Source organism: Rhodnius prolixus, unplaced genomic scaffold (genome assembly GCF_049639745.1).
Source record: "Rhodnius prolixus isolate KJV_2025 unplaced genomic scaffold, Rpr scaffold_30, whole genome shotgun sequence".
In the NCBI taxonomy this organism is placed as follows: Eukaryota; Metazoa; Arthropoda; class Insecta; order Hemiptera; family Reduviidae; genus Rhodnius; species Rhodnius prolixus.
Genome location: NW_027411638.1, coordinates 295028 through 398615, shown reverse-complemented (window position 1 = coordinate 398615; position 103588 = coordinate 295028). Strand labels below are relative to the sequence as shown.

At 33.5% G+C, this 103588-nt stretch overlaps 3 protein-coding genes across 14 annotated transcripts; 2 read left to right on the top strand and 1 right to left on the bottom strand.

The window, feature by feature from the left end:
* Positions 1-6407: 6407 nt before the first annotated feature.
* LOC141462291 (uncharacterized) lies at positions 6408-24405 on the bottom strand. 4 transcript variants are annotated; one of them, XM_074144003.1, is made up of 12 exons: positions 24114-24405; positions 19714-19822; positions 18060-18267; positions 16949-17070; positions 16505-16629; positions 14790-15406; positions 12678-12986; positions 11161-11651; positions 9828-9999; positions 9067-9209; positions 7738-8236; positions 6408-6764 (listed from the first exon to the last, which is right to left on the bottom strand). In XM_074144003.1, exons 1-12 carry the CDS (start codon positions 24149-24151, stop codon positions 6715-6717), a joined length of 2883 nt encoding a protein of 960 aa, XP_074000104.1. In that variant the 5' UTR covers positions 24152-24405; the 3' UTR covers positions 6408-6714. The 4 variants fall into 4 exon arrangements, with proteins under 4 accessions (XP_074000104.1, XP_074000105.1, XP_074000107.1 ...); XM_074144004.1 differs by having other exon boundaries at positions 7738-8233; XM_074144006.1 differs by having other exon boundaries at positions 12678-12962.
* Positions 24406-28599: 4194 nt separating this feature from the next.
* LOC141462290 (PX domain-containing protein kinase-like protein) lies at positions 28600-40800 on the top strand. Of its 4 annotated transcripts, XR_012463183.1 has the most exons (12): positions 28711-28851; positions 29920-30027; positions 31474-31662; positions 32713-32806; positions 33445-33671; positions 34869-35121; positions 36119-36355; positions 36726-36925; positions 36997-37092; positions 38316-38415; positions 38509-38708; positions 39394-40800. XR_012463183.1 is itself a non-coding variant. In XM_074144002.1 (10 exons), exons 1-10 carry the CDS (start codon positions 28750-28752, stop codon positions 38625-38627), a joined length of 1617 nt encoding a protein of 538 aa, XP_074000103.1. In that variant the 5' UTR covers positions 28600-28749; the 3' UTR covers positions 38628-38730. The 4 variants fall into 4 exon arrangements, 1 of the variants encoding a protein (XP_074000103.1); XR_012463181.1 differs by lacking the exon at positions 29920-30027 and having other exon boundaries at positions 28600-28851; XR_012463182.1 differs by lacking the exon at positions 29920-30027 and having other exon boundaries at positions 28617-28851; positions 33445-33653.
* A 3219-nt stretch (positions 40801-44019) lies between these two features.
* sno (Protein strawberry notch) lies at positions 44020-68981 on the top strand. 6 transcript variants are annotated; one of them, XM_074144001.1, is made up of 28 exons: positions 44020-44159; positions 44240-44430; positions 47121-47232; positions 48437-48556; positions 49535-49768; positions 49870-50075; positions 50177-50267; positions 52372-52581; positions 53197-53372; positions 53457-53621; positions 54406-54647; positions 56462-56615; positions 56699-56859; positions 58108-58227; positions 58296-58450; positions 59715-59903; positions 60015-60163; positions 61033-61164; positions 61235-61334; positions 61446-61610; positions 62087-62199; positions 62312-62483; positions 63098-63322; positions 63565-63752; positions 65040-65174; positions 65260-65381; positions 66700-66893; positions 67982-68981. In XM_074144001.1, exons 2-28 carry the CDS (start codon positions 44422-44424, stop codon positions 68068-68070), a joined length of 4128 nt encoding a protein of 1375 aa, XP_074000102.1. In that variant the 5' UTR covers positions 44020-44159; positions 44240-44421; the 3' UTR covers positions 68071-68981. The 6 variants fall into 6 exon arrangements, with proteins under 6 accessions (XP_074000102.1, XP_074000101.1, XP_074000100.1 ...); XM_074144000.1 differs by having other exon boundaries at positions 50174-50267; XM_074143999.1 differs by lacking the exon at positions 44020-44159 and having other exon boundaries at positions 44290-44430; positions 49867-50075.
* Positions 68982-103588: the final 34607 nt, after the last annotated feature.

Genomic DNA, 103588 nt, shown 5'->3' with positions numbered 1-103588 from the left:
TTGTTTTACTCCTTTGCAGTTGTTAAAATAAGGTCCATTTCTTTCCAAACTACTCTGGATTTACTATTAGAATATATACGTCGTATAAGATTGATATATTTTGTGTGAACATCCTGAACACCCAATATATAATATACAAAAACTGTTGTGATATGGAGTCAAACGCATTCTCGTAGTCGATGAATGCTATATAGTTTGTCGGAATTCGTCTGATTTCTCAATAATCGGTTGAGCACATGTATATGATCGATCGTAGAAAAGCCAGAACGAAATCCTGCTTGTTCAACTGGCTGATGCTTCTCCAGTACGGGCTTTAGTTTTTCTGAAATGATCTTCATAAACAATCTGCTAATAGTAGAAGTAATATTCAAAGGCCTGTAATTACCTATATCATTCATGTCAACTTTTTTGTACATCAATATTATATCTGAGACTGTCCAGGATGATGGTACTTCTTCAATATTCAAGATCTTATTAAACTATTCCATCCATAACTCCTTAAGTTGCGATTAGATCTTTTCTTGTACTACATCTGACAGTTTCACAAATAATGTTGAATTCTATCACATCCTCTTTTGTTTTCTTGTGAAATTTGAAGGGATACCTGACAGAATAGGGTTACTTCAAATTGAAACAAAAGGAAAAAAGATGTTGACTTCCGATACAAGTGTATGCTCCGACAGCAAGTTCAGATGAGGAAGAAAGTGATAACTTCTACTCGGAATTTACTCAGACTATTGAAAATCAAAAAACTAGATTTAGAAATCAGACAAAAATTAAAGCGTTAATAAATTTAGAAAAGCCAGACAATAATATATTACAGAAATTAGAAGAGGAAAAAAGAACTAAATAAGAATACAGTAGAAGAAAATGTTACAACGATATATGGAATATTATATATCAATATTTATTAATTTTTCGTGTTTGTCATCAACAGTAGCGGAAACGAAAATACTATCGTCAATTAAGGTCAGCTAAGAAGTTTTAATAGTATAGAACTTTTCGATCAGTTGTAAATAAATAAATAATAATAGAAGTACCTGTTTCAGGATCAAACTTCGAAAATTCAGTAAAGGAAAATCCACTAATAACTTTTAGAACCTAAATTATTGAAAAAGGGAAAAAATATATATTCAAAACTCAGCATAAAATGTTTATAGCCAAAACTTTATTAAGGAATGATTGATTTTTGGATGAATAAATCTTTCACAATTTATAAATTAATTTGCCTTTTTAGATCTTTGATACGTCTTGATAAAAAAAAAAAAAAAAGAAATTGAAACATACATAACATTGAATTTGACAAATTAAATAACATATTTGTAAAATGATGAGATGTATTTTCTAAATTACACAAAATGTTATGAGAAAATATAAATGAATATATGTATACATATATAAAAAGGTTTTATTTGAGTAATACTATTATTTTTTAAATTTAGAAGCTTCAGCAAAAGAATGGTAATGTACATTTTTGGCATCTTGGGAAGTATATATTGTACGTATTAACAGTTGATATTTTGAGTATTACATGGAGCACTTAAAAAGTACCTATAAATATGTGGTTGGATCCGCAATGCTGGACAATAAAGATTGAATAATATACATGTGACAGAAAATTTGGGGGAGAAAGTATAAATTCTCAACACTAAACTGGATGGAAAGAATCCGAAACAGGTCAAAATGTTCTAGAACAAGCGTGCTTTGGCGGATAAATTCTCTGATATTTTGACCTTAATAAGTATGTTACAATAAGTTTAACTTGCTACTTCCTTAGAAATTAAGAAACTTATATGCCTTTGCTAGAAGTAATAGGTGTGCATTTGTTTCAAATCTTAAAGATTGAACCAGTCTATACCATTGCGGACACTTAAGACCTCTGTAAAATAAGCTAGCTGAAATAGTGAGTCTCCATTCTATTCTAGTCTTTCCAAGATAACAATCATAAATAGGCAGAGGTTAAAACTTGGTACAAAACCTACTCATACAGAAATTGGGCCATGAAGTAGTGTAGTATCAAATTTACAGAAATTCTTTGATTAATAGGAAAGCTCGGGCATTTCAAGGCAGTTCTCTTGATATAAATACCTACTTCCTTTAGGAAAACTTCCAAAAGATCCAACCATAAAAGTAATCACGAACAAATGCCATGTTTGTATATCATAGTATTCCCAACTAGTGTACGTTACAAAGCTATAGATAACATGTTTAAAAAAACTCATTTAATTCGGGCGGTTTTTTTTTTTTTTTTATACTCTAAACATACCTCGTGTTTAGTGAATTGGAAGAGATGACAGTTGTTTTTGGCAAATGTTTATTTTAGCTAAACGGTTAATAACAGCTATTGCCTAAGGAGAGAGCATATGGATTTGTTTAATATGTTTCTCTCTTTAAAGCCTTTTTCCTAAACGACTATAGACGCAGTTTTTCTTACTTGTATGGCAATTAGATGTTTTTTTTAAAGTTATTTGTACAGTCTACGTTTAGGGATGGATTAAATTAATTAATTAATTTTCAGCTATAAAATAGTGATTAACCAATAATAAAGCTGAAAATGGTTTCTCCTTATCTAGATTCGATTAAGCGTTATTAATTTATGTAAATACTGAAAACTCCATCATATTCAAAATAAATTAATAATAAACATAAAAATTACATGTGTCACTTAGCAATACAATTATAGCTTTTCACCAAGGCTGGTATTGTAAATAAAACTTGATTTGGACAAGTGCATACTACGCAGTTTGCAACTGCTAATAATAGCAAGAAGTATTTCGCCTCCATACAAACAATTGGCCGGAGACAAAGGTATCATAGCGATTTCTCATAAACAAACTTTCAAGCATACATTTGCGCTATTTTTTACCAATTATGTTTGGACTCAGGTTTTTTGAGATATTTGTCGACTCAGATATTTAATTTAATTGTGTCCAGAAACAAGGTCAAAGTGGCAGAAGAATTCTACTATTCCTCTTCTTACAACAGACCCCTTTAAAACACAAGGAGCCTGGGAAGAGTTCCTAAAACGTAGCACAAAACTGTCTAGTTGGTCGGACGGAGGCCACAAGCTCCGTTTCACCTTTTTCTTTGAAGAATGTTGCATTCCATTAGACACTGCACTGATCGTTGCGACCATGCCACAAACTATTCGTACAATGTCACAACTGGAAGATAGTGCCCAATTTAGGGGCACTAGAAAGCCCTTCCCACCTCAGCTCAACGTTGCTGTCAATCACACTTCCTGACAATTACCATTCGTTTTCAAAATTAGGCGAACAAAATCCATGCTTCAAAATATATAAATATATATTCAATAGATAATTTTGCTGCGGCTTCAAAATGAAAAAAATAGTACATTACTATAAAGTTCAGCAACTAATTATATTCCTTATCATTTACTTTTGTATTTTTACAACACAATGATTTTCTTCTCCAAAAGTCAAGAAACTTGAATGGTCAAACTTTTTTTTTTTTTTATTCTGCAGCGTTCACTGTGCATGCGAACATGTAATTCAGGATGAACTTACTGCCTTAATTGCCAAGATCCCCAAAATAACCTGGAGGATTGAGAGGATGGCCAATAGCAATATGAACGTGGAATAAGACGAAAATTGTGTTAGTAGGACCACAATGCTAGCAAGAGTTGTGCGATTAAACGGAAAAATTGTTGCAAGAATGAAATGTTCCATTTAACACTTTACTAAACTTGTTAAAATAGCGCACAGAAGTCATGTTTCGATATATCTTTTGAGATTCGAGATACTTAAGAAAGAAGGAGAAAGGGAGAAAAAGGTCAATACCTAGTGAGAAACCGGCAATTGGATTTCGCAGGAAAAAAATTAAGAAAGCACCCGGCTGATACGGACATGGCCTTGCGGCCAGGATAGTTTAAGAAAGAAGGAAAACATTGCGGACGTGAGATCTTGAGCGATTTCTCTTACAAGGAGAGTACTACATTGGTAGTAGCATCTGGAAAAGACATCCTTAATAGAAAGAAAGTTAAGGAAATCCTAAGATGGATGCCCAAATTAAGAAGGAAATTCAGAACAGAAAAAAATAATTTTGACAGGAAGAAATTATCTATTGAGCATCTTTGCGAGAAATACGAAAAGGGGAACGAAACCCTTTACTCACCTCTTTGAAATCTCTCAAGTTTGATGCCTATTTGTTTCCTGAAGGTAGATTTTTGTTTGCTACTGCCCTGGTGATCTTGAATGAATTAAACTAACCGATTTTGAATTAGACTATCTGTTAGAGATTCAATTCTCATTTCTTGAGCGGGAATATTGGAGGTGCAGCATAAAATTTCATAAAACGCATTTAGGACTTAAACAAAATCTTTCTGCAGGCAGCAGAACTAAACAGATGGCGAAAATGTTAGTAATTTGATGCCCTTCAATGCGAGATTTGAAGAAACATGAACCTGCGAAAGTGTTTTGCACTACAGTAATAGTGGCCTAAAACGAAAACTTGATTAGATGCAGTAATTCCTGCAATAAACTTGTAAATGAACACGTTTTTTGCGTAATATCGAGAGAGAGAGGAAGTGGTTTGGAATAGTTTAAATGAATTTCAATCTTCAAGAGGTTATACTTATCTCTAAAGTATGACAAAAGAGAGGGCCCAAAATGTGAAAGAGTGGGACATATGTTTTTTTCATAAATCCACATTAAATCCTATCTTATGATTAAGATTAGAAAAGGTACGGGACCTGTGCTTCACGGCACCGTAGCCACAAGAGACTTATTGTGCCTTCCCCTAAAAATATTTAATCTTTATTGAGTTACATTTTTTGTTTTGTTAGTTTAAAACGCCTAGCCTTTTTCAGGCCTTTGAAATAAAAGGAGGCATTACAAATATGTTATCGCCTTGTTTAAACTAAATACTGTTATGGTACATGTTTAATGTAATTACTGATGTAAGTGTATGTAATTGTGGGAAAGGCTGCACTGAACCTACTATACTTTTTTCTCAGCACCCTCTTATTAATTTTTTTTTCATCATTCTCATATATTCTGTTGACATTATATTACAATACTACCCTTGTACAATTTAATATTTACTTATTTCTTGATAAGAGTTCCTTAGAGCTGATAAAGAAATGAAAATTGGGTCTTTTTTTAACTGATTCTTAGTAGCAAACAAAAAATACCTTTTTCAAAGAAAAAATCAAACAGATATTATTTTTATTATAACCGAATTGATAGAAATAAGATATTACATCAGATCAGACAATGAGAAATTACAGAAGTAATTTAAAAACGTAAACCAAAAACATGGATTGCACTCAAAAGACTGTTGGAAATGGCACTAATACAAAACAAAAAACAAACAAACAAAAAACAATTCGTACATCAATAGAGCATTTACATTTGCTGAGACTGCAAAATGAATGAAATCCAACTCATGCCAGAACTTTAGCTAACAATTCAGAAATTTGTTCATAGACTTTTGTCAAACTAAAGTTTCAAATAAAGGAAAATTCTTGTTACCAAAAATATTTTATGGCTGGAATACTCACTGTGGAGATATTCGCTTTATCAACCACGTGGTATGGGAAACGGAACTCAGTTGTAACTAACATAGAAGATTTATCTGGAAGTTTTAAATTTTTCAATTTTTTTATTGCAATTGATCACTGCAAAGATCTCGTTAAAAAAAAAAAACAAGCAATCAAATACACAAACAAAAACAAAGGTTTGACCAACAATTTCTTTAAATTTGTCCATTTTTTATTTTTAAATAAACCAATCAGAACTTCAAGATCTTTAATTACGCCAAATACAAATCTATTCTAACAAATATTTTGAAGCAAAACAAAAATCTTTTTTTATCTACAATGTTACATATTTGTTATTACCTGCCATTCATCATCTTTTGTTTGTAAACATTTCAAAATAAAACAAAAAAATATTAACTTTTTTTTTAATTTAATTTTTATTTTCGTAACAATTTCAACAAATTTTGTGACACAAGATTTCAAATATATATATATATATATATATATATACTTGTTTAAAAAAAAAAAAAAAAAAAAAAAAAAAAAAAAAAAAAAAAAAAAAAAAAAAAAGTGAGGTATATTGAAAAACAAACAAAAAATATGGAAGAGTGAGGAAAAAGTTTTCGAACTCAAAATATCTACAAGGCCGATTTTTGCTTTTCATTGCTGAATTACTGAATATAGAGAAGGGAGGGCGCAACTAGGGCCACTAATACATTTTCAAGGAACCTCTATTTTTTTTTTAATGATTAATAATAAATACCAAATCTTATACGCCAATAACTTTAGGTTGAACACAGAATAAAACTTAACACACAATAGAAACTAAACAAAAAAAGAAAAATAAATTTAGTTCCATTTTTTATTTTTAAATTTCATAGAAGAACCCACACAACAATTTGTCTGGAAAAAAGTAAAACCAAGAAAATTACAGATATGTTCGAGAAAATGATGATTATTCGTCACAAAGATTTTTAATAAGTAAGAAGATTTAAAATCGGAAAAAAAAGTTTGCAATTTTATTTATTACATACATTTTGGAGCAAAAACGTAGAGAATGGCCAGATAGAAATTTTTGCTTTGAGGTTTTCTGAAACTTCGCAAAACAGGTAAAAGTAGATTTTAAAGAACGAGAACGAAAATTTAAAGAACAAAAAAATAAAATAAAACAATTTAGCCTATTGGTAATTATTTTCTACACGATTTGGTCTCCATCATTGACTATGAGGGAGTATCACTTGAATGTGAGGCTGTTGATTTCCCACTGTAACAGAATCCAGAAAAATATAATTGATTTCTAAATAGGAAGAAAATTTTTCTCGGCCAGAAAAAGTCTTGAAAAAATAATAACTCTCTTAGCTTCAATTACCAATGGTGCCCTTCATCTGGGTTTTTTAGGGTTATAGATATGGGTGTGTACATCAACCACCAACTGAAGTGGCACGTGAGGCCGTGAGTTGGTTGTTGTGGGCCCACCAAAATAGAAAAACCAATAGTCGAGGAAATAAATGGCCTGAAAACAGTACTTTAATTAGTATGTGTTAACCACGTAATTTTTTGGAACAACAGCAGTATGCTGGAGTGGTTTTCAAAAAAAAAAAAATCGCGTTAATTCGAGAAGACTGAAAAAAATCCATCAGGAATTTCGCACTTCAAGTAATGCTTATTTCTTCAACACCGAATTTTAGCAACATAAATCCTCGTTTATACTAATAAGGAAGGTCACTCGCCAAACCAAGTATTATTTGAATTATTTACTTTTTTTATCATTAATGCTAGAGGCCCTCTCAAAGTTAGAGAGCCCTCCAGCCCCGCAGTCCAGTTCCAATGTCATTTAGTTGATACGACTTAACTTCACATTTAACATTCCCACCATAAAAAACACTCAAAACGAAAATTTTTTCAAGACTTTTTCAAGGTAATGCGAAAAGAAAATCTTCTGAACATTGTGATAACTACGGTACCCTAGAGTAAAACTTTATAGAGACCAAATTTTGACCTTTTTTTTAACCCATTCGATTTCAAATTTTTTTTTTTTTTCATTTCTTAACTTATAGTCGCCCAACAATTCTTATTAGCTGCTACAGCATAGCAGTGAAAAAGCTTTTTTTGGTTCGACATAAAATTGCCTCCCTGAATTCAAGTTTTGCTCCAGGGCATGGATGCAAATAATGTATTAAAACTTTGGTCTTACTGTATTAAACCGGATTATGATGAACGGAAGAACTGATACTAACTTTGAGAGGAGTGATGGTGCGGATGGTGATGGTGGATGTACTGGTGAACAGAGGTCTGCGCGGGGATCATGTGGTGTGGCGTAGGGCCTGGGTGTGGCGGCGGCTGCAGGATTGGACACATGATGGGAAAGGTAGTGGGACCGGGGTGCGGCGGAGCGCTTTGGCTGTATCCCTGGCCTTGTGCACCACTCGCTCCGCCCCCCGAATACGCCACGCCATTCACACCTCCACCTGCGCCGCCTCCGCTCTGATTAGAGCCGCCGCCACCCGTGTTTCCACCTCCAGCGCAGCCCTGGCTGTTGGAAGACTGAGGCGACGGTGCATTGCCTTGCGGGTGTACGTGTGGAGGATGGTGGCTGTGGTGCGGATGCGGGCCCATGCTGCCAGGACCCATATATTGCATCTGAGCTGGCGCTGCATTTTCAGGCGGGTAATTAATGGCCGTCAGAACTGGAGGCACGATCCCACTACTTTGTTGAGCTACCATTCTGACCATCTGCTTGAAAAATATACATATATTAATTTAAAATTATAATAAAATAAAATTGAATAAAATATATATACATATACTAAATAAGTGCCTGAGGCAGATAAGGAATGCACAGTGACAGGTAACAGGAAGGTAACATCGTACAAAGCGACAGCATTTTTTAGTTGCACAATTAACTGAAGGCATGTCTACTTAGACAAATTATCTCCAAACAAATTTTTGGCATTGTTTGATTCATAAACAGCTTTTAAATAGCATCACAATGTTTCTTATAAGTTCGAAGTTGTAGCGGTACGCGTGCCGTGACCTCATCTAGATCAGTAATCTGCAGAAGCAGTGATCGTGAAGCCTCAAGGTACTGCTCTGACTGCAACAGCTATGTTTACTATAATAATGATAATGAGTCAATTTTTTTAATAATAATAATAATAATAAAAGAATAATAATTATAATAATCGCAAGAGCCATAGTTTCCCATTTGTGTGGATATGTTGTACGTCGTATTATTGGAGGTGTATAATTGTGAGTGTGAATGTTAATAAATATATAAAAGTTCTTCGCTTTCCTTTGGGCCTGGCTTAAAAAGCTAAGAAGAAAAATCATCATAAGGGAAGGGTTTAGTTAAATTGGCAGTGGGGTGGATTAATAAGCCGGCGGTTCCAGGTTCAAATTCAAAAAAGCAACGTTTAGTTTCCTTTTCCAAAGAGCTTCAGCAATGGACCGCACTGTCTGTAGCGAAAGAAATGTACCTATCCTACGATTCTTAAAATCCAGTTAACAAAAATAATAATAATAATGATAATAAATAAATAAAAATTAATTCAAGTATAACTATTTACCTGTTGGTAAGGCTGAGGTGCGATGTGGGCCTGTGGACTGTAAGGCACTGTAAATTGTGTGTGCATCGGTGCTGGAGCTAATAATGGCTGGCCAGTGGCAGCAGCCACCTGCATCTGCGATGGCTGTGACATACCCATATGCACTGCAATAGCAAAAAATAGTTACAATACAAATTTATTGAGGTATAAAGATATATATACACATGTTATTGATCCTTAAATTTTACCACTTAAAATAAATTATTAACAACAGTACGTTTTCGCAAAATATAATTTTCCATAATACTTCATTAATATATTGTTCTTCACTTGATTCAGTAGTAAGCATTAAATTATTTACAAAAACAAAATCATTTACCTCCCGCTTAGTGCATAAACTAAAACGTTCTATCCGTAGATGCCAATGCACCTACCTACATTTTTCTTTTAGTTGAGGTACATTCTATAATCTTCATTATTACTTTCACTAATGATGTTATGATGATAAAGTTATAATGATGAAATAAAATATTTGGTGTGAACCTTCATTTTTTTTCCAATTTTTTAAAAATGTATCAACTGCTTGAAAACACAACATTGAACGGATCAACTCTGAGCAACAATCTGGTGTAAATGAAATTGTTCTTTCACAAGCCTTTCACTATTTAACATTTTACAGTTTCATGCTACAACAATTATTCGGTGATTAGTTGCCATAACTAAGCATAATTCTAGGATTTCTTCTTTTCTTAAAAATAAAAAAACAAGAAAATATGATTTACCTTTGCGATATCTGTTGGCTTGATTAGGAGGTTGGGAATAGGGTTGCTGGGAGGTAGCCACAACATATGCGGGCATTACCATCGCTGTGGGCATAGCTGGTCCAACGGTAGGCCCGTATCCAGGAGTTTGCGGAGTGTGCGGTCTTGATTGGTTTGGTGTACTTGCTCCCCGCTGTAATTGAAGTTTACAGTAAATGAAGATGAAGCTTACAAACTACATAGAATGTTACCAAAATACCCTGAGAGAAAATTCGTTAGATTTGTCTATTTGATGAAGGGCAAGATCTCTTTCTATGGAAAGTAGTGACAAATCAAAGCAAGAAGACTCTTATAACTTCAACGAAGTTACCGTCACACACTTTACTTGTTGACTGAGAGATGGAGGGCATAGTATATATAGTGTATAGTGTATGTGAATGTGAGTGTGAGAATTAAATTGCTAATGAACTGTGAATGATAAAATAATGAAAACTAATAAGTATTTAGGGTTCTGTATGTTTTGTGCACGGGTAATGTTTTAGAATTGTTAAGTTGGAGTTGTATTTTATAAAGGGGCGCGCGAATTTAAGCAGACATTACCGAATTACCTATTTCATTAGTACTAGGAAAAAATTATTGTTAAATATTTATTAACACGATTCTTATCACTAAATAAATAATTTGCAAATAGTTAAGTAAAGTAATCGCCTATTTTTTCAGGCAAAGCTCAACGTCCAACTACCGATTAGAAGTTAAGAATGGGACGAAAGCACATAACTAATTTTTTTTTTACCAAATAAAGAGTAGCAGCTATACACACAAACAAACAAGCAGCACTTTCGTTACAGCTTCTATGAAGTTACTAAATGTTCTCCGGCGAAGCATGAACAAACGAAGTGCCATGACCGAAACTAAACTAGTCGCAAGGAGCTAAGTCTGGACAATAAGATGAAAGAACAAAACCCTATAACTCCCTCTTCAAACTAACTTAAAACACACGCAATAATCAGCTGTACTGTTTTTTCCAGCACTTACTTAAGGCACAGTTATAGTTAGTAAAAAAGAACTAAGCCGTACTATAGAGCTTAAAGATTAGTTATCATCTTGTTTGTAAGATGTACGTAGTGTGTTTAAGTCGAGGGATTTTTTTTTTTATAAGGCAACTTTATTTTTACAGTTATTTTTTTCGTTTTTGAAATAGCAATCTACAGAACCCATACTATGGAAGAAACTTTGCTTTCTCATTCTTTTTTAATGTACCTAAAATATGAATACTACGTTTTTTGGTTTTGTCTATTATGTTAATCCTCACCTAAATATTTTTTTAAAAAAATGTAATACTCTTAAAACTTACTGGTGTAAAAGGTTTGGCATTTGGATTGTAGACAAATTCTTTGGCGTTAGGATTTAATTTTGACTTAATTATTTTGTTTGAAGTAGAAGTATCCTGTGGGCTGTGTCCGGTGGTGGGACGAGGCGGCGGGGTCTGTTGAGATTGTTGATGAGGTGGTTGTTGCTGTTGCTGCTGCTGCTGCTGCTGCTGCTGCTGCTGCTGTTGCTGCTGCTGCTGCTGCTGCTGTTGCTGTTGTTGTTGCTGCTGCTGCTGTTGCTGCTGCTGCTGTTGCTGACTAACTGCCGGAGGTGCTGCACACGTCGCAGTATGGAGTGACGTTTGTTGTGAATCGGAAACTTGTGGTTGCAAGTCTAAAACACTGTTTACAACAGATGTTTGCATGGGTTCGCTGTCAGCACTACCCATTGTTTGCTTTTTACAAGCTTCCTCCGTATCAGTTAATTTGAAATCCGCACCAAATTTCCTTAATTCTGTTATCTGATCATCCCTTCCTGTAATTAAAATATACGAAAGTTTTGACAATTAAAGTAAAAACGTATGAATCTCTCCTACACCTTTTTCTTTTTGCAATTCTCAATGTTCTAATCCCTGATATACTTTAAATCTTTAATTTTTAATGTGGCTTCAAACAAGTTCACTATAACAGCTCAATACAATTATGCAAAGTAGACGAATCCGCAAAACCAGGGAACTTATTTAAATTAGGAACCAGGTAATTTAAATATACGAACGTTTGGACAATTAAAGTAAAAACGTATGAATCTCTCCTACACCTTTTTCTTTTTGCAATTCTCAATGTTCTAATCCCTGATATACTTTAAATCTTTAATTTTTAATGTGGCTTCATACAAGTTCACTATAACAGCTCGATACAATTGTGCAAAGTAGACGACTCCGCAAAACCAGGGAACTGAAACTTGCCGGAAAAAAGTTTCAAATAAAAACTTGACATACTCTACTAACTTTCCTGCCTTTTGCGAGGAATAAAAGAAAGGAATTAAGTAAAGTAATGCCTATTTTTTCAGGCGGGCTTTACGTCCAATTACCAAATTATATTCTTAAATAACATATGCTCTGTGTGGCAAACGTGAACGAATCAGATCCTATAAAAAAAATAATTAATGTCTGAGATGAAATTCTCACCCGAATTTCTCAAATTTTACAATTGCAATGGACACATTTTTAAAGGTATAATGGTTTTACCAACAACAAACATGACAGAAGGAAGACATTAGCTCTGTGGTTGGTGTACTGGGCTTCCACAACAAAACATCCGAGTCCCATTTCAGCTGGCCTTTATTTTTTTATTTTATTTTTCTTAGAACAGCTCACTAAACGGTTAAGCAGTTATTGACCGACTTTAATCAAAAAACTATCAGCTTGATGGAATGCCAAGTTATATCTTCTTTTGTCGTTGAGAATTTTTGTTACACACATACACCTACACACCATAATACGCGCTAAAAAAAAATTCTCCTCTTATAAGTAAGAAAATATAATAAAAAATTTAAACAAACCTCTTGATAATTTTCTTTGACTTGTGCCTCCTTGATCTCTACTAGTATGTTCAACTGGATGCTGCATTGGTACGGGCGGCTTTCTGTGATGGTGAGCACCACTCTGGCCACTCTCATTGTTGGAGACATTATTATTGAAATTTGAATTTGCGTGGTGACTGACTGGAGTTCGAGTCTCTATTACATGACTATTGCTATTGGCGTTGCTATTGGGTGTGGTTGGATGAGAATGCGTACCGTTGCCGGAAGAAAACCTTGCACTTTCGCTATTGCCGAATGTACGGGCTGAAACACGAGACGCGCCTCTGGCTAAAAGAAAGAACATACATTTCTATTGCCTCATAAACATTATAAACTGGAGCTGAGATTACTGTCAGTGTTCAAATAAACTCTTCCAAAGAGTCTTTCCAAATAACTCTTTAAAATGAACAGCAAAACACAACTTTTTAAACAATGAATTGCATTGTTTAATGTATGTATACCGTGACTGTTACTATTCGAAACTATTTGATAACAATGATATTCATTGTTTGAATTCGAAGTTTGCATCTGTTATTCGAAGCTATTTGTTCGTTACTCACACTACATGCATGTAAATAAATAAACCTCACTACTAATTAAATGAACACTAATTTTTTGACCAAGGTATTTTTTGCTTAGCGTTCAGAACCACTTTTCACTTGTATATTTTTCTTTCAATTTAAATTAAACTTATTACTAATTTTTAGCCATTGACCCACTTTTCCTCCAGCTATTCATTATTCGCAATTACTTGATTAAAAAAACGGTGAATTTAGGAAAATGATTTAATTTGCTATAAATGAGGTAATAAATTAAGTTCCAAAAAGATATAATGTGAAAGCAAAATAATTTTTTTCAATGAAAGAGAAAAAATTAGCTGAAAATGTTGACTAAAAATAATTTAGTTGAAAAGAGGTAAATAATTAAATTCATATAAAAACAGAAACATTTTTAAATAACGAAAGTTCGATTAACGGCCAAAGAATTCATTCAAAAAGCGTCGAATAATGCCACCACTAACCTGTTGCATTAGCAAACGGGCAATGTCCAACCAACCTATATTCAAACTAAGTTAGGCCAACAATCTTACAAATATTCGGTTATTTTATTTTCTATTATAGTCAGCTTCATTTTCTGGTAAGCGTTCACATTCTCCGACAATATACGCATCAAGGACAAGAATTCGTCATAACAGATACAAAAAGTCCCTGTTTGAATCAGATTCTTTATAAGCTCTTTACGGTGTGAGGATTTTACCAAATTTATTCTGAAAACTTATAGCACAGAAACTGCAATACAGGCGTCATATCGATTACTGTTTGGTGCACGAATTCGAAAAGGTGAAGATTTTACTACAACCTTAACATTTCGAAAGTTTAATACATGTTATTAGATACAATAAATTGTACACAATTGTATACATTACTAAATAAAGCGAAGTACACCCTCCTTCAACATCAATTTTCATAAATTTCAAATATATGCTATAGATAGATTACGAGGTGTTAAATAAAATAAATAATAATGTTACTGATGTGAAACACACTAACGACTGCAATTCTCAAGGTTTTTACACAAAAACTTTCCTCTAACTTTTAATTTTTTTTTAATGTACTTTTAATGAATGGATTGGCAACGGAAGTACTTCCTGGACAAATGTTTCAAATAAAAATGCTACTTTCATGTCTGTGCATCTAATAATACCTGTCCTGTAAAGTCATGACAGATTCTATCAAATTTGAAACTGCAAAAATCCTTCTAATGCTGTAAAATTGCCCACTACACAAAAGGGGCTTTTGAAGACCTAAATCATAAAATTGTCTGTGAATTTTTTTTTTTTGTATGCTTTAAGTATTTTAATTTTTTTTTTTTATGTTTCAAGAAAATACATTATAGCCATTTTTTGAGGAAAAAAAGTCATTCAGACAAAATGAAAATTGGACACGAGCGGCAAACCTCTTACAAACCTCCTCTTACAAACGGCAAACCGTTTGAGTCAGGAAGTTCGACTTCTTAAAATGAAGGGGGTTATTAGAATCGAATGTTCTAAAAAGAAAAAAAAGCCAGCAATAAATTAGAATAAGGTAATACCGTGTCTTGTGTTAGTGGTAGTCCGCTGAGGTTTAGGCGAATCTGTAGTCCCATTTATTCTTCCCGTCCTAGGAACTGTTGGCGTCTCCTGATGCACTGAAGGCAGCAGTACAACTGGCTGTGTCAGAAGTTGGGTTTGACCTAAAGCTTGGGAGCCTTTATTAGTATTAGTACAGCCAGCGTTCCCAATTATATTAGGAGAGGCGGCCGCTAGGACATTTGGAGAGCCGGCTCCGCCCCCAACACCGCTACAATTGCCTGTACCACCGACAGTACTTGCGCTGCCTGCCAACAGTGGCGAGCTGCTTGAAGATGTAGATGTGGCGCTACTGGACGTAGTCGAAGCTACAGCCGCCGTCATAACCGCCGCTATAGGTCCACCAGACATTGCACCCCTTACTTTATTCCCTTGCAAAGTTTTCCGTTTCGGTGGACACACATATTTATTAACACCATCCGCATTACAACCTGATTCAACGTTTGACGGTAATGTTAATGGACGGGTTACTGCCGCAATTTTCTCCTCTTCATCGCCGTTCTCTAAGTCGACACGAGTCTTATAATGAGGATTGCTCTCTATTTCATTTGCTATTTTGGTAGCCTTCGCTTCAGCATCCCTGCAAAGAATATAGCATAAATTTATTAAAAGTCAAAATTACTAAGCAGACAGAAATTCCTAAGAACTTTTCAATTACTATAGAAAAAAAAACACGTTTAATGTTTAAAGCACGATATTACAATACCATCAGACTGTAAAGTGCTGTAAATTATGCCCACTTCAAATAATCCGATCTATGGTGAGATTAAATAAAAAATAAATGAAATAAAAGGGTTTGTTGTTGAAACTAAATGTACTCTATATGCAATCGTAGTTAATTAGAAATTGCGCCTACTTTTCTGCTGCTTCTTTTGAATTTGTGACAATTTGTGGACCTCTGCTTTATTAAAGACAAAAAGTGCTGACCGTAATCACTTACTTAATATACGATGCTACGGTCCTTTAAATAGGACCTCGATCTTCTCAATAAATGTACTCTAATTTTTTTGTTCGATAGCTTTCTGGTGCCATATTCTTACACCACCTTAAGATCCTAAGATCTTCCTCAACATCATCTAATCATCTTAGCCGGGGATGACCTTTTGAACCTCCTGGCCTTCTTCACTTTAGCCTCACTTTTCGCTTTTTTTCGCTGCACTTGCCACTTCTCGCTTTGGTTGTGACCTAGTATCCGTACGGTTTTTTTCCTCTTCAGGATTTGAGTATTACGAGACAGGGTTGTTGCCCCAGCGCCCAACCCCTCTCACATTGTTCTAGAGTACCAAGATTTTCTGTAGGGGTTTTCTCCCTTTGCCTTTGGAACTCCTACTCCTATTAATTAGGCAGTAGACCCCTTTTACGATGCGCAGGGCCAATATTAGGTGTATTCTAACCCCTACAACACAAGGACAGCTTACACTCAACAATGTCAAGTTTAAAGTACAAAGACTTCTACAAATTATTTGTACTATTCGTTTCCGGCTTACTTCCCCGATGAAATTGGAGCTAATCCTTCCTACCTAATAGGAAAAAGAAATACAGATTCCCGCACAAGTGTTGGAGGGGCAATTACATCCATGCTGATCAGTCCAAATCAATCTATAACCATATACTTGAAAAAATGTCTCACTTGTAAAACTTATGCTCTTTTAAGTCCAGTATAACCTACTACACTTACTTGTAATCTTTGGTATCCTTGTTTTGCAGCGGTGTGGTATATGCGGAGAGGCCATGATCAAAGTTCGATGTAACTCCATACATCTGTTCATTTTGTCGGAACATATCATTAACATCCCAACCGTTCTACAAAAAATTTTTTTTTCATTCTCATAACCATCTGAGATAAAAATACAATACTTTTACTGAAAACCCAAACACAAGACCGGGAATCGAACAAGGATAAAACATCTTAGTTTTTAGATACTCGCATCTAAAAGCTAAGTTGTCAAGATGTCCAGTACTAATACATTAAATAAATAAAAAATATAAAATTTTCATAAATTTAGATGAGCTCTGAAACTGACCTACAAAGATTAAAAAAATTAAGTTTAGAAATTAACATACTTTTTAAAGATAAAGAGGTTGATGAAAATTTAGCAACTATGAAATCTATTTTACATACCGCTGTAGTACCATCGAGGTCAAAATCATCAATGTTGTTCCCTGGACAGTCCCAGGGTTCTAATTCTTTTTCTGTTACTTGCCCATTAAATTTACTAATTGCCGTATCAGTTTGAAACGTTTCTAAAACAGAATGAAGATATATAAAGATATGAATGCATACAAAGCATTGAGTAAAAATTAATAAAGAAGCGACATGCCAAAAGTACATTTATGAAAAGGCAGATGGTTATCTCAAGAAAATGGCTCTGCCTAGACAGATAGCGTTCTAGCTAGGTATACTGTTCTTGCATGTTGCTAAATGTTTAGGCAGGTACTATTCGACAAGGCAGATAGCATCTGCCCAACTGCTTTTTATGCAAATATCACAATTTTTTTGCTTAGGTAGAATTAATTATAAGCAAGAACTGTTTTTATAGAATAACTTTTTGCCTACGATACAACATACTTCTAAGAAAGATCGCCAAAGTGTTTTGATTTGAACATGTGTTTTGGCCATTCGAATGAAGATAAAGAGTCTTAGGAGGAGTGGTTAATGATGGATCTGGTGTGATACCAGGTACTTTTCTCCATATAGTGAGTGTAGATCTGACACCAGTAACTGCTTGGCAGCATCAGTTTTCCAGGCAGAGGTTTACTCTATTTTTTGTTTTATTTTGGATGAGTAGAAACGCAACCCATCTTTAACAGGTTAGGTCTGCCCGAATATACAAGACAGGCTGCTCTGAAGGCAACAATTCATGAGTTCTCTTCTAGAGTTGAAATGTTCCAGGAGTCTGAAGGAACCTATTCTACTTGAGATGTTCTTGAAGCCTGGGTACTAGTTTCTTTGTTTTAATTCCGAAATCTCAATAATACAGCCAAATTTATCACCAGGCAAATACAATACACATGCAATCTGGTGAGAAAGTTTTTGGGGTGGATTAGAAACGAAGCCAGGGATGGTCATGTCCACCACATATTCTGGTTTTGTTTATTTTTAATGGATTCCCTTTCACATCTTGTAAAACACGATGTATAATCAATACGTCAGATAGTTCATCATAAAGTTTATACAACAATTTCACATCATCACATAATCACACATCGTCCCCTTCTTAAATAAAACTTACCCCTAGTAGCGAATTCTAAATCAGTGTCAGGTATTTCTAATTTAATAATATCATGAGGTCTGAATATTATTTTGTCAACGATTGAATCCATACTGATAAATAATGGATTCGACGTGTCAATTTTGTGTGCTAATTCAACTACAATTTCAAACTGTGCAGAAAATGTTCGGAAGATCCCCTCATATATGCCACCGGTCATGGTGTGTACCTGTCAAAATAGTACAGATATATTTGATAATTTTGTATTAATATAAATTTAGTTTTTATAAAGTTCAGTGTGTTCCAAATGAACTTCGGTGAGGCGCAAATTAACAAAAAAAAAGTTTCTGAACTCTGATGCCATCATCGGAGGAAAATGTGCGAATGTATTTATTGATGTGTTTGCATTTATTTGTAAGAGTGCGTTAGGCAAGAGTTGTGAATGAAAGGACCGGTCATTTCTATCAATCTGGCGTCACGTGAGTAATTATGGCTGTGTGATGATAATACATCAATTCCAAAGAAGAAGAAGAAGAAGAAGAAGAAAAAAAAAAAAAAAACTGAGAAAACAGTACCTAATGTACCTTTCCAACACACGTTGAATAAGTACACCACGGGGAATGTGGCATTCGAGGACATGGAAATCTAGTTTTTGGCACACATACACGCAAACTCAAGTGTTCATTATGAACTAGTGATGGTAAAATATTTTGGGATAAAACGCATATGTTGAACCTCGTAACTGTAGAGTTGGACCTGCCCAATTTTGAAAGTGCACAATTCCTGCTGATTTCTTACAGGAACTGCACTTAAAAGTTGCATTCACCCTCTTTCTTCCCACGTCTTCTTGCGAAGTTAAAAATTCATTAAAGCAACTCAGGTGGTCTAGTCCAATTTAGTCGGTCTTATCTGTGTGGTTTCCAAATAGTTCCCACACCGCATAAGTAGTACACCTACCGAAGAGAACGCCTAACATATTTTATAAATGAAGAAATTTGGACATACCGTTTACTTTTACCCATCACTTCAACTTTCACAGTCATTAATAGAAACTTAAAGTGCATTAATTTGAAAATTTATTGGAGTCACATGATGCTGCTGGTACATAACATATAGATTCTAAAGGATCAGGACAGATTCTAAAGGTCTTCTAAAGGATACCAAAAAAAAAAGTAAATTAAAGGTAAGAATGAGTTTTAAAAAGTACTTAGACCCCTAGTAGAAGTCAGTAAAGATTAAGTATTAAAATAGTGGGGCGGGACCTGTGCCCTATGGCACCGTTGCTGAATGAGGCTTATTGCCTTCCTCCTTTGGATGTTGTAGAAGAAACCTCCCATAAAGTGGTCGAGGACTTTCTCTACTAGTTCTTCTTGCGCTACTATCTCCTTTGGTCTCAAAAATCCAAAGTTGAAGAGCGCAGTACCTAGTTAATGAAAGCTGTGATGAGGGATGTGTGTATCGGCCAAGCCGACCGTACCAGACTTATGCATAATCATTTTTACTAATTTTAAGCCTACCGTGAAGGGAAAATAAATACTTCAGGGGATAATGCAGAAAAAATCCTCTTTTATTCAATTCAGCCATTTTTCTTGCATTTGTTTTATTCTTTCCACCGAATTGCCGAAGTTATTTAGAACACACTGGATATAGTGGTAAATAAAAAAAGGTAACTAACCTTTACTGAGTTTCCGACAAGCGATGCAACCGAATTCATAAAATACGAATTATTGTACACTCCATCCATGGATATGCCTCTTTCATTGTTGCCTCTTGCACGTGGTGACCTGTTCAAAATAATAATTTAATACTGCTACAGGAAGGATTTAGCTCTAGAGTTGTGCACGAATACGAAAGGATACGAAAGTACCGACTTCTAATTCAGCCGATGGCCTTCAGATTTTTTTTCTTCCTGATAGATGACTTACAGTTGGCTAATTAGTAATCGAAATGCCTATAATGCGAGAACACTGACCGGAGTACTTGCCCTTGTAGGCTCTGGGCCAATAATGTGGACTCGCTTAATTAAAAGTAATGTGTGCCAGTTTCTTTTTTATTTTGTCTCTATATGTATTATGACTTAGCTGAAAGATCAGTGCACTAGACGGCCAGTGCAAATATCATATTCAAGTCCAGCTGAGTGCCCTTAGATTTTCTCTCCTAGGAGGCACCTCAGCCAACAGTCAGGTGATGAACGATGTTGTCTGCAACAAGAAGGCTCCTTCCGGAGGTTAGAGAGACGGCTTTAGGCAATATGCTCTCAGAGGCTGACGCTCCTTAAAAAATTCAGAAGCATTTTTTCTCATCGTCACCAGCAGTTTTATAAACTATCACACTGATATTTTAAAGAAATGTATAATAATTATCGTGCACCAGTTATACTACTGTCTTTCATACTACTAAACTTAACTTTTTTTTAATTTATTAGTTGTACTTTTTATTACTAAGGTGTATTAAACAATAGTTCAATAATATTGAACAAGTATATGATGAACTTCGTTCTAGATTAGTTGTTACGGACTTAAAAACTACGTATTGAAGCTAGCCATCAGAATCGAGCAACTAAGGTTTTTTTAGAGTTGATTTAGCTATACAAACTTGAGGTGCAGACAACGAACAAGGCTTATAAAATACTAATTTTAACTAGGCAACTGTTAAAAATGAATGAAACGTTTTTAAAAGAGCACCAAAGATACGATGAATGATTAGATGATGTAGATTCTTGAATAAATTGTTATTTATATGGACTACTGTAAATTATTATTACGTTGGTTGAGCAAGAGGGCCACGACAATGAGCGCAGAATTGTCTGTGCGAAAGCCTTCCTGAAGCCGTCGTTGGTGCAAATCTTGGAGAAGTAGCAATACTAGAAAAAACATCTAACCTCAAATATTGAAAATTATTATTATTATTACTATAATATTATTATTATTATTATTATTATTATTATTACTATAATATAAGTACAGTACTAAAAAAAATACTCGATTCTGATAGCCGCTGTATGTCATTTTCAAAACCCGAAACAAAGTTCATTAATAGAATGCTTATTAAGCATTTAAAGGAACCTTTTACGAACTAAAGAGAGCAACACAAGAATATTGTTAATAAATAACTGATACCCATTATACTAATGTTTATCAAGACTCTATAAGTCACAAGTAATTTTTTTAATCCCGCTTCATTCAGATGATTGTTTATCCGGCGGAAAAAAATTGCCCTTCTCTGTCTAATATTTGGCAGAAGCTTTATCGTGATCGAATTATCTATAAGCCAAAAAAGTCCCTGCGGTTTTCTGGTCCACTTCCTTGGATTTTAAATTCTTCATTACAGTTTAGGGAAACCGAACTGTAACTTTTAATTTAGTATGTTAATAGCTTTGTAAGTTCAAATTCTTTTCCCAAACCTAATGAATCAATTTCTGTCAATTAGCCAAGCTGTTAGAAGCTTTTATGTAATTATTTTTAATCATGGTTTTCTGAACTGTGACCAACTGATGTATTGTTGCATCCATTTACACTGCAACTCCCTAAGTGATGACTCAACTCCCCCTGGATCTAGAAAGAGTGGTGGGAACTGGTAGACAGAATAACCACTCCTTGTTGCCAACATATTCCTCCCCCATGCAATGCCTCTTTTTGATATTCTGAAGGCTTTAAAATTAAATGAACAAATACGGTATTAATTCTCTCCAACACCTCATAACTACTCAACCTACCTAGCTACGCCTCAAGTGGTGTGGGCAGTTTGGGATAACACTCCATTACTCTATGATGCAATGAATTGTCACTATATTTTTCTGATGGTCTGAGAATGATCCCTTATCATAAGGGTATCAAGCTCTCAAATGAAATTTAGGAACAAAGGGGAGTTGCAGTCAGAAACAACTACACGTTAGTGACCAATTCCTCTCCGCAATGCTCTGCCCAGATATTCCAAAGACTGCACCCCCAATAAAAAAAAATTGGGAGGTTGTACATTCTAACCGTAAAATCCCAATAGGCTCTTAACAGAAATCGCTTGGGAATTAAATATACCCACTCAATCCAGCCACATCTCCCACCACTATCTACCCAGACTCCAAACCGAAGTCCCAGAAAGAGAGGGAAGCCGACTGATCAGAATAACCACTTTCTGGTATCAACGTCACTTCCATCATTAGACAGATTATATTATTCGCAGGATTTCTGGAGATGTCACAACTATCTCTCAAGCCACGTTGCTCAAAAGTGGTTATTTAAGTAGTCAGAAGCTTTCGATACAATTTCCCTAGCGCTTTCCATCCTTGAAACGGGACACATGATACCTTGGATTAGGCTGAGCTAGAGTAGTTGTTTTCCCAAAACCCAAATAATTGTTGGACCTGTCACACAGTGTGAGCACTGTTATACTGGGATATTCGTCGAAGGCCAGGACCCTTGAAAAATTGACTAATCGACGTCTCTCTACATACTTAAAACTAACTGTAAGTCCAAATTCTTTATGCAAACTTGATGAATCAGTTCTCTGTAGAAAAAGGATGTAAACAAGTGAAGATGGATCTAAACTGTTAAGAATGAAAGAAAACAAAACAAGCGTGCTATGACAAATAAAATCATTAATATTGTTCAACATTTCGTTCGAGTTCAACCGCTGTATGTTAAAATCAAATTGTTTTTCAAACAGAAAAACTTTTGTAACATCATTATAAAAATACAGCAACATTTTGTTTCTAAAAATGAAAAAGATGAATCAATCTGCTAATTTAAGGTACCTGATATGAAGGTGTAATGTCATTGCATATTTTGCGATTCACTAATCCTTGTGCTCAAAATGAAAGCACCTTTTTAAGATTAAAATAAAAACATCTCAACTGGAGATTTTCACAAGTTTCAATAAATATTTTATTAGTAAATAAAATCAATATAGTGAAAATTTAAATTTAGATTTTTAAAAATCAAAAGACAATGTTGTTCATAATTATTTTGTATTTTTTTCTAATTAAAATATTTAAATCTTATTTAACATAAAGTAAAATGAAATAATTTCAATTCTACTCTCGGCATAAAATCGAAAGACAAGAAAATGAGAAATTCTAATTTATTTCAAAAACTGCAATTGCCGCTCGCCATGGAGAGAGGATCTTGGGACAAAAACCTGGATATATAGCTGGTTAATGGCTTCTTCCTGGACTTTCTCCAAACCCTTTGGTAACCGAAGGCAATGATCAGAAGTCATCACTATTGCTGCAATGACAATTGCGAAAAACTCAAGTAATGCTGTTCGAAGCTGAAAAGACGTTCAGCAACATGCTGACGACTATTCAGACGAGCTTTGTTCCACTTTCTTCGTACACTGTTTGCTCACCTGAACTCCACGGACCTCTTGCAAAAGTGTTTGTAATTATCACAAAAAAAAGTTAGAAAGCGGTCTCAAAGCATCGACAGTTGTCACTCTCTAAGTCCTATAATATTATTTCACCATCCTTAGTATACTGTACTTTTACTACAAATCTCATAAATGCTCAATTATCTGGTAACTTGTGGCTCTTGCATCAGAGATTGGTCGAGAAAACGTTTATAACTCTATGCAACGATTTAAACAAACAAGAACTTATTTATGTTTACAACCAAAGAGTACAATAAACCAAGAGATAAATGTGCATTTGCATGCTTAATATAAAATTCTCTTAAGAAAGCAATTTAAACTTCAAAGGTTGTTGTATAATTTTCTTCTTTCTAATCAACACACAAAAGAATAAAAACAAAATTAAAATAAAAAATATTTACAGCTAGATGATTACATGAAAATTCAAGATACATAAGATAAAATGTTACACTCATGAGTCAAAAATCTCAATCTCAAATAACGAAGGTATCCCGTTCGTTGCACCCGAATGTAGATCATTTTACTTCCTGCTTTTACAAGAGCCAACGATTTTACTATATTAAATTTGGTCTGTATTATTTAAACTTAAAAAAATGAAATTTATTTAAAGTTGTTTTCTAAGCTGAGCTTTGAAAAATGCTTGACCTTATTGTCTAGCTATGAAGAATTTAAAACATTATTGAAACAGTTAATTAAACTTTTTTTACATACCTAGCCGAATTTGATCGACTTTTTCTTTTGGTGTTCATCTTGCCAGCCTCGTTTTTAGCGGGGTAGGCACTCTGTTTCTTAGTAGGGACCGGAATTTTGATTGCGTATAATGAACACGATTTTACACGAGAATTATTTTTTGCACGTTTATACAGTTTATTATTTAATTTATAATTATATTATGTTTTTAATTAATCACAGTCAAAATTAAAAATAAAGACAAAATATTTAAACCCTATTTTAGTACCTACTCTGCTCGAAATGCACTACGTTACACATCTCTCAACTCTATACCCAACCTCACTGAACTGGAGTTCAATAGCAACTAACACATGAGCATCATTTATTAGCTAACCAGGGAATAAAAAAAAATCTATTTGTATTACAATTACAATAAAAATTAATTTAATACAATATATTCCATTATTTAATTAATATTTTTCTCCAAGTACTTCAAACTTGTATGATATCGTTCAATGTATAAATATTTAAGCTTAAGAAAACTTTATCATTTATCATTTCCCCCAAAAAAGAAATTTTTACTTCTACTATAAATTCTGATTAAATGATTAAAGTTACAGACTCAACAGGGGCAAAGAACTAAGTTCACCGAATAATATCCTAACAATTATTTAAAAAAAGTAGTCAATGTTAGGACCACTTCGCCATAAAAGTTACACTTCAGAGATAAGTCACACTTCTATAAATTAACATGTTGCCTAAAAAAAAAATCAAAATTTAATAATGCTTCTATTATAATTTTATAATTTATTTTCCCCATAATAACAATAATATTTTTAACTAGATTTATTTTCTATTTCCTGGGAACAAATTTTATATTAATCAAATATTTTGTTTTCTCTTAAATAATTTCTTGAATAAATGTGACTAAATCACCTATAGAATTAACTTAAAACAAACATTAATTTAATATTAAAATAAATAAGAGCTACGGTTATTTGATTAGAGATTTCTAACAGAAGCGGTACCCCTCTAATAATTTTAATTTTTTGGTTGAATTCCATTTTAGAGAACTACAAGTCTACATGGCTTCATTCATCTGACTGAATTAAGCAAAATTGAAAATTGCGTGCTAAATTGGTCTTGTGGGACATTCTCAAAAGAAGTAACCGAGTAATACATTGAAAATAAAAACATGACCATTTTTGTAACTGTAAAGGGCGAAGACTAAAACTTATAAATATGATATTGTGCAAATCTTAAAACAATCTCTCGAGTGTTTCTATACACTTTCTTTCTCTTTCTAATATTCTTTAAAATGTTTAACAATATTAATACTGCTTTTCTACAGGAAAAATACAGTGTACAGTCATTAAAACTACTTCAGTTCTATACATGTGTAATCGAAGGAAGATATCTTTGACTAGCGTTCTTCTAGGCGTTGGTTTCAAAATATAATAGTGATGAAAAGGCAAAAAAAAAAACAGATTTAGCGCAGACATAATGTCACGTTGATGAAGCTTTTCGGAAAGCTGCTGAGTCAAATCCAATATAAATACTAGCAGCAGAAATAGTTTTCATAAAGGCGTAGTTAGTCGCCATCTCCCTACTTCGGGAAAGTTATTAAGAAGATGTAGGATAGTTAAAAAACTTAGCCCTTAACAGGTCGCCTGAAGAATGAATATTTGAAAGCTTATATTTTTTTAAATATCCATATGACATTCTTTTCAACGAAACGATGTAATGAGAAGTGGATTATTAAATAAATAATTAATCCTAGAAATTAATCCTGTGATTAATCCTATAAAAAAGGCTTGAAAATAAAGCGCTAATATTTTTTCATTGATTATAAAAGTGCTCATGGTAGCATTTTACGTCCAAATCGAAAGCAGCTATAGTAGCAATGCATATACGAGCATACGAAGGTGGTTAATTTAACGATGGCGGAGGTTGAATGCAAAGTGTGCGTCCTGCTACATTCCACTTTTTTAAAACGATTATTGAGGACTGAGGCAAGGAGGTTCTCTTGCCTGCTTCTTATTTAATGCAGCGTTAGAAAAGTTTAGCAGGGATTCTGAGGATATCTGGCACTATACTGAACAAGTCCATCCAACTGCTAGCAAGTGCAGATGACATGTACATTATATCCAGATCTGTTTTTGAATTGAAGGTTGCTTTTCGTGCCCTTCAACAAGCAGCGTGTCATATTGCACTTACTATTAATGAAGATAAGGCAAAGTATATGTAGCTGTGGGACTCTGGAGGGAATATAGAGCTGGATAACTTTGTCTTTCAACAATAGAGGACTTTTGTCCGCTATTTGAGTCATCAAGTTAACTAATACAGTAATATCTTGATGGAGATTGGCAATAGAATCTGGCTGCCCAACAGAGCATATTTTGGTTTGGCTGAGTATGTAAAAAGCATCTTTATCTCGAGAGATAAAAAGCTTCGTTTTTAATAATGATTCGCCCTGTATTATTATATGCTTCACGAGTTTGAACAGTTCCCAAGTGTGATGAACAAAACAAATTTTTGTAAGGAAAGTTCTTCGAAGGATCTTTGAACTATGAAGGAAGTAGAGGTTTGGAGAAGGAGAAATAAGGAAGTATATGTTCATTTGGGGAATTAGATTCAGTGTACCTAATGAAAGTAACTAGATAAAGTTTTGTTAGGTAAACGGGTTACAATGTAAGAATGATGGAATGAGAGATGCAAAGGAAGATATTAGAGGAAGGAATCTTAAGAAAATTGGTAGGCCGAAACTGGGATGGCAAGATGGTTTCTCTAGTGAAACTACGAACCTATTAGTTATTTGCAACTGGAAAGCAGCGGCACAAAACAAATGCAGTTGGAAGAAACTTTGTTCAAGAGGCTAAGTAAGAACCACTATAGGGCTGTAATTATGTCACAACCAACACAATTTATTAAAATAAAAAAAAAGTAATTCTTTTGACAACAAATTGGTACATCAAATTTAAAGTTACTGCGATTTTTCGTTTTGCTGAAAGATCATGCATTTTCTAAGGAAACTTAAACCTTTGAAATTGGATACAATCGCAATATTTCCTATTAATAGAAATATGAGAATGAAGAAAGTTCTCAATTACTGAACTGTAATCGAATACATAATCCTATCTACATTGAAGATGTGGAAGTTAAAAAAAGATCTGAAAGTATAATGTACAAAAATGATTAAAAGGAGACACCCGTTAGCCGGCTTAGGAGCTTGCTTGGGAGCACCTCGGCTTTCGGACATACTTTGGGTTTCCGATTAATGTTGGAACCGCAATTATCACAATAGACACTTTTAGGAGGCTGTGGATTTGTTCCTTAGATTTTTAACCCTCCCTCCCACCGGTATTCTGTCCTATCTTTGAGTACTGTCAAGGAGTTTAAACACCAGATATTTTAATCCTGAGGATTGAGGTGTAGGCTTTCTGAGGGTCATTGTCATCACTTATAAGCTCAACACTTTCAATTTTGAGACACTCATGAAGACCTCTTTAAGAGGTACTAACTATTGCTTAAGCAGCCAATTAAGTTTTACAAGAAGTTTTAAATATCCTTTTTTGGCTTTTGGCAATTCTTTGCTAGTGCATTTTAAATGCCTTTTTATAGTGCTCTAATATTGAGCTCCACCAAAACAAAACTGTAATAGGCCCGGATGATGTTCTTTTAACTTTGCTAATCATTTTCTCTGCTTCTTTAAATATGAAGAAAAGATTATTGCCAAATTCAGTCATAAGTTTTTCTTTATTTTTTTGCCAAGCTTTCGTCTAAGGGACTAGCACATCTACACTTATTAACAGTTATAATTGTTCTACATTGTTAACATATTAGTAGATAGATGTGTCTTCTGTCCTGAATGTTTAGGTTTTCCTTTTGGATCAATGAATTAGTCACCAAAAAAGATGAACATTGCACGGCTCTCTCTCTCTTTCTCTATTATATATATTCCCATAAATTTAACAGTTTAACTTTTTTTCTCAAAATAAAATGTATTTTAGTCAGTAAACAAGTTTTATCTGCGAATTTAAATAAGTTTTGTCAATTTTCTTTTGTGCAACGGTAAATTCCTACGCAAGAAGTGGATTTGCTTTTTCGATAAGCACGCATTTTTAGGCCGCTTTTAATCAGATTAAGGGGGTTGCTGTAACTTATTACAAACGCAAGCAAGTATTCTGAGGATTAAGTGTAAAAATCTAAAAAGGCTGGTTTGCCCCTTTGGAATAGCTATTGTAACTATAACGAATTTCTTTATCAGAAATGATATACTAACTAGCATCAATTGTTTTTTGACAATGCAGTGTGCAGCAACTAGTTTACAAATATACGGAGGTGCCGCACTAACTTCATTAACTATTGGTCATATATGTTATTTGTCGCCCTCATTTTTAAATATTTTAGAAACAAAAATTGATTGTGTAGCTATTTCCGAATAGAAAATTTTACGCAAACTATTTAGCTAAAAAGAGACAAATTTTATGACAAACATGAAGTGAAGTTGTATAATCCTCGCTTTAGTCCGGCATCTATCGGCAACAAGTTCGAACCTACTTTACGTAATATTTGTTTGTTTTTGTAACCAGTCCAGAAAGCCCAGTTGTATTTTGACGATAAACATACTTAAGACATGTTCACGTAATTTAAAAGATTTTTATCCATATTACTCATGTCTATTTTTGAACGGAAATTAGTTCGGAAAGTCTCTTTAGACGATACATACACATTAAAAGCGTCAATTATTAATTCAGAAACTACCCAAGGACATACTGTAAGTTAAATTCTTGTGTTTCTTGTATTATCATAACTGTAAAAAATACTAGAGCTCTATTTCACACCTTAAGGTTTAAATGATAAACTAATCAATGAACATTATTTAGTCATTTCTTTTTACCATCTATTTTACCAAAAAACAATTAGATCTTAACAATGGGAGCGAATCACCTTTTCAGTTTTATTTATTTATTTTTTTTAATTAGTCATATTTATCTCCATGTGTTTGTTTACCATTAGTAGTTTATAATTGATTAAGGCTACCTGATTGATTAAAAGCAATGTTGCAACATGGGTGCTTATCGAAGAAGCAGTGATCAGACCAGCTCTAACGTAAAATTATTCCGAAACAGATAAAAAGTTCCACTGCAGCTTTATGCGCCGAGACCTCTAAGAACAAAATAGTTAAGTGGTGTCATACTACAAAGAATTAACTTGTTGAAAACGATTTTCAACACAGGAACATCTGAAAGAATAGATCATCGGAGTTCTGATGTGATTTTATGGATCGCCATGGACACAGGAAAGTTAAATAAAATCTGATGTTTTCAATTCAAATCAATGCTTTCTGTAAATAAAGAGACCTGACATCACTCCTCCTAGAACTCTTTTAAAATGACTATTCACGGGAAAATTATTCGAATTAAAGTAATTTGTCCAGACATCTTATTATTTCATACAAGATGAAAGTATTCGTTTGGACCTTTTTAAGCAAGGTCGTAAATGTTATCAAATGGCCGGTTTTGTAAATATACCCCCCAAAAAAACTGTAGGTAAAGTGACATTTTGGAGTAATCAATTTTGGCCAATAGTTGATTGTCAGGTGGGGTCTTAGCCAAATTTAAAATTTGCACCATTAGTGACTTTCGGTATTTTAATATCACAAAACAATGACCAAATTCTACCATTGTCTGGATCTAAAACATGCATGTATATCCTGTCGACAATCGAATTTATGAAATTTGACAAAATTGTAATATTTCCTTTTAATAGGAATATCAGAAAAAAAACGAAGCTTCTTAATTATTAGAGTATAATCGAGAACATAATCCTATCTGCATTGCAGATGTGGACGTTGAGTGAAGATCTGTAGAGCAAACTACATTCTACAGAAGTGGAATGCTGAGGAGAGCTGTCAGCGTGCCCAGAGAATTATGAGGAAAACCAACTAGAAGTGAGAGATCTAATTAGAAATAAAGTATATTTGTTCTCAAAATATTGAAAAGTAAAATTTGGATTTTTATGGTCAATTTAGAATAGTGGAGGACGAAATAACCAACAATTTTTTTTTTTTTTTAAATTAAGTAGACAGGAAATAGAGGAAAAGATAGACCTAGAATCAAAAGGCTATCCAAGGAATAGATTACGATTCAAGTTACCCGGAACAAGTACTTCAATAATTTGAAGGGCAATTTCGGCGATAACTGTCTACCAAGTATATTCTAGGCCAGTTTGACTGCACTGATTTTTTTTTTCATTGAGGTAGCCAATTCTTGCTTTATGAAACTAAACAATACACGTACTTTATCGTAGATACTCATCAGCACCTGTCCACCTAGCTGAGGTTCAGACAAGAGGGGCCTGCAAATTGGCCTTCCGGAACCCAGATACCTCAATCATCCGCACCATAATATATGTTATGGTCTCATTTTTAGAGAATATCTTGTCACGGACATTCCAATTCGTGCAGCCTAACTAATTAATAGTTTTAGTGCTGCTAGCTCACAATGTTCCATTGAGATTTCTGTCTTTATTCGAACATGATTTGCAAGAGATGCCTTTAAGATACTTACGTCAGTGAAACAAGTGAAGTTCTAAGGGAAATATATAATAAGAAGAGAAAAATGAATAAGAAACCCTATTAATAAGAAGAGATATTATGAATTTTAAAATTAGTTAGGACTTTTTCCCAAGAAATGTCTATATAAACAACTTAAGCATTTTCTAAAAATTAATGACAAATCACACTGATTGAATTTTTTATATCAAGAAAAAAAAACATATTGACCCAAAGAACAGAATAAAAACATAATTGCAAACGGTTTTAGTTAATTCATTTCTAGATGTTAATACCCAAATAAAATGGTGCGCAAAGCTTTCAGAAATAATTTTCATGCAACACATCTAAAATGGTTTTCATTAATTTTCCTGAACATACGGTTAGAGACATCACATTTTCTAATAAAAACAAAAATATTAGTAATAACATAAAACTGTTCCGTATTGTTTGTAATTACTTAAAAAATACTGAAGAATAGTATGATTTAAAAATATTTGAGTTATATCAACAATAGATCGTAATAATACATTTTTAGAGTAGTTGTTTTGGTTTAGAATATAAATTGTGTGTTGGACTCATCTGTTAACATGTATACTTTGAGTTTTTTCCTGTTGTTTTATTGTTTCATTACATTTTATTTCTTATGCATTAGTGTCTTGAATTTTATCGTTATTTTCTTATTTAAATTTGTATTGGGTTAAGCTGCCCATTAAATACGAAGTCAAGGGAAAATAATATTAGCCATTTTCGAGGAAATCTCCGAAAATAGAAAAATACAAAATCTATTAGTGGAGTTGTTCATATTGCAAATTCTATTAATACATTTTAATTGCTCCACAGGAATACGTGATAAAAGTAAAACGGAATGTTCTGCCTGATAATAGTTGGTTCGTACGCCGGCGCTACAATGACTTTCTATCATTGCACCACTCGCTACAACCCTCTGGTCTCAATTTACCGCTACCACCGAAGAAAATTATTGGGAACATGAATAGAAACTTTATTGCAGAGAGGCAGATTGCATTGCAAGTTAGTAAAATTTTTTGTACTCGTTTCTGCCTGAATGTTAATTTTTTCTTAAAGCTAGGTTAATACTGCTTGCGTGAAAGAAATAACACCTTTCTAGCAAACTCGCGGTAGCTAATGTTGAGTTTACATGTGGTCATTACAATTTTTCATGTTTTTGTTTTTATACAAGAGTGCATTTGAAAAAATAAATTATTAATTGCTGAAAAGCTACAAAAACTAAAATTCAAACCGAAGATTTGGATAACTAAATCGTTACCAACCAATGCTGGCTGTTGTAAATCTACGACAGACATTTATTGTGTAAGAGAATATATTTCGACAGCTTCAACTGGAAGACGGCCTAAAGATATATAATCACTTGCGTCTAAGCGCAGAAAATTATATTGTATTATTAGTATTAGCTCGTGTAGTTCTTTTTATCAACTGGAAATTTTATCTGCTGTGCATTATTAAGCCTTACTAGACTTGGCTGCTGGTCTTCAACAAGTGAACTTAAGAGCACCATTTTCAATTTTCTGTTTTCTTTGCAATTTGATTTACTTGTTGCCAATAGGCAGTTGTAAATTGAATAAAGAGAGTTAAAAGTGAATGTTTCTTTTGAGTGCTGTCTAAAAAGATGTAATAAAATAAACACATTCATTACAAAAATTAGAAATATATTTATACATATACATCACTGGGAAATAAACAAATTGTGTGTATAATAAAATTTAAACAAAAATATTAGTAATAACATAAAACTGTTCCGTATTGTTTGTAATTACTTAAAAAACAATGGCATTTCAGATGGAAGCTTTGATGGAACCTTCTTTAGAACTGCCCTCAAAAGAATATTCAAAGAAAAATGCTTCAAGTATGTAATATATGCGCAAAGTTTGAATAAAATCGTTTGGGGAAAACGAAATAATTCATAAAACTAAAAAATCCTCTCACTAGACTTCCACTGATTTTACCAACATTGATAACATTTATTTATTAATTTTGTTATTTACTTTTGTCGGTAATGGCATATTTTGACGCCATTTTTTTCTAATATAATATATTTTTCAGAACTACTTGGACGTTTTACTAAATCATTCATTACTCTCTTCTCAATTATCAGTCAAGAAATTCCTCGATCCACATAATTACCATGGATTTGGAGGTGAGCTCAGGTTACACCACAATATTAGTATAATTAGAATTAATGAGCCTCAAGTAGTTTTTTACAAGAGCTGCAATAAAAAACGGTACAGTCCAAAATAGGAGTTACAACTCTTCAGTTGGAAATTAATAAAACTTAAGTTTGATAAACATTAAGTAACCATTAAATAAGTCCTCAAGAACTATACATGTATATATCTTCTGGTGTTGATGTACGTACGTATGTACACTTGTACACTTTTGGTCAATCTTGGCCAATCCTTATTTGGATTAAGAAGAATTCCCAGTTAATGTTTATAGGTGTCCGCACTTTTGGTGTATTGGTGTTTAGACTGGTCTGTTGTCTGTGGTATGACCCACTCTCATTCTGTCGGGTTAGCTTGCCTTGTTAGGTACGTGCTGGAAAAACGTAATAATAAAGGCTTCGATTTAGAGGTCTAAAACATCTTTTTCTTAATACTTCAATCAAGATTTTTTTCTCACTGTTGCAGTTTCCAAGGCACGTATCTAGTTAAGTACAATGTTTCAGTTACCGATGAAAAGGTTTTATTAACCTAATAAACAGGGCAATAAAGTTTGCCGCTTAATATCAAAAGAATGCGTATTAAATTTTAATATTTTTTGTTTTTTAATTTTCAGAACTTGGTCTGACAGGAATATCGATTGGATTACGTGGCGAAGTAGATATCAAAATTGTGAAACAGTTACCTAAAATCGGCACGCGCTTACGTAAAGAATATTATCTAGTCAAACTGAAGTCAGATCCGAAACAAGAGATGTTACTTTCATGGCTACCGTTAGGCCCCGATAATGCTCACGATCAACAACAAATAATTTCTCTTTTAAAAGTGCTTACCACTTTACAAGTAATATTTATATATTTATATATTTATATTACCAGGTAGTTACAAAAATTTAGGTGCATGAAAACAGATATTTAGCTACAAGATAACAAATTGTATTTGTTGTTTTTTTTGTATATAATTTGTATCAGTTTTTACTTTTGTGACTAATCCATGATTTCATTTAATTAATAGGGCAATTAAAAAACTTTTTCACCAAAACAGTTTCATGGACGGATGTTTTCATCCACCCACATATGGCTGCTGTTTACAAACAAATAATATTAATCCTTCAAGTGTAGTTTAATTTTGAACCTTTTAAGTCTAATGAATTCCCCCCCCCCCCATAGCAGTAATTCTACTAAGAGAGAGTTTATTAATTCTAGATAAATTTATTACATGTAATTAAGCAAATAATTCTAATGACTGCACCTTACAATATTTTAGTAATTTTAAGTCACAACCGTAACTGAAGGTGGGCTTGCTTTTAGGAATTTGAAGGAAAAGATTGATTATCGTAGTGCCTGGCGTAAGTTTCAAAAATTTTGGAACTTGGAAATAAGAAATCAACCTCTGCACTCAGGCTACTTTCACGTGACGTTTATGAGGCTTTTTGAAAACTGTTTGTCCAATCCAAATAAAAGTTCTTCAGTAATGGTAACTTATAAAAAAACTTTTTAAATACTATTTACTTTAGAGTAAATAATACTTCTTGATCATTGATTAAGTAGTCTATTACATTCAATGGTGAAAAAAATAAAAATAATCTAAAAAAGCTTTCTTTACCCTCTCGTTCATTATTTATGCTTATGTGCAATCTTATTTTCTAAAATTTCGGAAGCAGGATGTATGCGACTAGTTGAGAATTGTCCAGGCACTGAGACCGCACGATGTTTCATTATCTGGTTTGTTCGGACAGGCCCCTTATTTTCTTAAACCTATGGCACTGTCAAGAATCATGAGGCAGTGCCTTCAGGATATCTCAAAAAAAAAGAGCGGATTTATCTCTTTGAAATTATTGAGGAAAAGTTAAAAGTATTGTTATTTTTATTTTTCTAAATAATAAGATTCAAGTCAGCAGTTTTATATTTAGTTTTTAATCAAACAATTGTTTGTGCACTATGTTTGTAACTACCTGGTGTTTTTAAAATACTTGCATTGTTAATCACATAATTTTTTACTCTGTAACTATATTGATCTTTATCTATTCATTATTTAAAGCACGTAAATATAGCAACTTTAATAAAGGCTGGCGTGTGTAACGATGGAGCGTGGGTGGTTAGAGAGATTAGAAAGACTGGTAGCATACTAGACATGATATGTGGCATTACTAAGTCATCTTGGAACGAACTAGCACTTAAAAAATATGCTAATTATGTCTTGAGGAAGGCTATTGCACCAGAAATAATAATTGATGTAATATCCCAAATTCTTCAAGCCCTAGCGTTCTTTCATCACAAGGGTATACCGTACGGTAAGTAGTCAATTTTAACTTAATAGTTTGGTGGTAAATAAAATCCAGTGTGTTCTCTTTGACGACTCCCAGTTATTATTCTCTTCTTCATTGTGGATCAATTAAATCTAAAAAGAAAATGATCCACAATGATAAATAACACTGTAAGAAATGGGCAGATGATGCTTCAAATTTTAAATTTGAGTTGTTATTTGGCCACAATGTAAGACTTATGTGGAAGGGACTTATGCGGGAAGGGTGACGTATCTTCATACAATGAATTCCCATTAAAAGCATTTTTAACAAAAGTGTAAATTTTATCTGAGCAGTTGGTATACCAAAGCTAAAAAAAATCGTTAAAAAGAAGAAGGGACTCAGAAATGGCTATAGCCGGCTATAGACATGCGAAAGGTTAGTTTGAATCTATTGTTATTGCCTTCTTATTGCTCTTAATTTATTTATGACCAGGGATTCAGAATTAATGATCCAAAGAAGACTGATTTTTACGCTAATTCAAGTACTTAATTTTGATAATTAAAACATTGTTCATACTATTTCTTAATTTTATAATAATCAATAATTTTTTTAATGATTTAAGGCGCGTCAAAATCAGAGGTTATAGGTGCCCGGAGCTTTTTCCAGTGCGCTACCTCACACCGGACAGTGTTCTCTCAGAATTTCTCCCCTAGTTGAATAATTATTGCGTAATTATTAGGATGCACGTTTATCCCCATTAAATTGTTAAACGTACCCTGTCCGATCAAATTCACTGTCAATATTATTGCTTTTGTTTGAAACATTTTCCCATAAACTTTAATTTTATGGCATTTCTCGGGGAGATGGTGGGTTTGCTTCTGTTTGATTTTTTGTCATAAAAATTAATTTTAAGGAGGGGTTTTGAGATTTCATATTCTATCAAAATTTCTTTCTTAGCAGGTAATATGTATGAAAGTCAAGAAGTAGTAAGTATAATCCCTCGCTGCATTTTAATTTTATTTGTACTTGTGTTCATTTTTAGGTCACCTACACAATGGAAACATAGTTTATGAAGAAGGATTAGTTAAACTTTTAGATATAGAAAATGGAATGACTGGTGTGTCTCATCTATATAGACCGTTGCTAAGTAAGATTAAGCAAATAACATCCATGCAGTCGTTGGATGTATACTGCTTAGGCCTAGTAATGTATGAAATGGCCACAGCAACCCCGTTTTCCTTGCAGAATGAAGATTTCACCAATGTGCCAGGACAAATACGTTAGTATAAATTTACAAAACCAAATATTAGTATGTAAAAATTCTCCCTTCCCTTAAAACAGTGTTCCTAAGCAATTCTGTGATAGATAATTTAAATTAAAAGAGAAAAGAATAAGAGAAATATTGGAAAACTATTAAACTGTTACAATTAAATTTTGTTTAACTCATTTTTACTTGAGCAACAATCTCTTACAAATAAAATGTTTCAAATTATTCAAGAAATAATTTTTAATAATAAAATGATAACGGTTGGTCCTTTATGTAACAAAATTTGAAGTAGGCACTGCCATATAAAAATAAAATAAATAAAAAGTAGTAAGATAAAGTCGTTTAAGAGTTTTACACCAGATGTTTAATTTGTTTTGAACAGGACCTATCATAGAATCTATATTATCAACGAAAAGTGGTCGAAATGGATTACCTACAGTAGCAGATCTTCTCAATATCGATCTATTCAGGCAATCCGCTGCTACTCCACAGCCACATATCAGAGTCACAACATCTGCTAAGAAAGATTTCGGGACGTGTTCAGCTAAAACTATTGAAAGAATAAAGCAGGATTATAGCCGAGTAATTAACTTTTTACTATTTTTATTGAGTAGTTTTTCCAGAATGCTTTATTTTTTTTTCTAATGTTTCAGTATCGTCAGGAGAAACGTGTATTAAAGGTATACGAATACTTTGATGAAAGCGAAGGTCAGATCTTACTTTGTTATAAAAAGAAATCGAAAACTCGAGTAAGTATGTTTTTATTACAAAGTGATGAAATTATCGGAAACAACAAGCTGACGTTTTATCAATTTTGACTACTTTTGGATTTTTTTTGCCTCTGAGATTTTTGAGAGACATGATTTTCTACTTTAAAGTCACGAAAAAAATGGCTTACCAGTATATAAAGACCGCTCTTTAGTATAGTTCCTCGTTTTCGAGACATTGATACTATTTGAAATTTTAACCTCATCAGTTAAATCATGCGGTTTAAGTAGATGACGTTAACTTGATCTATTTAAAAGTAACCAATCAACAACGGATAGAAGAAAACTAAATGAAAATGTGAAAGATTCATATTAAGATATTTTTATTTTTTTCAATTGGAAAACCTTATTTTTTACTTCCGCAGCAGTTACCCTTATGGAATATTGCCATGGGTCTATATAAAAGTTTTTAGAGGTAGCTAATGCAATCAGTATGTGTAAAAGAAATTATTCCAACACCATTGTATTTTTTTGTTTTGCTTTAGTCTATTTGAAGGTGCCGAAATAATACTGATTACGAGTGAACATATAGATAATGATTTTTGAATAGATTCTATCTTCTTGTATGGAGTTATTCGAAATTCTTATAAGGTCTATCTGCTACGAATGCATGATGAATGACCCATAAATGTTGCATAAAAACCCATTTCAGATTTTTCTGATAAGGCGTCCAAAAATGCCGTTTACCGCTATCCAATCTTTGACCATCTGTCTCAAGGATTTTACCAATTTATCTGTTTCTCAAAAAGATGCCACATTAATTATTTATTTTTTATTCTTTATTTATTTATTTTTTGAAAGAGCCCTAGATAAATGTTTTAAACAGAAGTTGGCAAGATCTGAGGCGGATAATAGTGGTGTAAATTTATTCACAACTATTCAACATTTCCTTGATACCTTTCACTTCTTTAGGAGATGACGGCTAACAGTAATTTGATAGTTGAACGTTAAGCCCGCCTAGAAATAGGCAATTACTTTGCTTTTATTTAATTCAGTAATCTTTCTTTCTTTTTTCTTTCTTTCTTTTTTTTTTTTTTTTTTGCTTTGTTAAACGCTCTATTTCATTTGAATTAGTACTTAGAATGAACTGTGCACTCTGATAATTGTCAATAAGTTATCTGAAGGTTGTATTTACCCAAGTACATAATTTTGATAATTGAGTCAACTAAAACTAAATTTGTGTAAAGCTAAAATTTACATTTTAGGGAGAAGAAGACGATATTAATGGAAATATTACATTAGAACGATCTGCTAGTCCTTCCAGCACCAACTCAAATATCAATACTACGATCTCTGCTCTATCTGGTGAGTAACTTGAAAGAACTGAGCTATTTTGAGCAAATATACTTAATTGACATGCACACTTGAAACTTATTTACATTATTTTTTTGGAATTAGGTCCTACGTCTGTGAACTTACCATCTGAGACAACTAATGACCGGCGAGCGTTACTTGGTGCTATTTGCAACTTCAACAAAGATTCCTTAAGGAAAACAAATGCCCCTGATTGTGTTTAAATATGAAACAGTAATTTTTGACCAGGTGGTTGCATCCAATTTCTGCCACTGGAAGCTAGATAAATAAAGATTTCTAAAGGGGTTAGATTTATTCATTTTCATATTTCGATTTTTGTGTCTGATCCAAATCATCTGTCTATAATTAAAATAAGTAAATAAATAAATAAACTAAAAATAAACAAATTCTACAGACTTTAAAGCATTTTTGCTTTCTTATAACTTTTGTAAGATTTTCGGTTTTTAGTTTTCTTCGAATTACATGTTCTTAGATCTCCTGAGTATGTGTGTTTATGTGCATTTTATCAATTATTCTCTGTTTGTTTTGCTGTGAAGAAATCAAATTTTATATCTCAAAACATTTCCGATGAAATTTCAATCTGCACGATAATAAAACTTCCTTCTTACCAGCATTAAGAAAAAAGTAACTAGGGTACGCAGTACAAAGAGGCATTCTATTTGTAGCTATATATTATATAACTTTTGGTGTAACCTTTACTGTCCATAGTTGCGAATTTTGATACGCTAATTAAGAAACTACGTTTTTTAGGGGATTTTAATTTGATAAAATATCAGGAATTCAGCGTTTTTGAAACACACGATGCTAACTACTCTTTCTTTCCATAAGGCACTATCTGTCAGGACTTTAATGGTCTATAAGGGTCAAAATAACATTATTACTTTGGTGCAGCGATTTTTGTTCATTCCCCCTATTTTTCAATTTATTCAAGTACTGTTATATTATCTGTATTAATATTTGTTTTCATAGGATAGGATCTGTTTCATAGGATCACCTCGAAAATTGGAAGGTATCAATGTTTCCAACCTAATCATCTGCTACACATCCTCCAAGTTACTCATATGTAAGGTCTACAATACATCTATTTCTTATTAAATCTTTAACATTATACGTCAAATCATGTATTCGTACTACAGTATAGACTTGAATTAATCTGTTATGTTTCTTTCATAACCTCCTCTTCAAAATACTCAGTGGTATATTTGCTTAATTGTAATTATAATTTAAGCTTGTGCGATACACTCCCTCTCTCTACTTTCTCTTACTGTGAAATACAAAAGGATATGTTTCTCTCACTGCTACTTCCCTAGCTGTCATGAATACAGAATTGTCTGAAAAAAGAGGTAGTAACTTTTTTCCAAGACTTTTATCAGTCTCTGGTAGCACCTAAATGAAATTTGAACATTCTATGAAACTATACCTTCTCTTAGTGCAACGTCACAGTTGATTCCAAATTTTCGTCAAAAGTCGATTTTTTAGCTAATGTTAGTTGCCTTCTGTATTATATAGAGGCCTGCTACATTTTTTTAATGTCTGAGGTTGGACTACTAATGGAAGTAGTCAAGAAGATGGAGGGCCCGGATGTGACGCGCAAACAACGGCTGGGTGGAGCAGGTTTGGCCTTTGAAGCCCCAGCAGAATATGGAGACGGTCAGGATGTTTATCCTGTTTCACTCTACCACAAGCTGGTCCTGGGAAGATTGGATAGACTTCCTTGGAAGTCTAAGTGCGGAACTGACTGATGCTCAGAACAGAAATGACACCACCGGATTTGATTGCGGTTAACGTTTGCAAAGCGTAATATAATTATAATTTTTACGTTCACGAACTTTAAAAACATTATTGAAGCCGCTTTCGAGAAAATCGCCGAAATCTGCGAAAAATTGTTTAGTAAAGTTCTTATTGTGGTAAACTGATTTTTTTCGAAATTAAGATTCGGGCGGAATTTTAATCGTAAGCTTCTTCCATAGAACCTCACATTTTTTTTAAAAAAATTTTTTGATAGTCCAACTGTAGTAAAAGGTAGTGAAAGGCCTCTTATAAATGAAAAATTGAAGCAAGAAGTTGGCGCTTCCGACCGATTAATCAAAAACCCTATTGTTACTTTTGGTAGCAACTAAACCTAAAATCAAATTTTAAGTTCACGCTGTTAATGCAATACCTAATCTTGTCAACAATAAGAGAAAGTATAACAGGGTTTGATTTTGATTTGGCTAAAAATGCCTTTTTGAGTTTACGATCAGAAAGCTTGAGAAAATATATATACTTTAAGGCCACAAAAGACATTTAAATATTGTAATTAAAAAGGTTACTTCATTTGTTTAATACTTCGCTTGTATTGAGTATGAATATTTATTTTCAAGTCCTATTTTTATATACTACTCTAGTTCTTGTGAACCACCGCTATAATTGATTTTATAAAATTTATTTTATGAATTTAAATATTTTTTTATGCTACATTTATAAGAAAAATTTTATGAATACTTTTTTTTAAACATTTATATATTTGTTTTTATACCTATGTTATTGTTATTTTTATATTTTCTCAGTGATTTTATATTTGGATCAACATTTATCCTTTTAAATTAAGAAACCTTTTTATTTTTTTATTTTTTAAGTAGGTCCAGTAAAACAGCATTTCCCAAACTGGGTTCACTGTACTTCAAAACACCTTTTCAAGGAAACACTCGAAAAGTTATTAATAATAATAATACAGGGATGCGGTTAGCCTACTGGACTCCCACGCGGTGATTCCGGGTTCGAATCCAGCACCTGGCCCATAGATTTTTCTCTTCCTAGGAGCTTCTTACAGCTCACTGTTCGGTGATGGACAATATTGTCTGTATCGAGAGAACGATGTCCGGAGGCCGGCAGTGCACTGAAAAAAGCTCTAGGCTCCAATAACCTCAGATGTTGACGCGCCTTAAATCATTAAAAAAGATATATATAAACAATAATCCTTCCTTAACAGCTAAATCAAAATAGAATTCGTGCGAAGGACCTTAGATGTTGGGCACCTTTAAAAAGAACACACACACACACAAATAGAATTCGAAGTGGGACCAATTTTAAAAAATCTTGGTTAACAGATAGATCCGAGATGGATGGCCCACTTACCTTACACCAAAGCTTCTCAGAAGGTCAGTACTAGTTAGTATCAGATAAGAAAGGCAGTATTTACAATATGGTGCCCTCTTCAAAGCGTGTTTGATGATTCAGCGCGTAAATTATTGCGTCTAGCTCTTCCTGAAAGCTCTTGTGTTCGCTTGGCTAGACTAACCGAGTTAACAAAGTTTGGGTTATCCGGGACTGTGCTCTTATTCCTTCTTTTTGGAGACTTGCAACGCTGGTCATTGACGATACACGTTTTTATGTCGTGTTTTTATTTTACGTTCTGACCAAAGAACTTCGGAAGGCGAGTGAAAGCTGTATTTAGTAATTTTATTGGAGGGTAGACCCAAACCTGGGACGCTCCTCTTAATTGCCTTTGATATACTCGGCATTCCACTATAACAGGTAGGAGCTTGCTCCTTCAACCGGAATACCCATAGTTCTGGTTAACTTGAAATAAAGACGTAGTGTGGTGTCAGGTTTTAAACATTTTTTAACTAAGAAGTGTTTTCTTTCGAAAGTCAAGGTTTGGGAAGTGCTAATAATGGTGTATATGTATATTAATTTGAAGTTTCTAGTGGGTTGATTAAAATAAATTATTTTCTGCTAATACAACTTGAACATGTTTTACAATTCTAAAACTACATGAAACATCGAGAGAATAGAAATACCTATTAGTTTTTTTTTCGACTTTATAATTTTAAAGATAAACGATGTAAAAAATAAGACCACTACTAGTCTTCCATATTGGTCTCTATTTTTTCATATGATTTTGTGATAGACACTAAAAATAGATGGTTGAATAATTACTATTCTAATAAAATAAAAAGTGTTCATTAAGATTATACACCAAATTTGTGCATTCTTAAGTTAAAATTTTGTTTAAGTAAAATAATTTCTGGTAGAAGGTTGGTTCTCCCACCTTCTGATAAAAAGTTTTCAAAAAATAAAATAAAAATATTAGTTATGTTTCATTTCACAAATTTGGCTGTCACCAAAAAAAAAAAAATTATAAACTGTATTAATTTTTGAAAAAATACAGGTTTTAAAATTAACTATGTAATATGATTATCATAAATCAACACGACTTTCTTACTTTAAAAAAACCCAGAAACTGTGGCTTGTATATTTCGTGATTTAAGAGATGGTCGGAGTGTCGAATTATTGCTGGTTTTTACTTTTTGGTGCAGTTAATCTTGTTGCCAGTACCAAAAATTAGTACTGGGATTTTGACAATAACTGATGGAGATATAAAGTTTGGGCAGACTTTGATCGTCTCATTCTTGCTGCTCTGAACACTGCACTTTATGTGGTATGATTTTGCTGGTTAACAGCGTAGTTTATAAATTTTTGGCTGGCCTACTTTCGAGCGAAAAAAAAAGGATGCAGTGCTATATCAATTTGCATTGAAAAGTCAGTATAGACAAGTAACTAACGTTACTTTAATGTCATCTGCCATTTCCTTTATTCACGCATCGTTGTAAAAAAAAAAAGTATTTTTTTCCAGGCCCAGGCCACCTAAGAATCATTTTTACTGCCGGCATAATAACCGTTTCTCCTGCATTATAGGTTTCCCAAATTTGACTATCAAAGAACGAGACTAGAAATGAATGTTTCTTGTCTACACTTGTAATGTTTCTTGAAAATAAATGTTTCTTGTCTTCACTTCTTGAAGTGATCTAATGGTCCAGATGTTACAGTCGGCCTCACACTCACAACGGTAGAAGGGCTGTTGACTAAGAAGTATTTTAATCTCTTAATATGACTAATAAAAACAGTGCAGCTGCTGAAAGCTAAGCAAATACTTGTGAAAGAAGCGTACATCTTCTAAGAGGAAGTTGTCCTTAATTAGGGCATTAGCCCCAGCATTGGTTGCCAAAATTACATGGTTATGATACGATTTAAAAAATATATATATCACAGACAATATAAACTTTTTTAAAAATAAAAAACAGTTGTATTTGTAATTTTTGATAATAATTCTGTTATACATTTAAATTCTTTTTTAATTAAAGAACATTAACGGTACTTCAAAAAATACATCGATACTAAGTGTGGTAAGTAGTGTAACCTAAAAAAAAATTGACCCCCTCCCAATATATTTTTAAAAAATAAAAGAAAATGTTTTGCTAAATTTAAAAAGTTTTTTTACATATTAAAGCTTAGTAATAATTTGAGAAGCTTCATATACTGAGATTTTCAAATTGACATTGTGCTAGTAGATTGGTAGATATACAAATAGTTTTTGTTTTTTAGAATTCAAGTAATAAAACATTCTTTCGAACCATATAAAAATTAAATAAATGTAAAATTCTGGATACAAATTTATATTTTAAATATTACATTAGAAAAAAATTAGTCTGCTCCAAAAAAACTTGACAAATTTTCGGAAGGATATTGACTTTTGGGTTAGCATTAATATTGCATTGGCAACATTGGCCGGGTCGGAGCCAGTGCGCAAGCCTTCAATGACCCTGCCTCGCCGCACTGCTTCATGTCTACATACAGCTATTGGTTAAAATTTACGCTCCTGACTTGTTTACAGTCCTACTAATATTTATAAAATTGCAATGAATGAATTTACTTAAGTATTTAGAAATCTTGTTTAAAAAAGTTTAATTTGTGTGAGTACTACTTTTCTTTTAGTGAGTGAATATGTGCAATACAACTCTAGAATCTGATTACTTTTTTTTTTATGTTTTAGTTTCAGAAGTTACTTGCCGATTGTTTATACAGTAATCCAATAAATTATTATTCATTTAAGTATTTAAAATAAAATGTATACAGTTCAAAGAAGTGTTTGAGGTTAAATATTGAGGAAATACTCAAGTTCTTTACAGTTACACTTGATTTTTTTTTTTGTTTTAAGAAGAAAAAAAGAAGGTTATGAAGCAGGTTTGTATTTTTTCATTAATTTTCTTTTTTGTTTCATTGCCAGTCTATAGTTCTTTTTTTTTATAATTGACTGATTTTTAACGAAGTATAAGTTTTTCGCCAAAAACATTGGACCTTAGAAAAAAGTGACAGGGGATGTTTAGTACTGTAGTTGCGCTCATCTAACAATTTTCCTGCTTATCATCATGTGTTTATCTTTTAATGTTCATGGACGTGAATGACTAAAGTGAACTTTTTTCTTTTTTTTTAAGAAGATCTACTAAATATATAACTCTTAACATAGTGAGACATTTGCAAATCATGGTATTTTACGCTTGATTCTTTAAAGCGTGTCTTAAAAATTGTATTTAATAATTTTATTGAAAAAAATGTACAACTGGTGAAATTAAGGGTGCTCTTGGTGAAATCAAGGAAGAAAATGCCTTTCTTGACCAGCGTAAGCGTGGCTTTGTTTTCCAAAAAAAAAATTGTACTGTTAATCCTTACTTTTAACATTAAAAAATCTACTGGACCAATCATGTGCCATTGATGAGGCTTTCCGGGAAGTTGTCAAAATCCACAAGCACTTGCGTACTCCCTTCAGAATAATTTTAATCTTTGTCATATGTGTTAAGATAAGGAATTGATTCTGCAGGGCGAGCGAATAGCCCCTAACTGTTGGCACCTAATGGTGTTATAATTGTTTCCTCTTCAGTGTAGTGTACCTTTGTAGTCTCTCCGTTTCCAGGCTTTATTACTCAGTCTCCAATGGGGGCATTTTTGAAGTGGTTTCATTGGTAATCTAAGGAGTAACAAAATTGAGGTTTTCACCCTCATTTTTTAATGAAATGGCTTCGGTCAGGATGTTACGTTGTACAGTTTCTTTCTCCCTCCTCCCATCACTCTATCTTTTTCACTCCCTAATTGAGACGCTTATTCGAAGTGATTATTTAAGTCCAGCTGGCTGCCTCGATCCTCCCGAGGTTTACCAGTTCCCTTGTGTTTAGTGTTATCTACTTACAGCCAAACTAAACACAAAGCGAGATTCGAACAGAGAATCTCCTACTTACAAAGTCACGCTCCTAACCACTAGATCATCACAGCGCCCATTCTTTTTACATGAAGCGCACTGTACATCATAAACTCTGTCTTGTTGTCCCGTTGACCGATCTTGCATACACCATTCCGTCGCAATTTAGATTACATGTGTAAAAAAATCGTTTGGCAAGATGTACTTCTCGGTAAGATCTAAGTGGAGACTGAGAAAAGAATAGGGTTGATCTTTACAATAAATAAAATTTTCAATCTTGAATTAATAATTCGAAGTGATTCTGATTCGCGTTACCATATAACCCGCCAGATTTAAATGTAAATATAAAATAAAGAAATATTTTTATATTTACATTTGAATTTGGCGGGTTATATGGTAACAGCGAATCAGAATCACTTCGATATTAGGCCACACCTCCGTGGGCTATTGTAAAGATTTACCAAGAATAGGAATGGATGCCTTACGGAGAATCATTTAACACGCTCCACATAAAGTCATACTAGAGATAAATATAATCAACCCTTTTATTTACTTTAATAAACCATAAGTTTTTGTTAATGTAATAAACATAATTTGTTATTTAAAACATTTATGCTGTCAAATTTATTCAAATGAAGATTTTAGGAGAAATAAATCATTCTGAAATTAACTCAGGCTATGGCACGAGGACTCGAAATTGTGAAATTAAAACATTGTGATAATTTTATATGCAAAATATGGAGAGAAAAGAGATCAACGGAGGTAAAAAAAAGACGAAAATATTTATCCAGATTAAAACTGGCAAGAATTGCAAAACTATAAAAATTGCTTAATTAGACCAAATCTATATTGCTATACTTGCCTGGTGTTACTTACTTATACAGTTACCGTAAAATTTGTTCTTGTTAATATTTTAACAGCAGAATACGGAAACAAATGTTAATACCCAAATTAAAATAATGAATCACAAAGAAAATGTGATTTAAAAAAAATACATTAATTCTCGGATATTTTGGATATACAATGAGCATCCTTCTTTTGAAGTCCAAATGAATGCTTTATTTATTTATTTTTTTAATTTGTTTTTTAAAAGGAAAATTTTCTCATTTCTCTTGTACAGAAAGTAACAAAGGTTGCAAAAAATAAGAGCTTACCTCTGGAATCTCACGTGGAGATCTCAGGGTCGAACCCTGTCGCCTATTCTTACAGTTTCTGTTATAGCAGCCTTCTTACTACTCACTGTTCGGTGACGCAACTGTATCGTGTGTAATGAGAGAACATTGTCCGAAGAGTGGAAAAAGACCTCAATGACTAAAGATGGCGCAGCTTAATTAAAATAATGATTTTTACATGCATATATGACTAAAACTTATAAAACTTCAAATAAATTTTTTTGAAGTTCTTATGTCTTTTTAGTATAGTTCATTTATCTTTGTAAAACCTATTGACCTAAATATTTCACAGAAGAAAACGTGTCATTTACAGCGGTAAAGTTTCAGAAAGAAATATTCATACGAGTGTAGTACACTCACACTTACACATATTAATAAAAACAAAAAATACTTCGATAAAAATAAATGAAATTTAACTTTAATTAATAAAATAATAAAAGGGGGACATCTTTATTCTATAAAACACGAAATTACCTGTTTCCTCCATTATGTTTTACTTATTGTTTTAGAAACCGAAAAAGATGAAATATCAGAATAAGCAGGATATTGCTGATCGTGACAGTAAGTCTTCGGATAGTGATTTTGATGAAGATGATGATCCTGACAAAATTGAAGTCCCAGGTTAGTTTTTAAGAACTCTATTGTAAAACTCTCTGATTTTCATTAAGACAACTTTGCTAATTATTTTACTGCTGTATATAAGTGAAGGCCTCAGCTTCTCAAGGTCCGATCAAATAGCTATTTGATTTTTCCAGCGAACAGAATCCTTCATCTATTTAAGGAGAGTGAATCCTTGTAACCAGCTAACTATGCCTAACTGGGCTTACTATACAATCATAGAGTATATATATCGGGAATTTAGGAAGGTATCAGATAACTTTTTTTGACCAAATATAGGCTGGGATGCTAGCTGGATTCCTTATTGAGCATTGTAAGATTCGGAGAGGCTGTGTAAGTCTGTCGTGGCCGCACCAAACATCCAGTACTTTCAGTCTCCTTAATTTCTAAACTAAAGGACGCTCAGGACCCCCAGATATGCCGCTAGTTACTTAACTACCCGTTCATGACCAAGTGTGAGTGGCCTGTCTTTTCACCTGCCGTCCTAACTTGTCTCACATGACTGTGGCATTTCAGCTATTCAGAAGTCTTTACACTAATTTGAAGCCGTGCTGTTTTCCAGGCTTATTTTTTATATTATAATTAATACCATTTGTATTATTTATATTATTATTTCTATTATTATTATTATTATTATTATTATTTCTGTAAATTGGATTATTGATGTTTTTTATTTAAAAAAATAAAATAAAATATTCCAGGCTTTGTCCATTCTATGGCTGGGTGATCTGCTGTCTTACTTCCTTTGTTTCGACTACCGATTCTTCGTCAGGATAAGTAAAAAGATCCATTCATTGCTATGATTTTTAACTTGATAAGTTTTGGGACGGCAACCAATGACGACCAATGACTATTGATATTTCCCAGCCTATGATTTCAACCACCCTGACAGTTGCTACTAGATCTACCTGAAAGCCTTGCCTAGACTTAACGAGTAATAAGCCTTGTTTTCAAACCTCTTTGTACGGTGATACTGCTTATTTGAACTTAGTATTGCAATGTCACAGCTGGATTTAGGAGCTATTCTGTACGAGGAAGATTCATACTGGGTCCACCTCCAGCCCCTTACACAGACTTTGATTTGTTTCTTTAAGACCCGAAAAATCTTCACTTAGAACCAACTTTTTAGTTTAAATTATTAAGTGTCCGGTTTTTTTAATTGCTCATGAATTTGTAAATGATTTTATGTTACTTCTATATTTACTAGGTGGAGGCAAGGATTTAGCTACAGCCCTCAACATGAACAATCAAGATGGCCCACTCATCAATCAGATTAAAACTGAGAACGAGACTGATGAAGTAGATATCAAACCAAAACTGAAAACAGGTTAGCACTTATTATCTTCCTGTTTAATTTAACGGAATTTAAGAATCCTATTATGTTTGTCTGAAATGGTTTAGTAATATGGCTGTTCATAAATCCAATTCATAAACACAGAAGTGTGGAAGTTTCAATCGGAAGAGAGAACACGTAAAAATAGCCATTATTTATCTTCAAAAGTGCTAAATGACCTACCGCAAGTTCCATTTTACTGATAGATTTTTGTGATTTGTTCTAACATCAAACAGTTTTCATTAACTGTTCGTATTTACATTATACATATTTATTATGGTCTATAATTTTTTTGTAAAAACATTTTACGAGAGAGTTCACTTTAGGAGGGAAGGGGTAGACTTAAGATTCCTGGCTAAAGTACTTTTTCTGATCTGGTATAAGGATCTAATTTTGTTCAATATTATAAAAATAAAATTACTCGGCCAAAACTCCGAATCTGATGAAAATAAATTTTCCTCAGGTTACTTTTTTTTTTAACTGAAAATGATGGTAACTATTTGATCTTCTCTTCATCTCATTATGTGATTTGAACTCCGTCTTGTATGTGCGGGCCTTGAAAAATTATGGTTGCCAAACTGTCAAGCATAGGTGTGTAAACTGGTTTTGTTGGCATATAGACATGTGTATTAGTTGTAGAAGTTACAGTCAACTGATTGTAATGGCGGCACGTTGCCGAGACCACTTTACTGAACGATTAGCTCATCTTTATGTGCGATTTATCTTGAAAATTGCCCCCAAAGCTTTTTCTTTAAACTAAATATATTTTCTAAAATACATTCATGTAAGTCGGTCTCTAGTTTGTGAGAACTTTTTCAATTGTATTGAACTTAAAAAAAAGGTGGAGAAAATTTGTGTTAGAACTTTGTCAAAAGCATGTATTATGTTAAACACCAAATTTTATATATAGCTTTAAAGCTATTGCTAATGAAACACATTCGAATTTAAGGTAATAATTGTTTTGCGTTATAGGAGGAATTAGTGCAAACGATAACGGTGGTGGCGGAGCTTTAAAAGGAAACAAGATTCCTGGTGGCCTAATAATGAAAGATATAACACCTGGATTTGAAATGGTCAGAACTGGTTCATACAATCCATTGCAGTCCACAGCAAACATGCTTGGCGCTTTAGGCTTTCCTCCATCAGTAGGCGCTGCTGGATTTCATGGGATGATTCCACACAACCCAGCACAATTCCTACAACAGAGTAAGCTCCTCTCTTTTCATTTATAAAAAAGTGGGTTAAAATGGGGGGGGGGGGTTAAGAAATGTACAGAAGTAAATCAATCGTAGGTCTCGAACTAGCAGGACTTGGAGCTGGAGCAGGACTTAATCCAAACGATGCTTCTCTACTCTACTCTACCATGGCCAATCTAAACCCGATGCTGTTGCCAGGTAATGGTGCCCTTCTCAATCACATACTTGGCCAGAAGGTACCTTTTGCTAATCAGAATTGGATGAACGCATTCCCCAACAAGGCACTTGCTCAGTTTTGGATGAACGCCGATCAGAAAGTACGTTTTGTATAAATTTAATTTTGTAATATGTAATGTTCGTGTACTATGTAATGTAAAAAATGATATTTTTAACATTTATATTTTAAATGTTGGAGAAGTTACCGACAGTACAAAATCCAGAGGAAGAAGATAATGAAGACGAAGATATGGGCGTGGCCGAAACTTATGCTGACTATATGCCCTCTAAGTGTGAGTTGTTTATTTACTCCCATTCTCCTCTGGAGGAAGTATAGATTTTATAGATTTTTGGATTCAGTTTTCAAAACACATTATTTGGGGGTTATTGGGTTTGAAATAGATTAGCATGAGAGTGTGATTTCAGTTAGATGCCTCGAAAGGATATATACGATTAGGCTTCGATCAAGATCGGTAAACCCTTGGTAATTTCTCGAAAATAGCTCAAACGATTTTATTTAAACTTAGTACTTGGTTCAGTACCTTTTTCCTTATCATCTTAAGTAATAGTTCTATTGTAGGAAATGAACCCCATTTAGAGAAAGCCATTTTCCTCAGCTGCCGTAGACTGTCACCTCATTTCAACTATACAGGGGAGATCATCCTCCTTAGCACCTAGCTATCTTAAACTTGCTAAATCTCTAAGTCAGGCTCTTCCCATTCTTCCTTGAATCACCTTTCTGAACAATTATCAAGGGATATTCTCTCCATATGACCAAGCCATCTTCCTTTTTTATAAACGAGTTTGTTAAAGTACTACATTTTACTAGCAATAGTAGAGAATATAATTTTTGAGTGTTTTGGGGAACTGAGACGATATCATGTAAATCGTAGTGAGGAGAAGAGTGCGACATTGATTCACGCCAGAGTTGGTTACTTGCTATCACTGCTAGCAGAGAAAGTATTCCGATCATGTCGGTTTTTCAAAATTAAGTAACGCTGAAAATGCGTGCAATAAGGTAGCCAGAAAACGATAAATTCTAGCAGAAGTTGTTCTTGGTACAGCAATACGAGTGTAATATTCTAAAATGAAAATCGGCACAAAAATTTTAATTTGATATTCTGTTGAGATACTATTGTCATTTCCGATAAAGTGTAAGGTCGGGAACGGAAGTGGGTTTTAAAGGAAAACACAAACATCAAATTAAAGGAATCTTTTATTAAAACAGAAAATTAGTAACTATAACTCAGAAATTGCACCTTCGCTACCAGCGTATAAATGATCGTACTGGACGTCTCAGTCCCACTCCACAGGTATGTCAGTCTGTCGTTCAGTGTCGCACACCATAGCTGGCTAGAGTCAAGCGGCAGGCAACAAGTGCTACTCCCTCCTCCAATATGCCTTCTCCGCTCCACAGGCCACACTGACTCTCTTCTCGCCGTGGTGTCCCATCCCCACTCTACGCTCCAACTCATCTACCCCCTACTCGCTTGTCCGCTCCTCACATAACTATCATTTATCCATCCAGATAAGAAGCTTTTTGCCAAATTTGCTACCGGAAGTTTTACATAATTTAAAGAATTTTTGAGTTTCTTCACATTATTATCGAATATGAGCCCAACGATTTTGTTTAAGTATTGTACGAACGAAAATTTTATAATTTGAAAAATTTTCTATGATTTGTTTTTTGTAGGTTGAATTTTGTGGAGTATCAAATAGTTCATACAAAGTTTTGTAACCTCTTAAATAAACTTCTTACAGTGAATTTTTTTAATCGTTTTAAAATAAAACAGTATGGCTTTTAAACGTTTCTTTCAAGTGTGAGCAAATTTAAAATTACAAACTTTCTCTTGTGGTTTTGCAAGTCTCGTTCAGTATATGACGTCTTGGTTTTGCACAAAAACAGTTTGAATTTCTAAGTTTTTATTTTCAGTGCACCGATTACTTTTTTTTTGGTGTTATACAGGTAACAGCAGCTCAGTTTTTATTAAATCAGTAAACGAACTTTACTTGCTCGATTCTAAATGTCTCAGTATGTAGTTTTAGTGCAACGTACTCCATAATGATGTGTAATGTTTATTTTAACACCTCTCGTACTAAGAGAGTTAAGAGAGTATTAAGATAAAACATGAAAAGCTAAAATTTCTAAGTTAGAAGAAATGTATTAACTGTATGTACGACTTAACCAAATAGGATTATGTATTTCTGGAGCTTTCTTGAACACGATTCTTAATTATTTCCATTATATTAGTTCATAATTGAGCTAATAATTTAGTGTTGAAAGTTCCTAAAATTCAATGTCACACTAAAATTTACCAATTTGGAATTGTAATGATAACAATAAGAGAAGGCGGTGTGAAGTTTCACCCAAGAATTTTATTATTATTTTGATTGCAGTAAAGTTAGGTAAGAAACATCCAGATCCTGTAGTTGAGACAGCGTCTCTTTCAAGTGTGGAACCAACTGATGTGTGGTACCAGCTGTCCCTTCCAGAGAACACCATCTCTACCGGTGCCTTGTCTGCCCTACAACTTGAAGCGATAACATATGCATCACAGCAGCACGAACATTTTCTTCCCGACGGTACCAGAGCAGGCTTTTTAATTGGTAAATTGAATAAAAAAAACAATGAAAATACAAAACTTCTTTTTCGGTATGTGTGACTGCCTCTCTGTGGAGCGTGTGGTTAATATAACTCAAAAATAAAACTTTAATCTTGATATAATAATTGCACCTAAGCATAGATTTTTTTAAAAATACATTTTCCCAGACACATTAAGAACAGTTCTGGACAAAAGGGATTGTTGGGCTTTCCTCTATAGCTCCTTTTCAGTGCAATGTATCGATTTGTCGCAAATCAATAATTTATAAGGATTAAATATATAACTAAAATTTCAAATTATAGGATATTGGCTGACAGAACTTGCTGTTCAACCTAATAGATTTATGAAGTTTTTGACGATTTTTTCGAAAACAGTACCCTTCAAGTGAACATGTATAATATTGAACTACTTTTTAGTGCAAATTGTTAATTTCAAAAAAAGTTAGGGATGAAAATTCGGTAAGGGAAAGTTGTGTGAATGTTCACACTTTTTTTTTTTTAAATATAAATCAGCCTCCCGCAATGCTTGCCAGAAACACAATGTAAATTATGAAATATAGTGTGTCAATAAAACCACAACTGCTATATTCTTTCTATTAAATAAAAGATTGCTCTGTTAGGTGATGGTGCCGGTGTTGGAAAGGGCAGAACTATAGCTGGTATGATTTTTGAAAACTACCTCAAGGGAAGGAAACGTGCTATTTGGGTTTCTGTTTCTAATGATCTCAAGTACGATGCGGAACGTGATCTTAAAGACATAGGGGCGTCAAATATTGATGTATATTCTTTAAATAAGGTGAATCTTATCTTCTTTAGCTATTTTTCACATTATTGTTAGTATCTTAGATTATTAACCAATGTGAATTCCATTTATTTTCAGTTAAAGTACGCTAAAATATCTTCAGCAGTTAATGGTAATATAAAGAGAGGTGTCATATTCTCTACATATTCAGCATTGATTGGTGAATCGTCACAGTCCAGTGGCAAGTATAAATCACGTTTGAAACAACTTGTCCAGTGGTGTGGCGATGATTTCGATGGTTTGGTATCCTTTACAGCTAGAACTCGATACATGTTTATTTCACATTCTTTTTTTTTTTTTTCTGCTGGCAAAAGAAGGTGTTGCGATTGTCAGTTTTTTGAATTTCGTTTTTCAGATAAAAGGTTGGTACCTTTGAGTTCAGCCAAATAAAAAATGGAAAAATAGAAGTTAATTGACCAATGTAGTCAATCAATGCTAATCTAACAAACCTAAATAGTGTTAATTTCAATAAGTGCCATTTTATTATCCAACAATCCTACGCAATGTTAATGTTAATTGATTTTCCAAAAACATTTTAAGTAATCTAATTCTAATTAGAATTAGAATTCTAATTAGATTTCCTCATTTGGTTTGTTTTATTCTGTTTTCTCTTATTAAAAACACCAACAGGTTTCTTTGTACTACGCGTGCGTATCACATTTTAGGTCTATTACTCCTGTTTTAGGCGATTTTCTTCAAGGTACGATTTTTAAAATTTTGAGGGAGCTGACTCCTATACCTTTTATAAAATCACAGTTTTAGTGCATTAGTCTATAGGCAATGTATAATATTAATAGTAAGTATTACTATTTTATTGTATTCATATTAATTTTTTTATTTAAAAACAGTAAAAAAAGTTCGATATGGGAAGAAAAGTTGTAAGTTGAAATTTTGAGAACTGCAGTAACAAAAAGTTTGTGTTTCACATCAAATATTTTTTTGTTTCATGTGAAGTATAGCTTTAAACTAATGCTGTTCTAAAATAACGTTTTGTATATTTTTATATTTTCTTTATCGCAGTTATTAGATTGTATTCGACGAATGCCATCGAGCCAAGAATCTTTGTCCTGTTGGCTCGAGTAAACCAACGAAAACTGGTCTAACCGTTCTTGATTTACAGAACAAATTACCTAAAGCAAGAGTAGTGTATGCTTCGGCCACAGGTGCTTCAGAACCTCGTAATATGGCTTACATGACACGTCTGGGAATGTGGGGAGAGGGTACTCCTTTTCCGGATTTCAATGATTTCATTTCGGCTGTAGAAAAAAGGTATTGTTATTTTAAGTTAACTATTTACAGTCACAGATGCCAGACAATCTTTTAAAAGAATAATTAACAATTTTATCAGGCGTTAGTTGGCGCATGGAATAAAAATAGTCACACTTTATAACGCGTGTTCTCATGACATGTCTATTTTATTTTTTATCTAGCCTCTAGATTCGAACATATCCTTTGGAAAGATGGAATATAGACAGAGTTCCTGTTTCAAATTCCCTATAATCCTAAAAACTCGATTAAACTTTGATGTTTCTTATTTCATCTCATATTTTTAAAAAATATTTTTTTCAAAAAAGAATTTAAAAAAAAGTGCCTATTTATTTGAAAATATTTATTTATGGTTACGTGTATTTTAAATAGAATCAAATGTACAGGGTGTCTCAGGGTTAAGTGTCCTAACTGAAAATATGAATTTAGGACCTCAAAACAAGAAAAACTTTTCCTCTGGAGGTATGCTCTTTAACGCTTTGTTTATGAGATATTCACGTCTAAAGATTTTAGAACGAACGATAAATTGATTGTATAACTGCTAAAATCAGTACTAAGAGCTGCGGCTGAATTACATATTACGCCAACTACAGTATGGAGAACTCTCTCTGCAGATGGATGTCACCCATAGCATTATTAACGGGTACGTCATTTATTATCTGAAGCATTTTGTCAAAGAAATTTTTCCGATTAGTATTTAAATCAAGTTGATCTTAAGCCACAATTTTCGCGTCATATTCTCTGGACCCATGAAGCTACATTCACAAGAAATGTTCAACCAAAAAAATTATCTCTGGATGCTCGAAAATACTCATGCAATTCGCGAGCAGCATTTTCAGCACGAGTTTCAGTACAATGTTTGGTTGGGGATATTAGACAATATTTTAATTGGTCCTCATTTCTTAATATAACTAGGCTCAATGCGGGCACATTTCTGTAGTTTCTTAGTAATGATTATTACATTTTAATCGAAGACGTTCTGCCACAACTTAGAAGGAACTCATGGTTTCAATTAGATGGTTGCCCAGCACATTGCGGCAGAGGTCCACGACAGTGGCTAAATCAAAATTATCCCAATCGATGGATTGGCCGTGGAGGACCAGCGGCTTAGCATCCTTACTCTCCAGATCTGACACTAATGGATATTTTTTTTTTTTTTCATGGGGTGCCATTAAAGGAAAAGTGTATGAAATGCCGGTCAATCTTCATTCTTTAAGAAAAAGAGTATCTGAATCAATAACAGCAATCCAGTGCCGTTAGGCTGTAGCTGCTTGGAAGAAAGATACCGATTCCGAAGTAGTTGGAAGATTATTATTTTTTATTATAACCTACCTAATAATAATTCATAATATGGAAATCTTTAGACGTGAATATCTCATAAACAAAGCGTTAACGGGCATACCTTCATAGGAAATTTTTTTCTTATTTTGAGGTATTCATATTTTCAGTTAGGACACTTAACCCTGAAACACCCTGAATATATATATATATATATATTTAAATAAGTATTACTAATGTTATAATTTTTATTTTTCACGTACTAAAATAACACAAGTCAAGGGGCGGGTGTTGGTCTATTGGTCAAGAGTGTGGCTTTGTAAGTGGGAGATCCTCAGTGCGAATCCCGCGAATGACTACTTTTAATTGGTTAGAAAAAATTGTTTATTGTAAAGTACGAGCTTCAGCCTCCGTCCACGACACCTAATTGGTAGTTGGGCGTTAAGCCTCGCCTGAAAAAATAGGATGTTTGTAAACATCACACATATTTGGATAGTTTTTAAATACTATTGAACTTCAATAGCTTTCTAAATTTCCAGAGGAGTTGGTGCGATGGAGATCGTTGCTATGGATATGAAACTGCGAGGAATGTACATTGCAAGACAGTTAAGTTTTCATGGTGTAGCTTTTAAAATTGAAGAAGTAGGTTTATCCGAAGAGTTCATTAAAGTTTATGATGACTCCGTTAAACTGGTAAATTAGTCCCTTATTTTTTTTATTTACTGTTATCTAAAGCTACCACAAATTTTGATTTCATATTTAAATGTAAATTACAGTGGGTGGAAGCTATGCAGAAATTCCAAGAAGCTGCAGAATTAATAGACGCAGAAAATAGAATGAAAAAAACTATGTGGGGACAATTTTGGTCATCACATCAACGATTTTTTAAGTATTTGTGTATAGCCGCTAAAGTTAAATTTGCCGTAGCTACAGCACGGTAAGTAATAAAATTTACTTTAAGTTCATAATTTTTTTTCAATGTGCCTATTGAAACTAAACCGTAATTATATGTGTTTTTTAATGTATTTAAAAAACAAAGGTTTTTCCGCTTAAAAATGAAAAGAAAAATGTATTTTTCAGTTCTCTACGATTTTCCCTAAAACGGCTGCACGTCGTTTTTACATCTTATGCGAATGTTATGTTGTTTACCTATCTAAAGTGCCAGTCACATTCATTTCAAGCATTAACCCATCAAAATTACAAAAAACGTTTTTAAAATTTTTACTTCTCTTACTAAAGAATGTATTTTAAGGGTTATCATGAGATTTTTTATTTTGAACTTTCACTGAGAATAACCATTTTTAGATCCCTACCTCTGAAAAAGTGGTTTTTAATATGGTTTAGGTCGAAATCGGTCAACCGGAACTATCACTTTACTTAATAGATTTTTAGTTTTTTTTTAAAAAAAAATCTTTAAACTAAATCTGCTAATTGAACATACTTGATTCTAAAATCTTTATTTAAAACATTTTTCTAGGGAAATTCGATTATGGACACTGCTTGGAGGGGGTGTTGAGGCTTTCCTCTAACGTGTTGCTTTTGCAATGGGTTGCCACAAGTATTAGATTAATAAAGATTAAGTCGATTCTGTATTTCCCAATTTAATGAGTTTAACTATTAGAATTTATCTGTCTTTACAAGATTTTCCTGCTAATGGCTCCTATATTTTGATGATTTGTGTAGCGTTTACAACGAATGAATCTATAACTTTTACTAGAAAATTTTTCCCGGAAATTCTTTAAGAGGTGATGGGTTTTTAGAACTATTTACTCCACCATTATATGATATTAAGGAACATCTAAAGCATAGTTACAAGACCAAGTTTGAAAAGCAGTTACCCGGGAGTACATCTCTACAGAATTGTGCGGAAATGTCCCTCCTAACAATGTTCATTTAGCTAGAAAAGAAAACTCTTATGTACAATTATGTTTTATTTCACTCTTATAAACACATGTGTATGTTTTGCTTAACAGTTTCTATGTAAAAGATGCAGTCATAGTGAGACAATAGGCAATGCACTTTTGACATTCTTAAGTCCAATTGTATATTCTCTAAAAATAATAATCACTAATAAAAGACCAGTATAAAATACCAAGTAAACCTTACAAAATTTTCTGTTAGAGTTGAAATAATTTCAAAGGGTATAAATCGAGTTTCACCCCAGAATCTGATTTCACTGTCACAGGGAAGCCGTTAAGTGTGGAAAATGTGTTGTGATTGGTCTTCAGTCTACCGGTGAAGCGAGAACTTTAGAACAATTGGAACGGGATGATGGAGAACTTACAGATTTTGTGTCTACAGCAAAGTATGTTTTTCGTCAAAACTTACAGTATTGTTTTTTCAATGCATTAATTTTTTGTTACTACATTTTAGGGGCGTTCTACAAACTTTGGTTGAAAAACACTTTCCCGCGCCGGACAGGAATAGAATTAATCAATTGATTGGATTACACTCAAAGAAATCAAACGCTAATAATAACGCTGTTAATAATGTTGAGCCAGGATCGTCTACTGGAAAAAGAAAACCCAGTAAATATTTAATTATAATTAATTTAGGTCACTGTTACTTTTTCTTACTATTCATAAGAGGTATTGCATTTGAGTTTTCATCGGAAATACACTTTTTGAGATCTGCCTGGTACAAAAAAAGTGGTTTTTAGAAATGGATCTCTCCCATTCTGTCTGTTTCTGACTGACAAATTCATGGTTAGAGCTGCTTCACTTACGAATGCAACGGCTATCGATTTCAGACTGTACTTACAACCTCTTTCGTCGCCACCTTTCAAAATTCTTGATCTGCTACGGCAAGTACGCTACTAATTGACTTTCCTAGCTGACTGAACAAGCAAGGAAAAAACATCAGTTTCAAATTTTTCTTTTAAGATGGGATCTCTCCTGCTCAACCGAAATTTAGCGGAAGAACTATTAATAAATAAATTTCAACAGCTATTAAGGCATTTAGAGTATCAATCGATATGGCTTGTGTTAAGAAATTACTAACCAGCTGAGATCGGACGTTAACGCGAAGGGTAGAAAAGACTGCAACCATAGAGAAGGCAAGTTGGTTAGACGAAAAATACTCTGTAATCGAAGTCTCGTTCTCCAGGTTTAGGTGGGTCTTAGGGCTGAGAATACTATACTGTAAAAATATTAATGTTGCGAATACTTATTCAAAAAATAGCCGAATTGATTTCAAGTAACAACCTAAGCTTAGCGAAAATTAAAAATTTGGTAAAGTGTTAAATCATTGTTAGCGTCTTGAAATGTAAGAGGTTTGAACCAGTAGAAATCTGGAAAAATACTTGAAACGGGATTACGCTTCAGTCAATTAAATATAAAAACTGGATATAGACCTTATGGAATTTTTCTTAATTAATAGCGGCAACAAAGATAATATTTTTGGCACATGTTTGTGTTTAGAAAGTCATAAATACGCTTTATTATATTTATTATAAGGTCAATGAGAGGGTATGTACTATTCGAATAAGAGGAAATGATTTCAATTCATCCTTAATCTGTATACATGGACTGACAGGAGAGAAGAATAAAGAATAAATGGTTGGTTTTGTGGCATGTTTCTCAACAAATACTGTTGAAAAATACTTCAAATACTGAAGCACTTCTTAGACAAGAAATGGGAAGTGAGTTAGAATTTTTTTCAGATGTAATACCTATTCAATTTTGATGAAAAAATTATTGGCCGTAAATTTAGGAATTGCATTAAGAAAAGTCGTTTGAGGCTTTGCTCCAATTTTTTTTAAGTGGTTTTATCTTAAAATTCTTGTTTTACTAGTTCGTCAAGCAGCTGCCCGTGCTGTGAAAAGGGTTCGAGCTGATTCATCTAGTGATTCAGAAATGGGCTCCAGTTCGGGTTCAGAATTTAAATTATCTCTCTCTGAATCCGGTGAAAGTGAATTCCATTCTGAGGAAAGCAATATGAGTAGTGATTTTAATCCTTTTGATGATGACAGCGACTCAGAAGGTAAGTTTTTTTTTTAATTATTGTTAGAGTGAAAGATTTAATGTAAATAAATTTTGACCAAGTTTAGAGTATAGCATGAAGTACATATAAATATTGTATCCTTTGTTACAGATCCATGGCTTTCTAGAAAGAAGAAAGGGAAAGGATCCAAGACTGTAAATAAAAAACAGTCCACACAAGAGAAAATAGATTCAATGATAGTAATGAATACTAAAGCGAAGGAGAGAAGTGGAGCTGATCCTCTTTCTTTGCCAGGGCAGGTTAGTAACGCTTTTGTTTCGTGTACAAACACTAAGTTCTTGTATTGTCAAACGTGTCTGAGGAAGAAAACATTGGACAAGAGGTCATTTTGTAGCTACATAGTATATTCTTGAACATGAAAGGTCTTCATTATAAAGCGATCCTTTATTGTTAGTCAGTAGTCCGGCTGCATAAGATAACGAGGCGGGCATATTGTCGTATGAATATATTCTCAGATTTAAATTTAATTTTAAATTCCAGCAGATTAGTCTTTTTTACTTTCTTTAGTATCGACAATGATCGACAAATTTTTTATTTTTCGGGAATTTTTATTTTTGTCATTTGTATATACTATATATTTTTTCCGTTACTTCTTAACGAATTTAATTGAATAAGATTTAATAATCTGTTTATTTGTATTATTTTTTTTTTATTTCTATAAAACTTGAGAATAATGTTACTTAAAACTTCGTGAACTATTTATTATTAATATTCGCTAATTTTTTTAGTACAGAGAGGGGAGTGTAGTGCCGAAAGCCATGGTGATTTGCATAGCGGTCTTTTAATCACTTGTATGTAGAGGAATTTTTTCACTATGTGCGCCGTGTCCATTAGCGCAGCTCTCTGCGTAGTCCGAATTTGTTCGTTTGTTTTTTGTTTTTACTGCAGGTGCTTTTCGCCTCCGCTGAAGCGACTAACTCTGGACGAGACCATTCGCAATGTAAACACTATCGTTTAATTGTGTGATGTACATTTCTGTTTTAGATTTCAAAACATTTGTAAATTAAATTGGTAATAATTGCAAAAAATGAAATGTGTTTGAAAGTTCTTTTTTAATTTGAATACTCTTATTTTAGAAATTATGTTTAACATTATAAAAATAATTAAGGTGGCAATAGAACGAGCGTGCTCCATGAAAGAAGAATTGCTAGCGAAAATAGAACAGCTAGGGGAAAGTCTTCCACCAAATACTCTAGATCAACTAATAGACGAGCTAGGAGGTCCGGAGAATGTAGCTGAAGTTAGTATATATTATTATATTGTTAAAACTACTAACGTCTCCAACATTAAATATTAATCATTTTGTGTAGATGACAGGGAGGAAGGGTAGAGTTGTGCAAACAGAAGATGGAATTCAGTATGAGTCTCGATCGGAAGTAGATGTTCCTTTAGAAACACTTAATTTGACAGGTAAATTTACTACGTTTCTTTTATTATTTGAATAATGGTTATTTAAAAATAAAGTCCGGCAGACATACATATAAGTATTCCACATTGATGGTTTTATTTTTCTTTAACCAGAAAAACAGAGATTTATGGACGGACTGAAAGATGTTGCTATCATATCCGAGGCTGCCAGTTCTGGTATATCTCTGCAAAGTGACCGTCGAGCTAGAAACCAGAGAAGGAGAGTACACATTACGTTAGAGCTTCCCTGGAGTGCTGATAGAGCTATACAACAATTTGGTATATTTCGTTTTTTACATGTTTTGAGGAACCGTTCACGAACAAATCATTAAACATTCTCTAAAGTGACTTTGCTATATTATACAGTGCATTAAGGCATTCAAATTATTGATTTGTTTTAAAAAACGGCTCTAATAATTGCCAATAAACATTTTTTAATGCTCTGATAAGAAACTATCTCTTTTATGAAAAGCCGGTATTATATATTTATTTTAAGATTGAGAACATGCTTCTAAATTTTAGGAATTTTGGTAACCTGAGATTTCTCGCTTCAAATGGTGGTTTATTGAACATACTGAAGCCAATTATATTTAGTCGAAATGTTTCGTTTGAAGACTGTTCGTCAATTATTTTTATGTAGTTAGTTACAAGAGAGAGTTTTGTGTTTTCTTGGAGAGTTTCAGTCTATAATAGTTTTGGAAAACTGTTGGCTTTCTAAAGTTAGCTATTTGTGGCTAAATTGTTATTTTTTTCAGGTCGAACACATCGGAGTAATCAGGTAAACGCTCCGGAATACATATTTCTGATATCTGATCTAGCTGGTGAAAGAAGATTTGCATCGATTGTTGCCAAAAGATTAGAAAGTTTGGTACGGGCTCGTTCAGAATTTTTTACAATATAAATATTGGATGAGGATGATTAAGAGTCGAATTCTCTGTTTTAACTCAAAATTTATTTAGCTTAATTAAAACAAATTTCAGGGTGCGTTAACTCATGGTGATCGTAGAGCGACTGAGACTAGGGATCTGTCCAGATTTAACATAGACAATAAGTATGGTAGATCAGCACTGGAAGCGACTATGAGGACAATTATGGGATATGAGGCTCATTTAGTCCCTCCTCCAAGAGATTACCAAGGCGATTTCATGAAAGGTATATTATGGAATCTTCAATATTTTTAATTGTTTTTCAAAATATCTCAAAATATCGCTTTAATATTTCACCATATATTCCACACACTCAGTCCATGAACAGACAAGACAGAAGACACACCAACCCTGAAATGTAATAGTATGACTTTCTAAACTAGCCCGGAAGATGACCTAGTCCCTAGGTCGAAAGCTCGGCAAAATAAATTTTTCTAGACTGAAATGGCAGTTATTTTTTCAATCCCATTAGATTTAAGACATTAGGTATTAGAATTGAATAGCTGCAACAAGAGAAACTTATGTGTTTTTACATGGAATTAGTTTTCTTGTTGTGGGGGTTTAATAATTGATGCGATGGTCTTTTGCATGGTCTTGTGAGTATTGTGCGAGTTACGTTAGTTGTATTTCTTATCTTTTTAATGTTTCTGATAAGGACTTTTATGATAGGAATATTATTACTTTAAATAGAGAACTTGTAAGCGTTAAAGGATTTATTTTTGTGCAACACCTATAACCAAAGAATTGAATTTAAAAATAAATACAAATGAAGGTAGACGAAAAACCGACTGAGATGTTTAAATTTTCTATTTTTATTTCTAATTATTTTTATTCTTGCAGACGTTGCGGCAGCATTGGTTGGTGTAGGATTGATAGTAAACAATGATACAAATCCAGGAACTTTAGTCTTAGACAAGGATCACAACAATATGAGCAAATTTTTGAACCGAATACTCGGTATGCCTGTGGAACTGCAAAATCGTTTATTTAAATATTTCACTGATACACTGCAAGCTATTATTTTGCAAGCCAAGAAAACTGGAAGATTTGATCTGGGTATTTTAGGTAAGTGAATGACTATTATATACAGGGTTATTACGGCGTGTTGGACCTGGAACTGATGTAGCACTTATCTTATCACGGAGCCGGTGAAAGTAGGTTTACAATTTCTACTTTTCTACTCGAAAAACTTTCGACATTCTCCTCGGTCCAGAGATTACTATCATTTTTTCCTCCAGGTTCTTACGTTTTTAGACACTTTTTTTCTTCTGTTACGATTTAATTGATATTTAAATGCTAAATTCTAGATTTGGGGACAGCTGGTGAGAACGTTAAACGGGTGAAAGTGTACAAATATTTACGGAAACACGCCACGGGAGTGGCGACCTCAGAGCTACATATTGTTCACGTGGAAAGGGGAATGTCGTTTGATGAAGCCATTGAACGATGGTCTCAGTTGTCAGGGCCAAAAGAAGGATTTTATTTGTCACATCAGGTATGTAAATTATTTTACTGCTCTTCTAAAATTCGCAGAACACATACTATCCTTTCTGATGTGTTTTCTCCATGCTAAGATTTTGAACCAAGTCCGTTAATCAAAAGTGCGATTTACCTGAACATTTTTTTTAAAGTATTTTGCGATTTCCTCGAAAATAGCTCTAGATATTTTCTTCTAACTTTATGTGTTATAAGTATAAAATGCATGCAGAGTCTGTAAAAGAAGTTGAAATGTGCAACACCACACAGGTCACCTTCGCAAATAATAATAGTGTATGTGTTTGTGGTTAGCGTACTGGATACCACGCGGAGATCTCGGGTTTGAATCCATCTACCGGCATTTAGATTTTCACTTTCTAGGCGCTCACTGCGCCGAGCTTAAGTTTGCCTGTGAGTCCCCTTAGGAGTTGCTCTCATCCACTACCTCCGCAAGTCCAAGGTCTACTGTGTAGTATGATATTTGGCAGCGGTATCTGCAAAAATGGTCAGTTTTTTTTTTTAAGAAGTGCCCAGCTCCCTATTACCCCTATTATTTGATTACTGTAATGCCAGTTATAGGGAAATATAGGAAGCGCAATTTCAGAACAAGGTATGACCCAAAAAAATGTCAACTTTTAATATCTTCTCAACTAATTGATCTTCCCACATGAAACTATCGCCCATAACTGAGTAAAGAATAGTGTATGAGAATAAAAAATTTCATACCAATTTCTTTACAAAAGGAGATATAAAGGGTGAGATTTTAGAGTAATTTATGACCCAGAAAAATTCAATTTTCAATATCTTCACAACTTACGGATCAGTTTACAAGAATCTAACCCATAACTGAGAAAGTATATTGCAGTGATGGCGAACCTTTTGAGCTCGGCGTGTCAAAATTTTGAAAAACCTTAACTCTGGTGCTGTGTCACATAAAAATATTCATAATTTTTTAATGTTTGCAACCATTAGTAAAAAATAAGCTTTTTTTTTATCACTTATGATCATTGATCTGAGGAAAGTTTGCCAGATTCTTATTCTCAATAAATACCGTAATTTATTTAAGTACTTCTCAAATCGCTGTATTATTTAAAATAATATAATTTTTATCTCGATCGATGTCTGTCACCCTAATGAGTTCGCGTGTCACCTCTGACGCGCGTGACATAGGTTTGCCAACAGGGCTCTAATGAGTTAGTGTGTAAAATTTAAGTGAAGTATTTTAACCTCCGTCCTAACATCTTAAAAAACAGGCATTTTGTAATTAAGTATATTTAATTTTCATGTACCATTTTGCTTTATACAGATAAGAAATGGTAAGCAGACTGCAATTTTGGCCGAAGCAATCGAGAGCAGTGGTTCCGGTAAATCTGTAAAGAAAGGAGCCGAAGGAAAGAAAGACCAACTATACACAATTTACCGACCGAACACAGGGTTGCAGGTGAATTTTAGCTGTTCTTCCTAGTTTTTGTATAAAATGTTAACATTTTAGTTATTTGTTGAACTTTTTACACAAATTGTTACAGTTACGACAGGAAACTTTGGGTGAATTAGAAAAGAAATATAAATTAGTAACAAAAGATGAAGCAGAAACCCATTGGAAGGAGCAGTATGATTCTTCAAATACGATCTGCTCTCATGCTTATTGGTAAATTATTTTAAATAATAAAATATTTGTTTAAATTATTGTCTTATTCATGATTTTTCTCTTTCTTTAGGTGAGTGGAAGTATTGATAAACATGTCATGTTTTCGAAATTTAGTATTTACAGGAAATACATGTTTTAGACCCCCTGAATAAAAAAAAAATTTTTAGGGCACCGTGCATTTGCGTGGAAAGGTCACAGACATGAGAAGTCGCAGAAAACTCAAACCAAATTCCGTTTTGATATTGTTGTTTCATTTTCTAAGTTTTCGGTCAAAATCCGCTTATTCTGGACGTACCACTTTATTTATTTTAAATAAGGCGCATCAACCTTTGAGAATATTGCGGTGAAAGGGATTAATAGCCCAGTACTTAAAGTATTATATTTACTCGGAGATACCGGCTTCGGATCTAACGGCCGACCCTTAGATTTTCTCTTCCTAGAAACTTTTTATGTCTCATGTCCGGTGACGACAGTGTGTACTGTAACGAGAAAACACTGTGAGAAATCCGACATTGCTCCAAAAAAGACTCCGGTCGCAAATGAAAGCAACTTAAATTTAAAAAAGAATAAGAAAAATTATGTTTAAGGGTAAGGGCTCCTTGGAAGTGCCAATGGAAGGTGTTTTAACTGGTTTCGAATCCGGAACCTCGTTCTAAGGCCTTCCATTGAGATAATCTCTTCCCTCCAGCCATTTTATTGAATGGATTTTTCAGTTTTTTACGATATTATTCAAACCAACACTAAATCATAGTGTGAAGGCCTTAATATTTTATTTTAAAGTTTTTCCCACAGAAATAGACTTTTTGAAGACCTGAAGATAGCGGTTTCACATTCATTCTCCTAACGAGCCTTTTACAAAAATATAAGGTTCTATCAGCAGTATAATGTGTAATATACATTTAGATAAAAGCACCAAGTTTAAGAAAATGGGATAACCGTGTGATTTTACAGAATAGGTTTCTTAGTTTAAAAAATAAATTAATTAATTACATTTAATTATTTATTTTGTCGTATGGAATTCGGCTTCGCCACTTTTATCTTAACTTGAGATTTCAACTACATAGACCAGATCTGTAATTTTTATTTGTAATTTTTTTGGGTAAACTTTTATTATGAATTCAGTGAGTTTAGTTTGTTTGATTGTCGTTCATTTTTTTGGTAGGGATTGAAGAAGAGAAGCGCGGCGAGACTATAGTGTTCGGATTAGAGGACGCTTATAAGCTGATATACTAAGATTGTGATAATGGCAGTAGAACTTTCTCAACCAGATTTTGTGAATGTTCCTTACCAGATTTTTATACAATAACATTTTTTTAAGGAGAGGCAACTGTAAAAGTGCAAGCATAGGACTTGATTGTGAAGTAGGCCTGAGAAGAAGAACTTACAACGTATTGTCAGGGTCGGTTCTCTCTGTGTGGGCAAGGATAGAATCAGTTTTGGCGGCCAAAACTGGTCATAATACGAAGATGCAAGTAATTCGGCTAAGGACGACTGAAGGCGTGAAAATAGTGGGTAAGTACCTTGCCACACATTTATTTTAATGGGTGTATTAAAAAAATAATAATAAAAAAAATGATAGTTTCTCTAACTGAAGAAGTTTCATCGACCCATTCACAAATGCACATTTGATGTCGCAGATACGACGTTACAATAATCTTTAAGACACTGAAGAGTATTTTTGTACATTCTATGTCCTCTTCAAATATCGTAGTTAGTTCGATTGTTAGCTTTTTTCTATCACTGGGATTGATTGCTTTCTTAATATTAGTAATTTTATGACATCGCTGGAAAAAGTATACAGCAGCTGAAGCTACATTGACAAATGTTAATTGAAAAGAAAGTATGTCCTTTAACAGCTTAATCTTGAGTTTCAAAAAATTATCTTTTTAATAGGGAGGTTATCTTGAAAGGTGCGGAGTGAGAGATGTTGGACTAAAGGATTATTGTGAAAATGCAGGAAATTTATGGAATTTCTTATAGTGGTTTACGAAAAAACTTCTAGGTGGATGGTTAATTTGGTTACATAGAAGGGAGCATTAACGATTGTACGGAAAAATTTAGATGGAAGAGATTGTTCTCTTTGGATGCTGGAGCGTAGCTCAATTCCATATGTAACAGGGTTTTTAAAATAGTATTGTCTCTTAAAATAAATTTTAACCGTCATACTATTGATATTTGGCTCTGTTGACTAATGAGCTCGCCGACACTACACTGGACCAACACCTGCCCTAATATATCTATAATATTTATGTGAGTATCAAATGTATTCCTTGAAATCCGTGTGGGAGTGTAATAGTTAATTTCGACTGAATAGAACGGCTTTTAGTTTTGTAAGCCGTTATCCAAGGGATTTTTTTGAACTAGCATTCAACGAATGTTATATCATTGTTTTGAAACTTTTTCTGGAAAATATTGATTTTAAAGAGGTTTTGTGCCATTACAAATTCTGTGTTTCCAGAATATCAATGTAACTACGTAATTATATTAAGAAAGTTGTACTACTTTTCATGTGGAAAAACCATCATTTTTTTTTACACATCCCACAATAAAATATATTCTGCATTTTGTTTTATATTTTGTATTTTGTTTTTCTACACTAGGGATACTAATCCCAAAAAGTTGCGTTGAAGCACTGCAAGAAGCACTTGCAAGCGATGCTGAAAAAGTAAGTGAAGAAACTTCTAAGTGAAGAAATGACATTTTTCAGTTTTAGACGTTCGAAAAATTAAGTTTTAAATAGTAATAAAAATCACATATTTTTCATTATAACTAGTAGTCTTGTGTATTTATTTAGTGTATATGACCATAGAATTGTAAAATTATGTTCCTAATTTTTTTTTTTCATTTTCGACTAGTTGTAAACAAATTTTTGATGTAAAAACAAGGAAAAAGACCTACTTTAGCATAATATATTGCGGGTGAAAAGTTGAACATATGTCTAATGTGTAGAAAACAATCCCAACAGATTTGAGTCAAATTAGCAGCGGTTTGCTTCTTCTTTTTACTCACCTAATTGTACAATATATGTATGTTTAATTAGCACAGTATTCTGTTTTGTAGAGTGCTCTCTACCAGGTCTTCTGCTGAGCTCAGTTGTGAAGAGAATTATTTCCCGCACAAGTAGCTCCCCTTTCTCGGTCAATCGAGTTTGCCAATGTCTTTACTTTTTGTAGATTTTCTGTAAAAATTGAAGTAATGTCTGCTATTTCATGCGCACTTTACGTTTAACTACCTTTGGAATATTTTCTCGTCCAAAAACCTGCTTCTAATAAATGTAATAAAATAAATAAATAAAATAATGTTGCGTGCAACAAAACTATTACCGAGTCTCAGAATGGATAAAAAAGGAAAAATTAGATTGAGTATACTGAGAGTGGAAAACATATGTAAAGTTTAAATCTCTAGACCGAACTAATCATGTACTTCTGATGATACATGTAAGTCCGAAAGCAGTCAAGAATACAATAAACATGCGTGCTACGGCAGATAAAATCTTAGATTTTATCCGTACGCATACATAACCACATTTTCAATTCACTCTTTGTGATTGTTTGTCTTCCTTTTCGGGTCTATTCTCAAACTGATAATTCTCTACATACCCATTTCCCCCTCCGCCAAGGTGAGCTTGGTATACTAGGCCAATATCGTTCATTTCTGTGGTGATTACCCAGCTACGACAATTTGGCGGTGTTTTCTTTCGCTACCAGTTCCTTTCTCTCTCAGGAGTCGTGAGCTTGCTATTCTTCCTAGCTCGTACTTACCATTCTTCAATGCAAGGTTGAATTTGCTATGAAAAACTTGTCTTTTTTGCAAATGCATCTACTGTTATAGGGATCGAAATTTCATCACCGTCCATAACCAGACGTCATTTTATAGTTATTTAAATCTGGGATTTCTTATTTTAAAAATATGTGATTTTTATTTTTCTATTGCATTATAGATGCTAAATTCTGACACCCTTCATAAAGTGGCCAGCTTTTTTCTTGAGTTACTAATTAACAAGTCTTTTCAACATTACCCTTAGTCGAGCCACAGTATGCTCCAAATTATTATTATGTTTCTTTTAAATCAAATTGCCCATTATTTTTCGAGTTTGTGACTACTCGTCTGCTTATGAAATGTAATGTGTTAAGATCCAACCAAATTTATCAATAGAAGAAGTGCATTTAGCTGTAGAAACTATTATTGAATGTCAAGGTGAATAAAAGATGCCATTCCAGCTCTTTAGATACTATTAACAATTATCTCACTTCCACCAAATTCGTCAGATAAGGCGCTTGTTTGTCTGGCAGTAGTGTTCACTACATGTGTTGTGACTGGTTTATCACATAAAAAAATAATAATTGGACGCAAGGCTATTTGGTTTTTTGCACATTGGACATATAACAAAAAAAGAAGCTAAAAAGTATGATTACAGTTGTCCTAATTAAATAAAAAATAAAGTATATTGCAATCTTGATATTTTTGTATAATATATTTCATACTTTTAAGGCTACGAAAAAAATATATATTTGAATTTCTTATGAACATAGAAACGATTTTTCTGCAATAGTTGTAAATAAATTGCTCTTAAATATTTTTAATGAAACAAAATTTAAATAGCTGACAGCTTCTTTGAAAAGAAAAAAAAATTATGCCGTTTTTTGTTTTTTTAAAGCACACTTAAAAGTAAATATTAGTTTATTTATAAATAATAATAATTATTTTAAAATTGTATTTATGATTACTATGATAGTTGTTTTTCCATGTTTTTGATGAAGCTGTTAAGCCATATTAGAATACTCACAACAAAAATATAAAGAAAGAAGAGAATATTATATATTTAAGTATTATTTCTTTATATTAACCAGTAAATAACGGATATTATTTTACTTTTCTTATTTTATTTATTTTATTTTTTTCATATTGCATTAAAAAGAATCTGTTCAAAATTGCCTTCAGAATAATTGTGGTAAAGTTTTTTGATGCTAAAAACACTTTTTTGGACATATATTCTTCAATTTATGTCATTTCAAATTAATAAAGCAATGCTAAGTTTACTTTGTTAAAAAATTATTTTGAGAGAAGGTGGTAGTGTTAAGCAAGAAAATATTTTTGGAAGTGATTTTTCAACTGTTAGGTTTTAAAAGTCTGTTCGAGGCATGTTGGTTTTGAAGCCAAGCAAACGGGGATTTAAGGTATCTAAAACACTGGGTGGAACCAGAGGTGGTGCAAAAAGCCTATATTATTTATTTTAATCCGTAACTAAAAGTAGCGTATATGTTGATTTTTTTACGAGGTTTAAAGTATGATAAACACGACTTCACATGCATAGGTAAAATGACCACCAAGAAAGGCTTAAGACATACCGATAATGACCATAAAAATGTACCCGGATCCATTTAAAAATTTTGTATGAATTTTTAAATGGACAGGATTTACGTCCGTATATAAATAACTTTCTAACGCCGTGATGTTAGATAACATGAGGGTTGGTCAGAAAGCTTTTGCTACAAATCCTAGTAGGTCTATGGTGACTCTCTTACTTGTTAAAGCACCTCTTCTAGTCCTGTCTTTTTTTATAATTAGGTTAAGTGTGGTGAAGGGCTCCTGGGCATGGAATTTTCATTTCGGGAAAAATGGTCTTTCGCAAAGCACAATATGAGTGCCGTTACCTTTTCTTCCTGTAAAAACCTATACAGTTTTTCTCAATCAAGTTTTCAATGGCCATAAAGAACCGCAAGTTCATATGTAATAAGTAATATGGCAGTAAGCTTAGGCGAGTAGCTATTAATAAAAGTTTTTCTCCTACCTCTGTCGGGTTTCCAACTACCACTCCTGCAACCCGGTTTTTGTTGGCTATAAACGAGGCATTTTGCTTTCTATAATTTCGTGATCCTACGAAAATTCCATGAGCCCTTCCCGGGCAAAGTAATTGCCGTCTCATTGCTCTTATGACGTGAATGTCTAGGAAACCGGACGAGAAATACATTATTTTGGCTACCAATTCATGTCGTAATCAAATGGTAAACTTAAGGAAAAATTAGCTTTTGCTTAAGACCATCTATCTTGCGAGGTGAGTAGGTTCTTTGTCCTGTTTAATAATTAGACTAAGAATCTCGATTTAACCTTGAAAAATTAAGATTTTAAATATTAAAAAGTTATTTCATAATTTGTTGATGCTGAATTATACTTAAAAAAGAAAGAAAAAAAAAGCACATACATACCAGCAATAACTTAACAAGAAAAAATAAAAATAAAATAAATGAATTGCTATTAAACTTAAGTAAAGCTATTCGCCTAACAACTTCATCAATTTTTTTCATTAAGAAAAAAGGGGTTTAAGGCAGCTGGAAACATCGTATGTTAAAACTATTCGTCGTCAATTGCTAATTGATTTAACTCATACAGATGTAACTGATGTGTACAAACTAAAAATATCAGTAAAGAAAATAAAACAGTTATTCCTTTTTTTTTTTTTTTGATCTTTTAACTAACGAAATGACAGTTTTTTTTTTTTTTAAAAAAAAAATGACTTAAGTAAAGAACATTTTAAAATTAATTATTATTCTCAGAAGCAGTCTATACTCCCGGAAAAAAAGTGGAAAAAGAAACAAAAAAGTTTAGTTATTAAAAATATTCTTTTGAAATAACGTCGTACTTAATTAATGCCCACCTCCATTTTTTCGGCAACATAACTTCTGATGAAAAAATGATGTACTTGATCCAATTTTTTTTTTTGAACTATCATCATTTTGTTTTACAACCGAAAAGAAATTGAATTATTTTGATTTATAAAGTTATATATATTTGTTTTGTAAAGTTGTATCCAAATCACAGATTAAATGAAATGCTCTTCTTACTTACAGCGTTTCTTTTTTGTTTTTTTCTTTTTGAATGACTTTTGAAATAATTTTTCTTCATATGTTGAAAATTTTAATTCTATTTACAAACAATAAATGTAGATATATAAGTGTGTATATCATTCCTTATTTTTTATTTATTTTATTTTTTTAATTTATTTATAGCTTTGATAATGTAGGCATTGGGTATTCTTAAAGTAACCACTAAGTTTGTTTGCCTAAAACGACCTTAAAAGGACCATCTCCTATATAATTGACCTGATACGTAAGTTTTGCCTTGTTTTTGCAAAAGATGTAACAAAACTTAAGTTTAAAAGTTAATATATATATTTATTATTAACATAAATAAGGCGTTAATTAGGAGGCTCTCAACGAAAGAAAAGTAACGGCGTCAATTTTTATCCCTTCTATTCGAAGAAGTATAGTGTATACTACTTATCGATAAACGAAACAAAGCTGGAAACTCTACATTACATTTGTTGCTGCTGTAGGGTTAGTAGCAAAATGTTTAAACTTAAAGGAACGCTTATTTTTCAGTTTTGGAGATTTTTTCTCCTACGATTAATTTCTTAAAATTTGTTTCTCTCACTAAATATATGCAGAGCTTATTAACTTTCATTGAAAATATTTTTCTCAGGGTAATTCATTTTCGTGTGAATTTCCGGATGTCGGCTAATATCTGCAACAAATGTTGCTGAAATTTCGTGCTTGTAAAAAATAGCTTGCACAGTAGTTCTGGGTAACTCAGTAGTTTTTTCTTTTATTATTATTATTATTTTGTTTTGTTTTTGGTGCGCTGCCTCATTCTTACAAACCTGTGGTACATTCTTAAGAATATTCTGACATTGATAGTCGACTACCATCTGAAGTTCTATTTTTACTCTAGTCAAAGATTGATATTGACATCAATAAATTTGAAATTTTTCAGATCTGAAAATTACAGTAAAAGAAAGTTGTGTACTTCAGATCAGATTTTTTGTTTTCTCGATTTTCTTAGAATTTTTCAAGATTTCTTGAAAATTGGTACGCAGCCTAATTAAATTTGGGTCTACTCGTTTAATTGGATGCACTTTAAGAGGAAAAGTTATTTTTAGTGGAGTTAGGGGAAAACCCCAAATGCATCTGATACTTGAAATCAAAACCTGCTATAAATTTCGCAAATTACTCTGTTCTTTTGTACTGAACCGCAAGAACCGCAAAGCTAAGATGTATTGTGTTTGCTCGTTACAATATACGCTGCTTCACTGGATAGAGACACTTATTTATTGCCTTTTAGAATTATAAAATACAAATTTAACTAATGAAAACAACTTTCAGAGAGCCTCAAAACCATTGTAGTTCCCTGGAATAGATAGAATAAAAGTTGTTTAAGATCAATGATGAAAAAGAAAATTGTTTTACCGGAATAATTACAATCCCTTCATATTTCCCTTTTTTCCTACATATTTCACCATAAATTAGCTGGTTGCTTTAAGGTTTACCCTTATAGATTTATTGTTTAAAGTTTATTAAGATTTGATTGTAATCCTCTTCATTTTTGTTCATTGTGATCATGAATTTAGAAAATGTTGAAAACATTTTATTTTAGTTAAGCTTAAGCAGAATACCAGTGTTATTTTAAAATTATTTAAATCTTAAATGGATATAGGTATATGTCTAAATGGATATTTACATAATTTTTTTTTCATTTTGATGAGTGGTCAACTTTTAGTTTTAAATATGCAGCAGTATTATTTAAAGCAATTTTTTTTTTCTTTTTTAACGAGATTTTAATTAGTAATAAGTGATATTTTATTTTGTTATTATCACTTACTAAATTTTAAATTGTCGAACCTCATCAAAAAAGAATGCTTAAAAACCAAACGCTATTTATATCAAATTAAAATTCATAGTCAACTATACTTTGTATTAAGTCAAGCGAATTTATTGATTAACAAAAATTAGCAAAACTTGGTGTATTTAACAATAATAGTGAAACAAAATTAATGCATAAAAGTGATAAATTTTATTCTGTACAAAAACAAGGAGCATTAAATTTTAAAAAGTAAAATCACTTTACAACGAGAAGGAATTGATTAATAAAAAATAATAATAAAAAAAATAAATAATAATAATAATAATAAGTAGGATTTATGACCCTTTTCAGATTCATTGTCAATAGTGTTTTAATAGTTTAATTTGCATCTGTTTTACTTTTATTTTAAGTATCCGTGGAACTCAACATTAGAATTCCATTTCTGTTGCAATGTTAATTGTGTAGATTGTGTTGTTCAACAAACTTATATTATTGTAACATTTCTCAAATTTCTTTATGTAATGTTTCGACCTAAAAAGCCATTTCACAGCACCACTTAACATCTCAGAGCTATTTATTTACAGATGTTTGAATAGTTGAAGATCGTGGGTATTTCGCTGGCCATTTTCACCCTCATTATTCCCAGGCTTTTCCAAATACTTCACTGTAGAATTTTTTCAGAGTTAACATAGGGGTTATCTACAAAGCTTATGGACGATTTCTTTCACTTGAATTATCAGAACTGATTCACATAACACTCAGTGTACATTTTTGTGTAAACTATGATAAACTACTGAACTATGAGATAATTTAGGTGAAAAAGTGTCTTCATATTTTCTAGTGACTTGAAGGTAGGATGTGGACTTGTCTGAGAAAAGGACTGGCTGTTTCTCCAAAATATGAAGTTTAGGTCTTCCTGTTCAATGGTGAATGAGAAGTGTAGAATAAGAAACTGTGATCTCACAGCATCTTTGAAAATATCTTAAACGGTTCCTAGCACTACTAAACTATTTGAAACTTTGTTTGCGTTGAACGTTGTGTTGAGCGTGTGAACCACAGTGAAGGATAAATTATTATCGGTTATTATTAATTCTCAGAACGAATATTATTATTTGAGTTTACGAGGTTTCAGCGAAAGTACAGGTTATTGGATTTCCTGAAGAGTATAAAATATTTTTTTAAAAATTTGTTTGATTTTGGTCAACATTCCCTCGCTTTGAGCCCTGGTTATGTCTGATCCATAGATTAATGCCGGATAATTTTAAAAAGGATGTTGCAACGATTCTTATGAGTTGCGGTGACCATGAGCCGTTTGGCTCATCACCCCTCTCATATTATTTTTCATCGGATGCAAAGTTCGAGGCTAGATATAATTTAATTGTAGTAATTTTAATAATAATAATAACAACAACAATAATAATAATCCAAATTCGCCACTTTTTACTTTTTTGTTATTTTTTTAAATGAAAGTTCACTTTTCGCCACTGCTCTGTAAAAGGAAGCATTGTGAGTGTATAAAATTGACAGCAATTCGAGTTTTCACTAAAGTACATATACATTGATTTAATATCTAATATTAATTTAATATTAAGTTATTTTTTTCGTATCTGTCGCTGAGTGTTATCGTAGTAAATAATTTTTATCCACATTACCATGTTTTAACTTCTTTGATCGAATTTAATAAATTACACAACTTATAGTGAACTTTTCGTAACTTCTCCAATTCATAGATCCATCTGCAATTATTTATTCAAAATTAAATAACCTGATATTTTTGTGATTTTTTCGAAAGTAGCTCCTACGATTTCTGAAAACTTTTCATGTATTATATTATATACATGAAATTGTTATCTGAACGTTTCCTTTATTGAAATGTTTGAGTAGAAAAATTAATTTTCTTGAGTGGCTTTTGGGGATTTTTGAGGGTTACTTATAGAGTGGTAGGTCTTTGCTCTAAAGTTTTAGATTCCTTTAAGGAGATTTTTTTACATTTTCATTTTAGAGAAAACACTTGACTGTCTATGTAGAATCTTGGAATCTCTTAGTGACTACCTTAGCAGTGACTGCAGCTTTAGACAACCACTCCCGAAAATCAAAATTCCTTATGAAAAAGTGGTGTGAATGACCTTTTAAACCAGATTTTTTTTTTTCTTTTCTTGATAGCATGATTTTTTTATGTAGCAGTATAGTTATTTAACTACCATGTACTGATTTCTGTAATGTTATAGCTGTATACAAATAAATAAGTAAAAAATACGAGTACAAATTACATTTAAAGAAACAACACAATGAAAATTAAAATATATTTAGTAAGCTTTGTAGAATTTTGTAATATTTATTTGACTACTGGGTAAAGTAAAAATACTTCACTCACAAATTAATTTTTTTTAGCGACAGCATTGAATTGTATTTCATCCAATATCTGCGTCTTAATGTTAAGTACTGAGGGCCAATACTGAGAACACACTTTTTTCTGCATAGTGAAATTTTAGAAATTAACTGGGAGTACATGGTACTAGCTTGATGTATAGTGTTGTCTATTACGAATGAACACTGTCCGGGAGCTGACAGTGCATTAAAAAAAGCTTCGGGTGCCATTGACCTTAGATGTTGAAGCGCCTTACAGTAAAACAAAAAAAAAAAAAAAATGTTATATGAAAGAAGCCCAATTCTTATAGTTTCATTTCCTACACCGAGAGCACAGAAACGGTGGATCAACAGAAATAATTCTGTAAAGATGACATTGCAGGTACTCGTGATCAGAAATTAATCTTATTTTGGGGTAGTATATGGCTGGATTATTAGGATGAAGGTAGTTACTTTTTCCTCACAGTTATGATTCTAGCTGTCATTCGTATGATGTTAGCAAGTATCATTAATAGTATTGCTGGTGTGAAGAAAAACGAAATAGGATAACGAACAGCGTGATTTTAATAAAAGTAGGACAAGAACATTGTTAGTGATTTTATGATTGCTAAATATTTAATAACCAAAAATTATGACTAGCACTTTTTATTTGATTTTTGGACCATGCTTCCGGGAAAAAGTTTTAGTAGTGGGTCTATTTAACAGGAGGGCTTTCCTCTTTCCAGAAAACATTGATTTTTGAAAGAACCAATTTTAATGAAGTTGCTAAAAAAATCCCACGTGAGTAAAATATTTTAACAAAAAAAAAAATCCCTTTTTACTATTATTAGTTTAATACATTTATTAGTTTATTAAAATTATTTTGTTTGGGACGAGTTTAAAACGTACCTTAATGAAATTGTAATTAAAGTCCAAGTAATTTTGGAATCCAGTTTGAAAAGTACAATGTAAAAAATTATATTTATATTGTATATTGTGGGAATGTGTTAAGATGGTGAAACAGACAGTTAAAAGTTTCCAATTGGAACGAATATACATAGATCTTTTCGAAAGAAATATTTCATTTTGACTTAAAACTTTAGTTATAAAACCAACTACATATTTGGTATTTCTGTATGTCTGAAGAATGATTTTTACAAAATTGTTGCGTGATGAGTTAAAAGAGCGATGTTGTTGGTAGATTAAATGTGGTGACGTAGATTAACTCTCTACAAGAGAATTTTGTGACAGTCTTGTAATTTCCAGCTGTCGAATTATTTTTGGCAATTAAATGTTACAATTAAAGAACAATATTAAAAACAAAAAGACCTTTTCAGGCGTTTTTATTGCGTTTCTATGGCTGTCAGTTCTCGCAAATATGTGATCTTTTTATACAGTAGTATACGGCAGAGGATTGTCAGTCTTAATCACATCTTTGTCTGGACATTGTCTTTCAGGGCATCCAATGTTCATATAAACACATTTTCCAAATCATTTGAGGGTTACATTTTTCCTTAACGGTAAACAGTTTTTAGAAATTAATTAAGTCGTGTATACGTCATCTCTCGAGCATGCTTTTGTTTTTGCTTCGTAAGGATTTCTTCTAATCTGGGCTATTTAAATGAGGGGAGTAGAGGGTATAGTTATATTGGTTGAGTTGTAAGAAAAAAAAAAAAATACTCGGCTAATTTGTTTTCATTATCGCTATCTGGGCTTTAATTTAAATTTCATACTAATAGCATTTAAATCTTGGTATATTAGAAATTATTAAATTTCAGTCATTAAACTGATTTAGTATTAAATTTTTGTTTTAAATGAGACTGCTCATAATTCATCACTGATGAAATAGTAGTGGTCCAAGTGGTATTCTATTGACCAAAAACTCGTGCACCATTGTTTGAAACCAGAAAAAATTACTTTAAAGAACAAGAAAGTAGTAATCAAACTTTTATCTTGACAGCTAGTAATTCAGGAGTTGCAAAATCCTTTAACTCTTAAGGATTCTTGCCTAGAGAGGAGTGAGCGAAGCGGCTCATCACAGTCGCCGCTATCATAAGGATGTATTATATCATTTCCCGGTAAATCTATGCTCAGTATTCTCTATAGCGCAATATCCATAATGGTCAATTGTGGACATCCTTTGCACTTGATCCTGTAACTGCGCAAAACTGCTCTGTTTCACGACTCCAAGGTTTAGTGAGCAAGTACTTGTAACTAGTCTCTAGTTCGAGACCCCTATAAACCAAAGTAATATTTGTTGGAAAAAGGGAAATAGTAAAGTATTGCCTCCAGTCTAAGACACCGAAATGGCTAGTTGGACGATAAGGTAAAAAAAACAATAAAATTTGTGGTGGAGATGAGCTTTTCCACACTTGAGCCTCTCAAGTTTGGAGAGAATCAAGAGATAGTTCGGTCTGTCTTGTTGATTAATCAAAGCATAAAGAGATGTCTGCGTATAGCTGGTTGTTGCAGTCTAATTACGCTTAGTTGGAGGATTATCGCTTTTTTTTCTCAGTGCATAGAGGAGATGGCACCATGACTCTTCCTCCAGTTCTGTTCTGCGACTATCAGCCAAACCCTGAAGATTAATCATCCTACAGTCATCAGCCAACCCACTCTGTCCCGGGTAGGCTTGACACGACTCTGTTTAATTTGGTCCTCTTAATGAACTCCTTTGCCTTTATATTTGGCCTACCAAGCTGTAGATTTACTATGAACATAGGACTTTACAGTCTGATTTTAACATAGCCGCTAGAGTTCCAAGATCTGCTTTTAGGGCTTTTTTTTTAACCATCCTGATGGTAGTTAGTCTCATTTCCTTTCATTGTCTCCTTATCACTGCTTACCTGGCACAACATGAAAGAATTGCTCTTCTCTAGGCCCTCCATACTTTGTATAAACTTCTCCCTCCTCACATAATACCTCAAATATATTATGTATGTGTGTGTAGTGAAGCAGTTAGTGGGTATACCTAGGCGCCTCGGTAGCCAAGAGGTTAGTGGCAAGGATCGTCAAGCTAAGATGTATGAATGGTTAGATTTCCAGTCTTGGCCTTGGATTTTATTAAATGACACAAAAAGAAATGTATAGTGAAGTATGTTAGCTGTCCGCCTCCGTCCAAGACACTTAGTAGTTGGACGTAAAACCCGCCTGGAAATAAATAAGTGTTACTTTACTTTGAGTTTTGTTCATCACCATTTTCAACATCACCCCACCAGCTCCCTTTTATATTTTCATTACAAATGAAGCAGCTTAGCTGAATTGTATTTGTATTTTTAAAAAAGAAAAAAAAATTACCAAATTTATGAATATAAATTTAATTTGTAATATTTAGAGAATGAGATCATATTTTTTAATTCCGTATTTATTTGTTGTTTCAAATTCGAAATTTAGTTTTTAATAGACCAATTAAGAGTATGTACTTCGTTAAATTTTGACTTTTGTCAGTTCATTATGTACATTTTATATTATATATATATATATTTTTTTTTTTTAATAAAACAAATCTTCAAATTCTTTTTTATAAATTTCATTATTTACACTTTTTAATATTTCTTCCTTTTTTTTTGTCCTATTTTTACTGGTTAGAGGAGACCTCTGAAACAAAAAAAAGTGGAATTTAGAAATTACCAGCTTAAAATTGGAAAATTGAGGAAGTTCAAATTTTATTTTATTTTTTCACTTACACTACATTAGTGGGTGTATCTCTTATATTTAAAACATTTTTCAGGAATTTATATGTGGAACTGCAACCTTAATGCTAGCCTCTTAAACGGCCACGTCAGTATAAATTACAGATTTACTTAATAACTATAATAATAGGACACTGTCTTCTGTAAGCATGCATGCAAACCTCCAAGTTCAGAACAATTCATAGATCTAACTTAAGTGGAAACTAACAAACATATCTTTCTGCCTCTAAAGTGCTCCTTCACTGTACTAATCTATAAGTAATATTTAATGAAAAAATATAAAAAAAAAAGCATTGAAATACCATTTTGGGTTAAAAAAAAGTGCAGTAGAAAAAGTTGTAGCAGAAATTTGTCCTTTCTCTCACTTTTTCTATGAGAGAAATGTTTGTTATGAATGAAATTACTTTTTCACCGAAAGTACATGTTTGTAGGTTTCCTGAATACAAAATAAATAAATAATCGTTATCGTGTTAGGAGTGTGTAAGTATTACCATAACTCAAAAACAGAAAATGTAAAATCAAATTTGTTACAACGTTTAGTTGTTTACCACAGGACCTGGAAAATAAGGATTAGAGGTGACGATTATTATAAAAATGATTTCAGCTATTTTTCTTTAAATACAAGGATATCTATGAGAGCCTGTCACTTTTTTTTTGGGGGGGGGATATTCTCCCAAGTAAAGTGATATTATGGAAAATGCTCTGAGAATTCTTTTTAACTTTGCTTAAATGTGCCACTTATATGCAATTTACAGATCTACGCTTGTACAAATATTAATGGGTATTGCAACCTTCAGAGTTGCTCTTAGGTTTCATAGCCAGCGGGTTTCCAGATATACCAACTCTAGTATTGAGATACCTTATTTTGAATCCCTTGTCAGTGCAATGCATAGATTAACATACCATTCTACCAATACAATGTATACGCAAACTACCACTTTTGTGAATACCTGTAAACGTGCCCCTTCAGTACAATGTTCGCATTTACCACCCCTAAGTACATAATATAAAGGAACATAAAATGTATTGCTAGTATGGTTGTTAATAATGCATGTATTTTTCCCTACGAACGTTACTGCTGTATTATTATCTAATTAAGAAACATTACTAGTTGAAGTAGGACTATCTATGGGTACCGGCATGTGGCGATAGGGTGGTGTTTTTAGTCTAGCATTAGTTGGCTGTGACGTAGGGCCGGTGGACTCAGTTGACCCTGAGAGGGCCATGTTGCCGCGCTTCACACAAACACACCAACTTCTCCCACTATGCGACCTCGCCCTACAGCTATCGACCAGGACCACAGCCAACTTCTGCTCTATCACAGACCTAGCGTCTTACAAACTTAACTGCCGGACACCATTCTATCAAAACTTAACCAACTTCAAAGCAAAAAAAAAAAAAAACTGCCAATATCGTGTATTTTTATTTTTGTGACATTCTCTTTCATTTGTAATGGCAAGGAAGTAGAGTCAAATTTGTTATTGGTAGTTAAGTTGCAACCAGGGTGACCCAACAATGTTTTTGTTCAAAATCGGCCAAACGGGTTTTTACAGTAAATCGATTTTTTTAGTTCCTGGAGATTTTCTCGAATATGCCTTCATTTTTTTGTATTTTAATGCTGGATGTATGTGCTTCTTCATGGTTACAATGTTCGCTTTGCATGAGGCCTATCAGTTAACGATGTTGGGGTAGGAGCAAAATGTGACCTCTGTCTACCTGAACCGAGGTGCATACTCTGGACAACTGCTCTTAAAACAAGGATAATAGTTATTTAGTCAGCAGCGGGGAACGAGATAATCCTCAATTCCCCTTAATCTTATGATTGGGAGGCACTGGAAAAACGTGCGCATTAATCGCTCGTCTACCATTACCGCTCTGGAACTACACCTAGAGAGCTTGGGTAGTTTGCCCGATGTTGGAGCAGAATATAATAATAATGTAGCTTGGAAACACTTTGAAAGTGACCGTTCAGTACTAATATTAGGTGGGGACAACAACCTTAAAAATTTCTTCTAAACTCCTCTTCGGTACAGTGTACAAATCAACCATTAATGTAATATTTAGAAATACTGAACCTAGAAGAAATAGCTGGTTCACTTATAGTGACTTGACAGTGTAGGTACGTATTTTCTGGTGAAGAGACTCCAAGGGAACGATTCTAGCCCTTTAAAGTTGATATATGCCTCCTACTGAATATGTAAACTAACACTTTTGTTTAAATCATTATTCTAAAAAAAAAAAAAAAACGAAAAAGATTTTAGAAGCTTCCGGAGGATATCATTGATTGAACTCTGTCAGTTGAGAAGTATGGCTGTTTACTGTGGTTATATAAAAGTTAGGCTCGGTAATTATATTTTTTAAGGAATTCAATTATTCCGGTTGGCAAGTTTTCTAAAGTATAAATAAAAATATGGATCTAGCTCTCGGTTTTACATATTCCTTCGCATTAATTAGCATATCCCTAATTGTTTTACGCATTTTTTTAAATTTAAATAGAGCGGCTCATGCTTCTTTCTTCGCCTTTCTGAAACATTGCTGGTTATTTTATATTTGGTAGATATGACCACTGGACAGATTATAGCACATTTTCAAGGCTGCATTTTCCATATAGATGTTAAGATTTATTCTAAAGTGGAACAATACTAACACTCTAAAGAATTGTTGATACCTTCAAGTGAACTTTCAACAGCACCATTCATAAAATTTAAGTACATTAGAAAAAAAGAAATTAATTTTGTTCATTCAAAATTCAGGATGAATTTTAACCCTAAATGAAAAGTCTAAAAAAATAATATAATGAATTTTAACATTGCTTGTCCCCCCAAAAAATGTTATTCACTCTTGATATTAATTCAACTGTAAGATTATCTGAGCAGAACTCCATCGAAGCAAGAAAATGATAAATTGAATAAAATTAAGCAACAACCAAGCCTTTAAATATCTAGAAATGTATGTTTATAATTAAAATATGTTTCTTCTAAATATAATTCAAATTATTTTGATCTTCATAAACTTTCAACAACTTATTGTTATGCACTTCAATAAAATTATAAATAATGTATTAATTATTAATCAAATAAATATTAATAAATTGATAATTTACGAATTAAATGTTATAATTTTTGGTTGCATTGAGCACGGAAATGATATCCTACTTGAAACTAGAACTTCTTTTCAGCACTTAATAACAGGGGTTAATTTTTCAAATTAAATATATGTAGTTTAACTTAAGTTTTATATAATATAAATTGTAAGTACTCTCAAGTTGATCCGAGTAACTAATGTATCAAGCTGTACTAAGTATTTTATGTTACAAATTTTTAAATAAATAATTAGGTAGCATACGACTTCAAAGAAAAATGTTAGATCAAGGTACAAGGAACATAAGGCAGGGGTGTCGAAATCAATTAAAACAAAGCCCAATTGGTGTTACAGGCAAGATTCACGCGGGCCACATCACATTTAGAAATTTGGTTAAATTTATATTCTGAAGTGAGGCTTCAGGAATATGGTTATAATATTTAAAACACTGTATAATTGTATTTATAAAAAGAAAATTATTCTTTTTTATCCCGAAACTTGGCCAGCGATTTCCTCGTACAAGTTTTTGCTATATCTGGAGTCAAAGACTGGGAACGTAAGGATATTTGTTTTGGGAATTCCTACTTCTTTTTGTCTTTTAAAACCGAACCATTCTGGCATTCCACTGAGAGTGGCAGGCATATCGCTTCCCAAACGTAGCCGGAACTTAGTCAGCGTGTTTATATACGCCTGCAGGCCTTCAAGTAAGGCACTGGGGCCACTTGTATACTCGTCTTCAGTAGCTAAAGGGTTAACGAGAGAGGGAATTGTGTGTACGATAGAGCCACTGAGTATCTTAAGCGTTATTTTCTTCATAACATTTTTTTTCTATTTTCATTTTATTTCAGAACAACGTAGGCCATAAAAAATTACCTCGGGGGCCACCACTTTGATATCTCTGCACTAGAACCTTTAATTAACTTTAGTTAGTTTTGGCTTTAAAATTCCCACAATTCCTTTTTTTTAGTCATGCCAAAACTTAAACGGGAGAAAAAAAATTAATATTTTAGTTTTTGCTTTGATTGTGAAACAGACTTTGAATGTAATTGTTAATATTTTCCATTCTTACTGCCTGATATTGGTAGCCGAGCGGTTAATAAAGGCAAGACCCGCAAATTAGGTCCGTATTATTGGATTAGTGGGTTCGATTCCTGGTTTAGGCCTTGGATTTTATTTGATGGTTAATTTGAGACTTTAACAGTTAAGTTTGCTAGTCGCCTCCGTCCATGACACCTAATTTGGTAGTTGGACGTAGATTAGATTAGATTAGATTATTGGGGTGGGACTATGCCCCATGGCACTGCAGCCAAAAGAGGCTTATTGTGTCATCCCCTTTGGATGTAGTAGATGAAACCTCCCCTTCTAAAGAGGTGGAGGACTTTCCCTACTAGCGCTTTTTTCGCTACTATCTCCTTTGGTCTCAAAGATCCAAAAGTTTCATAGCGCAATCAGCCACTGAGAGGCCATTTCCTCCTCATTCTGACACAATCTGCACAACGATTCCGAGCTGATAAGCCCCTCCTTGTACTTAATGACCGTGCTTTATGTGTACTGTGTAAATGTATTGGGGTGTAAAAGTATATGTTGCTCATGTTCATGATGGGATACCCGCAGGGACGCCAAGTACCCTGAAGAAGTGGCTAATCCACTTCCCCCTACGGTTTAGTTGGACGTAAAGCCAGCCTGAAAAAATAGGCATTACTTTGACATTACCTCACAATGTTCTGTAACTGGGTCCCCCTGAGCAAAGAACTTCTTTTTTGTTTAAATTAAATTTAAATTTTAAATTTTTTTGTCGCCTGAAAAACCGTTTCAAATTAACTGTTTAAATTAGTTGTACGTAATAATTTGCGTTAAACGAAAGAAAGAGAAACAGCTGGCCAAGTGTAATTCAAATGCTAATACGGGCGGTTCATTCATTCAACAATTTTAGCACGTGCAGAACTGAAGGGGGAAAGTAAATGCACTAAAAGAAGTGAGCGTGGCGTAAAGCGCAATACACATGCAAAATGTTAAACTGGTCTAACTGGATGGTAAACAATGCAAAAATGGAGGACGAAAGTGTTGATATTTGCAAGAGCTGTGCGTCGGTATGTATATTTGCGTGCGACCTTGGCCGGAGTAGTTTGAGCAAGTGGCTGGCATTGAGGCAGGTCAGGTTCGCCAAGTGGGCCGAGTGCCTTGCAAGGTCGCACACTGACCTAGCCTACTAATAACGGCACCACAACAAACTCGCTTGCAAAAAATATACGCGTCATTTTAAATACAATATAAAGCAACCCTTTTTTCAACCAAAATTTTACCCATCATTTGGCAATATGTAGTTACAAATTTTGCATTGTTTCCTTTTATTTAACAATATATATTTAACAATTATACGGATTAAATTGTCCATTTTATTTTGTAATTTTACTTACGAATCATCTTTGACCTACATCTTGTTCAGCTTCGTAAAAGTTTAAAGGCGTCCCTACATCACCAGTACATGTTGAAGTAGACTTCTTTGGGCCTAATAAAAAGGCGGGAATTGTTTCATTATCTGTTTACAAATTAATTTTTATTAATTGTAGGCACGCCTTCGCCAATTCCCAATAAAATACAAAGACTTCTCCATGAAAACTAAACCTCCCTCGTCGACCAACTACGTTAACACTCGGAGCACTATTTCTTAATTAATAGATACGTATTCCTGCGTATTTTTAGATCTATCCTAGATTAATTTATGCACCAAGTACGCCAACATCTGAAATCATTCGTGTCCTTTAACAGTGCACTGCTGGCCTCCGGAAAGTTTCTCTCGTTACAGACATTACTGTCCTGACAGTGAGCTTTAAGAAGACCGGCTTCACATGGGCAACAGGTCTGAAAATACGAGGAACTTTCGCTTCCAGAGGTACCCAGTAGTCTAAAGGTATCCCTGCCTGATGTAAGAGGCAGGCTAATAAGGGTGCTATGATGCACCATCTTCACCTTTTATGGAGTGGTAAGTCCAAGCCGTCATCTCAAGGATGCGGAGATACCGTAGACAATGTTTACATGGTTTGTGCCTTTTTTGGGGGGCCTTAAAGTAGAGTGACTTGATTTCGCATCAAAATGGTATTAGTGAATGGCCCTGAAAGGTTTCGTGGTGGTCAAGATCTTGCAGTGAAGAGAGAAGAATTGCAATTCTCTTTTTAGTCTGTGAGAAGTTCTGCTTTTCCTCTGGGAACAATTCCACCATCTTCCTTGCCGCACCAAATTACACTTTAAAAAGCTCCTAGAAATGGGAAACCAAAGAACTGCAAGACTCGAACTCGGCGTCTCGGCTTGCCGACCATACCACAAATAGTTCTTAAAATGCAGTAAGTAATATTATCTATGTACGGGTAGAACCCCAATTACAGTCACAGAATATGTTTTCTGTTAAAAAAGAAAGCACATAAAAATCTAAGAAATAAACAGTGTCGCCACTAACATAGCAAAATTAAAATATTTAAAACCATATTTGTATTTCCCTAAACTAATATTAAACATGCCTACGCCGGAAAAACTATTGAAAAGCTTTATCAGTCAATTTTTCGTCTGGTAGAATGATTGATTAGGTACAAGGAATTTTTGATAAATTAAGTGATTCCGGGCTGTCTACTATATGAATTATTAAAGGAATAACAAATCCTGAAGACGTCTCAGAGATTCCTGAGCGTCTAATTGAAGAACTGCATCGTGTATACCTTGTAGATTCATCGTGGATTCCTGAAGATTGTGAAAAATGATGTATTCTAAAATCGGTATTAGGCAACTCTAAAAAATGATTTTGCATAGTTCCCAGTTTGGTAATGTGAAAGCGATATTACAGAGTGGAGAGGACAGAACAGAAATCAAATATTGAATTGATGAGAGAAAATGGTTTACTGATTCTACAAATAAAAACTTAAGTTCTGTAAGCTCTATTCAATCATTAACGTGAGCAATGGTTGACTTACTAGGTCTTTATTGATTTTATTAGTTAATTTCTTATTTATTCGTGTTTTATTAATCGAAAACTAATTCTAGGTTTTAAGTACATTACAGAATTTCAAAAAAATGTACAACCTCCTCATTGGTTGGCAGAGTTGGTTTTAGTAATTAACGGTCTGATGCAAAAGAAAATTATCACACCCTCTTTTATTAGGCCCTCTTTTATTAGAGAAAAATTTACTGTAGCATGGCAGTAAAAGAATGGGAACGTCTTTTAACCTCAGCCATGAACTTCTTCATAAGATGGCCAATTCAATTTCTTAGATCCTGATCCTCTGAAGGTACAGCGAGAATCTTTCTTTACTGATTATCACCTAAAATTAGATTTAGATTCGCAAATGGAGTTATTGTCTTTTAACCAAAATCCACGTATAGAACTAAAAGCTCAATGTGATTTTCTTATTAATACGTGTTCTTAGAATGTATAGGGTACAATGTGAATAACGTAAGCAGTTATTAATTATTTCTGCAAGCCGTATCTGAGGGTATAACTTCAAAAACAGTTATCATTCAAAATTTAAAGATCTTCTGAGAAATTTTAGAAATAAAATAAGTATTCTGTAATGTTGAGGATTTCAATTAAAATATTTATTCCAAATTTCTAATTTTTGTCCAATAATATTTTATAAGTTGTAAAATCGTACGTAGTTCTGACCTGTTACATTAAAGGGATACACGCATTTATATGGAGAATCCCCTAAGGCAGGGGTCGGCAACCTATTTTAAGTAGAGAGCCATTTCTTCTTAAATAATTTTAATAAATCTTACCGAGAGCCGCAAGGATGATAGTGTAAACAAACTCTGTAGATCATTTGTATTCACAAATTATTATTTTATGATATTCAATAACATTTAAATGTTTTAAAACTGTCCGGTAGGACAGTTGTATAAGGGTTGATCGTCAAAAACTGTGCGAAAAAGCGTAACGTTGAAAAACACCCAACTTTGACCATTTTATATATTTATTTTCACATATTGCAAAGTAAATAAACGAATAAATAATAACTAAACCTGTATTTGAATTTAAATGGCGGCAGTCCTATATATTACGTACTGTATTTTAAAATAATTCTATTCAATTTCAAACCTATCACATTTAAAATTCTTTTTGAAAAAATATCTTTACTTTAATAAATGAAATTTTCATTTGTTTCAATAAAATTGAAATATACAATATATTTTGGACAGGCTGAAGAGCCACAAAATTTGGATAAATGAGCCGCATGCGGCTCGCGAGCCGTGGGTTGCCGACCCCTGCCCTAAGGAGAAAGTATCTTATTCAAGTGATAAGGCGTTATGTTTATGGTTAATATGTGAGAAGTTTAAATCGATCGCTAGAAATCGCGAATAATTATGTAACTGCTTCTGTAAAATCGCACTTTTAGTCCACAGATTTTGGCCATAACGTTTAGTAATGGTGATAATGATACCAAAATTTCCTCATAATTAGCGTTCTCCAGCAACTAACTGCAATTGATCAATCTAGCATGTGATCTGGCACTTTTTGCTTCTTCCGCTTTTTACAGGATTAAAAAAAATTACAAGGTATGGAAGAGATGAAAATATAATGTTCTTTTTGGCTTTAAAGATTGCTGCTGGTGAATCTTTAATGGTTGATAAACGTCGAATCGTTTACTTACAAATCAGTTCACTTTATGTGACATAATAGATTATATTTCTAGCAGTAAGCTTAATGAGGTGAGTAAATGAATAATTTTTTTTTTAAATTAAAGCTATAAAAAGATTGAAATATATTCATGGCGTAAAAAATGGCAGCCGATGCTGTCAGCAATGGACCTTTGCTTGTTGATAAAAACAATTGGTGGGAGAGATATATGGCGGCACGCTATTAACCTTGTTAAATAATCTAAAATTGGCGAAACACACAGGTAGCGTTGGCCTACTTTCTATTTTGGTAACTCCAGGCGCAACACGTGAGTTAAGAGGACAAGTGATTTAAAATAACGTTTAAAAAAAAATAAATTTATTATAATTATTATTTTCCAGTTATTTGCTGTTTTCTGGTAACATCGGTTTAAATATTAAATATCGGTTTAGAATATTCAAATAAAAACGATAGTTTGCTATACGTGTACTTAATTATTTCATTTAATTTCCATTAAATTGGTTAACGTTACACAAGAATGCATTACTCTAGCTTTACTAAGTAAGGTGAGCTTACATATCTAACTTAAACCTGTAACCGCAGGTGCCGTAGATTAAATTGCTTTTCGTTGGACTGACTTTGCTGCTTAAACTGTTCATTTTTGGTTTCTAAAAATTTGGAAACCTCGATTTCCTGAGTAATAACTTGCTTCTTTTTTTTTAATTGTAATGAAGTATATCAAATAAAGTCCATTCTTCGATTTAAAAACAAATTCAGTGTAAGGTGTAGATTTTTTAATATATTAATTTTGGGAGTCCGGGCAGACTTGAGTTGGTTGTGGGCCAGCGACGAGCGTACGCGCCCCACGAAATGCCACACTGGCGAGTCTCAGGGTCAGCCAGTGTCCGCTCTCAGCCACTCACTGATTTTCTACAGCTTTTTTACACTACCTAACTCATTATAGTCTTGCATCCTACTTTAAACCTAATGTTTGATCATATTTGATCCTTAAGAGACCCTTGCTAGCAAGGTACAGATCTACAAATATTGAAAAACTACCAACTTTAGCATCCGTATAAGGTGCCACATCAATACAATCAACATTAACCACCTGCATAGTATTATCAAAAGTAAAATTATTACTATAATTCCAAATTGAAAAGGATCAATAACTGAACTAATGATTTTATAGAATAAGTTTTCTTATGTCAAAGGTATCTTTAAAACATCTTCGACGACAATTTTCATTTTAATTTTAATTGCTACTTCCAATTAAAACCAACTATCTTCTCTTACTATTCATTAAGAGAAATTTTTATAATCGTGCCGATTTCCCATTTTATGTTGTCACAGGTAATAAATAACCTGAGGTTCCCTAAATATTTATTTACATCAGAGTCCTGATGATTTGAAAAATCTTTTTCGACAAAGAAGCCACTTAGAAGTAAGTGTTACCGATCAATATATTAATCTCTCCTGCTGAATGATTACGAGATACTTTGCTCGCTTCAATTCTAGTTTTTTTGTTTTTTTACATAGGTTTTCCCTAATTTTTTTTTTTTTTAAACTTGCATTCTCTTTTAAGAATCTAGCTTGATTTTTATATACCTTTTAGTGTTATGTACGGGTTTACGAATGGGGTGAATGTCAGTAAAAAGAATCATAGACGTTGTTTTTTATTTTCAAATTCATATCCTACAAGTTTTTTAAATTTAAATTTTCATATTTTACTATATTGTGTGTTTTTTCTTGTTTGTTGATTTAATACAGTTGAATAGGGAAGGGATTAGCTATGAGGTTAGCATACTGGACTCCCACGCGGAGGTCCCGGGTTCGAATCCAGCAGCTGACCCTTAGATTTTCTCTTCCTAGGAGCTTCTTACAGCTCACTGTCCGGTGATGGACAGTGTTGTCTGTAACGAGAGAACACTGTCCGGAGGCCGGCAGTGCACTGGAAAAAGCTCCGGGCGCTAATGACCTCAGCTGTTGATGCGCCAAAAAAAAAAATACAGTTGAATCATTTTTTCTGGTAATCTAAACAGCCTTTTTTGAAAATTAACATGTTCAAAGATGGGGAATTCATAAGAGTAGTTTGTGTGAGTGTCCAAGTGAAACATCAGGTTCTTTTTTTCATTTTTTAAGACAACCGAACGTCAAATAAAAAATTTCTTGTTCAGTACCTGATCTATGATAAGGCAAGAAGGAGGTTAGGTAACGGTGTTTGAATTCCACCTAGGAACTGTAGCCCTGTTACTGTCAAGCTCCTAACTTGGTGGCGATTTTTATTCCAGTTAATAAGTTATTGTTCTATTTCATTGTAATGTTATTTAATAATTTAGGTTTTAATTGTTAATATAACATTTACTATTTTGGTAGCCTACAAATAGCCAAAGCGGTCTTTCTTGGTCGTTTGTCATTAGAGTTCCCCCCTACGAACCCAAAATATTACATTCTCTTTCTGTAATTGTTTGCGATTATGGTTTTTAATTCCACTTCATTAAATATCAAACGATAAGTTTTCAAATTGGTCGTTAGATATACATTGTTTTATTTGCCCCACAATCTGATGATATGGTTTACTAGATCGTGCAAGAACTTGTCACATTAAAAAATAGGACATTTTTAAGTAAAAAAATATGTATGTTCTTAATTATGAAAATTTATGACTACCTAATAGTTTCTTGGATTTATATAGAACTCAAAAAAATGAAAATTTGAAGGTGGAAGTTGTCGAAGCGATGCTATTTAAATGGATGTAATATATTCAAATTTGATCGTTGATTTCTTTCGTAGTCAGCCAGCGAGTGAAGTGTATCACAGAGGAACATAGTGTAAGTCAAATTCTCCGCTGCAAACTGATGGATCAACGCCTGGATTTGATGGATACAAATTCAAAACTGTTCAGAAAAACAAAATACATGCGCTCTACGACAGATAAACTAAAGTAATCGCCTATTTTTTCAGGCAGGTTTTACGGTCCATCTACCAATTAGGCGTCTTGGACAGAGGCGGCTAGCAATCATACTTGACTGTAAATTTCTGTGTATTAACCATTAAATAAAATCCAAAGCCTAAGACCGGGGGAATCGAACCCAGTACCACAATGCATATTAGCTTTACAGTTTTCGCCTCTAACCGCTTCGGCTCCGTGGCGCCTCTACGACGGATACAATGACGATATAATCCAGAACCGTGGTCCTTATCACATTGAGACCGATTAAGACATGAATGTTGCTTCAATCAGTTATCATTATAACCTGAAATAAAATAAAAGAATCGAGTAACTTCGGCACTAACACAGAGCAAATTCCTTCCTACTTTCGTTTTTTTCCTAAAGCGCGTCAATATCTGAGAAAAATAGAGCAATTGGGACAAAATCTTCTGAAAGATTTCCCTGAATGTAGGACCGCAGCTATTAAAAAGACCCTTTTATATAAAATTAATACAATCCAATGCTCCAAATTAATCCCAGTCCAAACAATAACTTCTCCACCTCCATAGCTTCCCCATTGAGTAAAAGTTGCTGCAGAATACACATCTCTTGCCACTTCTTTCTTCAAATACTTTTCCAGCCGACAAAGGTTCTATGCTGGCCGAGAGATATCGCAATTTAAACTCATACAACCTCCCTGTAAATATAGTAAAATAATTTCTACCTTCTCTTCTCCAAGTCAAATTTTCCAAATGAATATTTCAAAGGAAGTGCATGTTTTGTGGACACTGGTGCCCGGAGCGTTTTCCGATGCACTGCCTGCTTCCGGAGAGTGTTTTACAAACAACAATGTCCATCACCGGATAGTTTTCTACAAAATAAAAAAAACTCTCTGAAAGAGAAAATCCAAGTACAGAATGAATACCTAGTCTTTCAGGAGGCTGCAAAGCCTACAGGCAACGAAATACTACGCTAGAAGGACCGGTTAATCATATCGCCTGTTACGTGTAAACGTTGATAAGTTATGTTTTGATAACTACGATTATGCTTGAAAAGTTTCCATGAACCTAACAGAAATTTTTTATGTCCAATCATTATTATATGTTACATTATTTCCTTAAATATACAATTTTTACTTCTTTATTCACCTGTTTACCTTCTATAAGCACTGTAAATGTTTTAGGTAACCCCCAGGTGCAGCAGCTGGCGACGCCCATGTTTACAATTGCACTAGTAGCTATGCACAGTTAAAAGAAAAGCAGCAATTTGCCATCAAAATCGCAATACCTCTTTTCTTCTTTCTTTTAAATTCGTTATTTCAGAATCCAATGTTATTCTTAAGCTGGATGTAAAAATTAAAGTGGGAAACGTAAATGTATATATATTGTAAATATTTCTCCTACGGAAGAAGTCATTGCTTAAAAACTCACAAGCGCATAGGTCGTTAAGTTTATTATTAAAGTCTGATAATGTCCCCTTCAAATTAGCAGCTACGTTTTGTTTAAAAATCGTTGGACATTCATCTAAACATCCCAGAGGTAAAAAGGGACCATTATAATTACAAACATACAAAATATTACTAATTAATGAGTCAGTTCAATTGTAAGCATTTTGTGAAAACCATTATTGTATATCTTAAATTAGAAATTTTAGGTCACTGTTGGAAAATATAGTGCACAGCATCTCTACGCAAACGAAATCGAAGAGGATTATATGCTTGATCCTTTCTTTGATCCTTTGATTTGTTTTTAAACAATGATAGTAAATCAATAGAAAGAAAGCGAGGTTCAGATAGGTGATTAAAGAGGCACTGTTTAGACGCTGATGAGGAGGCCTTATGGGAAACTAGAAGTAAAGTATACGTGCATATATGCTAGACAGGCAGTTTCTGCAGGACTCTGTAGCCATCATTCCCATATGAAGAGAAAGGTGATGTATGTAGGGTAGTGCTGTATGAACTTGCACCTTAAAAGGCAGCCAAGAGGTTACTGCTCTTACAAAAAGAACAAAATGATTAGATATTACATTAAAAATTAACAAATAAAAGTCATCTTGTTTTATCGTATATCTAGGCATTCTCATATCTAAAAAAAACTACAGCGACCTAAAAGATCTATTGCGGCTTCTTGTGTTTGAATATAGTATATGTAAATCTATCCTTTAAAGTGGTAGATGTGTTAGTGAGTCTTGTAAATGGTCAGTTTGCCTCTGTGCATTCGTTGCATCTCAATAGATTCATATGTCAACAACCTCTGCTGGCCTGCTTGATTTTTGGAAAGTTTCATGTTTGTTGGGGCTAACCTCCGCTCAAATTACGGGTATCTAGATGGATAAATAGTACAAGAAGTAGGACTGTATTTTCTCGTTACCAGCTGTGTGAGCTGAAGATATCTATTGAGATATTGTGGATCTTAGAAAAAGGTAATTCTAAGAGCAGCCAGCTAGACTCGAACCTAGCACATCCACGGTTTCGTACATACAAGAATCAAGACAATTGCTATCGGTTAGTTTGAAATGAAATCTTTATTGTTTATAGAGATTACAGATCTCATAGTAAGGGTTGACCTTACTAATTTATAATTACAAAATTTATTTTCAATTTTAATACAACATTAATTAAAAGTAAAGTAATCGCCTAGTTTTTCAGGCGGGGCTTTACGTCCATCTACCAATTAGGTGTCGTGGACGGAGGCGACTAGCAAACATACTTTACTGTAAATTTCTTTGTATTAACCATTAAATAAAATCCAAGGCCTAAGACCGGGGGAATCGAACCCAGTACCACAATACATATTAACTTTACAGGTCTCGCCTCTAACTGCTCGGCTACCGTGGCGCCTTACAACATTAATTAATTAGCATATATTAGTAAAAATTAAGTAAAGAAAAAGCGTTGGGTATCGTTTAATTAACCAAAGAGAATAATCGTATGAACATAAGTAAGAATAAAATTAGAACAAAATGTAGAAGAATAAACCATAACCAAAGACAATCAACTAAATGGTTCATTGCAGAAACGAAATTAATCTATTTAAAATAAAATAACAATTAATAATAATAGGAATTTTGGCTAAAATAGCTTCTTTTTATTTATTTATTTTTTAAATTATTATTATGGCTACATTATATAGTTTAGAACTGGAATGAGATAAGGTGAGCAAGGAGGTTTCATTGAAGAGCTATTTTTCTAAATTTGAGACTGTTAGTGACAAATAGAAAGATATTATTGACTTTCTCATGATATCTGGATCATCTGTAGTCAATAGATCGGTAATTTGATTACTATCAGTACTAGCAGGGTGGTGAGAGAAATACTTAGCGAAGTACTTGTTTTTGTATTCATTGAGTTCTGGACATGTTAGGAGTAATTGTGAAATGTTATCTACGAGTCTGTAAATTAAGTAATGAGACTGATTTTTTTTAAATTTTTTTATTCAAAAAGAATTACAATTCTATATTTACAGACCACGTAAACCATGATTACATAGTGGACCAACAGAATCAGGGCAGAATTTGACACGAGTAATTTTGCTAATGTAAATGGTTTGTTATTATTTTCAGAATATTTAAATGTGTTGTTTCATTAAAGTGGTTGCAGGAAATCTTTAACAAGTTAGGTTTTGTTTAATACAGGAAGTGCCACGTGACAATCAATCTTTTTGCTAGAAAATCGCGTCAACCTGCGGTGTTTGCGATTATTTTTTTTGTATTTGGTGTGTTAGTGTGTGGTTAGAGAATCACGTACTAAGAGATATCATATGCTACAATATAGGGGAGTGGAGGTACAGGGGATGTGTGCAAAGAAGACTTGTCTGGTGTAGCTGGAACAGGAAGTGGGGTGTATGTGTTTGTGAGGCAATAGTAGCTGGTAAAGACAGTTCGTCCCCCACTCTGGCCGATCAGCTAACTCTGAAGGAGAACAGAAATGTTTTGTAACAAGTGAAATAGCCGGGCGTAGGAGTGGCGGGTCGGTACTGACTGGCCTGCAATGTTGCCACATTGCTTCACGCTTCTAATAACTTAAATGGGCTAGGCCGTGGTCTAGTGTGCGTGCGTACAGCGAACTGTTGGGGACCACGCGCACGCACCGTCCGCCACGGCCGTACGCGCCACCACATCAGACGGCCGCACGCAACTCCACAGTGCGCTAGACTCGCAGCCCTTCTTCCCTGGCCACAGCTAAAAATATTATGCCCGTCCTACGGAGAGTTAGCTCTGTTCCAACATCCTCTTTTTACCTTCCCAATCAATCCTTCCTTCCCTTCACACAGCCTTCCATTTCTCGCTGCATTCTCACACACGCATCGCGTATCTACCAGCGACATTCACCGCCCTCACTATCAAACGTACACAGTCAAAAAAAAAAGTCCCTACGAACTTCACTATATACTTTTAGATTTATATTTCTAACTCGTCCTCCTCTCTTAATATCTAATATAAAAATCTGTTACAAGTAACCTTCATATAACGGTATCACTTTTTTACCTCCTAAATCTGGTGTGAAAAATTCACACGATTGACTCTTATTGCAGTTCTTGAAATTTTGCGTCACAAATTTTCTATCGAATTCTATTTGTTTGCTAAACCTTAATTGCCTTCAACAAAACACAGGTTTCTTACGAGGGAAAGTAGATTGAAGAACCGTAATTTGCCCTTCAATTACTCCTCAACATGTCATCATTCAAGGTTGAATTCGGGTTTGTATCTATGTTAAATCTTCCTCTTGAAAATTAACTGCACAGATATCGCTGGATTAATTTTTAGTAAAAGGACAAATAAACAAACGTCACCAACTTGGTTGCACACAACGAGCTTTACTTCTTAACAAATTACATAACTCAAAATTGATTTCTGCACTTAGTTATCCAATTGAGAATTACCGACTAATCAATAGAATTCCCTTGGATTCCTGACAAAACTGTTTAATAAAAATGATGGGCGAATATACGGTGCGATGTGCGAATTTTAGGGGTTTTAATCAAAGGAAAGGGGTTTAGGACAAGTGAACCCTTTATTGTTTACTTTTTTTATTTAGCACTTGAGAAGCTGGTGCAAGATGCCTGAATAGTAAACTGAGTAGTCAAAATTCTATCGTATGCTCACGATATACCGAAATATAATTACAAGTTGTCGGTTATCTGAAAGAATCATTTTTTTAAATTAACGTTCGTTGCTAAAAAAGATGGGACTGACCCATAGATCAGTGTAAGAACAAAAACATGAGCTAATCGAGATCGTGTACTCCTAGGTGATTTCTTTGGAGTCCTACTTATTCGAACAAGAAGAAAGCATTTTGTTCGCAGTCAGTGCTAGTTCTGGCCCATCGCTAGAAATAACAATAAGAATTTTACTAGCTTGTAACAACTACTTCAGCTTCCAGAAATACCTAAAATGCGTATTTATTTGAAGAAGCACAAAGTCTGTTTTGCATGAAACTAATTCAGCCTTTATTGTTATTTACCTCACAAGTAATATGATTGAGTTTTGCGGATCAAATGATAAGAATGAAGATGTTATCGTGGCCGTAGTTCGATAATGGAAGTTTACGTAGTACAAGACGTGTGTGGATGTAAATAAAGATGCAAATTCTTAATCCAGGAAGTCAGGAATTGGAGAACAGCATCACCAAACCGAGAATGCTGGAAGTCACAGATGACGAAGTGGTACGGAAGAAAGATGAAAGCCTTGACGTAACCTTTTAAATGAATTCTACCCGAATAATGTAATTCTTCTACTATAATAGTAAGATGTTTGCTTACATTTTACCTTACATATTTAGCTCGAATTTATTATTAAACTTTAATGAAGGATCTCCATTTTTAAACCAGTTGCCGAAATATAAAATTTAAGCACTTCTTGACTGTGTAGCTGATAAAGCGCGGATGTTCTTCTTTAGTATTTAAACTTGTTCAGATAAGATAAGCAGAGCGACATATTTCTAAAAACACTGCTTGTCTAAAATGTATTTACTTTTTTATAGTTTTATGGTAGCCTGGCAAATCTCGTACTAGCTTTTCTTACCGCAATTATTTCTGTATTAATTGAAATATTTTCTTAAAAACAGCTGTGGATGTAAAGAGCACATGTACGAGGGTCGTTTGAAAAGTCCGTGCAAAGTCAGAGAGATAGCACTACTGGCGCGTATCGAGGTTATGTTTAGTTAGTAGCATCTCTTGGAAGAACACACACCAAGTTTCAGCCAGATCGGTCTATTTCTTTGTGTTTGGCATTCGTTTGAATCGAGGAAGTCGAGTGATTTTCAAAAAATGGACGAAAAAGAATTTCGTGTGTTGATTAAACACTACTTTATGAAAGGCAAAACGCCTCAGGAGACTAAAGAGAAGCTTAATAAACATTATGGTGACTCTGCACCTTCGATTAGAACAGTTTATAAGTGGTTTCAAAATTTTCGGAGTGGCCATATGGGCACAAGTGACGCTGAACGTTCTGGACGCCCTGTTGAGGTTACTACTCCAGAAATCATTGATAAAATCCATGATATGGTGATGGATGACAGAAGAGTGAAGGTGCGTAAGATTGCTAGTGCTGTGGGCATCTCGAATGAACGGGTACATAATATTTTGCATCAACATTTGGACATGACAAAGCTATCCGCAAGATGGGTGCCGCGATTGCTCACGCTTGACCAAAAACGAAATCGTGTGAAGTGTTGCAAGGACGGTTTGCAGCTGTTCCAGAATCCGCAGGACTTTAAGCGTCGTTTCGTCACTGTGGATGAAACATGGATACATCACTACACTCCTGAGACCAAAGAACAATCTAAACAATGGGTTACCAAGGGGGAATCTGCGCCAAAAAAGGCGAAGACCGTTCCTTCGGCCGGAAAGATTATGGCGACTGTCTTTTGGGATTCGCAAGGAATAATCCTCATCGACTATCTGGAAAAGGGTAAAACTATTACAGGTGCATATTATTCATCGTTATTGGATCGTTTGAAAACCGAGCTGCAAGAAAAACGTCCACGATTGGCCCACAAAAAAGTCCTTTTCCATCACGACAACGCACCAGCTCACACCTCAGCAGTTGTGGTCGCAAAATTAATGGAAATAGGGTTCCAACTCGTTTCACATCCCCCCTATTCTCCAGACTTGGCTCCCTCGGACTACTATTTGTACCCCAATATGAAGAAATGGCTGGCGGGAAAAAGATTTTATTCAAACGAGGAGGTGATTGCAGAAACGAATGGCTATTTTTCAGACTTGGACAAATCCTATTATTCGGAAGGGATCAACAAACTAGAGCAGCGTTGGACGAAGTGTATAAGCCTAAAAGGAGACTATGTTGAAAAATAAAAAAGGTTTACCCCAAAAAATTAAGTAGTTTTTATTTTTGCACGGACTTTTCAAACGACCCACGTATATTGTGCAAACTAAAAGATAACTTACTTTTTAAAAGAAATAATAAGAATGCGGAAGAATGAATTTGTAAAATGTAAACGTGTTGTGAAAAACAAAATATCTTTTACACGGTTTATTGCTAGAATTTGTTCACTATTATGACTTAATTTTTTTAGGATTTTCCGTAAAATCACGACTTTTTAATATTTATAAATCGCACGTTTTGTTATATACAATCAAAATCCCATTTCTATCTCCTGTTGAACTTTCTGTAAGAGCAAATCGAACAGAGGCAATAAGAGTTCTTGTTCCCTTGCCGTGATCTTGATGAAACGGGTAGGCAAAGTGAGTCATCTTCAGCACATCCGGGAAAGATAGTGGTGCTAGGGAGCAAGATATTCCAGATTTCTGTTGCTCTCCCGCACTCTCCTAGACCAATCCAAGGAATCATGCGCCCCGAACTGAAGGATGGATTAAAATTCTCTTGTATCACGACTCTATTATTTACGGAGCAAAACTGAGGTTATACGTTCCAAAAACGAGAGATTGTGAAGCAATATTCTCAAATGTTTTATGGGTTTCCAATGATACCCTGCTCCCCAAAAATACCCAAGAAACTTTTTTGTATTCTAACTAATTGTGTTCAACTTTTCCTGCCTTGACACAAATTTAACAACCTTTCTTCATAATTCTGCAGCTCTCTCCTATAATACTAGCTATCCAGATAATCTATCCAGCCATAAAAAAACAGCGATTTCCACGTGGACCGTAATTACTGGATAGTTGCACCAATGTTTGATAACAAGTTCTTAGGTGTGGCTTTTAGAGTCACCATTGCGTATTCTGTGGATATAAATATGCATTACATCAATCTCTTCACGATGTATTTATTATTATTGTTATGGGTCGCAATTAGGCGCGTCAACATCTGAGATTATGGGCGCCCGGAGATTGGCCTCCAGACAGTGTTCTCTCGTTACAGACAACACAGTCGGTTAGCTAATCCCTTCCCTTAGGGGGTCGCAATTAATTAAAAAAATTAAGGTAAAAAACAAAATATCTTTTTATTTAATTTTCTGTGCAAAATGCTTCAGAAGTAGTTACAAATCTAATTTGTGTACTACCAGCGGTTGTCGTAAAAAAACTTAAAAATTGCTTAAGCAAAGTGACACTTCCCATCTCACAGATTGTGGCCAGCTTCTTGCTGGCAAGAATAAAGTTGTTAACTTTAATTTACAGCCAATTTTCGTTTTTTAAAGATTTAAATATACAGAATAATTTGTAAACACTACTTTCTCTTTAATTGGATTACCTCAAAAGCGATATTTTCTGTTATATAACTATACTTGCTCTTTCGAAGGCGACGAGGGTCACAGAATAAAATGGATATCAATACGTTTTGTAAACATCTGGCAGAAAATTTCGCATTTATAGAAAGGTCTGGTAAGTTTTGGGTCTTTCATTTTCACCCTTTTTTTTTATTGCAGTCATAAAAGGAACGTTAGAGTGCACGTTTGTGTGAAAGCTAATGTGTGCAATAGCTCGCAATATGTAGTAACAGAAACCCCCTTTTTTTTTTACCTCTACATACAAAGATGTTACATTAGACCGTCATATGTAGACTTATCTTTTTGCAAGTAGCACCTTACGCGGGTCATTCTCAGGGTCAGGTACAATAACCGATTGCTTTTAGTGACTTTTAACGCTTTGTACCAGTGTCCCTGAAGGCCATAGCCATAGGGGTTTGTTATTGCCGCTTTTCCACGAATGTTCCCTCTATATGGGCACATTACAAATGGAAAAAGTTCGACAAAAATAAATAATAAGTTTTTTTACAGCTTGGTTCAATTCTTTGTGTAAGTTTTACTAACCCCTTACAGAGAATTATTGTAAACGCATTTTTTTTTCCTTACAAGTAATGTTGACATAAACAGGCTTTGAAAATATCGCAGTTTTTTAAAGATTGTGCCCTGGTTAGGCGTTAGAACTGACACCATATATGCAAGCCTCAAACTACACTTATCGCCACTTTGCTTTGATGCTCCACTGCCAATCCTAATTCCAACCTCAAAAATCATATTTACAGTGCACTGAGAGAAGTAAAAAGAAAAAGGTTGCTGTTATTTACATGAAAATCGTCCAAAAATGCACACAAGAAAACTATAGTCTTCGCTAAGTTAGTGCTATAATAATTTTTGTCCAGCAAAGTAAAAGACTGTTTTTTTTTTTATTAAGTAAGTAGCAAAATGCAATTATTTTGTTTACATTTAATTGAGTACATTTTGTGCAACGTTTTTCCAATGAATATATTCTTTAAAAATTGTGCAATTCTAGATAGTGAGCTAAAAACCTATTTACGCTAGCAAATCTTGATTTTTTCTGAACATTTTTCAGCTACAAATTTTTATTAGACGGGAATATTTTAATGGCCAGAGTGAATGCGTAGTTTGGGTAAGTAGGGTGGACCTTCCAACAATAATCATACTTCGAAAAACCCCTCACAGATTGCTCTTTGTCAAAGCACCTTGGTGGACATTATCCTAAAACTTTGTTTACATTTCATCTTCTGCAATTCAAGACTCATCTTTTTTCAGAATTTTGCTAATAGTTGTTCCAGAAAACTTGCTTATTACCTTTTTTTTTAAATCGACTTTGCTTTTCTGGAGGCACCGGGCCAGTGATTTCCACCCCAATAGTCTAGATTGTTTCGTTTCCAGCCTTTACCAATACAATAAAAACAAAATTACATCGATAGCTTTGCCATCACTGTGCAAGTCCGAGAACGTTTTACCTTACCGTAGTTATAATCCGAATCCGTAAACATTATTTTTGCTTACATCTCCTAACAAGAAGTGTTATTTTCGTACATTCATGAATTAAAATGTTTTCCTGAAAACGAACAAAATGGTGTTAACAAATTTAGACAGCATATGTTTGTGATATAAGCGAAATTTGTGAGTTGGAAATCTCTTTTTAAATTTTGTTTAATGCCCTTGTCGTTATCTGTTATAAGTTTTCTTTATAATGATCGTTCAACCAGCAGAGCTGCCGATTGTATTTGCACACTTCATCAAAACGTCTCCAAACTGTTCGATTGCAATTAAATAAAAGTCGCCTGGCTTTTCTCTTATCTTTAATCCTCCGCCATTGTCTAATCCCAATAATCTTCCAGATCTCCCTACAATCATTTCGACCGTTCTACTGCGTCATCGAATGCCGCTATTATAGGTACCTATAAATGACCAAACAGACAACAAATCTGCTTTTTCTTTTTACCCCAATCAACTTTCTATTTATTTTTTTAAATCAACATGTTTGTGGTTTTTGTATAATTCTCTATTCTTTATCTATCTAAAATGGTGCTTACCATTTTTCTATTTCGTATTATCCAGTCTCATTTCTTCTGAGAAGTTCTAGGTCCATGCTTTCGTGTCGTAAAGCCCCAAATATCTTATGATATTTTATGTGGTGGTGTCTTATCATTCTTAGTTGACACTTCTTTTCCTGAACCGCCATTTGCTGATGTTTGAAAGGGTTGTAGGGGAAAGTAGAACATCTTGTCTCTCCTATAAGTGCATTTTATTATAGTGTACAAGGAAATATTGAGAACATTTAGTAGAAATTGCTAATTTAAAGAAATACGCTGCACCCTTTTGGAACCTGTTCTTCCGCAAATTCACAGAATATTATTGTATAATATGATTTATGATTTAAAATAATTAGAGTAAGACAAACTAACGTAGATAGAATTAAATCAGTCTCAGGTATTTAAGAAGTATTTAGTGGAGTGGTGTGCGGGTATTGGTCGGACAGTAACTAGGCCGCTCCATACATCACTACAATCAAAACAAACACGCTTCAAGATAGATTACACTCCTGAATATTGTCACTATCTCCATAGACCTATCATCTTAATAAAAAAAAAAATATATATATATATTTTTACTTTAATACAATTTCATAGATTTCTAGATGTTCAAATATTAGGGAAAAACAATTCTGCCTAGTTTGTCTAGGAAATAGCGAATGAAATATTGAGAGCTAACTATTGATAAGATATGGTTTTATTATAGAAAGAATAACTGTAATTATTTCTTAGCCTGTATCTTTCTCAAATTTGTTTTTGTGAATGTAGAAATTAGGTTTTTGAAAAACAAAACGAAAAAGCAAAGAGGTCGCCATGAGCTACGTGCTTATTCACCAATCGTATTCCATCATTACATTAATGATTATTTACAGATACTAAGGTACAAGAATTATTGATATAAAACTCAAATATAGAGATAGATATTGTCTAAAATTGTGCATAATTTCATGCAGTTTGAAACTGCAGAAAGCCCAATATTAGCATACGAACTTTTGGAGTTTGTGAAAGAACTAAGATGACAAAACTTTAACTAGTAATATCTCCTATACTATAGCACTGGATTTATTGATATAAAACTCAAATACAGAGATAGATGGTGTCTACAATTGTGCAAAATTTCATGAAGTTCGAAACTGCATTAAGCCTAATATTGGGATACAAAGTTTTGGAGTTTGTGAAAGAACTAACATGA

Coding starts and splice junctions, on each gene's coding strand:
- LOC141462291 (XM_074144003.1), bottom strand. CDS start 24,151: ATGAACACCAAAAGAAAAAGTCGATCAAATTCGGCTAG. Junction 10,000..11,160: donor ATGCCAAACCTTTTACACCA/GTAAGTTTTAAG, acceptor CTTCAATTACAG/CGGGGAGCAAGTACACCAAA. Junction 6,765..7,737: donor GCACCATCACTCCTCTCAAA/GTTAGTATCAGT, acceptor ATTCTGTTACAG/TGGGAAATCAACAGCCTCAC.
- LOC141462290 (XM_074144002.1), top strand. CDS start 28,750: ATGTCTATTTTTGAACGGAAATTAGTTCGGAAAGTCTCTTTAGACGAT. Junction 33,672..34,868: donor AAGTGCTTACCACTTTACAA/GTAATATTTATA, acceptor CATTATTTAAAG/CACGTAAATATAGCAACTTT. Junction 36,356..36,725: donor CAATGTGCCAGGACAAATAC/GTTAGTATAAAT, acceptor TGTTTTGAACAG/GACCTATCATAGAATCTATA.
- sno (XM_074143995.1), top strand. Junction 61,165..61,234: donor GTCCGGAGAATGTAGCTGAA/GTTAGTATATAT, acceptor CATTTTGTGTAG/ATGACAGGGAGGAAGGGTAG. Junction 63,753..65,039: donor GATTTTATTTGTCACATCAG/GTATGTAAATTA, acceptor TGCTTTATACAG/ATAAGAAATGGTAAGCAGAC.